A 144179-nucleotide genomic window follows, 5' to 3' on the forward strand; every position below is an offset into this window, starting at 1 on the left:
TGTGGACACTTTGCCCCCTCTTAGAATTGGAAACAATCACCCATGTAAGGAGTTACAGAGACAAAGTTTGGAGCTGAGACCAAAGGATGGACCATCTAGAGACTGCCATATCCAGGGATCCATCCCATAATCAGCTTCCAAATGCTGACACCATTGCATACACTAGCAAGATTTTGCTGAAAGGACCCTGATACAGCTGTCTCTTGTGAGAGTAGGCCGGGGCCTAGCAAACACAGAAGTGGATGCTCACAGTCAGCTATTGGATGGATCACAGGGCCTCCAATGAAGGAGCTAGAGAAAGTATCCAAAGAGCTAAGGAGATCTGCAACCCTGTAGGTGCAACAACATTATGAACTAACAAGTACCCTGGGAGCTCTTGACTCTAGCGGCATATGTATCAAAAGATGGCCTAGTAGGCTATCACTGGAAAGAGAGGCCCATTGGACACGCAAACTTTATATGCCCCAGTACAGGGGAACGCCAGGACCAAAAAATGGGAATGGGTGTGTACGGGAGTGAGGGTGAGGGTAAGGGGGACTTTTGGGATAGCATTGGAAATGTAATTAAGGAAAATATGTTATATATATATATATATATATATATATATATATATATATATATATATATATTACATATTTATACATATATTACATACATATATATATGTGTGTATATATATGTATGTATATACATATATATAAATATATATGTATATACATATATATACATATATATGTATATATATACATATACATATATATACATATATGTATATATATATGTATATACATATACATATATATATATATATATATGTATGAAATCAAGGACTTTTTGGAATTTAATGAAAATGAAGCCACAACATACCCAAACTTATGGGACACAATGAAAGCACTGCTAAGAAGAAAACTCATCACTATGAATGCCTCCAAAAAGAAACTAGAGAGAGCACACATTAGCAGTTTGACAACACATCTAAAAGCTCTAGAACAAAAGGAAGCAAATTCACCCAAGTGGAATAGACAGCAGGAAATAATCAAACTCAAGGGCGAAATCAACCAAGTGGAAACAAGAACTATTCAAAGAATCAACCAATCAAGGAGCTGGTTCTTTGAGAAAATCAACAAGGTAGATAAACCCTTAGGCAGACTAACTAGAGGGTACATGGAAATAATCCTAATTAACAAAATCAGAAATGAAAAGGGAGACATAACAACAGATCCTGAAGAAATTCAAAACACCATCAGATCCTTCTACAAAAGGCTATACTCAACAAAACTGGAGAACCTGGATGAAATGGAGAAGTTTCTAGACAGATACCAGGTACCAAAGTTAAATCAAGATGATGTTAATGATCTAAACAGTCCTATATCCCCTAAAGAAATAGAAGCAGTCATTAATAGTCTCCCAACCAAAGCAAAAGCCCAGGACCAGATGGTTTTAGTGCAGAGTTCTATCAGACCTTCAAATAAGATCTAATCCCAGTTCTTCACAAACTCTTCCACAAAATAGAAACAGAAGGTACTCTACCCAACTCATTCTATGAAGCCACAATTACTCTGATACCTAAAACAAAAAAAGACCCAAAAAACATAGAGAACTATAGACCAATTTCCCTTATGAATATTGATGCAAAAATCCTCAATAAAGTTCTCGATAACCGAATGCAAGAACACATCAAAACAATCATCCATCCTGACCAAGTAGGTTTCATCCCAGGGATACAGGGATGGTTTAATACACGGAAAACCATCAATGTAATCCAGTATATAAACAAACTCAAAGACAAAAACCACATGATCATCTCATTAGATGCGGAGAAAGCATTTGACAAAATCCAACACCGATTCATGATAAAAGTCTTGGAAAGATCAGGAATTCAAGGCCCATACCTAAACATGATAAAAGCAATCTACAGCAAACCAGTAGCGAACATCAAAATAAATGGTGAGAAGCTGGAAGTAATCCCAGTACAATCAGGGACTAGACAAGGCTGTCCACTCTCTCCCTACCTATTCAATATTGTACTCGAAGTCCTAGCCAGAACAATTAGACAACAAAAGGAGATCAAGGGGATACAAATTGGAAAGGAAGAAGTCAAAATATCACTTTTTGCAGATGATATGATAGTATATATAAGTGACCCTAAAATTTTTACCAGAGAACTCCAAAGCCTGATAAACAGCTTCAGTGGAGTACCTGGGTATAAAATTAACTCAAACAAGTCAATGGCCTTTCTGTACACAAAAGATAAACAGGATGAGAAAGAAATTAGGGAAACAACACCCTTCTCAATAGTCACAAATAATATAAAATACCTTGGCGTGACTCTAACTAAGGAAGTGAAAGATCTGTATGGTAAGATCTTCAAGTCTCTGAAGAAAGAAATTAAAGAAGATCTCATAAGATGGAAAGATCTCCCATGCTCATGGATTGGCAGGATCAATATAGTAAAAATGGCTATCTTGACAAAAGCAATCTACAGATTCAATGCAATCCCCCATCAAAACTCAAATTCAATTCTTCAACGAATTAGAAAGTGCAATGGGCAGATTCATCTGAAATAACAAAAAACCTAGGATAGCAAAAACTCTTCTCAAGGATAAAAGAACCTCTGTTGGAATCACCATGCCTGACCTAAAGCTGTACTACAGAGCAATTGTGATAAAACCTGCATGGTACTGGTATAGCCACAGACAATTAGACCAATGGAACAGAATTGAAGACCCAGAGATGAACCCATACACCTATGGTCATTTGATCTTTGACAACGGAGGTAAAACCATCCAGTGGAAAAAAGACACCATTTTTCAACTAATGGTGCTGGCACAACTGGTGGTTATCATGTAACAGAATTCGAATTGATCCATTCCTATCTCCTTGTACTAAGGTCAAATCTAATTGGATTAAGGAACTCCACATAAAACCAGAGACACTGAAACTTATAGAGGAGGAAGTAGGGAAAAGCCTCAAAGATATCGGTACAGGGGAAAAATTCCTGAATTGAACAGAAATGGCTTGTGCTGTAAGATCGAGAAACGGTAAATGGGACATCATAAAGTTGCAAAGCTTCTGAAAGGGAAAAGACACCGTCAATAAGACAAAAAGACCACCAACAGATTGGGAAAGGAACTTTACCTACCCTAAATCAGATAGGGGACTAATATCCAATATATATATAAAGAACTCAAAAGGTGGACTCCTTAAAATCAAAAAACCCCATTTAAAAATGGGGCTCAGAGCTGAACAAAGCATTCTCACCTGAGGAATACTGAATGGCAGAGAAACACCTGAAAAAATGTTCAGCATCCTTAATCATCAGGGAAATGCAAATTAAAACAACCCTGAGATTCCACCTCACACCAGTCAGAATGGCTAAGATCAAAATTTCAGGTTACAGCAGATGCTGGCAAGGATGTGGAGAAAGAGGAACACTCCTTCATTGTTGGTGGGATTGCAAGTTTGTACAACCACTCTGGAAATCAGTCTGGTGGTTCCTCAGATAATTGGACTTAGTACTATGGGAGGATCCTGCAATACCTCTCCCTGGGCATATATCCAGAAGATGTCCTAACCGGTAAGAAGGACATATGCTCCACTATGTTCATAGCAGCCTTGTTTATAATAGCCAGAAGTTGGAAAGAACCCAGATGCCCCTCAACAGAGGAATGGATACAGAAAATGTGGTACATTTACACAATGGAGTACTACTCAGCTATTAAAAAGAATGAATTTATGAAATTTCCAGGCAAATGGATGGACCTGGAGGGCATCATCCTGAGTGAAGTAACCCAATCACAAAGGAACTCACTCAATATGTACTCATTGATAAGTGGATATTAGCCCAGAAACTTAGGATACCCAAGATATAAGATACAATTTACTAAACGCATGAAACTCAAGAAGAAGGAAGACCAAAGTGTGGTCTCGTTGCCCCTTCGTAGAATTGGGAACAAAACACCCATGGTAGGAGTTACAGAGGCAAAGTTTGGAGCTTGACGAAAGGATGGACCACCTAGAGACTGCCATATCCAGGGATCCATCCCATAATCAGCTTCCAAACGCTGACAACATTGCATACACTAGCAAGATTTTGCTGAAAGTACCCAGATATAGCTGTATCTATGCCACGGCCTAGCAAACATAGAAGTGAATGCTCACAGTCAGCTATTGGATGGATCACAGGGCCCCCAATGGAGGAGCTAGAGAAAGTACCCAAGGAGCTAAAGGGATCTGCAACCCTATAGGTGGAACAACATTATGAACTAAGCAGTATCCCAGAGCTCTTGACTCTAGCTGCATATGTTTCAAAAGATGCCCTAGGCGGCCATCACTGGAAAGAGAGGCCCATTGGTCTTGCAAACTTTATATGCCTCAATACAGGGGAAAGCCAGGGCCAAAAAATTGGAGTGGGTGGGTAGGGGAGTGGGTGGGGGAGGGTATGGGTGACTTTTGGGATAGCATTGGAAAAGTAAATGAGGAAAATACCTAATAAAAATTATTAAAAACAAAAAACAATCAAACAAACAAAAAAACATTTGCAGGGACTGCATCAGAATTCTCATTAGCTAGTTTACCATGTAAATCTTTGTCTACCTTTTCCCATTTTTTCCAATGGATCTTGGGCCCATCAATAATAAAGTATGGACATATTTGATCAATAAAAATAAAAAAATTTATCAAGTCCTTCTTCTTAACTCTTACTCCCCTTTCCCTGAGTGGAGCTTTTAGGTCTTTAATGAAGACCTCTTCTCTATAAAATTTATGGCCCATTTCTTGATGGGACGGAGAAAAATTTACTTACTGAGGAAGACTTTCTCCCATGAGTGGTGGGAGTGCTCCTCTATGACTCTGATGTCGGCCGGCCTTCTCTGAGGGGTGATCTCCATTCAGCGAAGGTCCGTAACTCGAGCCTCATGCTGGACGTCATTTATCCCAATCTGCGGGACCTAGTAATTCATGGGATCGAGGGAAAAAGAAACAGGTGAGAAAAGGGAGCAAGACCAAGCAAATGGTTGTCAAGGTCTGTTTAATGGAGGCTAGTAGCCTGATTATAAGCACACAGTGCGAGAAAATAGCAAGCAGCCGAGGGGGCATAATCAAAGCACAGAGAGAAGGATGGACATCTGGGGTGGATGCTGATTGCAGGCTTCAAACATCTTGCAGTTTATCTTGGAATGCTGGCTCTATCTAAACAGTCCCAGGTGCCTTCAAACATCTTGTGGCTTATCTTGGATCGAGGAGGACCAGGCCTGAAAAAGAAACGGGCGAGAAAAGGAAGCAAGACCAAGAAAATGGTTGTCAAGATCTGTTTAATGGAGGCTAGTAGCCTGATTATAAGCACACAGTGAGAGAAAATAGGGAGCAGCCTAGGGGGCATAATCAAAGCACAGAGAGAAGGATGGACATCCGGGGTGGATACTGATTGCAGGCTTCAAACGACTTGCAGCTTATCTTGGAATGCTGGCACTATCTAAACAGTCCCAGGTGCCTTCAAACATCTTGTGGCTTATCTTGGAATGGAGACAAAAAGGAGGGGGTGACACTGCTCCCATCAAAGGGTTAGTCAGATCTTCAGGGTGGGAGTTATTGAAGGTCTGGTTTCCCACAGTTTGGTCTCTCACACTTCTTTATTTTCCAAAATAACCACATCTTACATTCTCATCACTCAAGAATTTTACAAGTTATGAGATGATATTGTCCACAATTTCATATGTTCAGTCATGCCAGCCTACAAGACAGTCACTGAGTGGACACATACACATACTCATTTTCAATGAGAGTTTAACCTTCATGCTTAGATCTCTGTTAACAAAATACCACTATCTCTCCTATTCTGTACTAATGACAAGCATCCCTAAATCATATGTTCATCTATACTAAAATGCATCTTTCTGAACGAAAACAGTTTTGCATCCTATTACTATAGCATAAGCTTTCATGGAAAAGATTTAGTGCTTAGTTCTCAGCATACAGTAGATATGCACTATAAAGGCTTATACAAATTCAAAAGCTAAACATATTTTCAGAACATCCTCATGTTGCAAGTTCATTACTGTATGTTCTGTCTCTGAAAATACTGTGGAAAAGGTTAATCTATAGTGGCTTGTATACAGGTGAATTTCTCTATTAACTCAAGTGCTAATATGTATTCATTAAGGACACTGGATAGGAATTTGGTAATAATTGATCCTTTTCACTGAAATGAGCAATCATTTTAGTAGTTGCTTTACAATTAAGTTTCATTTCTGTAACTGAACACTTAATACACAGTTTACTTGATTACAGATATGATTATATTATCTCTTCAAATAAGGATCTTGAAATTATTCAATGATCATAAGGAAAAAATATTCCTTGGTATGACTGAATCTAATCAGCACATCACAAATTTAGTTTCTTTTTTTCTACCAAGGCTTTGATTATATTTATTTAATAGTTTGACAGTAATTTGGTTTGCTTTGGTTTGGTTATGTTTTGGTTTGGTTTGGTTTTTGAGACAAGGTCTCAATATGTAGCCTTGGCTGTCACAGAACTCACTATGTAGTCCAGAACTCAAGGAAAACAAATTTAGTTTCTTTAGACAGAATCATCTTTTGTAAATGAATCCAATTGTAAAGGAATTAATTTTATATTATACATTATTTGAAATGGACATCCATGAGACACTCTATCCAGGAAAAAAAATTGACAAAGCACACATATAATCCCATAATTAATTACTGAACAATAAACGATGACTACTTATATGATTGGTTGCTAAGTATACCACGTGATTTATAGTAGATAAAAGTCTTTTATTTTAACATTAAATCATCATCTATTGACTTTCTGTAGTAGCCTTAAAGGTAGTTTACATTGGTTATGGAAATATAATTAAAACAAATAATAATAAATAAGAAATTTAAATTTAAAGAGATACATACCAATTTTTGATGTCCTTCATTCTTATTATAAACATTTTTATTTTCCAGTTTTAAATCCAGTACTGTGACTAATCCTAGTTCTTCTGACAAATACACACATTTTATTAAAAATATGAAAAGCAATTAGATAAATAATGTTCTATCACAAGACATTAAGACATATGTATAATTAGACTTTTAAAAAAGTTGACTCTCATTAAATATTTCAATTAAAGATCATTTTAGATGAAACCTTACATCCTTGATAAATCTTCTAATTATAGAAATACTGTTATATCACTTATATAGACACTACAAGTTGCCTGGTGCATGTCATACAATTTTTTTGACTAGTTCATCAAGAAATTAAAAAATGACAATTTCTAAAATCTACCATTTAAAATTTCATATATATGAACATTCATTACATACCCACAGACACACACACACACACACACACACACACACAAACATACACACAAATTAAAGACACTTGACAAAAAGTTAAATAATTGAAATGAGCAAAATAGTTTGTTGTAAGATCCTAGAGCTATAGATGCCATATACTTCAGATGGGATTTGGAAGACTTGACTTGGAACTGACTTAAAATCTACTTTTGTAATATGAGAGTGTGCTATGCAAAGTACCAAGGGAAGAAGACAGTTAATAGTTTCACCAGCAGAAAAGGGTTCAGCTCAAAATGTCTATGAGCCTGGAAAGTTATATTTTATGGTATAATAGTAGCACTTTTTCTTTTGAAGTAAGCAAGAGCTGTCTCATTGGTCTTAAGGCCCACTCAATGAACAACTCATGCCTGGTACTGTAAACCTAATCTACTATCCATGGATGGAGAAATCATAGGCCCTAGGTTAATCTCCTGCTATCATTTTCTTATATCACTATACTTGCTGTATTCGAAGTATGATTCTTATATCCATTGGTATGTCCACAGGGAAAAAAATGTAGCTCTTATTTCTCATAAGAAAAGTTCATTAATGAAGCAAACAGAAGCATTACAGATATCTACAGTAACACAAAATATAAGAAGTGGCCATATAGTACCTAACCCCCACTTACATAGCCCTAAATTTAAGCCTCAGGGGAAAAATAGCAAAAGTGAGGAGAGATAGATTATAAGATCAGGGACTCTTGCTGCTATATAACATGTTCTATGTGAGATTTAGATGTTGGTACCATAAAATTAGAAAAGTATTATCTCGTAAAGAATATCTGCATAAAGACAACACCAGCTGAGATGCTAATATGGATGAAGGAAATCTTACAACACACATCCCTAGATAAAGTGTTGTAGGCAGTCAGTGGCTGTCAAGAGAAGACAAATTAGTTTCTTTCCAGAGATGAGCTCTGTAATAGGTTATGCAATTACAGTAGTGTGCTTTATATACTTTTATATGTAAGCAACATTAAACACACATGAAAGAGAGAGAGACAGAGAAAGACAGAGAGAGAGAGAGAGAGAGAGAGACAGACAGACAGACAGACGGACGGACAGACAGGTCATTAACAATAATATAGACAAAGAAGTCAAAAACTTAGAAGAGCAGTATGTGCAGGTCAGCTCACGGACTGTGAAGGGTGAGCGAGGAGACTGCAGAAGTGACACAGGTTCTGGGACAAGCAAAAGCTACACAGCTTCTGGGACAGACCCCGTTTTGGGCTCCAGACATCCAGGGACATTCCTCACCAGAGGATAGTTGTCTGCCTGGGAGGACTCTGACCACCAGAGCAGGTAAGAGAGACATCTTGTGTCCCGTGTCCCTCAGAGACCAGTCTGTGCAGGTGAGCATGCAGACTACAGAGACAAAACATCTTCTGGAACAGGACCTGTTTCAGGCCTTCATCTTCAGCCAGGAGGCAGGTCTGAATGTCAGATATCTGTGCACCTTCCCTGCAAGAGAGATTGCCTGCAGAGAGTACTCTGACCACTAAGACTCAGGAGTGACCTAGACTCCCAGGTCTGCTGACAGAGGCTAACAGAATTACAGTAGAAACAATCTCCAAACAGAGACAACTATAACAACTAACTCCAGAGATTACCAAATGGCAAAAGGCAAAGGTAAAAATCTTACTAACAGAAACCAAGACAACTCACCATCATCAGAACTAAGCACTCCCACCTCAGCCAGTCCTGGATACCCCAACACACCCGAAAAACAAGACTCAGATTAAAAATCATATCTCATGATGATGGTAGAGGACATCAAGAAGGGCTTTAATAACTCACTTAAAGAAATACAGGAGAACACTGCTAAAGAGGTAGAAATCCTTAAAAAAATAGAGGAAAACACAACCAAACAGGTGATGGAATTGAACAAAACCATACTAGACCTAAAAAGGGAAGTAGACACAATAAAGAAAACACAAAATGAGACAATGCTGGAGATAGAAACCCCAGGGAAGAAGGAAAAAGAGATACAAGCATCAGCAACAGAATACAAGAGATGGAAGAGAGGATCTCAAGTGCAGAAGATTCCATAGAGAACATGGGCACAACAATTAAAGAAAATGTAAAATGCAAAAAGATCCTAGCTCAAAACATCCAGGAAATCCAGGACACAATGAGAAGACCAAACCTACAGATAATAGGAGGAGATGAGAATGAAGATTTTCAATTTAAAGGGCCAGCAAATATCTTCAACAAAATTATAGAAGAAAACTTCCCAAACCTAAAGAAAGAGATTCCCATGAACATACAAGAAGCCTTCAGAACTCCAAATAGACTGGACCAGAAAAGAAATTCCACCCGACACATAATAATCAGAACAACAAATGCACTAAATAAAGATAGAATATTTAATAAGGGAAAAGGGTCAAGTAACATATAAAGGCAGGCCTAATAGAATTACATGAGACTTGTCACCAGAGACTATGAAAGCCAGAATATCCTGGAAAGATATTATGCAGGCCCTAAGAGAACACAAATGCCAGCCCAGGCTACTATACCCAGCAAAACTCTCAATTACCATAGATGGAAAAACCAATATCTTTCCACAAATTGAGCACTTCAAAGGATAATAAAGGGAAAACACCAACATAAGGATAAAAACTACACCCTAGAAAAAGCAAGAAAGTAATCCTTCACCAAACCTAAAAGAAGACAGCCACAAGAACATAATCCCAACTTTAACAACAAAAATGACGGGAAGCAACAATTACTTTTCTTTAATTTCTCTTAACATCAATGGACTTAATTCCCCAATAAAAAGACATAGACTAATAGACTGGCTACATAAACAGGACCCAACATTTTGATGCTTACAGGAAACCCACCTCAGGGAAAAGGACAAACACTACCTCAGAGTGAAAGTCTGGAAAACAATTTTCCAAGCAAATAGCCCGAAAAAAAAAAAAAAAGCTGGAGTAGCAATTCTAATATCGAATAAAATTGACTTCCAACCCAAAATTACCAAAAAAGACAGGGAGGGGCACTTCATACTCATCAAAGGTAAAAATCTACCAAGATTAATTCTCAATTCTGAATATCTATGCTCCAAATACAAGGGCAGCAACATTCATTAAAGAAACTTTAGTAAAGCTCAAAGCACACACTGCACCTCACACAAAAATAGTGGGAGATTTCGAAACCTCACTCTCACCAATGGACAGATCCTGGAAACAGAAACTAAACATATATACATGGTCAATACCCGAAGTTATGAAACAAATGGATTTTAACAGATATCTACAGAACATTTTATCCTAAAACAGAAGGATATACCTTTTCAGCTCCACATGGTACCTCCTCCAAAATTGACTATATAATTGGTCACAAAACATGTCTCCACAGATACAAAAATATTGAAACACATACATACCCAAACTTATGGGACAATGAAGGCAGTCCTAAGAGGAAAACTCATAGCTCTGAGTGCCTCCAGAAAGAAACTAGAAAGAGCATGCTCTAGCAGCCTGACAACACACCTAGAAGCTCTAGAACAAAAGGAAGCAAATTCACCCAATAGGAATAGGCAGCAAGAGATAATCAAACTCAGGGCTGAAATCTGCCAAGTGGAAACAAAAAGAACTATACAAAGAATCAACCAAACCAGGAGCTGGTTCTTTAAGAAAATCAACAAGATAGATAAACCCTTAGCCAGACTCACTAGAGGGCACAGGGACGGTATCTTAATTAACAAAATCAAAAAATGAAAAAGGAGACATAACAACAGGATCAGAGGAAATCTAAAACATCATCAGATCCTACTACAGAAGACTATACTCAAGAAAACTGGAAAACCTGGATGAAATGGACAACTTCCTAGACAGATAACAGGTACCAAAGTTAAATCAGGATCAGATTAACGATTTAAACTGTCCCGTTACCCCCAAAGAAATAGAAGCAGTCATCAATAGTCTCCCAACCTGAAATAAATAAATAAATAGATGAATAAATAAATAAATAAATAAATAAATAAATAAATAAATACCAGGACCAGATGGGTTTAGTGCAGACTTCTATCAGACCTTCAAAGAAGACCTAATTCCAACTCTTGTCCAACTATTCCACAAAATAGAAACAGAAGGAACTCTACCCAATTCGTTCTATGAAGCCAAAATTACCCTGATACCTAAACCACACAAAGATCCAACAAAGAAAGAGAACTTCAGACCAATTTCCCTTACATCAATCCAAAAATTCTCAATAAAATCCTCCCAAACTGAATCCAAGAACACATTAAAATGATCATCCATTATGACCAAGTATGTTTCATCCCAGGGATGCAGGGATGTTTTAGTACACGGAAACCCATCAAAGTAATCCACTATATGAACAATGTAAAAGACAAAAAACACATGATCATCTTGTTAGATGCTCAGAAAGCATTTGAAAAAACCAACACCCCTTCATGATAAAAGTCTTGGAAAGATCAGGAATTCAAGGCCCATACCTAAACATAATAAAAGAAATATACCTCAAACCAGTAGCCAACATCAAACTAAATAGAGAGAAGTTGGAAGCAATTCCACTAAAATCAAGGACTAGACAAGGCTGCCAACCTTCTCCCTACCTATTCAATATAATACTTGAAGTTCTAGCAAGAGCAATTCGACAAGAAAAGGAGATCAAGGATATACAAATTGGAAAGGAAGAAGTCAAAATATCACCATTTTCAGATGATATGATAGTATATATAAGTGACCCCAAAAATTCCACCAGAGAACTCCTAAACCTGATAAACAGCTTCAGTTAAGTAGCTGGATATAAAATTAACTCAAACAAGTAAATGGCCTTTCTCTACACAAAGGATAAACAGGCTGAGAAAGAAATTAGGGAAACAACACCCTTCACAATAGTCACAAATAATATAAAATACCTTGTTGTGTCTCTAACTAAGGAAGTGAAAGTTCTGTATGATAAGAACTTCAAGACTATGAAGAAAGAAATTGAAGACGATCTCAGAAGATAGAAACATATCCTATGCTCATTGATTGGCAGGATTAATATAGTAAAAAGGGCTATCCTACCGAAAGAAATCTACAGATTCAATGAAATCCCCATCTAAATTGCAACTCAATTCCTCACTAAGATAGAAAGGGCAATTTGCAAATTTATCTGGAATAGTAAAAAACCTAGGATAGCAAAAACTATTCTCAACAATAAAAGAATCTCTGGTGTAATCACCATGCCTAACATTATGCTATACTACAGAGCAATTGTGATAAAAAACTGCATGGTATTGGTACAGTGACAGATAGATAGATCAATGGAATAGAATTGAAGACCCAGAAATGAATCCACACACCTATGGTCACTTGATCTTTGACAAGGGAGCTAAAACCATCAAGTGGAAGAAAGACAGCATTTTCAACAAATGGTGCTGGCACAATTGGCAGTTATCATGTAGAAGAATGTGAATTGATTCATTCTTATATCCTTGTACAAACCTCAAGTCTAAGTCGATCAAAGACCTCCACATAAAACCAGAGACACTGAAATTAGTAGAGAAGAAAGTGAGGAAAAGCCTCAAAGATATGGGTACAGGGGAAAAATTACTAAACAGAACAGCAATGGCTTGTGCTCTAAGATCAAGAATTGACAAATTTGACAGCATAAAATTGCAAAGCTTCTGCAAGGCAAAGGACACCGTCAATAAGACAAAAAGGCCACCAACAGATTGGGAAAGGATTTTTATCAATCCTATATTTGATAGGGGACTAATATCCAATATATATAAAGAGCTCAAGAAGCTGAACTCCAGAAATTCAAATAACCCCATTAAAAATGGGGTATAGATCTAAACAAAGAATTCTCAACTGAGGGATAATGAAGGGCTGAGAAGCACCTGAAAAAGTGTACAACATCCTTAATCCTCAGAGAAATGCAAATCAAAACAACCTTGAGATTCCACCTCACACCAGTTAGAATTGCTAATATCCAAAATTCAGTGACAGCAGATGCTGGCAAAGATGTGGAAAAAGAGGAACACTTCTCCATTGCTGGTGGGATTGCAACCTTGTACAACCACTCTGGAAGTCAGTCTGGAGGTTCCTCAGAAAATTGGACATAATACTACTGGAAGATCCAGCAATACCTCTTCTGAGTATATACCCAGAAGATGTTACAACTGGTAATAAGAACACATGCTCCAGTATGTTCATAGCAGCTTTATTTATTATAGTCAGAAGATGGAAAGAACCCAAATATCCCTCAATAGAGGAAAGCATACAGAAAATGTGGTACATTTACACAATGGAGTACTACTCAGCTATTAAAAACAATGAATTTATAAAATTCTTGGACAAATGGATGTATCTGGAGGATATCATTTTTAGTGAGGTAACTCAATCACAAAAGAAGTCATTAGATATACACTCACTGATAAGTGGATATTAGCCCAGAAACATAGAACAACCAAGATACAATTTGCAAAACAGAAGAAAATCAAGAAGAGGGAAGACCAATGGGTGGATACTTTGTTCCTCCTTAGAATAGGGAACAAAATAACCATGAAAGGAGATACAGAGAGAAAGTTTGGAGCTAAGATGAAAGAATGGACTATCTAGAGAGTACCCCACCTGGGGATTCATCCCATAATCAGCCACCAAACCCAGACACTATTGCACATGCCAGCAAGATTTTGATGAAGGGACCCTGGTATAGCTGTCTCATATGAGGCTATGCCAATGCATGGCAAATACAGAAGTGGACGCTCACAGTCATCTATAAGATGGAACACAGGGCATCCAACGGAGAAGCTAGAGAAAGCACCCAAGAAGCTGAAGGGCTCTGCAACCCTATGGGTCGAACAACAATATGAGCTAACCAGTACCCCCAGAGCTAGTGTCTCTAGCTGTATATGTAGCAGAAGATGGCCTAGTCAGCCATCACTAGGAAGAGAAGCCCCTTGGTATTGCAAACTTTATATGCCCCAGTACAGGGGAATGCCAGTGCCAAGAAGCAGGTGTGGGTGGGTAGGGGAGTAGCATGGGGGCATGGTATAGGGAACTTTCTGGATAGCTTTTGAAATTCGAAGTGTATATAAAGAAAATATCTAATAAATAAACTTAAGAGAGTGTCGGGAGCACAGGAAGTGGTGGAGGAATAGTGGGAAAGGTTAAAGTAATGTAAATACATTGAACAAGAGCAATATTCCCAAAAATATTAAATAAAATAAAAGGCAACTCTTTTACTGACATTTGTGTGAAACTCTTCTGCCCTAACATATTGACATTTTACTTCTGTTTTAATTAATAAGATGTAGCTCATTTTATTTGACTATGCTATCTAAGCAAACTTCTGTCAATAATACAAAGTAAGAATACTCCTTACCTTTTTGTTTTTCAACATCTTCACAGTTTTTAGAAGATTCTGGTAAATAATCTATCCCATTTTCCATAATATTCTCAGGAATGTCTTGCTAAAATTCATAACCATAAAGAGTCATCAAAATGAGTTGAATTTCTTTTTTTATTGAATTTAAAAGTAGGAAATAATTAAAATAAGAATGTTTGTATAGATGATCTTCTGCATGCTCTTGAGGTCACCATGATTCCCTCATGTATTCTCATATGCTAAAACCCAAGTCTAAAAGCAAAAATAAACACTCACCTCCAGAAATCAACAATGAACTAATCTCATACTATGAAAATTGTTTCTTACATAACTGAAGTATAATTTACAAAGTGCATATTTATGTGATAATTATTAGTATGCTTGCTTTATCAAAGCACTTGACTTTTAGATACATTTTAATGAGAATAATCAATTAATATTAGAATAAGACACTTGGATTGGAAATAGAATACAATCTATGCCATCTGAAGAAAACCTTAAATATTTTAGAATCAGTTTTGTTTAGGAAAACAAAGATGTTAAAATCATGAATAATTTTGTGGAAAATTTAGAGATAGAGAAAAATAGTTTCACACAATTAAAGAACAATATGTGAATATGTTTTATTTACATAAGGCACATAACATTTGTTGAATTATAAAAGCTCTTTCAAAATGAAGAGAGAATGCCATTAGAGCCTAGTAAGCATTAACATGAAGGAAAGCATTGTACCATTCATTCAGTGTCTGGAATGATCCAGGTACTAATTTATTCCTGTGGAGGTAATGTCTTTGCACAATTATACATTGTGCAGTTTGAATACACAAGCATGAGGTATGAAAGACAATTTTGAGCTCACATATAATTCTAATCTCTTCTCTAAATAGAATGACAATAATATTACTTTATGTAATGATGCTCAATATCTCAATTGAAGTGGAATGGGGGATAGTACAGGAGCAAATATTTCTCATAGTCAAATGATATTTAATAATGAAATAATATTAAATGCCAAATATATGGATCTCTGACACTTTTGAAGACATTTTTGAATTAACTGAATTGTTAAACACTGATTATTCTTAGGTATTCACTATTTGAATAATCTTGAAGACAGTTATACTTTGCTAAATTAGAATCAAATATGACCAAGAGTTTCTGATCTGACCTTTAACTTGCATCATTTAATCATCCTAAACAGTTTGTAGTAGTAGCTATTAGAAGGACTGGGTCTAAGCCTTGTGTTTTTAGATGAGTTGCATAGGCACAATGCCTATTTAAAAGTAACAAAATTAATTTTAAATTTTGTATCAAAAAACAAAAATATGCAAAATTGAAAACAATAAACTAGTATCAAAACATAAATTCTGTACCAACATAAAAAATATAACTTCAGAGTATTTCTGACACACATAATATCACAGGTGAGGCCACCAATTGTGCTCGAATACCTGGCCCAAGTGAGACCTGACCACACCTCACAGGACACAGGAACGATGGAGCAATCGGGACAGGATCTTTCCATTTTCCATCTGTGCCCCACAGCTAAACCTGTGCTACAGATCTCCCTACCCAAATCCCACCTGGAGAAAGCTGATCTTCCAAGAGTGTGGACACATGTAAGATCACAGGTTCACAGGCTTGCAGGAGGGACAAAATACAACCAGAGACAGAAAGACAGCTAACACCAGAAGTAACCAGATGGCAAGAGGCAAGTGCAAGAATATCAGAAACAGAAATCAAGCCTACTGAGCATCATCAGAACCAAGTATTCCCAACACAGAAAGCCCTGGATACCACAACACCCTGGATAAGCAAGATTCAGATTTAAAATCACATTTCATGATGATGATAGAGGACTTGAAGGGGGACAAAAATAACTCCCCACCCTAAAAGAAATACGGAGCACACAGGTAAATAAGCAGAAGCCTTTAAAGAGAAAACACAAAAATCCATTTAAAAATTTCAGGAAAATACAACAAAACAGGAGAAGAAATTGAACAAAACCACCCAGTGTCTAAAAATGGAAATAGAAACAATAAAGGAATCACGAGGGAACACAACCCTGGAGATAGAAAACCTTGGAAAGAGATCAGTAGTCATAGATGCAAGCATTGCCAACAGAATACAAGAGATAGAAGAGAGAATCTCAAGCAAAGAAGATACCATAGAAAGCATTAACACAGGACTCAAAGAAAATGCAAAATGCAAAAAAAAAAAATCCTAATCCAAAACATCCAGGAATACCAGGACACAATGAGAGGGCCAAACCTAAGGATAATAGGTATAGAGGAGAGCAAAGATTCCCAATTCAAAGGGCCAGGAAATATGTTCAATAAAATTATAGAAGAAAACTTCCCTAATGTAAAGAAGGAGATGCCCATAGACATACAAGAAACCTACCAAACTCCAAATAGACTGGGCTAGACAGGGAATTCCTCCCTTTACATAATAATCAAAACAACAAATGCACAAAACAAAGAAAGAATATTAAAAGCATTAAGGGGGAAAGTTCAAGTAAAATATAAAGGCAGACCTATCAGTATTACACCAGATTTCTGAACAGAGAGTCTAAAAGCCAGACGATCCTGGCCAGATGTCATACAGCCCCTAAGAGAACAAAAATGCCTGTCCAGGCTACTATACCAAGCAAAACTCTCAATTACCATAGATGAAGAAGAAATCAAGATATTCCATGACAAAAACAAATTTAAACAACATCTTTCTACAAATCCAGCCCTACAAAGGAAAATAGATGGAAAACTCCAACACAAAGAGGGAAACTACACCACTGAAAAATTAAGAAACTAATCTTTCAAAAGACCCTAAAGAAGACAGCCAAACAACCATAATTCCACCTCTAACAATAAAAATTCCAGGAAGTAACAATAATGTTTCCTTAATATCTCTTAACATGAAAGGACTCAATTTGCCAGTACAAAGATAGAGACAAAAAGACTGGATACGTAAACAGAAACATGCATTTTGCTGCATATAGGAAATGCACCTCAGAGACAAAGACTATGTAAAAGGCTGAAAAACAAAAAGCCCAGGACCAGATGGAGTTAGTGCAGAATCAGGCCTTAAAAGAAGATACAATAGCAGTACTCTTCAAACTATTCCACAAAATAAACACAAGAGAAATACTACTCAATTTATTCTATGAAGCCACAATTACTTTGATACCTAAACCTCACAAAGAACCAATAAAGAAGAAGAACTATAGATCAATTTCTCTCATGAGTATAAATACAAAAATACTCAATAAAATTCTCACAAACTAAATCAAAGACCACATCGAAATGATCATCCATTGTCATCAAGTAGGCTTCATCTCAGGGATTCAGGGATGGGTCAATATATAGAAATCTAGCAACATAATCCACTATAATAACAAACTCAAAAAACTCACATGATCACTTGATTCGATGCTGAGAAAACATTTGACAAAATTCTACTCCCCTTCCTGATAAAAGTCTTAGAAAGACCAGGAATTCAAAACCCATACCTAAACATAATAAAAGCAATAAACAGCAAACCAGTAGCCAACATCAAACTAAATGGAGAGAAACTTAAAACAATCCCACTAACATCAGGGACCAGGCAAGGATGCCTATTCTCTTCCTACCTATGCAATGGGCCTCCAAGTCTTAGCCAGAACAATTAGAGGAGAAAAGGAGGTCAAAGGGATACAGCGTAGAAAGGAAAAAGTCAAAATATCACTATTTGTAGATGATTGGATAGTATACTTAAGTGATGCCACCAGAGAACTCTTGTTTTTTTGAGTTTAACAAACCATGGTTTATTTAATAAGGTGTAGGGGTGATATATGAGAGTGGATATACAATCAATAAGTCTTAAATCTTTGTCCCATGGATTACCTCCATCTCCCTGCTTACTAGCAGTACAAGGCAAGCTAAGGTTTAGTTAAACATTCTTTATGACCTCTTCAGAGACAATTAGAATACAAATAGCACTAGGTATTTAGTAAATTGTCACAGGCCAAAAAGTTCAAGTGTGTAGTTTTGAAATCTAACGTCAAATGGGTTGCTGAAACCTTAAGACTGAGTGATCTGCAATGTCTCCAACATGTGTTCAACTGCCTTAAGAGAGGATTTGTTTCCTTCTTACTTCAACCTGCAAATTGATAAGCCCTGTTTATTCGATTAACGGCCCAAACTAGCATATTTGATGTTGTCTTTTTTTCATTTTTGCACTTGCTTTTAGATTAGAAGCAATATGACTTGCAGACATGTAAAGCCTAAACAGAGCTCTCATGTTTCTGTCGTTGAGATTCAGTGCCTGTACAAAATACTTTCTTGAAAGCTCAAGGTTTTCAAGTTCACCTTGGGTGTATTTGACTTCTGCATACTGCTGACAGTATAAGTGGTTATGTGGATTTGTCGTCATCAGCTCCTCTAAGCAAAAGACTGCTTTGGCATAGTCATGTTCATTGATATAAAGTTCTGAAGTTCATGCCAGGCTTCTTGGTCTCCAACAAACTGTTCCAGATACTCATTCAGTTCTCGAATGGCCTCCACATTTTTCCCCTGGCCTTTTTGAATGGCAATCTTATGCTTTCTGGCAGCAGTGTTAGTTGGATGTTCTTGCAAAATCTGATCATACAGTTGTATAGCATCGTCATATCTTTCCATAGCTTCTAATCGCATGCCTGTTAACCGCTTAACTCTGTGACTACCAGGGAATTGTCTTCTTAATTCCTGAAGACAAAACTGCCAAGTCATCCCGACCATAGTCTACGGCTGCAATCGTGACCTGCTCATGTATGATCCAAATATCATCCCCAAGCATAGAAGCATAATCATTAATTAATTCTTCTCCAACTTCCATAATTTGTTCACTATTTCTCGAGTTTTCTTCTTGCCATTTTCTCATTTTATCTCTCATTTCTTTCCAAGTCACATCGTAAAGCTCAATGACCTTTGCCATCTCTCTAGAACTCAGAGGTGGTGAGGAGAGAGGGCCCAGAGAACTCTTAAACCTGATAAACTACTTCAGCAAGGTAGCTGGATAAAATTAACTCAAACAAATCTGCAGTCTTCCTCTACTCAAAGGATAAACAGACTGAGAAAGAAATTAGGGAAACAACTTCCTTCTCAATAGTCATAAATAATTTAAAATATTTTTCTGTGTGACACAAATGTCAAGTCTCTGAAGAAATAAATTGAAGAAGATCTCAGAAGATGGAAGGATCTCCCATGCACATGGATTGGCACAATTAATATAGTAAAAATAGCCATCTTGCCAAAAAAAAATCTACAGATTCAATACAATCCCCATCAAAATCCTAACTCAACTCTTCATAGAGTTAGAGATAACAATTTGCAAATTCATTTGAAATCTCAAAAAACATTCTCAAAAAAAATAAAAGAACTTCCAGAGGAATAATCATCGCTGACCTCAAGCTGTACTTCAGAGCAATAGTGATAAAAACTGCATGGTATTGGTAAAAGAGACAAACAGGTAGATCAATGGAACAGAATTGAAGGCCCAGAAATGAACCCACATACCTATGGTCACTTGAATTTTGACAAAAGTAATAAAATGATCCAGTGGAAAAAAAGCAGTTTTAACTAATGGTGCTGGCTCACCTAGTGGTTAACATGTAGAAAAATGCAAATTGATCCATTCTAATTTTCGTGTAAAAAGCTCTAGTCCGAGTGGATCAAGGACCCCCACATAAAACCAGATACACTGAAACTAATCGAAGACAAAGTGGTGAAGAGCCTGGAACACATGGGCACAGGGGGAGAATCTCCTGGAAAGAACATAAATGGCTTATGCTCTATGATCAAAAATCAGCAAATGGGCCCTCATAAAATTGCAAAACTTCTGTAATGCAAACGACACTCTCCATAGGATAAAATGGCAACCAACAGATTTGGAAAAGATCTTTAACAACCAAACATCCAATAGAGGGTTAATACCCAATATATACAAAGAACTCAAGAAGTCATCCAAATAACCAAGTAACCCTAGGGGGAAAACAATTGGGTACAAAGCTGAACAAAGAATTCTCAACTGAGGAATACTGATAGGCTGAGAAGTACCTAAAGAACTGTCAACATCCTTAGTCATCAAGGAAATGCAAATCAAAACAACCCTGAGATTCCTCCTAACATCAGTCACAATGAATGGCTAAGATCAAAAACTCAGGTGAGCCCAGTGTGGTGGTCCACACCTTTAATCCCAGCACTCGGGAGGCAGAGACAGGTGGATTTCTGAGGTCTAGGCTAGCCTGATCTACAAAGTGAGTTCCAGGACTTCCAGGGCTATACAGAGAAACCTTGTCTTGAAACGAAACAAAACGAAATGAAACCAAAAAACTCAGGTGACAGCAGATGCTGGTGAGGATGTGGATAAAGAGAAGTACTCCTCCATTGTTGGAGGGATGTCAAGCTGGTACAACCACTCTGGAAATATGTATGGAGGTTCCTCAGGAAATTGGACATAGTACTACCTGAGGACCCAGCTATACCACTCCTGGGCATATACCCAAAAGATGTTCCAATCTATAACAAGGACACACTATGTTCATAACAGCCTTATTTCTAATAGCCAGAGAAACTGGAAATAACCTTTATCAAAAGAATGGATATACATTTGGATACATGGAAATACAATGGATAGAGATAGTACATTTGCACAACATAGTATTACTCAGCTATCAAAAAATAAATAAATTCATGAAATTCCTAGAAAAATGCATGGAATTAGAAAATATCATCCTGAGTGAGGTAACCCAGTCACAAAAGAACATACATGGTATGTACTCACTTATAAGTGGATATTACCGCAAAAACTCAGAATTCCCAAGATACACTTCACGAACCACATGAAGCTCAAGAAAAAGGAAGGAGGAAATGTGGATGCTTCAGTCCTCCTAAGAAGTGGGAACAAAATTCTCATGGGAGGAAATATGAAGAAAATGGTGGGGCAAAGACTGAAGGAAAGGCTATCCAGAGACTGCCCCACCTGGGGAAGCATCCCATATGCAGCCACCAAACCCAGACACTACTGCAAATGCCACGAAGTGCTTGCTCTCTGGAGCCCTCATAAAACTCAGCTCTTCAGAGAGCCTCTGCCAGAGCCTGATCAAAACAGATGCCGATGTTTGCACCAAATCTTTGGAATGAGCACAGGATCCCCAAGGGAGGAGTTAAGAGAAAGGACTGAATGAGCTTAATGGGTTTGAAAACCATAGGAAGAACAACAATATCAACTGACCAGACCCCTCAGAGTTCCCAGGGACTAAACCACCAACCAAGTAAGTACACATGGACGGTCCCATGGCTCCAGCCACATATGTAGTAGAGGATGGCCTTGTTTGACATCAATATGAGGAGAGGCTCTTGGTCCTATAAAGGCTTGATGCCCCAGTGTAGGGGAATGCCAGAACAGGGAGGCAGGAGTGGGTGGGTGGCTGGGAGAGTACCCTCATAGAAGCAGGGAGAAGGGGGATGGGATAGCGGGTTTCCAAAGTGGACACCTGAAATTTTAATAACATTTGAAATGTAAACAAGTAAAATATTCAATATAAATAAATAAATAATATATAAAGAAAAACAAGATGCAGCCTGCTAGGGTAATCACCATCCCATATCTCAAATTGTACTATAGAACAATACTGATAAAAACTGCATAGTTTTGGTACAGAGACTGGCAAGTAGATCAATGCAATGGAATTGAAGACCCATAAATGAACCCACATATCTATGATTATTTGATCTTTGACAAAGAATCTTAAACCATCCATTGAAAATAAGGACAGCATTTTCAACATATAGTGATAGTTCAACTGCCAGCCAGCATGTTGAATGCAAATTGATGCATTATTCTCTCCCTGTTCAAAGATCAAGTCCAAGTGAATCAAGAACCACATAAATTCAGATACACTGAATAATATAAGAGAAAGAAGGGGAAAGCCTTGAACAAATTGGCACAGGGAAAAATGTCCTCAACAGATCACCAATGGATTATGCTCTAAGATGAAAAATCAGCAAATGGTACCTCATAAATTAGAGAGCTTCTGCAAGGCACAGAACAGTGTCAATAGGACAAAATGGTAACCAACAAATTGGTTAAAGATCTTTACCAATCTTTTTTTTTGGAATTTTAATTTTTTTATTAGGTATTTTCCTCGGTTACATTTTCAATGCTATCCCAAAGGTCCCCCATACCAATTCCCCCAATCCCCTACCCACCCACTGCCCCTTTTTGGCCCTGGCGTTCCCCTGTACAGGGGCATATAAAGTTTGCAAGTCCAATGGGCCTCTCTTTGCAGTGATGACTGACTAGGCCATCTTTTGATACATATGCAGCTAAAGACAAGAGCTACCAGGTACTGGTTAGTTCATATTGTTGTTCCACCTATAGGGTTGCAGTTCCCTTTAGCTCCTTGGATAATTTCTCTAGCTCCTCCATTAGGGGCCGTGTGACCCATCCAATAGCTGACTGTGATCATTCACTTCTGTGTTTGCTAGGCCCCAGCATAATCTCACAAGAGAGAGCTATATCTGGGTCCTTTCAGCAAAATCTTGCTAGTGTATGCAATGGTGTCAGCATTTGGAAGCTGATTATGGGATGGATCCCTGCATATGGCAATCACTAGATGGTCCATCCTTTTGTCACAGCTCCAAATTTTGTCTCTGTAACTCCTTCTATGGGTGTTTTGTTCCCATTTCTAAGAAAGGGTAAAGTGTCCACACTTTGGTCTTCGTTCTTCTTGAATTTCATGCGTTTGGCAAGTTGTATCTTATATCTTGGGTATCCTAAGTTTCTGGGCTAATATCCACTTATCAGTGAGTACATATTGTGCGAGTTCCATTGTGATTGGGTTACTTCACTCAGGATGATACCCTCCAGGTCCATCCATTTGCATAGGAATTTCATAAATTCATTTTTTTAATAGCTGAGTAGTATTCCATTGTGTAAATGTACCACATTTACTGTATCCATTCCTCTGTTGAGGGGCATCTGGGTTCTTTCCAGCTTCTGGCTATTATAAATAAGGCTGCTATGAACATAGTGGAGCATGTGTTCTTACCGGTTGGGACATCTTCTGGATATATGCCCAGGAGAGGTATTGCGGGATCCTCCGGTAGTACTATGTCCAATTTTCTGAGGAACCGCCAGACTGATTTCCAGAGTGGTTGTACAAGCTTGCAATCCCACCAACAATGAAGGAGTGTTCCCTTTTCTCCACATCCTCGCCAGCATCTGCTGTCACCTGAGTTTTTGATCTTAGCCATCCTGACTGGAGTGAAGTGGAATCTCAGTGTTGTTTTGATTTGCATTTCCCTGATGATTAAGGATGTTGAACATTTTTTCAGGTGCTTCTCTGCCATTCTGTATTCCTCAGGTGAGAATTCTTTGTTCAGCTCTGAGCCCCATTTTTTAATGGGGTTATTTGATTTTCTGGAGTCCACCTTCTTGAGTTCTTTATATATATTGGATATTAGTCCCCTAACTGATTTGGGATAGGTAAAGATCCTTTCCCAATCTGTTGGTGGCCTTTTTGTCTTAGTGACGGTGTCTTTTGCTTTGCAAAAGCTTTGCAATTTTATGAGGTCCCATTTATCGATTCTTCATCTTACAGCACAAGACATTGCTGTTCTATTCAGGAATTTTTCCCCTGTACCCATATCTTCGAGGCTTTTCCCTACTTTCTCCTCTATAAGTTTCAGTGTCTCTGGTTTTATGTGGAGTTCCTTAATCCACTTAGATTTGACCTTAGTACAAGGAGATAGAAAGGGATCAATTACATTCTTCTACATGATAACCTCCAGTTGTGCCAGCACCATTTGTTGAAAATGCTGTCTTTTTTCCACTGGATGGTTTTAGCTCGCTTGACAAAGATCAAGTGACCATAGGTGTGTGGATTCATCTCTGGATCTTCAATTCTGTTCCATTGGTCTACTTGTCTGTCACTATACCAGTACCATGCAGTTTTGATCACAATTGCTCTTTAGTACAGTTTTAGGTCCGGCATGGTGATTCCACCAGAGGTTATTTTATCCTTGAGAAGAGTTTTTGCTATCCTCGGTTTTTTGTTATTCCAGATGAATCTGCCGATTGCCCTTTCTAATTCATTGAAGAATTGAGTTGGAATTTTGATGGGGGTTGCATTGAATCTGTAGATTGCTTTAGGCAAGATGGCCATTTTTACAATGTTGATCCTGCCAATCCATGAGCATGGGAGTTCTTTCCATCTCATGAGATCTTTAATTTCTTTCTTTAGAGACTTGAAGTTCTTATCATACAGATCTTTCACTTCCTTAGTTAGAGTCACACCAAGGTATTTTATATTATTTGTGACTATTGAGAAGGGTGTTGTTTCCCTAATTTCTTTCTCAGCCTGTTTATCCTTTGTGTACAGAAAGGCCATTGACTTGTTTGAGTTAATTTTATATCCAGCTACTTTTTTGAAGCTGTTTATCAGGCTTAGGAGTTCTCTGGTGGAATTTTTAGGGACACTTATATATACTATCATATCATCTGAAAAAAGTGATATTTTGACTTCTTCCTTTCCAATTTGTATCCCCTTGATCTCCTTTTGTTGTCTAATTACTCTGGCTAGGACTTCAAGTACAATGTTGAATAGGTAGGACGAGAGTGGACAGCCTTGTCTAGTCCCTGATTTTAGTGGGATTGCTTCCAGCTTCTCACCATTTACTTTGATGTTGGCTATTGGTTTGCTGTAGATTGCTTTTATCATGTTTAGGTATGGGCCTTGAATTCCTGATCTTTCCAAGCCTTTTATCATGAATGGATGTTGGATTTTGTCAAATGCTTTCTCAGCATCTAACGAGACAATCATGTGGTTTTTGTCTTTGAGTTTGTTTATATACTGGATTACATTGATGGATTTCCGTAATTGAACCATCCCTGCATCCCTGGGATGAAACCTACTTGGTCAGGATGGATGATTGTTTTGATGTGTTCTTGGATTCGGTTAGCAAGAACTTTATTGAGGATTTTTGCATCGATATTCATAAAGGAAATTGGTCTGAAGTTCTCTACCTTTGTTGGGTCTTTTTGTGGTTTAGGTAATTGTGGCTTCATAGAATGAGTTGGGTAGAGTACCTTCCGTTTCTATTTTGTGAAATAGTTTGGGAAGAACTGGAATTAGGTCTTCTTTGAAAGTCTGATAGAACTCTGCACTAAACTCGTCTGGTCATGGGCTTTTTTTGGCTGGGAGACACTTAATGACTGTTTCTATTTCTTTAGGGGATATAGGACTGTTGAGATCATTAACCTAATCTTGATTTAGCTTTGGTACCTGGTATCTGTCTAGAAACTTGTCCATTTCATCCAGGTTTTCCAGTTTTGTTGAGTATAGCCTTTTGTAGAAGGATCTGATGGTGTTTTGGATTTCTTCAGGATCTGTTGTTATGTCTCCCTTTTCATTTCTGATTTTGTTAATTAGGAAGCTTTCCCTGTGCCCTCTAGTGAGTCTGGCTAAGGGTTTATCTATCTTGTTGATTTTCTCAAAGAACCAGCTCCTTGATTGGTTGATTCTTTGAACAGTTCTTCTTGTTTCCACTTGGTTGATTTCACCCCTGAGTTTGATTATTTCCTGCCTTCTACTTCTCTTGGGTGAATTTGCTTCCTTTTCTTCTAGAACTTTTAGGTGTTTGGTCAAGCTGCTAATGTGTGCTCTCTCTAGTTTCTTTTTGGAGGCACTCAGAGCTATGAGTTTTCCTCTTAGGAATGCTTTCATTGTGTCACATAAGTTTGGGTATGTTGTGGCTTCATTTTCATTAAACTCCAAAAAGTCTTTAACTTCTTTCTTTATTCCTTCCTTGACCAAGGTATCATTGAGAAGAGTGTTGTTCAGTTTCCACGTGAATGTTGGCTTTCCATTATTTATGTTGTTATTGAAGATCAGTCTTACGCCATGGTGATCTGATAGGATGCAAGGGAAAATTTCAATATTTTTGTATCTGTTGAGGCTTGTTTTGTGACCAATTATGTGGTCAATTTTAGAGAAGGTACCATGAGGTGCTGAGAAGAAGGTATATCCTTTTGTTTTAGGATAAAATGTTCTGTAGATATCTGTTAAGTCCATTTGTTTCATAACTTCTGTTAGTTTCACTGTGTCCCTGTTTAGTTTCTGTTTCCACGATCTGTCCATTGATGAAAGTGGTGTGTTGAAGTCTCCCACTATTATTGTGTGAGGTGCAATGTGAGCTTTGAGCTTTAGTAAAGTTTCTTTAATGAATGTGGCTGCCCTTGTATTTGGAGCATAGATATTCAGAATTGAGAGTTCCTCTTGGAGGATTTTACCTTTGATGAGTATGAAGTGCCCCTCCTTGTCTTTTTTGATGACTTTGGGTTGGAAGTCAATCTTATCAGATATTTGGATGGCTACTCCAGCTTGTTTCTTCATACCATTTGCTTGGAAAATTGTTTTCCAGCCTTTCATTCTGAGGTAGTGTTTATCTTTTTCTCTGAGATGAGTTTCCTGTAAGCAGCAAAATGTTGGGTCTTGTTTGTGTAGCCAGTTTGTTAGTCTATGTCTTTTTATTGGGGAGTTGAGACCATTGATATTAAGAGATATTAAGAAAAAGTAATTGTTGCTTCCTGTTATTTTTGTTGTTAAAGTTGGCATTCTGTTCTTGTGGCTGTCTTCTTTTAGTTTTGTTGAGGGATTATCTTCTTGTTTTTTCTAGGGTGTGGTTCCAGTCCTTGTATTGGTTTTTTTCTGTTATTATCCTTTGAAGGGCTGTATTCGTGGAGAGATAATGGGTGAATTTAGTTTTGTCGTGGAATACTTTGTTTTCTCCATCTATGGTAATTGAGTGTTTGGCTGGGTATAGCAGCCTGGGCTGGAATTTGTGTTCTCTTAGTGTCTGTATAACATCTGTCCAGGCTCTTCTGGCTTTCATAGTCTCTGGTGAAAAATCTGGTGTAATTCTGATAGGCTTGCCTTTATATGTTACTTGACCTTTTTCCCTTACTGCTTTTAGTATTCTATCTTTATTTAGTGCATTTGATGTTCTGATTATTATGTGTCGGGAGGAATTTCTTTTCTGGTCCAGTCTATTTGGAGTTCTGTAGGCTTCTTGTATGTTCATGGGCATCTCTTTCTTTAGATTTGTGAAGTTTTCTTCAATAATTTTGTTGAAGATGTTTGCTGGTCCTTTGAGTTGAAAATCTTCATTCTCATCCACTCCTATTATCCGTAGGTTTGGTCTTCTCATTGTGTCCTGGATTTCCTGGATGTTTTGAGTTAGGATCTTTTTGCATTTTCCATTTTCTTTGATTGTTGTGCCGATGTTCTCTATGGAATCTTCTGCACCTGAGATTCTCTCTTCCATCTCTTGTATTCTGTTGCTGATGCTGGCATCTATGGTTCCAGATTTCTTTCCTAGGGTTTCTATCTCCAGCTTTGCCTCACTTTGGGTTTTCTTCATTGTGTCTACTTCCCTTTTTAGGTCTAGTATGGTTTTGTTCATTTCCATCATCTGTTTGGATGTGTTTTCCTGTTTTTCTATAAGGACTTCTACCTGTTTGTTTGTGTTTTCCTGTTTTTCTTTAAGGACTTGTAACTCTTTAGCAGTGTTCTCCTGTATTTCTTTAAGTGAGTTATTAAATTCCTTATGTCCTCTACCATCATCATGAGATATGCTTTTAAATCCAGGTCTACCTTTTCAGGTGTGTTAGGATGCCCTGGACTGGGCGAAGTGGGCGTTCTGGGTTCTGATGATGGTGAGTGGTCCTGGTTTCTGTTAGTAGGATTCTTACGTTTACCTTTCGCCATCTGGCAATCTCTGGAGTTAGTTGTTATAGTTGTCTTTGTTTAGAGATTGTTCCTCTGTTGATTTTGTTACCCTCTATCAGCAGACGTGGGAGACTAGCTCTCTCCTCTGAGTTTCAGTGGTCAGAGCAGTCTCTGCAGGCAAGCTCTCCTCTTTCAGGGAAGGTGCACAGTTATCTGGTGTTTGGACCTCCTCCTGGCTGAAGATGAAGGCCCAAAACAGGATCTTTCCCAGGAGCTGTGTTGCTTTGGCCAGGAAGATGGCCAGTTGTCTGGAGCTGAAGAAGCTCTCTGGCTCTAGCCTTTCCCAGAAACGGCTGGCCTCTGTATTCCACACCCTCACCCGTCTCTTTACCAATCTTACATCCAATAGAGGGCTAATATCCAATATATACAAAGAACTCAAGAAAATATACCCCACAGAACAAGATACCCCTATTAAAAATGAGGTACATAGCTAAACAAAGAATTCTCAATTGAGGAATACTAAATGGCAGGGAAGCACCTAAAAAATGTTCAACATCCTTAGTCTTCAGGTAAATGCAAATCACAATGACCCTGAGATTCCATCTCATATCAGTCAGATTGACAAAGATCAAAAACTCGGGTGACAGCAGATGCTGTTGAGGATGTGGAGAAAGAGGAACACTCAACCATTCCTGGGGGGATTTCTAGCTGGCATAAACACTTTGGAAATTAATCTTATGGTTTCTCAGAAATTTTGACACAGTATTTCCTGAGGACCCAGCTATATCACTCCTGGGCATATACCCAAAAGATTTTCCAACATATAACAGGGACACATGCTCCACTGTGTTCATATCAGCCTTAGCTATAATAGCCAGAGGTGGAAACAACCCAGAGGTCATTCAACATTGGAATAGATGCAGAAAATGTAGTACATTTACACAATGGTGTACTACTCAGCTATTAAAAACCATGACTTCATGAAATTTGTAGGCAAATGGATGGGACTAGATAGTATCATTCTGAGTGAGATAACCCAGTCACAAAAGAACACACATGGTAATCACTCACTGATTACACAAAAAGCTATGACATACCCACAATACAACTCACAGGCCATATGAAGCCCAAGAAGAAGGAAGACCAAAATGTGAATATTTCAATCCTACTTGGAAGGGGTGACAAAATACTCACTAGAGGTAGAGGGTGAGTGGAACTTGGGAGTAAGTGAGTAGGGTGAGGGGAAAGGGGAGCTAGATCCTGCATGGGAAAAGATATGGGAGATATACAGAGGGTCAGGAAATTGCCCAAAGGTGTATAGCAATGGGGGATGGGGAGCTGGGGTAGCCATTAAAAGTCCCAGATGCCAGAAAAGCAAGAAGCTCCCAGAACCCAACAGGGATGACATTTGCTGGGATAGCAAACAAAGGGGAGAGAGAAACTATAGACACCATATTCAGAGGTTGGGCAAGGCACAACAGTTGAGGGATGGGTCCACAAACCCACCTCCAAAATTTTAACCCAGAATTGCTCTGCATAATGGAAATACAGGGACAAAGAGTAGAGCACAGACTGAAGTAAAATGTGTTCCAGCTACTGAAAGTAAAATGTGTTAACAATTTAGTATAAAAATGTATGGAATCACATGTGTAAAACCATTTTTTAATACTGACTCTGGGGGCTAAATGCAGATCACGTTAATGCAAGTTGATTCTTGTGTCAAGTATATGTGAATTCATCTGTAAAAACTGCCCCACCTGGGGATCCATTCCATACACAGCCACCAAGCCCAGACAAGAAGTGCTTGCTGACAAGAGACTGATATAGCTGTCTCCTGAGAGGATCTTCTAGTGCCTGACCAAAACAGATTCGGGAGCTCTCAACCAACCATCAGACTGAACACAGGCACCCCAATGGAAGAGTTAGGGGGAAGGACTGAAGGAAATGAAGAGGTTTACAATCCCATAGAAAAACCAGCAATCTCAGCCAATCAGGCTTCCTAGATCTCTCCAGGGACTAAACTATCAACCATACAGTACACACGGAGGGACCAATGGCTCCAGCTGCATGTGTAGCATGGCCTTATCCGGCATCAATAGGAGGTAAGGCCCTTGGTGCTGTGAAGACTCAAAGAAGCAGTGTAGGGGAATGCTAAGGCAGTGAGGCAGGAGTGGGTAGGTAGATAGGGAGCATCCTCATAGAAGGAGGGGGAGGGGTATGGGATAGCGGGGTTGTGGAGGAGAAACCGGGAAAGAGGATAACATTTGAAATGTCAATAAATAAAATATCCAATTTTTAAAATGTCTCAGTACAGGGGAATGCCAGGGCCAAGAAGTGGGAGTGGGTGGGTAGGGGAGTGGGGGGGATTATGGGGGACATTTGGGATAGCATTGGAAATGTAAATGAAGAAAATACCTAATAAATAAAAAATAAATAAAAAGTAAATATAACTTTAATCCTGTATATAAATGTAAAGATTTCTAGCAATGGAAAAATATGGCTATAAAATGTTTTGGTTAGGAGTAAATTTAATAGCATTGGTAATATGCACAGGTTTATCTAATTCTATGCAAGAGGGATTAATAACAAAGTTTTGGAGTAGCTACTGGAAATAAAATGTGTTAAATTTTTAGTGTAAAAATGTATGGAATTGCATGTGTAAAACCATTTTTAAATACTGACTCTGGGGGCTAAATGCAGATCAAATCAACGCAAGTTGATTCTTGTGTCAAGTATATGTGAATTCATCTGTAAAAGTACTGGATATTTATCTTAAACAACAGTGCCTAGAGGGACCTACTGTAAATGTGACATTTTCATACTTCCCAAATCTTTGACTTGGAAGGATCTTCCCAGAAGCTTAAAGCCTAGAAGATGTCCAAAGCAAAGGTCATAGGAGTCTATTCTCAGGCTCAGTGCATGAAGCCCAGGACTGTTTTTCCATGGTTCCAGGACAAGTTGTATGGAGTACTCTCATACCTTGGATGGAGGAGCTCTCCAGGGAACTAACTGTAATCCAGGAAGAGTGTGATTTCAAGGCAACAAGTCCTGGTAATTAATTCTGTGAAATATTATATAGCCAGGTTTTACAAGCTTTCAATTCTACACCAAAACCAGGCTTGGCGTGTTTACAATTTTCCGCCTATATTCTGTTTTTTTGTTTGTTTGTTTGTTTGTTTGTTTGTTCTGTTTGTTTGCTTTTCAAGACAGGGTTTTTCTGTATAGCCCTGGCTTTCCTGTAACTCACTCTGTAGAACAGGCTGGTCTTGAACTCAGAAATCCACGTGGCTCTGCCTCCCAAGTGCTGGGATTGAAGGTGTGCACTACTACTGCCCGGCTCATAAAGTGTTTATGTTCACTAATAGTGGAGGGTTGGTAAGGACTTGCTAGAGTCCAAACAGAACCCGAAGCCCTATTCTTTGTTAAGACCCTCAATCCTGCTGGTAACACAGAATGTTAACCACAGGAGGCTTCCATCATAGCCATAATTCCTGACATCATACAACTAAGTACCCCATTCTCTTTCACAGTTCAACATGTACTGCTGACCTTGCGTTTGTTTTTTGTTTTATTGTTAGAAGCCTGGGAAATGGCCTGTGCATGGGAAGGAGACATCTTGGTTTCGGGACTCCACCTAAAGTAGCCTGCACAGGTGAGAGAGTGTACTACAGAAGCTAACAGCTTCTGGGACAGGTGGGAGCCACAGATCATCTGAGGCAGCCCCATTTTCTGGCTCCAGATATCTGGGCACCTTCTTGGCCAGAGGATAGGTGTCCGCCCTGACCGGGAGTGCTTTGCCTGAGAATCAGCAGGAGACATATTGGTTCCAGGACTCCGCTGAAAGTGGTCTGCATAGGTGAGAGTGTGGACTACAGAAGCTAACAGCTTCTGGAACAGACGGGAGCCACAGAGCTTCTGAAGCAGCTCCCTTTTCAGGCTCCAGATATCTGGGCACCTTCTCAGCCACAGGATAGGTGTCTGTCCTGCCCAGGAGGGCTTTGCAGGAGCACCTGGAGTAGCCATCTTGGTTGATGGATCCCTCTGAGACTAGTCTGTGCAGTTGAAAGTGTGAATTACAGAAGCTAACAGCTTCTTTGACATGCCGAGGCAGCACAGCTTCCTGGACAGGTCCTGTTTTGGGCCTTCATCTTCAGCCAGGAGGGAGGTCCGAACACCAGATATCTGTGCACCTTCCCTGTAAGAGGAGAGCTTCCCTGCAGAGAGTGCTCTGACCACTGAAACTCAGAGGAGAGAGCTAGTTTCGCAGGTCTGCTGATAGAGGCTAACAGAATCACAAGAGGAATAATCTCTAACCAGAGACAACTAAATCAACTAACTACAGAGATTACCAGATGGCGAAAGGTAGATGTAAGAATCTTACTAACAGAAACGAAGACCACTCACCATCATCAGAACCCAGCACTCCCACCTCGCCCAGTCCAGGGCATCCTAACACACCCGAAAAGCTAGACCTGGATTTAAAAAAAATATCTCATGATGATGGTAGACAACATCAAGAAGGACTTTAATAACTCACTTGAAGAAATACAGGAGAACACTGTTAAACAGGTAGAAGACCTTAAAGAGGAAGCACAAGAATCCCTTAGAGAATTGCAGGAAAACACAACCAAACAGGTGATGGAATTGAATAAAACCATCCAAGACAGAAAAAGGGAAGTAGACACAATAAAGAAAACCCAAAGTGAGCCAACGCTGGAGATAGAAACCCTAGGAAAGAAATCTGGAACCATAGATGTGAGCATCAGCAACAGAATACAAGAGATGGAAGAGAGAATCTCAGGTGCAGAAGATTCCATATAACACCGGCACAACAATCAAAGAAAATGGAAAATGCAAAAAGATCCTAACTCAAAACATCCAGGAAATCCAGGACACAATGAGAAGACCAAACCTACAGATAATAGGAGTAGATGACAAAGAAGATTTTCAACTCAAAGGACCAGCAAATATCTTCAACAAAATTATAGAAGAAAACTTCCCAACCCTAAAGAAAGACATGCCCATGAACATATAAAAAGCCTACAGAATTCCAAATAGACTGGACCAGAAAAGAAATTCCTCCAGACACATAATAATCAGAACAACAAATGCACTAAATAAAGAGAGAATATTAAAAGCAGTAAGGGTAAAAGGTCAATTAACATATAAAGGCAAGCCTATCAGAATTACACTAGATTTTTCACCAGAGACTATGAAATCCAAAAGAGCCTGGACAGATGTTATACAGACACTAATAGAAGACAAATGCCAACCAAGGCCACTATACCCAGCCAAACTTTCAATTACGTTAGATGGAGAAACAAAAGTATTCCACGACATAACCATATTCAAACATTATCTTTCCACAAATCCCGCCCTTCAAAGGATAATAAAAGAAAAATACCAATACAAGGACTGAAACCACGTCCTAGAAAAAGCAAAAAGCTAATCCCTCAACAAACCTAAAAGAAGACAGCCACAAGAACAGAATGTAAACAAAGATAATAGGAAGCAACAATTACTTTTCCTAAATAATCTCTTAATATCAATGGACTCAACTCCCCAATAAAAAGACATAGACTAATATACTGGTAACACAAATAGGACCCAACATTTTGCTCCTTACAGGAAACTCATCTCAGAGGAAAAGATAGACACTACCTCAAATGAAAGGCTGGAATACAATTTTCCAAGCAAATGACATGAAGAAGCAAGCTGGAAGAGCCATTCTAATAGCAAATAAAATCGACTTCCAACACAAAGTCATCAAAAAAGACAAGGAGGGACACTTCATACTTATCAAAGGTAAAATCTTCCAAGAGTAACTCTCAATACTGAATATCTATGCTCCAAATACAAGGACAGCCACATTCATTAAAGAAACTTTAGGAAAGCTCAAAGCACACATTGCACCGCACACAATAATAGTCGGAGACTTCAACACACCACTTTCAACAATGGACAGATCATAGAAACAGAAACTAAACAGGGGCACAGTGAAACTAACATAAGTTATGAAACAAATGAATCTAACAGATATCTAAAGAACATTTTATCCAAAAAAAAAAAAAAGGATATACCTCTTTCTCAGCACCTCATGGTACCTTCTCCAAAACTGACCATATCATGGTTCATGAAACAAGCCTTAACAGATGCAAAAATATTGAAATTGTCCCATGCATCCTATCAGACCATCATGGACTAAGGCTGATCTTTAATAACAACATAAATAATAGAAAGCCAACATACACGTGGAAACTGAACAACACTCTTCTCAATGATACATTGATCAAAAAAGGAAAAAAAAAGAAATTAAGGACTTTTAAGAGTTTAATGAAAATGAAGCCACAACATACCCAAACTTATGGGACAAAGTGAAAGCATTTCTAAGAGGAAAACACATAGCTCTGAGTGCCTCCAAAAAGAAATTAGAGGGGGCACACATTAGCAGCTTGACAACACACCTAAAAGCTCTAGAACAAAAGGAACCAAATTCACCCAATGAGGAGTAGACAGCAGGAAATAATCAAATACAGGGGCGAAATCAACCAAATGGGAACAAGAACTATTCAAAGAATCAAGCAAACTAGGAGCTGGTTCTTTGAGAAAATCAACAAGATAGATAAACGCTTAGCCAGACTCACGAGAGGGCACAGGGAAACCATCCCAATTAACAAAATCAGAAATGAAAAAAGAGACATAACAACAGATCCTGAAGAAATCCAAAACACTGTCAGATGCTTCTACAAAAAGCTATACTCAACAAAACTAGAGAAACTGGAGGAAATGGACAAATTTCTAGACAGATATGAGGTACCAAAGTTAAATCAAGATCAGGTTAATGATCTAAACAGTCCTATATCCCCTAAAGAAATAGAAGCAGTCATTAATAGTCTCCCACCCAAAACAAAAGCCCAGGACCAGATGGTTTTAGTTCTATCAGACCTTCAAATAAGATCTAATCCCAGTTCTTCACAAACTATTCCACAAAATAGAAACAGAAAGTACTCTACCCAACTCATTCTAGGAAGCCACAATTACTCTGATACCTAAACCACAAAAAGACCCAACAAAGATAGAGAACTTCAGACCAATTTTCCTTATGAATATCGATGCAAAAATACTCAATAAAATTCTCGCTAACTGAATCCAAGAACAAATCAAAACAATTATCCATCCTGACCAAGTAGGTTTCATCCCAGGGATGCAAGGATGGTTCAATATACGGAAATCTGTCAAAGTAATCCAGTATTTAAACCAATTCAAAGACAAAAACCACATGATCATCTTGATAGTTGCAGAGAAAGCATTTGACAAAATCCAACACCCAGTCATGATAAAAGTCTTGGAAAGATCAGGAATTCAAGGCCCATACCTAAACATGGTAAAAGCAATCTACAGCAAACCAGTAGCCAACATCAAAGTAAATGGTGAGAAGTTGGAAGCAATCCCACTAAAATTAGGGACTAGACAAGGCTGCCCACTTTCTCCCTAACTGTTCAACATTGTACTTGAAGTTCTAGCCAGAGCAATTCAACAACAAAAGAGATCAAGGGGATACAAATTTGAAAGGAAGTACTAAAAATATCACTTTTTGCAGATGATATGATAGTATATATAAGTGACCCTAAAAATGCCACCAGAGAACACCTAAGCCTGATAAACAGCTTCAATGAATTAGCTGGATATAAAATTGACTAAAACAAGTCAATGGCCTTTCTGTATACAAAGGATAAACAAGCTGAGAAAGAAATTAGGGAAACAAAACCTTCTCAAGAGTCACAAATAATATAAAATACCTTGGTGTGACTCTAACTAAGGAAGTGAAAGATCTGTATGATAAGAACTTCAAGTCTCTGAAGAAAGAAATTAAAGAAGATCTCAGGAGATGGAAAGATTCTCCATGCTCATGGATTGGCAGGATCAATATTCTAAAAATAGCTATCCTGCCAAAAGCAATCTACAGATTCAATGCAATCCCCATCAAAATTCCAACTCAATTCTTCAACGAATTAGAAAGAGAAATCTGCAAATTCATCTGGAATAAGAAAAAACCTAGGATAGCAAAAGCTCTTCTCAAGGATAAAAGAACCTCTGGTGGAATCACCATGCCTGATCTAAAGCTGTACTACAGAGCAATTGTGATAAAAACTGCATGGTACTGTTATAGCGAAAGACAAGTAGACCAATGGAATAGAATTGAAGACCCAGAAATGAACCCACACACCTCTGGGCACTTGATCTTTGACAAGGGAGCAAAAACCATCCAGTGGTAAAAAAGACAGCATTTTCAACAAATGGTGCTGGCACAACTGGTGGTTATCATGTAGAAAAATGCGAATTGATCCATTCCTATCTCCTTGGACTAAGGTCAAATCTAAGTGGATTATGGAACTCCACATAAAACCAGAGACACTGAAACTTATAGGGGAGAAAGTAGGGGAAAACCTCGAAGATATGTGTACTGGGGAAAAATTCCTGAATAGAACAGCAATGGCTTGTACTGTAAGATCGATAATCGACAAATGGGACATCATAAAATTGCAAAACTTCTGTAAGGCAAAAGACAATGTCAATGAGACAAAAAGGCCACCAACAGATTGGGAAAGGATCTTTACCTATCCTAAATCAGATAGGGGACTAATATCCAATATATATAAAGGACTCAAGAAGGTGGACTCCAGAAAATCAAAAAACCCCATTAAAAATGGGGCTCAGAGCTAAACAACGAATTCTCACCTGAGGAATACCGAATGGCAGAGAAGCACCTGAAAAAATGCTCAGCATCCTTAATCATCACAGAAATGCAAATCAAAACTTCCCTGAGATTCCATCTCACACCTGTCAGAATGGCCAAAATCAAAAATTCAGGTGACAGAAGATGCTGGCGAGGATGCTGAGAAAGAGGAACACTCCTTCATTGTTGGTGGGATTGCAAGCTTGTACAACCACTCTGGAAATCAGTATGGCAGTTCCTCAAAATATTAGACATAGTAGTAACGTAGGATCCCCCAATACCTATCCTGGGCATATATCCAGAAGATGTTCCAACCGATAAGAAGGACACAGGCTCCACTATGTTCATTTCAGCCTTATTTATAATAGCCAGAAACTGGAAAGAACCCAGATGTCCCCCAACAGAGGAATGGATATAGAAAATTTGGTACATTTACACAATGGAGTACTACTCAGCTATTAAAAAGAATGAATTCATGAAATTCCTAGGCAAATGGTTGGACCTGGAGGGCATCATCCTGTGTGAGGTAACCCAATCACAAAAGAACTTAAATGATATGTACTCAGTGATAAGTGGAGATTAGCCCAGAACTTAGAATAACCAAGATATGAGATACAATTTGCTAAACGCAGGAAACTCAAGAAGAACAAAGACCAAAGTGTGGACACTTTGGCCCTTCTTAGAATTGGGAACAAAACACCCATGGAAGGAGTTACAGAGACAAAGTTTGGAGCTGAGACAAAAGGATGGACCATCTAGAGACTGCCATATCCGGGGATCCATCCCATAATCAGCTTCCAAATGCTGACACCATTGCATACACTAGCAAGAATTTGCTGAAACAACCCAGATACAGCTGTCTCTTGTGAGCCTATGCTGGGGCCTAGCAAACACAGAAGTGGTTGCTCACAGTCAGCTATTGGATGGATCACGGGGCCCCTAAAGGAGGATCTAGAGAAAGTACCAAGGACCTAAAGGGATCTGCAATCTTATAAGTGGAATATGAACTAACCAGTACCTCCCCAGAGCTCATGTCTCTAGCTGAATATGAATCAGAAGATGGCCTAGTTGGCCATCAGTGGAAAGAGAGGCCCATTGGACTTGCAAACTTTATATGACTCAGTACAGGGGAATGCCAGGGCCAAGAAGTGGGAGTGTGTGAGTGGGGATGTGGGTGGGAGAGTGTGTGGGGGACTTTTGGGATACCATTGGAAATGTAAATGAAATAAATACCAAAAAAGAAAGAAAGAAAGAAAGAAAGAAAGAAAGAAAGAAAGAAAGAAAGAAAGAAAGAAAGAAAGAAGGAAAGAAAGAAAGGAAGGAAGGAAGGAAGGAAGGAAGGAAGGAAGGAAGGAAGGAAGGAAGGAAGGAAGGAAGGAAAGGAAAGAAGGAAGGAAAGGAAAGAAGGAAGGAAGGAAGGAAGGAAAAAAGAAAGAAAGAAAGAAAGAAAGAAAGAAAGAAAGAAAGAAAGAAAGAAAGAAAGAAAGAAGGAAGGAAGGAAGGAAAAAAGAAAGAAAGAAAGAAAGAAAGAAAGAAAGAAAGAAAGAAAGAAAGAAAGAAAGAAAGAAAGAAGGAAGGAAGGAAGGAAGGAAGGAAGGAAGGAAGAAAGAAAGAAAGAAGAAAAGAAAGAAAGAAAGAAGAAAAGAAAGAAGGAAAGAAAGAAGGAAAGCAAGCAAGCAAGCCTGAGAGAATTAGAACAACCAGCAAAAACACAAAACAAAAAAAACCAAAAAACAAAAAACAAAAAAAAGTAGCCTGGGAAATTTTAGTAGTTTAATCTTTTTAGCCTTTTCCTTGCAGTGTATGAGGAAAGCTAAAGCTTTTATCAATTTCTTATTCTGTGGACACTAACATGGGTGTTTTTGTGTTTCTTTGATTTTATTATTAAATAATTTTGTTTGATGTGAATACCCTTGCCCATCAATATTTGTATTATGATGCTCTATATTTGGTAATGATCTTTTAATATTGGGGAGGGATTTTTAAAATACTGCAATTAAACTGGGTATCTTCCTTTGATTTGTATATTTCAAATAAAAGAGTAGTTTAATACCCTATCACCATATATCTATTTTCATATAATATCACAGTATACTCTAATACTATTTCACGACCTAAAATATTTACTATTTTTTATATTTCACATTAGAGACATTAGATTGTCAGCATTTTAAAAGAAAGTTTTTTTAGCCGACTGTCCATCTAAAATATGGTAGTTCAACAACTATCATTTCCAAGCAATCAAAGACCATGAAGAAAAACGCAGATCAAGAATTTACGTGAAAAAGATATAATTACCTGAATTTCAGAATTTTCTATTTCCTCCTCTCTTGAGCACATAGAAATCAGTGACTCAGACTTGATGCAATATCTTTCGAGCAAAAACATACAACAAAATGGGTGAGTTGGACTCAAAAAAATATTCTGAATGATTAGTTATTTGTCTATCAAATGGCTTTATAAGATTCTTTCAGTTGTTACTTTCTGCTTCTACTTCTCCCAATCTCTATGCACTTACTAATAGAGTATACACATAATTCTACATTGAATTGTGTCAGTCAATATATTGATGGAATCTGAATACCATTTGTTTGGAAATTGTTTGTCCTGATTATTGCACCCAAATTACAATTGATTGCTCATATACCCATTCAACATAACATAATAAACATGAAAGCCCAAAATAAAACAGAAAAATACAGTTCTCCATTCTACTCTCTATTCATAAAACACCAAGTTATATAATTTAGAAATGGCAGTACTCATTCTTGAGCATATTGTGGTTGAAGGGAAACCATCACATCCATTAATTTAAATATAACTAATGAAGTCATTTTAAAAAAATCTTTTAAAATTCTTGAACATGAAATTTTTAAGTAAACACACAAATGTGTACATTGCGGTTAGGATTGCTCTTTTCAAGGGGCAAAATATTGTAACATAAATAATTCAGTTATGATTCCTAATTGGTTAAAGTTTATTCAAAGACTACAAAGCACTTAAAAACTTTCATATGTGGTTGACCAATGATAGATATCAATTCTTGATAGACTACTTTTTCCTCCCTTTCCTTCTATGTTCTCAACATGTCTTCCTTTTGTAGGATAGCATTCCTGCTCACTCTTCTGCAGTGTTCAGTGATGCTCCTTAGCCTATAAAAGTCTATCCCAGAAAAGTGCACATCGCTGAAAGTAAAGACTCTAAGGAATTGAGTGGCAGCTAGTTCCCTGCTTCATGCAAATAAGGTAAATGGAGCTTCAGCAACACATACCTCTGGGCTATGCATGCTAGTACTTTCTATGAACATGCTCTTGTACATTCTAACCTTGAAATGATATGTAAGACTTGGGAAAAGAGACACAGGAAACAGGGCCTTTGATTTATTTCATTTGATCCTTCCAGTCCTTCATACATTCTCTACCTCACTATCTTTTAACAGAAACATTCCTTTTTTTCTAGAAAGAATTCACTATGGCTCAAGTAAATTTTCAAAAGAAATCTGGATATTTGTCATGTGTTCCAATTAAGCACAAAGTCAATAAACTTTACAATTAATTTTTTTATATTTTTTCTTTTTTTAATTGGGTATTTATTTGCATATCAAATGTTGTCCCCTTACCCGGTTTCCAAGTGGAAACCCACCTGCTTTTATGAGGGTGTTCCCATGCACCCACTCCCACCTCCCTGCTCTGACATTCCCCTATACTAGGGCATAAAGCTTTCATAGCACAAAAGGCCTCACATCCCATTGATGCCCAACAAGGTCATCCACTGCTACATAAGCAGATGGAGCTATGGGTCCCTCCATGTTTACCCTTTGGTTGGTAGTTTAATCCCTGGGAGCTCTGGAAGGTCTTGTTGGTTGATATTATTGTTCTTCCTATGGGTTGCAAACACCTTCAGCTTATTCAGTCCTTTCTCTAACTCCTCCCTTGGGTATCTTGTGCTCAGTCCAATAGTTGGCTGCAAGCATCACTTCTGGATTAGTCAGACAATGGCAGGACCTCTCAGGAGAAAGCTGTATCAGGCTCCTGACAGCAAGCACTTCTTGTCATCTGCGATAATGTCTGGGTTTGGTGGCTGCGTATGGGATGGCTCCCCAGGTGGGGCAGTCTCTGGATGTACTCTCCTTCACTCTCTGCTCCATAATTCTTCCTGTGACTTTTTTTGTTTCTCCTTCTAAGAAGCACTGAAGCATCAAAACTTTGGTCTTCCTTCTTCTTAAGCTTCACATGGTCTGTGATTTGTATCTTGGACATGCCATGCTTTTGGTCTAATATCCAGTTATAAATGAGTGCAAACCATGTGTGTTCTTTTGTGACTGAGTTACCTCACTCATGATATTTTCTAGTTCCATCCATTTGCCTAAGAATCTCAATAGTTCATTAATTTTAATAACTGAGTAGAATTCCATTGTATAAATGCATCACATTTTCTGTATCAATTCCTCAGTTCAAGGACATCTAGGTTCTTTCCAGCTTCTGGCTATTATAAATAGGCTGCTATGAACATAGTGGAGCATGTGCCCTTGTTGGAGCATTTTTTGGGGGAGTATATGCCCAGGAATGTTATTGCTGGGTCCTCAGGTAGTGCTATGTCCTATTTTCTGATGAACCACAAGACTGATTTCCAGAGTGGTTGTACCAGCTTGTTCTGCCAACAATGGGGGAATGTTCTTCTTTCTTCACATCTTCACCAGCACCTGCTGTCACTTGAGTTTTTGATCTTAGCCATTCTGATTTGTGTGAGGTATAATCTCAGGGTTGTTTTGATGTACATTTTCCTGATGACTAAGGATATTGACAGTTCTTTAGGTGTTTCTCAGCCTTTCAGTATTCCTCAGTTGAAAATACTTTAACTTTGTACTGCATTTTTTACTAGGGTTGTTGGGTTATCTGAAGTCTAACTTCTTGAGTTCTTTGTACATATTGGATATTAGCCCTCTATTGGATGTAGTATTGGATCTTTTCCCAATCTTTTAGTTGCCATTTTGTCTTATTGACAGTGCCATTTGCTTTACAGAACCTTGGTAATTTTAAGAGACCCAATTTGTCAATTGTTGATCTTAGAGCACAAGCTATTGGTGTTCTGATCAGGAAATTTTCCCCTGTGCCCATGTGCTCCAAGTTATTCCCCACTTTTTTTATATTAGTTTCAATGTATCTGCTTTTATGTGGAGGTCTTTGATCCACTTGTGCTTGAGCCTTGTAAAGCTGATAAAAATGGATCAATTTGCATGCTAACAGCCAGCATCTTTTTTGAAAATGCTGTTTCTTTTCCACTGATGGTTTTTGCTCCTTTGTCAAAGATCAAATGACCATAGGTTTGTGGGTTCATTTCTGGCTCTTCAATTGTATTCCATTGATCTACCTGCCTGTCACTGTACCAATACCATGAAGATTTTTTAAGATTTCTCTGTAGTATACCTTGAGGTCAGGAATGATGATACTGCCAGAAGTTCTTTTATTGTTGACAATAATTTTTACTATCCTGTGTTTTTTTATTATTCCAGATGAATTTGCAAGTTTCTCTTTCTAACTCTATGAAGAATTGAGTTGGAACTTTGTTGGGGATTGCACTGAATCTGTAGATTGCTTTCAGCAAGATGGCCATTTTTACCATATTAATCCAGCCAATCCATGAACATGGGGGAATCTTTCCATCTTCTGAGATCTTTGATTTCTTTCTTCTGAGACTTAAAGTTCTTGTCATACAAATATTTCCCTTACTTAGAGTCACACCAATGTATTATTTATGACAATTGTGAAGGGTGTTGTTTGCCTAATTTCTTTCTCAGTCTGTTTATCCTTTGAGTAGAGGAAGCCCACTGATCTGTTTGAGATAATTTTATATCCAGCCAATTTGCTGAATTTGTTTATCAGTTTTATGAGCTCTCTGGTGGAAGTTTTGCTTAAGTATACAATCATAAAATCTGCAGATAGTGATTTTTATTTACTTCTTCCTTTCTAAATTGTATCCCTTTGACCTCCTTTTCATCTCTAATTGCTCTGGTTAGGACTTGGAGTACTATATTGAATAGGTACAGAGAGAGTGTGCAGCCTTGTCTCATCCCTGATTTTAGTTGGATTGCTTCAAGTTTCTCTCCATTTAGTTTGATGTTGGCTACTGGTTTATTGTATATTGCTTTTACTATGTTTAAGTATGGGCTATGAATTTGTGATCTTTCCAGTACTTTTTTCCCATTTTTATTAGGTATTTAGCTCATTTACATTTCCAATGCTATACCAAAAGTCCCCCATACCCACCCACCCCCACTCCCCTACCCACCCACTCCCTCTTTTTGGCCCTGGCCTTCCCCTGTACTGGGGCATATAAAGTTTGCAAGTCCAATGGGCCTCTCTTTGCAGTGATGGCCAACTAGGCCATCTTTTGGTACATATGCACCTAGAGACAAGAGCTCCAGGGTACTGCTTAGTTCATATTGTTGTTCCACCTATAGGGTTGCAGTTCCCTTTAGTTCCTTTGGGTACTTTCTCTAGTTCCTCCATTGGGGGCCCTGTGGTCCATTCAATAGCTGACTGTGAGCATCCACTTGGGATGCTTAATTTTGCCAGTGCTTTCTTAGCACCTAATGAGAAGGTCATCTGGTTTTTTTCTTTGATTTTGTTCTTATAGGAGATTACATTGATGGATTTTCATATATATAGTCATCCCTGCATCCCTGAGATGAAATCTACTTGATTAGGATGGATGAATATTTTTATGTGTTCTTGGATGTGGTTTGCAAGAATTTTATTGAGTAATTTTTCATCAAAATTCATAAGGGAAATTAGTCTGAAGTACTCTTTCTTTGTTGGGTATCCATATTTTAGGTATAATTGTGGCTACATAGAACAAATTGGGTAGTGTTCCTTTTTTGTCTATTTTGTGGCATAGTTTTAAGCATATTAGTATAAGGTATTCTTTGAAGGTCTGATAGAACTCTGTAGTAAAACCATCTATTCCTGAGCTTTTTTGTTTGGGAGACTTTTAATGACTGCTTCTAGTTCTTTAGGGGGGTTCGGACTATTTAGATGGTTTATCTGATCCTGACCTAACTTTGGTATTTGGATTCTTTCTAGAAAATTGTCAGTTTTATCCAGATTTTCCAGTTTTGTTCAGAGTAGGATTTTGTAGTAGGATCTGATGATATTTTTGGATTTCCTAGATTTCTGGTATTATGTCTCCCTTTTTATTTCTGATTTTGTTAATTAGGACACTGTCTCTGTGCCCTCTATTTAGTCTGGCTAAGGGTTTATCTATGTTGTTGATTTTCTCAAAGATCCAGCTCCTGGTTTTGTTGATTCTTGGTATAGTTCTTTTTGTTTCTACTTGGTTATTTTCAGCCCTGATTTTGATTATTTCCTGTTGTCTACTCCTCTTGGATATATTTGCTTCTCTTTGTTCTAGTGCTTCCAGATATGCTGTCAAGCTGCTAGTTTATGTTCTCTCCAGTTTCTTTTGGAAGCACTCAGAGCTATGAATTTTCTTTTTTGCACTGCTTTCATTGTGTCCCATAAGTTTTGGTATGTTCTGCCTTCATTTTCATTAAATTCTAAAAAGCCTTTCATTTCTTTATTTATTTCTTCCTTGCCCAAGTTATCATTGAGTAGAAAGTTGTTCAGCTTCCATGTATATGTGGACTTTCTGTTGTTTTTGAAGACCAGCCTTATTCCATGCTATCTCATAGGATTCATGTGATTATTTCAATCTTCTTGTATCTGTTGAGTCCTGTTTTGTGACCAATTATATGGTCAATTTTGAAGGAGGTACCATGCATTTGCTGAGCAGAAGGTGTATTCTTTTGTTTTGGGATGAAATGTTCTATAGATATTTGTTAAATCCATTTGGTTCTTAACTTCTGTTAGTTTCATTGCATCTCTGTTTATTTTCTTTAAACCCTATTTTGTCAGCCAGTACTGTATGATTTCCAGTATCCTGTGCCCTGCATAATTAACTCTATTGTCTTTTTAAAATTCATTAAAAGTCAAACCTCTTATTGCTATTGACCTCTATGATGTTCCTTTAGAAATTGCCCTTCCCCATTTAAAGGCACAATAATAATAATCCTCCATAGACCACAAAGAGACTAATCATTACTCTTTAATGTCATGCTTGTCCTCTCTCATTTAGAACATTTGACTCACTCCCTTATTCTGCTTTGGAACTATTTATCCAAATTGTATGTTTTAAACATTAATATCATTATAACCAAGTGTCTTACTGATATAGCAGGAGTCATCTAAATTTCAACCTGTATTCTCTTGGTTCTCTGACTACAGTGTAATAGTCCCATTTGTCAATTCCAGCTTATAATTTCCCTGAGAGACATACCTGTGGTTCAATAGTTATCTTATCCTTTTGTCAATTGCTGTTAGTCAATAAATGACTAAAGCATACCTTGTCAAATAATGGAGAGAAAAACTTGACTAACAGCAATTGTCAGATAAGGTTAATCTACATTAAGGGAATCACATGGAGTGCAGTAAAAAATAGAACACTGAATAAACAGTAGCATTTTTTCAAGGGTTGGTGTCACATGCCTATAATCTCCATGCTTGGGTGGCAGAGGAAAGTGGATCTCTGAATATGAGACCAGTCTGGCTTACATAGTGAATTAGCCCTGTATATAAATACCAAAATAATGATAATAATAATAATAATAATAATAAATAATAATAATAATTTAACAATGAATAAAACAGCTTCTTTTCTCTGGTTCAAATTATAAACATTCATTTTTTAAAAACTCTAAAATCCTACCCCGATGAATAGAAGTCTGTACGCAGCTGTCCTGTGATTGAAGCAATAGTAAAACATATTTCAGTAGAAGAAATTGGTCTACAAATGACAGTAATTAGACATGAAGAAGCTTCAGTGCTAAATGATAACCATACCTCTGGCAAATAATTAAGGCATCAAGAAATCTTTACTCTCTTTGAATTTATCATTTGATACCTATTGCTAAGTAGTAATATACTGTGACATAATCCCAAATGAACTATCAGACTGATGGGGAAAAGTGCCATTATCAGCATCAGTAACTATTACAACTAACCATCAAATAGAGTAATTTGTCTGGAATAATGGTAGTAGGTAGTAGGATCAATTCTAATACAGAATAAATATGTTATTATTATATAACAAGGCTTCTTCAGATATACAGCTGCATATGTTAAGGTAATGCTGAAGCAATCTATAAGAAAGAAGTGAAGTCAATGAGTAGCATACATTTTAATCCTTCAAATTATAGAAAATGATCAAAAAATGTTTCTCATAGAGAATTTCAAGATATAAGAAGAGACCTACGATTAAATCAAGTTTAACCATGCTCCCTTGTCTTCTGTCAGGTTAAGTGGTTATGAGTTATTTTAATTCTTGCTAGAATTCTTATTCTTACCTGTAAGCAATTTGGTAGAAACTCAATTACTGTTGTTGCCACCTTGAAGTAACCACTGGTAAAATAACCTCCTAATGAACATATCAACTCTATACATTGGTCATAGAAGAAGTTTAAATGTATGCACTGCAAGAGTAATGTCAGAGAAAATCGCTGTGGAGGATGGATTATTATAAAATTATAGAAAAATATGAAAGTATGTGCATACATATCACTTAATAAGTCACTAAAGTTGTTTCTATTGGGACAAAAAAACTAATATTCACTTTATATAAAACATGAAAGGCAAGAGAAAAAGATGACTGGAATCTGCCCAAGGGGCAGAACACCTGGATTTCAAAAATAGGATAGAAGATAATCTGGAATTATAGAGTGATACTTAAGCATTCTCTTGGTATATGGGTAACTTAATTTTAATGCTTAACACCACAGACATCAATCACACACAAACAAAACACTACCTCAGAGTAAGGGGTTGGAAAAATGTTTCCCAAGAAAACAATACCTGGAAACAAGATGGAGTTGCCATTCTTATATCCCATAAAATAGAGTTTCAACCAAAAGTAATCAAGATAGATAAGGGAAAATATCCATACTCATCAAACAAAATAACTCCCAAGATGAAGTCTCAACTCTGAACATCTATACTCCATGAAAGGGCACTCAAATTTGAAAACCTTTATGAAAGATCAAAGCACACATTGAATTTCACACAATAATAGTGAAAGACTTCTACATCCTACTCTTACCAATTGACAGGTCATTGAAACAGAAACTAAGCAGACATGGTGAAACTAACAGAAGTTATGAACTAAATGGATTTAACAGGTATTTTCAGAACATTTTACAGCAAAACGAGGAAATGCACCTTCATCTCAGCACATCATGAAACATTCTCCAAAAATGACAATAAAATTAGTCACAAAACAAGTTTCAACACATACAAGAAGATTGAAATAATCTCATGCATTCTATCAGATCACCATGGACTAAGGCTGAAATTCAACAATAACAAAAAAAAACAGAAAGCCCACAAACTCATGGAAACTAAACAACTTTGTACTCATTGATAACTTGGATGGGAAAGAAATAAAGAAAGAAATTAAAGATGTTCTAGAATTCTATGAAAATGAAGGCACAGAATACCCAAAATTATGAGGCAAAATGAAAGCAGTGTTAAGAGGAAAATTCATATCACTAAGTACCTTCATAGAGAAGTTGGAGAGATCCTAGACTACCAACCTAAAACACACCTGAAAACTTTCAAACAAAAGGAAGCAAACACAACCAAGGGGAGGAGGCAGCAGGAAATACTCAAACTCATGGATGACTCAATCAATTAGAAAGAAAGAAAATAATACAAAGAATCAACAAAATAGACAGCTAATTCTTTGACAAAAATCAACAACATCAATGAAACCCTTAGCCAAACTAACTAAAAGGCACAGAAACAGTATCCAAATTAACAAAATCAGAAATGAAAAGGGAGAGATAACAAAGTGAGGGAATTAAAAAAACAAACAAACATCAGATCTGACTACAAAAGCCTATACATAAGAAAACTTGAAAAATCTAGACAAAACAGAAGCTTTTCTAGACAGATACCACATACCAAAGTTAAATCTAGATCAGGTTAACTATTTAAAGAGACTCATAATCCCTAAGGAATTAGAAGCAGTCTTTAAAAACTGTCCAAACAGCAAATAAAAGTCCAGGGGCAGAAGGTTTTAGTTCAGAATTCTACCAGACATTCAAAGAGGAGCTAACATCAATGCTCCTCAAACTATTCCACAAAGTAGAAACAGAAATAACACTAAATAATTCTTTGAGGCAAAAGTGACTCAGATACCTAAACCACCCCAAGACCCAGCAAAGACAGAAAACTGCAGACAAATTTCGCTTATAAGTATCAATACAAAAATGTTCAATAAACTACCCACAAATCAAGTCCAAAAACATATTATAAACATCATCCTCCACAATCAAGTAGGCATCATCCCAGGGGTACAAGGGTGTTCAATATATGAAAATCCATCAACGGAATCCCCTATATAAACAAACTTAAAGAAAAAAATCACATTATCATCTCATTAGATGCTGAAAAGTCTTTGAAAAACTCCAGCACCTTCTCGTGTTAAAAGTCTTGAAGATACCAGGAATTCATGGTACATACTTAAGCATAATAAAAACAATATATAGCAATCCAACAGCCAACATCAAATTAAATGGAGAGAAACTTGAAGCAACCCCACTAAACTCAGAGACAATACAAGCCTGGCCTCCCTCTTCCTATCTATTCAATGTAGTATTTGAAGTTCTAACTAGAGCAATTCAACAATAAATGAAGATCCAGGTGATACAAATTGGAAAGGAAAAAGTCAAGGTATGACTATTGGCAGATAATATATGATAGTATATATAAAAAAAAAAACCCAAAATTTTGCCAGGGAATTTCTACAGCTGATAAACAACTTCAGCAAAATTAACTCAAATAATTTGGTATCCTTCTTTTATAGAAACAATAAATTGTCTGAAAAAGAAATTAGGGAAACAGAACCCTTCACAATAGCTACGAATAATATCGTGGTGTAACTCTAACCAAGCCAACGAAAGATTTGTAAGACAAGAACATCAAGTGTCTGAAGAAAAAAATTGAAGAAGGTATCAGAAATGGAAATACCAGGGGGAGGGAGGAGTTGAGGTGACGTAGCGCAGTCAGGAAGCAGGGAAAGAATGGCCTGGCTCAGAGGCCACCGATCAGAGTGGTAACATCCCGTGGGAGGGCAAGCGGCAAGCGAGACCAGAGACCCGAAGGAACAACATAAAACCAGCAACTGGAAAGAACATTTTGAATTTGCTACAAGACTCTCATCCTTTGTCAATAAACATCTGTGACAGAAGAATCAGGATCTCTTACAAATTCTTCCAACTGTCTACCCACGATCCCCCTCCCCCAACACACACACACACACACACACACACACACACACACACACACACACATCTTCAGGAACATGCCTCTCGAATCATTGCAGTCTTTCCTCTACAGAACTCTGAAGAGGACAGGCACAATGGCAGCAAGTTAAACCAGATACTCCTTCACAGCTCAGAGCGAACAGAGACATGGAGCTTTGAAGGAGAAAGTAACATGGTGTCGGCCATGGGTCATCAGGACACAGCCGGACAATGTGGGCCAACTTCTTCAAACTATGAGTCTTCTGCTATCTGTTTGTGGTGCTGATGGTGATGGTGTTGGTCGTCTATGTCACTCAGGTGAAATACTTGGACCATGAGGCAATATCAGGGACATTCATCGACAGCAGTGGACAGTATGTTTCCTCACAGGCTACAGGTGTTAGTCGGAATGCGTACTGTGGCTATGAGCATCAGAAGGGTCTAGTCAGGAACGCTTAGAGGAGGGTGCCTTGCTTGCTGCCTCCAAGTGGAAGGTGCCTGACTTGGACCTGGTCCCATTTGTAAGGAGCATGGACCCTTCCTCCAGCTACTTTGTCATCTTGAACTCTGCAGCCTTCTTGAGGGTGGGGAGCCAGCTGGAGGTGCTGGTTAATGGGCAAGATTTTCTAGAGAAGCCCAAGAAGTATGTCGAAGATTACCTGCAGGCCAGAATACACTCGCCTAAGCTGCAAGCCAGCACTGTGGGCCGCGTGGTAGACTACCAGAATTGATTTTACAAGGTGTTTTTTACTTTGCTCTGGCCAGGCAAAGTTAGAGTGTTCGTATCTCTGGTTCACCCCAGTGAAGGGATCAGAGTTCTTCAGCGCCTGCAGGAAGACAAATCAGACAGGGTCTATTTCAAGAGTCTCTTCTGATGTGGAAGGATTTCTGAAACAATGAAGTGCAATGTGTGTCTCCCTGGAAGTCTTCCCCTGTGCAACTTTACGAATCTTTTACACTGGAGAGCCCTGGTTCTGCTTCAAACCAAAGAAATGCCCCTGCAGCAACAGAATCAACCACTTTAAGGGCAGATACACGAAGGGCCTTCTCCCTGCTGCCGAAAGTGCTTTCTTTCAGAGGTATGCCTTTCTGCTTCTAGAGGGTAATGATCCTTCCCACTGTCTTTGCCACATTTAGGAACCTTGTGTAAATAAGTATTCATTTCTTGTCAGTCTGAACCTGGCCCTGTCCAGAAGAGGTGTTGAATAAGAAAACAAACAGGTTTGTACTTTGGTTTACTGTTTTAAAAGTGAAATTTAGTGCTTGTTCAACTTAATTAAAGACCTTTTTACCCTTCATTTTTTTTTGTTCTTATTCAGCTATGTTTTATGTTAGAGATCCTACTATGTTTATTGCTACATAGGCGAGCCTACTTATGCACACAAAGGGTTTTTTAAAAGGTCCAAGAGTAGCAGGAGACGGTTCAGTATACACTTGCTGTGCAAGTCTGACAGCTGAGTACAATCCTTTGCATAGAAAGCCTGCCACAGCACACACCCGTAACCCCAATTCTCCTATTGCAAAATGGGAGGCAGAAAGATGAGAAGGATCTTTCCAGAAGAAGCTTGCAGACCAGACGGCCTGAAGTATGTGGGTAGCTGAAACAAGAGAGAACATGCCTTCACTGGGTGGAAGGCAAAGACCAGCTCTCAAAAAGTAGTTCTGTGACTCCAATATCCCCGTCCCTGCTATGGTGTCTGTGCATTCAACACCCTTCCCCCGACTCCAGAAGCGAGGTCTTGAAGACCTGTCACTGGTGCTTGAGAGTCTTATGATGCTAAAATTTTGAAGAGAGAGAGAGGGAAGATCAGCTTTTAAATACTAAAAGTGTTTATGTATAGTAAGATTATGGGGAAGACAGTATTACTGTTAAATTACCAAGTATGAGAACCAAGCAAACCTATTTTAATGGCTGTTGAAAGGATTACAGGGTTGTTGCAGAGATATCTATGTTGAACATAAACATAGAACATTTTCAGCACAATGTCCATATGTGGGTAATGGGCTGAATGAAAGTATAGAATCAGTGTTAGTTGAAATTTGTGTTTTCTTCACTTTGGGGATAAGAAAGTGGGCATAGAAGAAGTTGGATAGAAGAACTTATTTCTATTGTTCTGTTGTAGAAAGCTAACTAGGGCTTGCAATAGCAATTGAATACATAAAAAATATGTAGAGTGGATTTTGAATGTTTCCATAATGAACAAGTGGTAAATCTGCGATGATTAGTCAATTTCTTATTCGACCTTGTAAGTGTTTATAATTACTAACTGACCAAAAAAAAAAAAAATCAAAGAAGAAATGACATTATAAAACTACATGGTCAAAAAGCACAATTTAGAAAGAATGTATAAATACATATTTAAAGTGTTTTTAGAGACCTGATTTTGTGAATGATGCTTTGCCTGCATGCATGTATGTGTACTATGTATATGCTTGGTGCCCACAAAGGTCAGAAGAGGGCATCATATCCCTGGAGACAGGCTCACGGATGGTTGTGAACTACCGTGTGGGTGCTGTGACTCAAACCCAGGCCCTCTGTGATAGCACCAAGTGTTCTTAACCACGGAGCCATTCCCTCTAGCCTTTATAAATATTTTTAATTGAAAATATAAATTTTCAATAAAAAAAAGAAATAGAAATATCTCCTGTGCTCATGGATTGGTAGGAATAACATAATAAAAATAGGCAACTTACAAAAAGCAATCTATAGATTCAATGCAGTCCCCATCAAAGTTCCAGAATAATTATTCACAGATATGAAAAGAGCAATTCCCAACTTAGTATAGAAAAACAAACAAACAAAAAACAGGATAGCCTAAACAATTCTCAATGATAAAAGAACTGGGGGAGTCAACATCTCTGACTTAAAGCAGTAGTAATTTTTTTTTTAAAAATCACATGATATTGGTACACAAACAGACACAGTAATCTATGAAATAGAATCAAAGACTCAGAAATAATCTGATATATCTATGGACATTAAACCTTTGACAAAGAAGCCAAAACCATACAATTGGAAAAGAACAAGGCATTTTCAACAGATAGTGCTCGTCTAACTAGCAGTCTGCATGTAGGAAAGTGCAAATTGATTCATAGTTATCAACTTGAACAAAGCTCATGTCTGGGTGGATCACGTACCTCAACATAAAATCAGATACACTGAATCTAATAGAAGAGAAATAGCCTGGAAAGCTTTAGCAGAGGAGAAAATTGCCTGAACCCTACAAAACTGGCTCAGTCTCTAAGATCAACAAATGGTAAGTGGGACCTTATGAAACTGAAAATCTTCTGTAAGGCAACAGACAATGTCAATAGGATATAACAGAAAAAATAAACTTCACTAACTGGAAAAGATCGTTACTAACTGTACATCTCTAAAGGTCTAATACCTGAAATGTATAAAGAAATCCAATTTAAAAGTGAGGTATAGAGCTAAACAGAGAATTCCCAACAAAGGAATCTCTAATGGCTGAGAAACACTTAAAGAAATGTTCACGGAAATGCAAATTAAAACAACCCTGAGATTCCACTTAACACCAATCAGAATGCCTAAGGTCAAAAACTGTAGTGACAATACATGCTAGTAAGGATATGGAGGTAGAGGAACACTCCTCCAATGTTGGTAGGATTGCAATCTGCTACAACTCTGGAAATCAATCTGGTGTTTCCTCGGTATGATACTTTGAAAATGCTTGTCCAAGGAATTCCACTATTATGAGGTATGGCCTTGTTGCAGTAGGCTTGGCCTTGTTGAAGGAAGTTTGTTTTTGTGGGCATGGGCTTTAAAACTTTCATCCTATCTCCCTGGAAGCCAATTTTCTCCTAGTGGCCTTCAGTCATAGATGTAGAACTCTGAGCTCCTCTTGTACCATGCCTGCTGATAATGGACAGAACCTCTGAACCTATATGTCAGCCACAATAATACATTGTCCTTATAAGAGTTGCACTGGTCATAGAATCTGTTCACAGCAGTAAATCCCTAAGACAGACAGAAGTTGCTACCAGGGACTCAGGTTTTGCTGTGATAGACCTGACCATGCTTTGTTTGGAAGAATGTGGATTTAAGAACTTTGGATTTGGCAATCAGTGGAATTCTTTAAGTGGGGCTTAATGGCCTTTCCTAGTTGGAATACAGAAGACTTAGTGAGAGTGATTAAAACAGTGCAGACCTGACCCAAGAGGTTTCATTGAAGAATTTCAACATGTGGAGAGAGTTTTTGTTGTAATTTGGTGAAGAATGTAGCTGCTTTTTGCCCTTGACTGAAGAGTCTACCTAAGGCTAAATTATACAAATTTATATTAATTGCATTGACAAATGATATCTCAAAAAAGTCCAGCAGAGACTTTGTTCTCTGGTTATATCTTATGCGGAACACTTTGAAGAAGTGTAGCAAGCTTAGAAATGAAAAATATCAAACATATCTTTTGCCAGGCAGTAGTGCCGCATGCCTTTAATCCCAGCACTTGGGAGGCAGAGGAAGGCGGCTTTCTGAGTTCGAGGCCAGCCTGGTCTACAGAGTGAGTTCCAGGACAGCCAGGGCTATACAGAAAAACCCTGTCTCGAAAACCCAAAAACCAACCAACCAACCAACCAACCAAACAAACAAACAAAAACCCATATCTTTCAAGTATTAAAAGGGCACTAGGACATAGAATGGAGGTGAATCCTATGTTCTGGGAAATAACAGATTAAGGGAGTGGGATTTTGGTGCAAGGTCCCACCCAGCTAAATTTAGATCCATGCACTGTGGTATATATCTTCAATCCCAAAAGACAAAGCCAAGCAGATCTCTGAGTTCAAGGCCAGCCTAGAACAGAGAAAGTTCTAGGTGAAGGAAAGCTTAAGTCCAAGTAGGGTGTTACACATTTTTAATCCCAGGAGACAGAGCCTTGCAGATATCTGAGTTCAAGATCAATCTACAGAGCAAGTTCCATGACTGCCAAACTTATGCAGTGAGGGAGTTGGAAGACAGAAATCTGGTTATAGAATTAGGGAAGGCATTGTTCCAGCCCCAGCAAGCAGCAGAAACCATCAGCTTTGCAATGTGGCCCTTGCTGTAGAGTCAAGAATAGAAGGAACTTCTTGGACAATTGATGCAGGTTAGCCAGAGCTAAGACAGCAGCGATTAAGAAGAGCCCAGCATCACTGAGATAAAATCTTCTAGGAAGTGTTTTGTGAGAACACACACAAAACAAAATAAAACAAAACAACAAACAAAAAATGTGTTAATGTGTTCCAGAGATAGCCAAGGTTCTACCTCATGCTGCAGCTGGACTTGGTAATGTGTAAGAATCACCTAGGTGGTACTGGTTTTAAAAGTATGAAGGGATAATGAATAGCAGCTGAGGATTGGCACTGTGAGAGGCCAGGAAAGGCCATTGGTGAAGGTGAAGCCTCAGTTACAAATGATGCTCCAAGACTAAAGGGGACATGCAAATAAGTTGAGGCTTGAAACCATGAAGAAAGCCTATGAGAGGCCACTGTGGCAGCCTAGTTGCAAGCAGAAGACCCTAGTGTATTGGAGATCTCAGTACCATGGGGTGATCACCAAGAGCAGCAGCAGCAATGGAGTCGATCAAAGCATAAAGTACTACAGAATGCAGAGCTTGAAATGGGACCCTCTCTGTGGAAAAGGGCAGGAGTTAGTAGCGGTAGGAACCATGTGGTGGGGGATTTGGAAAGGGAGCTAATATTGCAATGTAAAGTGAATTAATGAAAGAAAGAAAGAAAGAAAGAAAGAAAGAAAGAAAGAAAGAAAGAAGGAAAGAAAGAAAGGGAGAAGAGGCAGGGAGAGAGAGAGAGAGAGAGAGAGAGAGAGAGAGAGAGAGGGGGAGAGAGAGAGAGAGAGAGAAAGAGAGAGAGAATATAAGCTCAACATAAAGTAAAATATTGAATATTCCTGAAATTTCAATAATAGAAAAATTACTAAAAAGAGCTCAAAGTTTAAGTTGAGTTCATTCAAAATTTGGTGAAATTATAAATACTTAATATCCAAAGCTTTTTTAGAAAATCAAAATTGTTCATAGCTTCTAGTTGTATTTATTGTCCATGCTTACTTCTTCTGAACAGTTTTCTTTTGAATTGTTCACCTTTGCCAGTTATGAATTAAATCAGTGAAAGTATTCTTCAGAAAAAAAGAATAATAGCTGATTTCTCAAATGAAATGTTGAAAGCCAGAAGATTCTGAAGCAATGTGCTTCATATACCAAAAGATCATGCATGCCAACCAATACTCCAGTGCTCAGCAAAGCTTTCTGTCAGAGTTAAAGGAGAAAGATAAGCTTTTCATAGTATGAACAGCCTAAAACAGTCATATCAAATAAAAAAAGATTTTTACAGAATACAAAAATGAAATACTTATAACTGAAAAGACAAATACCAAGAAACTTTTAGAAAGAAAACAAATCACTCTACTCTGCCCATGCTCATCCACCATACTTCCAACCTTCCTTCATCCCCTATTCATCATATCTCAGGTCACATCTCTAGCAGAGTGCTCCTAGCACACCAGAATCCAGTTCAGCACTGGCAATACTATGTTTGGATTCCACCCATGCATTCACAGCTTAACTACACCAGCCCCCTCTCTCCTTATCATGTCCCACCCAGCCCACGCTACTGTCGGAAGTTTTCTAATCCACAGGAGTCCCCGGCCAGCATCCTGAACTCAAAGGACTAGGCTAGATCCCTGGGAAACAGGCAGAAGCCAGCTGTTGCACCTGAAGCCTGAACCTCAAAGGATCCCTGGCCAGGTCAGATGCCACACACATTGACAGAATTCCAGCCCCCAATTTGTGCAGCAACTTTCTGATTAGACTAGAGCCTCTCCAGGCCATCTTAATTCTAGCCCCTACCTTCAGGAGATTCCTTCTCCTCAACCACAGGCTGCTCCAGGCAGAAGACCAGATAGGGAAAGGAAACAAATTATCCATCTAACAAAGACAAACCCAGAAGTCTACACCTAGAACTATGATCACTCCAAATCCAGATGCTTGAACATGAGTGTTAGAAAGTAATTATGTCACCACTAGAGATCAAGCATTACACTACAGCAAGCCCTGAATATTCCAACACAGCTGAATGCACAAAAAATAATCTTAAAGCCAATTTGATGATAATGATAGATGTCCTTAAAGAGGAAATGAATAAACCCTTAAGGAAATAGGAGAAAAAAAACACAATAAAAAATTGGAGGACATCAATAAATATCTTAAAGAATGTCAAGAAAGCCAAGAAAACACAAACAGTTAAACAAATAAAACTTTTCAAACCTGAAAATGGAAATAGAAGCAATAAAAAATCATAAACTAAGGGGATTCTGGAAATGGATAACCTAGGTAAGAGAAGAGAAATTACAGATGCAAGCATCAGCAATAGAAGCAATAGAATTCAAGAGATAGAAGAGAGAATATCAAGCATTAAAGACATGAAAGAAGAGACAGATATATCAGTCAAAGAAAATGTTAAATCTAAAAAAAAAAAATTCTGACACAAAACATCCAGGAAATCTGGGATATTAGGAAAAGACCAAACCTAAGATTAATAAGAATAGAAGGAGAAGGTTCCATACTGTAAAGCCCAGAAAACATTTTCAATGAAATCAAAGAAGCAAATTTCCATGACTAAAAGAAAAAGAAACCTATAATGATAAGAATCTTACTGAATATCACATAATTGGACAGCAAAAGAAAGTCCCTTCACCATGTAATAATCCAAACACTAAACGTAGAAAACAAAGAAAGATTATTCAAAGTTGCAAGAAAAAAAGGCAAGTAACATATAGGTCAGAATTACAACCTGGCTTCTCAGCCAAGGGTCCAAAAGGCAGCAAGTCCTGGGCAGATGTGTTAGACCACAGATGCCATCCCAGATCATCATGACCAAAAAAACTTCAAATTGCCATAGATGGAGAAAAAAAGATCTATTAAAAACTTAAATTTATATAATATCTGTCCACAAATCCAGCCTTCAGAAGACATTAGAAGGAAACCTCCAAACCAAGGAAGTGAACTACTCACACAGAAACACAATAAAGAATCTTACACTAGAAATAACCCAAACAATGAACACACACACACACACACACACACACACACACACACTACCACCACCACCAATTAAAAAAAGGAATTAACAATTATTGGTCATTGATATCACTCAGTATCAATGAACTCAATCAACCAATACAAAGACACAGGCTAAAATGTAAATGAAAAAGTCTAATAAAAATTGTATAATAATAAAAAAGAAGAAAAATAATATCCATCCTTCTACTGCATATAAGAAATACACCTCAACAACAAAGATAGGTATTGCCTCAGTATACAAAGCTTGGAAAAGCTTTTCCTAACAAATGAACCCAAAAACCGAGCTAGTGCAGCTATTCTAATACCTAACAAAAATAGACTTTCAACCAAAATTAGTGAAAAGAGATAGGGAAGGACAAGGACATCTCATACTTATCAAATGAAAACTCCAACAAAATCGTGTTTCCATTCGGAATATCTATGCCCCCCCCCCAACCAAGCACACCCACATATAGAAAAGAAACATTCCTACGGCTTAAAACATACATCAATCTTCAGCATTGATAGTGGGATACTTTAATAGCTCACTCTCATCAATGAACAGTTTACCCAGAAATAAAATAAAAGAGAAATAATGGAGCTAAGAGATGTTAGGAGCAAAATGGACCTAACGGACATCTCAAATAATATACCTTCTTCCCAGCACCTGCCAGAGCATTGTCCAAAATTGACCACATACACAGTAACAAACAAGTCTGAACAGATAAGAAAATTGAAATAAGACCCTGAATTCTATCAGACCACCACTGAATGAAATTTTATTTCAACAATAACAGAAGCAATAAAAGGGCTATAAAATTATGGAAACTGAACACTGTATATGAATCACGGGACAAGTCAGTAATAAAGAAAGAAATTAAAGACTTCCTAGGATCTAATGACAAGATATTTATAACAAACAGGAGACTCAAAGTAAGCAGTGCTAAGAGGAAAGTACATAGCCCTAAGTGCCTTCATAAAGAAATTAGATAGATCTCATTGTACCAACTTAGCACACCTGAAAATTCTAGAAAGAAAGAAGCAAACATACCCAAGAGGAGTAGAAGTAGAATCAAACATGGGGGTAAAATCAATAAAACAGAAACAAAGAACAATACAAAGAATCAATGATACAATGAATTATTTTCTTTGAGATAATCAACAAGATAAGCAAACATTTATCAAAACTATCTAAAGGATACAAAGAGTATCTGTACTGGATGATTTTTGTGTCAACTTGACACAAGCTGGAGTAATCACAGAGAAAGGAGCCTCCCTTGAGGAAATGCCTCCATGAGATCCAGCTGTAAGAAATTTTCTCAATTAGTGATGATCAAGGGGGGAGGGCCCCTTGTGGGTGGTGCCATCTCTGGGCTGGTAGTCTTGGGTTCTATAAGAAAGCAAGCTGAGCAAGCCAGGGGAAGCAATCCAGTAAGTAACATCCTTCCATGGCCTCTGTATCAGTTCCTGCTTCCTGAACTGCTTGAGTTCCACTCCTAACTTTCTTTTGTGATGAACAACAGAATGGAAGTGTAAGCTGAATAAACCTTTTCCTCTCCAACTTGCTTCTTGGTCATAATATTTTGTATAGGAATAGAAACCCTGACTAAGACAGTATCGAAATTAACTAAATAGAAATCAAAATGGTCTCCAACTTGCTTCTTGGTCATAATATTTTGTATAGGAATAGAAACCCTGACTAAGACAGTATCCAAATTAACTAAATAGAAATCAAAATGGGGACATGACAACAGACATGAATCTGAAGAATCATCAGATGATATTTTAAAAACATGTACTTCACAAAATGAAAAAAACTAAAAGAAATGGACAATTTTTTACTTTTAAATCACTTTAAAAGTCACAATTTAACTAAAGTTAAATCAAGATCACATAAAGAGTTTAAACATACCTACTACTCCTATGAAAATAGAAATAGTCATTAAATGGCTCCCAACCAAAAACTGATCAGGGCTCAGCTCAGGTTTTAGCTCAGAATTCTACCAAACTTTCATAGAAGATCTAATGCCAGTAAATTTACATAGAAATAATATTTTCAGCACATAATTGTTATAGCAGGGGATCATAAAATTATACATCATCATCTGGTTGATATTTATTCATAATGAATTCATAATTTAAAATTTATACAATAATGAAAGCTACACTGATTTACTTTTCTACAAATGTAAAACATGAATGCCAAGGCTAAAGAGATAGCTCAGCAGTTATCTGATAAGACTTTGGTTCCCAGCATCCACATTCAGTTTATTACTACTACCTGTCTATAACTCCAACTCTGTGATGACTCTGGCCTTTATTAACACTGAACTCATGTATTCATATGCAGAGCAAACACACACATAAAGCATTAATATAACAGTGAATTATCCTTATAATTCTCTGATTATTACCAGTCCCACACTCTATGTTAACCCAAGCTCCTTACAAAAATATTAATGAAAATATATTAAATTCACATGTGGACATATGTATGTATTTCTGACTTCAGTGCTTAGAGGCATAGACAGGAAAATCGTGGGGGTTCATTGAACCCAGTCTACCCAACTCAGCAAGTTTGAAGGTTGGTGGAAATTCCTGTATCAAAAAACAATTGCAGAACCATAGACAGGCACCAGGCATTGACCTCAGTGTTGGTTGGTCACATCTGCAAACCTATGTAGCATGTATATACACACACACACACACACAGAGAGAGAGAGAGAGAGAGAGAGAGAGAGAGAGAGAGAGAGAGAGAGAGAGAGAGAGAGAGAGATCACCAACTCTGCTTTCTAATAATCAAATAGTGGCTTCTATATCAGCTGTGTTTACCTGTGTTGCTAACCCTGAAAAAAGTTAGAAGCCTTTAAAGTCTCAGTTGGTTAGTTCCTATTGAAATGTAAATAATGAAAATATCCAATAAAAAAATTAAATTTATGTATAAAATTCAAGATTCCCTGGCTACCAATGTCTGTCTTTGGTGTAAGTACTGATCTGCCTTAAAAATAACACAGCAAAGATTTTCTTTAAATAAATAAGTTGAAGTACCTTCTATTTAATATATATTCATATTTTACATATAATCTACTTATGTTTTAGGTGGTTTTTACATATAATCTACTTATGTTTTAGGTGGCTTTTCTCCATATAAATATGTGCATCATATGTGTGCCTGGTACCCACAGAAGCAAAAAGAGGACATCAGGTACCCTGGATTTGGAATTACAGAGGGATGTGTGCTACAGTGTATGTTCTGGGAACTAATATCATTTTCTGTAGAGGAGCAACTGAGCTATTTCTATAACACTAATGTGTAGTATATTTTATTTTGGGAATATTTTTGAGTTATATGAAAATGCCACAATATATTTTATAGGAAGCTAGAGAAAACATAGATGTTGGTTATGACAAGGGCTTTTAGAACCAAATCTCACTGTGGAATCAAAAAACAACTTCATACAATTTGAAGAAACCACCAGGAATACTTCTGAGAAAAAAAATGTGAGAAGAGACCAGAGGTGAAAGAAGCAATATCTTACTACAACAAACATCAGCAATAATTGTGCAGAACTGTGTGTGGACAGTTCAAAGATACGATTCTGATGAGAGAGTTGGGAGAGAGCAAACATGAAGCCAAGTGCTGGCCCACTCTGCTGAGCCAGACATATCCAGTCCTCTGTATTGTAGGTAGCTCTAGATTTGATTTACCTTCCTGTGAAAAATGGATATACCCATTTTAAATTGATGGTAACTGATGAATCAATGGGTAAAATCCATTGCATTCACCAAGTTTATGTTTTCAGAAAATGTTGGAGGTTATTATAATTTCTTAACTAAATGTTAATACTGATATGACAGAAATAAGAAAATATTAACCCCTTAAATATTAAAACATATATCTAAAACTGTAAAAGGCAAATGAAATGCAACATTTTTCTGAAAATCAGAAAGCTATAGTTTTTTCAGGACACAAATGAGATCTCTATATTATTATTATTCTTTGTCTTTTTCCCTTACACTGTGCTTCTATCACATCTTTGTCAAGCTGAATTATGTTCTCAATAAAATCATTAAAGCATTTAAGACGAGATCTAATGCAAATAACCCTCAAATTATTCCACAAAGGAAACAAAAGGAGCATTACTAATGTCATTTTATGAGGCCACAGTCAAATGAGATACAGAAACCACAAAAAGATTCAACAAAGAAAATCACAGACCAATTTATCTCATGAACATGCATGAAAAAAATACTCAATGAAATACTTGCAAATCGAATTCCAAGAACACATCGAAAAGATCACCCCTCATGATCAAATGTGGTACAACCCAGAGATGAAAAGATAGTGCAGCATATGAAAATCTGTCAATATAAACCACCATATAAACAAACTGAAAGAAAAAACGCATAATCTCACTAGATATTGAAAAAGTTTAACAAATCCAATACAACTTCATGATAAAAGCCCTGAAGAAATCAGGGAAACAAGGGACATGCCTAAGTATGATAAAGGCAATTTATAACAAACCAATAGCCAACATTAATTTAAATGGAGGAAAATTCAAAACAATTCTGCTGAAATCAAGAACAAGACAAAGCTGTCCACTCTTTCCATACATATTTAATACAGTATGTGAACTTCTAGCTAGAGCAAAAGGAACTAGGGAGATCAAGGGGATACAAATAGGAAAGGAATACAGCAAAATACTGTTTTTGCAGGTGATATGATAGTACACTTAAGCAACCCCCAAAGTCAACCAGGGAACTATTCACAGATGATAAACACTTTCTTTCATATATATATATATATATGTATGTATATATGTATATATATATATTATTATTATTATTATTACGTATTTTCCTCAATTACATTTCCAATGCTATCCCAAAGTCCCCCAATACCCTCCCCCTGACTCCCCTACCCACACGTTCCCACTTTTTGGCCCTGGTGTTCCGCTGTACTGGGGCATATAAAGTTGGCCTGTCCAATGGGTCGCTCTTTCCAGTGATGGCTTACTAGTCCATATTTTGATACATATGCAGCTAGAGTCAAGAGCTCCAGGGTACTGGTTAGTTCATAATGTTGTTGCACCTACAGGGTTTCAGATCTCTTTAGCTCCTTGGGTACTTTCTCTAGCTCCTCTATTGGGGGCCCTGTGATCCATCCAATAGCTGACTGAGAGGAGCCACTTCTGTGTTTGCTAGGCCCCAGCATAGTCTCACAAGAGACAACTTTATCTGGATCCTTTCAGCAAAATCTTGCTAGTGTATGCAATGGTGTCAGCGTTTGGAAGCTGACTATGGGATGGATCCCTGGATATGGCAGTCTCTAGGTGGTCCATTCTTTTGTCTCAGCTCAAAACTATGTCTCTGTAACTCCTTCCATGGGTAATTGTTTCCAATTTTAAGAAGGGGCAAAGTGTACACACTTTGGTCTTCGTTCTTCTTCAGTTTCATGTGTTTTACAAATTGTCTCTTATATCTCGGGTATACTAAGTTTCTAGGCTAATATCCAATTATCAGTAAGTACATATCATTTGAGTTCTTTTGTGATTGGGTTACGTCACTCAGAATAATGCCCTCCAGGTTCAACCATTTGGTTAGGAATTTCATAAATTCATTCTTTTTAATAGCTGAGTAGTACACCATTTTGTAAATGTACCACATTTTTTTGTATCCATTCCTCTGTTGAGGGGCATCTGGGTTCTTTCCAGCTTCTGGCTATTATAAATAAGGCTTCTATGAACATATTGGAGCGTGTGTCCTTTTTACCGGTTGGAACAGCTTCTGGATATATGCCCAGGAGAGGTATTGCGGGATCCTCTGGTAGTATTATGTCCAATTTTCTGAGGAACAGCCAGACTGATTTCGAGAGTGGTTGTACAACCTTCCAATCCCACCAACAATGAAGGAGTGTTCCTCCTTCTCCACATCCTCGCCAGCATCTTCTGTCACCTGAATTTTTGATTTTGGCCATTCTGACTGGTGTGAGATGGAATCTCAGGGTTGTTTTGATTTGCATTTCTGTGATGATTAAGGATGCTGAGCATTTTTTCAGGTGTTTCTCAGCCATTTGGTATTCCTCAGGTGAGAATTCTTTGTTTAGCTCTAAGCCCCATTTTTAATGGGGTTTTTTGATTTCCTGGGGTCCACCTTCTTGAGTTCTTTATATATATTGGATATTACTCCCCTATCTGATTTAGGATACGTAAAGATACTTTCTCAATCTGTTGGTGGCCTTTTTGTCTTATTGACAGTGTCTTTTGCCTTGCAGAAGCTTTGCAGTTTCATGAGGTCCCATTTGTCAATTCTCAATCTTACAGCACAAGCCATTGCTGTTCTATTCAGGAATTTTTCCTCTGTGCCCATATCTTTGAGGCTTTTCCGAACTTTCACCTCTATAAGTTTCAGTGTCTCTGGTTTTATGTGGAGTTCCTTGATCCACTTAGATTTAACCTTAGTACAAGGATATAGGAATAGATAATTCACATTTTTCTACATGAAAACCACCAGTTATGCCAGCACCATTTGTTGAAAATGCTGTCTTTCTTCCACTGGATGGTTTTGCTCCCTTGTCGAAGATCAAGTGACCATAGGTGTGTGGGTTCATTTCTGGGTCTTCAACTCTATTCCATTGGTCTACAAGTTTGTCACTATAACACTACCATGCAGTTTTTATCACAATTGCTCTGTAGTAAAGCTTTAGGTCAGGCATGGTGATTCCACCAGAGGTTCTTTTATCCTTGAGAAGAGTTATTGCTATCTTAGGTTGTTTGTTATTCCAGACGAAATGGCAGATTGCTCTTTCTAATTCGTTGAAGAATTTAGTTGGAATTTTGATGGGGATTGTATTGAATCTGTAGATTGCTTTTGGCAAGATAGCAATTTTTACAACGTTGATCCTGCCAATCCATGAGCATGGGAGATCTTTCCATCTTCTGAGATCTTCTTTAATTTCTTTCTTCAGACACTTGAAGTTCTTATCATACAGATCTTTCACTTCCTTAATTAGAGTGAAACCAAGATTTTTATATTATTTGTGACTATTGAGAAGGGTGTTGTTTCCCTAATTTCTTTCTCAACCTGTTTATCCTTTGTGTAGAGAAAGGCCATCGACTTGTTTGAGTTAATTTTATATCCAACTAATTCACCGAAGCTGTTTATAAGGTTTAGGAGTTCTCTGGTGGAATTTTTAATGTTACTTATATATACTATCATATCATCTGCAAAAAGTAATATTTTGACTTCATCTTTTCCAATTTGTATCCCCCTTGGTCTCCTTTTGTTGTCGAATTGCTCTGGCTAGGACTTCAAGTACAATGTCGAATAGGTATGGAGAGAGTGGACAGCCTTGTCTAGTCCCTGATTTTAGTGAGATTGCTTCCAGCTTATAACCATTTACTTTGATGTTGGCTACTGGTTTGCTGTAGTTTGCTTTTATCATGTTTAGGTATGGGCCTTGAATTTAAGATCTTTCCAAGACTTTTATCATGAATGGGTGTTGGATCTTGTCAAATGCTTTCTCCACATCTAACGAGATGATCATGTGGTTTTTGTCTTTGAGGTTGTTTATATAATGGATTAGGTTGATGGATTTCCATATATCAAACCATCCCTGCATCCCTGGAATAAAACCTACTTGGTCAGGATGGATGATTGCTTTAATGTGTTCTTGGATTCGGTTAGCGAGAATTTTATTGAGTATTTTTGCATCGATATTAATAAAAGGAAATGGGTCTGATGTTCTCTATCTTTGTTGGATCTTTCTGTGGTCTAGGTATCAGAGTAATTGTGGCTTCATAAAATGAGTTGGGTAGAGTACCTTCTACTTCTATTTTGTGGAATAGTTTGTGCAGACCTGGAATTAGATCTTCTTTGAAGGTCTGATAGAACTCTGCACTAAACCCATCTGGTCCTGGGCTTTTTTTGGCTGGGAGACTATTAATTACTGCTTCTATTTCTTTAGGGGATATGGGACTGTTTAGATCATTAACTTGATATTGATTTAACTTTGGTACCTGGTATCTTTCCAGAAATTTGTCCATTTTGTCCAGGTTTTCCAGTTTTGTTGAGTATAGCCTTTTGTAGAAGGATCTGATGGTGTTTTGGATTTCTTCAGGATCTGTTGTTATGTCTCCCTTTTCATTTCTGATTTTGTTAATTAGGATTTTGTCCCTGTGCCCTCTAGTGAGTCTAGCTAAGGGTTTATCTATCTTGTTGATTTTCTCAAAGAACCAACTCCTCATTTGGTTAATTCTTTGAATAGTTCTTCTTGTTTCCACTTGGTTGATTTCGCCCCTGAGTTTGATTATTTCCTGCATTCTACTCCTCTTGGGTGAATTTGCTTCCGTTTTTTCTAGAGCATTTAGATTTGTTCTCAAGCTGCTAGTGTGTGCTCTCCCTAGTTTCTTTTGGAAGCACTCAGAGCTATGGGTTTCCCTCTTAGAAATGCTTTCATTGTGTCTCATTGGTTTGGGTATGTTGTGGTTTCATTTTCATTAAACTCTAAAAGGTCTTTAATTTCTTTCTTTATTCCTTCCTTGACCAGGTATCATTGAGAAGAGTGTTGTTCAGTTTCCATGTGAATGTTGGCTTTCTATTATTTATGTTGTTATTGAAGGTCAGCCGTAGTCCATGGTGATCTGATAGGATGCATGGGACAATTTCAATATTTTTGTATCTGTTGAGGCGTGTTTTGTTACCAATTATATGGTCAATTTTGGAGAAGGTACCGTGAGGTGCTGAGAAGAAGGTATATCCTTTTGTTTTAGGATAAAATGTTCTGTAGATATCTGTTAGATCCATTTGTTTCATAACTTCTCTTAGTTTCACTGTGTCCCTGTTTAGTTTCTGTTTCTATGATCTGTCCATTGATGAATGTGGTATTGAAGTCTCCCACTATTATTGTGTGAGGTGCAATGTGTGCTTTGAGCTTTACTAAAGTGTCTTTAATGAATGTGGCTGCCCTTGAATTTTGAGCATAGATATTCAGAATTGAGAGTTCCTCTTGGAGGAGTTTATCTTTGATGAGTATCAAGTGTCACTCCTTGACTTTTTTGATAACTTTGGGTTGGAAGTCGATTTTATCCGATAGTAGAATGGGTACTCCAGCTTGTTTCTTCAGACCATTTGCTTGGAAAATTGTTTTCCAGCCTTTCACTCTGAGGTAGTGTCTGTCTTTTTCCCTGAGATGGGTTTCCTGTAAGCAGCAGAATGTTGGGTCCTGTTTGTGTAGCCAGTCTGTTAGTCTATGTCTTTTTATTGGGGAATTGAGTTCATTGATATTAAGAGATATTAAGGAAAAGTTATTGTTGTTTCCTTTTATTATTGTTGGTAGAGTTAGCATTCTGTTTTTGTGGGTGTCTTCTTTTTGGTTTGTTCAGGGATTACTTTCTTGCTTTTTCTACGGCGTGATTTCCATCCTTGTATTGGTTTTTTTCTGTTATTATCCTTTGAAGGGCTGGATTCATGGAAAGATAATGTGTGAATTTGGCTTTTTCGTGGAATTCTTTGATTTCTCCATCTATGGTAATTGAGAGTTTTGCCGGGTATAGTAGCCTGGGCTGGCATTTGTGTTCTCTTAGTGTCTGTATAACATCTATCCAGGCTCTTCTGGCTTTCACAGTCTCTGGTGAAAAGTCTGGTGAATTCTGATAGGCCTGCCTTTATATGTTACTTGACCTTTCTCCCTTACTGCTTTTAATATTCTCTCTTTATTTAGTGCATTTGTTGTTCTGATTACTATGTGTCAGGAGGAATTTCTTTTCTGGTCCAGTCTATTTGGAGTTCTCTAGGTTTCTTGTATGTTCATTGGAATATCATTCTTTAGGTTTGGGAAGTTTTCTTCTATAATTTTGTTGAAGATATTTTCTGGCCCTTTAAGTTGAAAAATCTTCATTCTCATCAACACCTATTATCTGTAGGTTTGCTCTTCTCATTGTGTCCTGGATTTCCTGGATGTTTTGAGTTAGGATCTTTTTGCGTTTTGTACTTTCTTTGATTGTTGTGCCGATGTTCTCTATGGAATCTTCTGCACCTGAGATTCTCTCTTCCATCTCTTGTATTCTGTTGCTGATGCTCGCATCTATGGTTCCAGATTTCTCTCCTAGGGTTTCTATCTCCAGCATTGCCTCACTTTGGTTTTCTTTATTGTGTCTACTTCCCTTTTTCTGTCTTGGATGGTTTTATTCAATTTCATCACCTGTTTGGTTGTGTTTTCCTGCAATTCTTTAAGGAATTTTTGCGTTTCCTCTTTAAGGTCTTCTACCTGTTTAGCAGTGTTCTCCTGTATGTCTTTAAGTGAGTTATTAAAGTCCTTCTTGAAGTCCTCTATGATGGTAGAGATATGCTTTTAAATCCGGGTCTTGCTTTTCGGGTGTGTTGTGGTGCCCAGGACTAGGTGGGGTGGGAGTGCTGTGTTCTGATAATGGTGAGTGGTCTTGATTTCTGTTAGTAGGATTCTTACATTTGCCTTTTGCCATCTGGTAATCTCTGAAGCTAGTTGTTATAGTTGTCTCTGTTTAGAGCTTGTTCCTCAGGTGACTCTGTTAGCCTCTATCAGCAGACCTGGGAGACTAGCTCTCTCCTTAGCTTCAGTGGTCAGAGTATTCTCTTCAGGCAAGCTCTCTACTTACATGGAAGGTGCCCAGATATCTGCAGTTCAAACCTGCCTCCTGGCAGAGGTTGTGTTCCACTCACCAGAGGTCTTAAGGTCACGTGGCGGGTCCTGTGAGGACCTTGTGGGTGTCCGGAAACTCTGAGCAAAAGGAACCCCGGTGCTGGAGTGGACCAGAAGGGACTTGTGCCCCTGATCAGGCCAAGTTATCTGTTTCCCTAGTTAATGCTGTCTCAGGTCCTGCATGATTGGATTGGAGCAGAAGCTGTGTTCCACTCACCAGAGGTCTTAGGATCCTGTGGGTGATCCTGTGTGGGTCCTTGCTGGTGTCCGGAGACTCCATGGGCAAGGCACCTCGGTGCTGGGGTGGGCCGGAAGGGATGTGTGCCCCTGTTCAAGCAGGGTTATCTGCTTCCCTAGTTAATGCAGTCTCTGGTCCTGCACAATTGGATTGGAGCAGACGCTGTGTTCCACTTACCAGATGTCTTAGGATCCCGTGGGGGATCCTGTGTGGGTCCTTGTGCATGTCCGGAGACTCTGCAGGCAAGGCACCCCTGTGCTGGAGTGATAAACACTTTCAGCAAAGTGTTTGGATACAAAATTAGCTTAATCAGTAGCCCACTGTATACAAATGCAAAGAGGCTGATAAAGAAATCAGAGAAACAACATTATTCACCATAGCAACAAATAATATAAAATATCTTGTTATAACTCTAACCATGTAAATAAAAGAACTGTATGAAACAAACTTCAAGTCTTTGTAAAAAGAAATGAAGAAAATATCAGAAGACAGAAAGATCTCCCAAGCTCATTAATCAGAAAGATTAACATAGTAAAAATGGTCCTCTACAAATTCAATGAAATCCCCATCAATGAAACACAATAATTTACAGAGTTGAAAGAACAATACTCAACTTCATATGTAAAAACAAAAATCCCAGAATACCTAAAATCAACCCTATGCAATACAATCAAATCTGGAGATATCACCCTCTCTTATATCAGGCTGTATTGTAGAGCAATAGTAAATATATGTTTAGTATTTATATAAAAATAGAAAAGTTTATCAATGAAATTGATAGGAAAACAAACATAAATCCACGTGGCCACAGACAGCTGATTTTTTTTTATATAAAGAAGTCAGAAATATACAATTGAACAATGAAAGCATTTTCAATAAATGGTGCTGATCTAACTTAATATCAAAATATAGAACAGATCTATATCTACCAGCCTGCACAAAACTCAAGTCCAAGTGAATCAAAGAACTCAAAATAAAACAAGAATGATAGATTCTATAAAAGAGAAAATGGGGAATGCCTTGAGGTACAGGAGAAAATGTCCTGAAGAGAATAAGAGCACTGGCATTCAGATTGACAATTATAAAGATGACCTCATGAAACAGAAAAGCCTCTGTAATGCAATGTACACCATCAATAGCACAAAACAGCAGCCTGCAGAATGGGGAAAGATTTTCACCAACTACATATCTGACAGAGGGATAATATTCAAAATATATGAAGAACTTAAAAAAAACTAGGCATCAACCAACTAAATAATCTAATTTGAAAATGGGGTACAGAGAATTCTCAACAGAGGAATCCCAAGTATTTGAGAAACACATTAAGAAATGTTCAATTTTCAAGCCATCACAGAAACGCAAATCAAAACTACTTTGAGATTATAGCTTATACCTGTCAGAATGGATAAGATCAAAAATGCAACTGACAGCTCATGCTGGCAAAGATGTGGAACAATGAGAATGTTCCTTCATTGCTAGTGGGAATGGAAACTTGTATGACCACTTTTGATATGGTGGTTTCTCAGAAAATTGGAAGTCAGTCTAACTCAAGACCAGATATACCACTTTTAGGCATATACCAAAAAGAAATGCTCCATCCTACCAAAAACATACTTGTTCAACTATGTTCATAGCAGCTTTATTCATATTAGCCAAAACCAGGAAACAACTTAGATGTTTCTCAACTGAAGAATAGGTAAATGAAAATATGATATATTTACACAATGGAGTATTCCTCAACTGTTTGAAAAGAAATAAAAACATAAATTTGGCTGGCAAATGGGCAGAAGTAGAAAAATCATTTTGCATGACAAAGCAGACCCAGAAAGACAAGTATCATATATACTCACTGATAAGTGGATACTATCTGTAAAGAAAAGAATAATTATGGTATAATCCATAGACCCAGAGAGGCTATGTAGCAAAAAGGGCTTAAGAAGAGATGTAAGGATATTCATGGAAAGATGATATTGAATAGTTTTCACAATGTAAACTGGAGACAAGCAGGGATGGGGAAATGAAGGATAAGGTTGAGTGGATTGAAGGAGCAAATACTAGGGGTGACAACTAGAATTGAGGGATATTTAGGGACCAAGGTAGAAACTTGTGCAGTAGAAACTTCATGAAATCTATGAGGGTAACACTAGCAAAGTAATCAGTGACACAGACCCTGAACAGTCTATCATCTGTAACCAGGCAAAACAGCTAGTGGGACACAAGCTTAACAACAAAACCTCCAACGTAGAGGTTGTCATGCCTGCAGGATGTGCTGAGACAAGAGACTAGTACTAGGATAATCAGAGAGAATAGACAGACTTTAGCCAGCAACAGATTGAAGCAGATGGAGAATCCCACAACCAAATATTATGGAGATTTGGAGAAGTTCTGGGAAGAAGTAGAAGGAATGATTTTTATAAGCCAGAGGAATCAATAACAACACATAAACATGGCCCACGGAATCAAGTGGCCAGGACTCAAGTGGGCTCACATAGATAATGGAGTCTCACATAGATCAGGGAGTCTGACCTAGGTCCTCTGTATATATGTTATGGTTGTGTAACTTGGTGTTCTTGTAGGAGAAGGAGCTGTCTCTGACTGTTTTCCATGTCTACTGAGTTGCCTCATTCATCCTTGATATGAGAATATGTATTATTGTTGCTTGATATGCCACATTTGGTTGATGTCCCTGCAAGGCCTTCACTTTTCTGAGGGGAATTGAAAGGGTGACAGATCCTGGAGAAAGTGGAGGGGAGCAGGATGCACGAGAGGAATGGGAAACTGCAGTCAGGATGTAATATATGAAAAAATAAATAAAAAGGAAAAATATAAAAATAAAGTAATATAAAAAGAAAGAAAATACAGTTATAATTTACTGAAATGAAAAAGACACCTAGCAACACAAAAAAGCAAGTAAGTGTAAAAGACTGAAAAATCTACATACACCATTTAATAATGACTTAAAATATTAGTGACTTCCACATCATAAGACAAAGGCTACCTAACTAGATTAAAAAACAAATCCAACTATCTGTTGTCTACCAAAAATAAATCATCTGAGTTTTAATGTCAGACACTATCTTATAATGAAAAGGTGGAGAGGGGATTCAAAGAAAATACTATGAGGAAATAAGTACGCATTCCTGTCTTTAAACCTGACAGATTAGATTTCAAATGAACACAAAACAAAAAAGACACAGAGTGCATTTTGCACTAATCTATGTATCAATTAATCAAGAAAATGGTATAATTCTTAACAATTCCTAAGAATCTATGTGATGGACTTGACAAGCTCAGATGAATACAAACCCAATTATAGAAGATGATTTCAAAACCCCAATTATTCCAATAGAATTTGGTCATCTGGCCAAAAAGTAAAGAAAGAAATCTCAAAATTAAATGGTATCTTCATTCAATGGACCTAACAGATAATTAACAAAATATTAATCCTAAACATCAAAGAATATGTGTTCTACTCAGCAGCACATAGAAGTTCTACTAAGGCACAGCATATTCTGGGACACAAAGAAATCCTTAGGAAATTCAGAAAAAAAATGAAATAATGCCCTGTATCCTATCTGATCATTGTTTAATGAAACTTAACATTGACAGAAAAAAAAACCCTCTACTATGCATATAAGCTCATAGAGTTTAAACAATTCATTATTGGATGGATCAAAGAAGACATCAAGTAAGAGAAATAAAATGTAAGTAATAAAAATAAAAGTAAGAAAAATGAAAATGGAAACACCACACAACCAAATCTTTGTGACAATTCTAAGAAAGTAGCTCAAAGCTCTACTTCTTACAGAAGACAGATAAATGATATAATGATGCAACTCATGAACTTGGAAAAATAAGAACAAATGAGAGCACCAAACAGTAGATGATTAGAAATAGTAGAATTTAAAGTAGAAAATAATTAATTAAAAACAGAGAAAAAAATACAAAGAATCAATGCATCTAAGATCTGTTTCTTTTTAAGAAGATAAACATGATCAGAAACATGATCATTCTTTGTAGAGAATGGAGACCATCACCAGAATATACAAGTGGACACAAAGCAAAGATCAACAGAGTGAAGGCATCCCAGTCCCACTGGATACACCTTCATCACAATTCCAGCATCTGTGGCTCAAGATACATCACAGAAGAGACAATTGGAGTGATTATAAGAGTCAGAAAGTCTACTGTGAAACAATCTCTCACGGAAATATCTGTATTAACAAAATCTGAACAGAGGGAAGAGACGTGCTAATGCAGGAGCTGTGGGCATGGGTTCTCAGAAGGCATGTTCCAGGACAAGGAAACAAATGAGTGGTGAGATAAGGAGATTTAGTTTCTCTCAAGGATGAATCCTTTATTTGCTTGTCCAATGAAATTGTAGTCTGCACTGAAACCATATAATACAAACAATAAAATTGATCTCAGTAGACTGTAATTATGTGTGTATACATGTGAGTATGTGTGCTCTGTGTAGGTGGAGGTGCATTTAGTAATAATTACTAGGGAAGTATATGTTAATTTGAGACTTGGGTAGAATTGGAAGAATCTGCAGCATAGGGAGTGCTGGGGAAAAAAGGTAAATGACAAAAACTATCTAAATATGTTTAGTTAAAATGTATTACAAGGAAAACTCTTTAAATGACTTAGTAAAGAAAATTGTGAAACAATTGAATAGTGTGTCTTGTTTTACTGATACAAGTCATATTCTCATTGATATATATGAGACAGTAATCATGTTCACTTACTGCAATATATTTGTTGTTAATGTGAAGATAAAAATGTGTTTTTATAGAAGTACCTGTGTGGGTAGCAGGAATTACAAAGACTTTAATAGAACTTGTTGCTCTTAGAGAGAACCAGGAGTCCGTTTCCAGAATCTATATGATACCACACAATTATCCATAACTGCAGTTGTACAGGACACAACATCATCTGTCTCCCACAAGAACCAGAAATACACATATTGTACATGTATATGTTCAGGAAAAACACACATAAAGTGAAATTAAAAAAACTATAGAAATTCAGTGCAGTGTGCAAGGGGTATTAAGGAACCATGCAATATGTTAATGTTCTCAGAAAGAAAAAAAACTCAGTATGTTAAATGTTATGGGGCTGAAGCAGAAGGCTTTTCATAGCAACATGTTAATTTAAAAACATATTTCTATATTCAAGTATATATTTCCAGTGTAAAACTAATAAGCTTAGCCATATTAAGAATAGGGTACAGAGCTAAACAGAATACTTAACTGAGGAATTTCAAATGGCTGAGAAGCTTGTAAAGAACTGTTCAACATCCATAGTCACCAGGGGAATGCAAATCAAAATAACCCTGAGATTCCTCCCCAAACCAGTCAGAATGTCTAAGATCAAAACCTCAAGTGACAGCAGATGCTGGTGAAGATGTGGGGAAAAGGGAACACTGTTCCATTGCTGGTGGGATTGAAAGCTGGTACAACCACTCTGGAAATCAGTCTGGTGGCTCCTCAGAAAATTGGACCTAGTTCTTTCTACCTGAGGACCCAGCTATACCACTCATAGCTATACCACCACATTCCCAAAAGATGCTCAAACATCTAACAAGGACACATTCTCCACTATGTTCATAGAAGTCTTAGTTATAATAGTCAGAAGCTGGAAAGAACCCAGATGTCTTTCAAAAAAGGAATGAATAGAGAAGATGTGGTACATTTACACGATGGAGTATTACTCAGCTATCAAAAACAATGATTTTATGAAATTCACAACCCAAGATATAACTCACAGACAATATGAAACCCAAGAAGAAAGAAGATCACACCGAAGTGTGGATGCTACAGTACTATTCAGTAGGGGGAAGAGAATAATCTCTGGGAAGTAGAGAGAGAGGGGGGGGAGGGGATGTGGGAGGGAAAAAGGAAGGTGAGGGAAAGGGGGCCAGTTCAGATGTGGGAGGAGATGGGGGAGAAGTAAAGAAGAAGAGGGTCAGGAATTTGAAAGTAGGTGTGTAGCAGTGGGGTAAGGGGACCTGGGAGTAACCACTAGAAAGTCACAGATGCCAAGGAAGCAAGAGTTTCCCAGGACCCAACAGGAAGGACTTTAGCTGAAATACCCAGCAAAGGAGAGATCGAACCTTTAGAGACCATATCCAGTGGGTAGGGATGGCACCCAGTTGAGGTATGGGACCATTCACCCACCTCAAAAATATTAATCCAAAATTGCTCCTGTTAAAAGGAAATGAAGGAACAAAGAGTAGAGCAGAAACTGGAGAAAAGGCCATATAGAGAGTGTCCCACCTAGGGATCCATCCCATTTGCTGACACCAAACCCAGACACTATCACTGATGCTACGAAGTGCTGCTGACTGATAGCTGTTCCCTAAGAAGCTCTTCCAGAGCTGGACCAATACATATGCAGATGTACACAGCCAAACATTGGACTGAGCATGGGGACCCCAATGGAGAAGTTAGGGCAAGACTGTAGGATCTTAAGGGGTTTGAAACCTTATAGGAAGAACAAGATCAACCAACCAGACCCCTCAAAGCTCCCAGGGACTAAACTACCAACCAAATAGTACACAGGGGGTACTCATGACTCCATCTGGATATATAACATAGGTTGGGGAAGCAGCCTCATAGAGGCAGGGGGAGGGAAGAGGGGAGAGGGGTTTGTGGAGGGGAAACTGGGAAGCAGGATAACATTTGAAATGTAAATAAATAAAATAATCAATAAAAATTCAAAAAAACTCATAAGCTTTACAGGTCAACACAGTTTAAAACAACTAATTTCTTGAATAATTCCATTGTCAATAGACACTTGGTTTTTAAAGTTGCTGAGAAGAAGCTGAATACAGGAAAGGGAAGGAGAAAAACAGTGTAATCATATTTCAATTGAATGTATTTTAAAAAATAAAAATAGCTCTTTGAGGATACAGGGTAAAGAAATGCTCATCCACTCATCATGGGAGTGCAAATTTGTAGAGCCTTTATGGAAAGCAGTGTGATTGTTTTTCAGGATATTGGGAATAGATGAACCTCATGATACAGCTGCACAACTCTTGGGCATACACATAAGTGGCATTCTATTACAGAGAATCAAAGCATTCTTACCTTAACCTTTCTCATCTAAGGAAGAACTATAGAGAATGGATCTGCAATAAGACTTACCTGAGAAGATATGGTGCTGACCTAAGAGGAGTGAGTCCTCATAGTCCAAAATTAAACTCCTTCTGCCATGTACAGAAGTGGTAGATAAAGTTATTATTTTAATACTAATAAGAAACTTTTTAATCAATATATTAAATTCTTAAGAGTATTTTTTAAAGCAAAAGATTTTGTCAGAACATTTTGCCATACCCTTCAAATGTATAAGCTCTAAACAGTTTTTACACAAATTCTCATTGAGAAAGAGAACAAAACGAAAGGGTGTTGATTCAAGGATACTACAGTTCAAACCATCTAGATTATCTTGACAGTATTGAAAGTACCCTCATATTACAAGGAGTCCCAAGCCTCCTTGTTCTGGGACACTGTTTCTCTTAGGCTCCCAACTTAGGATTCCAAAAGTCAGGATTTTACTATTTTATTTGTCCAGGTGACTATGAAAATTTCACCACCTCAAAATATGTATATAAATAGTAAATATATCAGGCTTCTCAATCTTGAGCTGATTAGAATCTTAAATGAAATCCACTGTGTAATCCATCAATGGATTTATTATCCAATTCTGCTTTACCAGACATTGTAACTACTGAACTAGAGTCAGCCTAAGACATTAGACATGGATTGCTCTCTTGTTCTTCTTCCTTTAGCCAACAAGGAGTTGTCATATAGATCCTGAATTTTCTTGCTTACCCTCAACTTATTTGGAAGACAAAAATCATTGTTCATACATTCATAAGCATACTGATGAGATGCAATGGGGCTTATTAAATACAGTTAATAAAATTTACATTCACAGAATTATATTTAGTGACTTCCTTCTAAGGTAGAGTTGGAAAATATCCTGAACTCTTAAGGTACAGACTCAAGTGTCTTGAGAAATGTTTCTTAATATAGAAAAAGCCAGTTCCTGACACCTTCTGAAAGGTGATAGAGATCTACCACAACACAGATGGTACTACAGAGAATGGTTTAAAGTAGAGAAATACTTGTGTACAGATTACTATCAAAGAGGGAAAATATCTCTGGACCCTCTCTGCAAATTATCAGATCCATTTGATAATTCACTATATCCACAAAAATAGATGACAGAAAGGAAAGACTCTTCTGAATAACTGCCTGCCATCGTCTTCTAGAATAATGGAATGCTTTGCATATGTGATGAGGTTCAGACACTTACCTATGGGTCTAGGGCAATTTTAAATCTTAGCTGCCAATCACAGCACTTATTAAACAGGAGAAATTTTGACTTTACAAACACATGGGCATGTGGACCACCCAGCTCTAATGCCTCCATGATTATTATGGTACTCAGAGATCATAATCAGTAGGTACAGCCTGATAGTCAAAATTAAAACCAGAGCAAGAGGCAGGCTTAATAGCACCAAATAACTCTGAACAAAAGCTTACTAAGTTTTCATGTCTGGGACAGCCATGTGACATATGTAAGAGTTTTTTTATATCCTCAAACTTTGGAACCTATTACATGGTTGGGCACTCAGGGAGCAGGATGAATAAAATATTTCCCAAATTGGAAATAACAGGATTTTCTTTTAAAGTACAAATTTGGGGAGGAAAATAATAATTCATAAAATAAAATTATGTACCATGAATGGCTTTTACAGTTGTAATGAACCATACTATGCTAAGATCTTCAAAGATAAAGTCTTTCTGTTCTTCAAAAGAAAGGCTACGGATGAAGCTCAGTGGTAGATCACATGCCTAGTACATTCAGATCCCTTAGTGTGATTCCAAGAATCACCATAAATCAGTCCTGATATAAAGTCTCCTGCACCCATTGCTACTTCAGACTAATCTATCCCTCTGCATGCTCTTTGGCAGCTGCAGCTGACTAAAATAATTCTATTTCAAAAGTATTTTTTTTTCTATATACATATATGCATTTTATTTTTTTTCCATTTTTTATTAGGTATTTCGCTCATTTACATTTGCAATGCTATACCAAAAGTCCCCCATATCCACCCACCCCCTCTCCCCTACCCACCCACTCCCCTTTTATGGCCCTGGCATTCCCCTGTACTGGGGCATATAAAGTTTGCGTGTCCAATGGGCCTCTCTTTCCAGTGATGGCCGACTAGGCCATCTTTTGATGCATATGCAGCTAGAGTCAAGAACTGCAGTCTTACCTTGTATAAAATACAACATTAGTAAATATTTCATGTCCCAAATTAGTCTTAATTAGCATTTTGACACATATGCTTACACTTTGCGTTTCCCTGCCACTGCATACTGAAGTGCACTCCATCCAAATGCATCCTTTAAGGAATGATCAACACCTTTCTCCAGTAATTGCTTGACAATGGCTTCAGAATCACATTGAACAGCATACATGAGTGCTGTTCTAGAATGACAGAGACAATTAAACTATTTCAACACCAAATATAATATATTTTGAAATTTTGACATATTTAAGCATTGAAAATAATATATTTTACTAAATTAATGTATGACTGGTGTGTATATATAATTAACCATTTACTAACCAGATTTAAGAATCTTGAAAGCACAGAGATCAGATTTGTAAAGTGTCTATAAGGCTAAAGAGATAAAACAAGCAAAAACCCTTCTTGACCCACGGTGTAATTTTTATAGGGCAATGCATATTTTAATTTGTTTATTGTGAATAACTATGTGAAGAAAATTTACCACAAGTATAGAAAATTTATATGAAAAAGAATGTCATTTCCTTTTTACTCTAATATAATAGAATTCACTGTCAAATAAGGAATAGCCCTTTGCATAAAACCATATTAGTAATGTTATAAAATAATGTCAATGATAAAAAATACATGGCATAGTGCTTTCAGTTGTTGATTCTAGTAAGCACTGACTGAACTGCGTGCCACTCGCAACCACCATTCAAGTTGGTTTTTCAAAATGGTATGACTAGAAACTGGAAAAATTGAAACTAATACTGTCGTATATGACTAAGAGTTTCTCTACTACTCACATACCACTTATCTTCATTGAACTGTATCCAATTAAAGCTACTTTTTACTTTAATTGATTCAAGCTAATGAAACTACAAATAATTACTATATAAAAAGCAATATTAACAGTGCCTGATAATGATAGTTATTTGGGAAAAAAACCTGATATAAGTATTATTCAAAGAAAGAAATTTAAAGCAATGAATCATGCAACATGATTTTCACCTTTATTCATACTTAAAATTAAAATAAAGTGATTATAAATTTCATGATGAATCAGTAATTTTAAATACAGTTCAAAATTTTCATAACAGGTACATGAAGCCTTTCAGCTCACATAAAGTCTTATTAAGGACAAAATAATATCGTAAATGAGAAAAATCTCATTATAACAGGGAACATAGACCTATAGATATAGATTATAGGTAGATGGATAGATGATAGATAGATAGATAGATAGATAGATAGATAGATAGATAGATAGATGATAGATAGATAGATAGATAGATAGATAGGATAGATAAAGATATAGATTTAGTTGTTTGCTATATGAATAATAAATATACATTATTATAATCATTTCATAAAATAGATATAATTAATGCAATTGATGTTTTGTTGATATTTTCTAGTATATTCCTATAATAGCTTGGATTTGAGTGATTTTTACTATTCTAGACACCAGTAGTGTTTTAAAAGTCAAAGTACAGTACCTTTGATAATCATCCCAGGCATGAATATTTGCACCATTTTTTATTAAATATTCTACCATGAGGAATTTTCTTTCTCGGAGTGCTAGAAGTAGAGGTGTAAACCCATCCTGTAATTATATAAATTAATAATTCATAATACTGCATATTTCATAGCTAAACTGAATATCATATATCTAGCCCTGTGAACAGAATACTTACCTCAGACTAGAAACAAGTAGTCTTTTCCTTAATTGCCTAATGCACATTCTCATGTTTCTCAGCATTGCAATGCTCCATCCCTCCCTACACCTTTCAGAAGACCTCTAGTCTACTCTAAACCTGATGTAAAACACTGTAGTCACATAAACAGCATGTTCCAATGGACCTATGGTTCCCATCACAGCATCTGTCATTATAATTTGGAGTCAAGTTACTGTTCCCCTCTAATAAAAATCTCCTGAGAGTTTATCTCAAGAGACCTCCAAAAATACACATTACCAAAGGTTTTCATTCCTTTGTTGCATGGGTGAGCTAATTTTTTGTGTGTGTCAGAAGTTCTTCTGCATTTCAAAATACATTTATGTGGCAGATGCACCATTTCCCAACAGAAAATTTCAATTAAGCATTATGATAAAATTGTGAAATTGTCCAGTACTTAAAAATTCATTTCTGCCTTCAGTTTGAACCTGCGCCTAGAGCAGACCTGGGAGCTGGCTCTGCACCAACTCCTGTAACACCCAGAGGCAGCCCGACTCGCAGGTGCTCTGAAATGCACAGGATCACAGTTGAGGTCACAATATCTGCCTCAAAATCCAGAGTAACTGGAACGGGTGGGATCCAGGAACACAGGAACCCCAATCCAGCCAGTGACATGGGTTCCTTCAGGTTTGAACCTGCACCCAGAGCAGACCTGGGGCTGGTTCTGCACCCACTACTACAACACCTAGAGGGAGCCTGTCTCCCAGGTGTTCTAACATGCCCAGGATCACAGAATCACAGGATCACAGGTGTTCTGACATGCCCAGGAGCACAGGAACACAGGATCAGAGAGGAAGCGCAACTCCCAGGATAATGGATACATCCAAAATCACTGGAGCTCTGACACACTGAAGATCACAATTGAGGCCACATCTTTCTCAGCACTCAGCATAACAGGGATCCCCACAGGAACCAGAGAAACACAAAACCCCACCCATCCAGAGGTCTGGGTTCCTTCCAGCTTGCACCTGTGTTCTGAGCAGACTCAGGGCTCTGGATTGCCAGCCACTCTGAAACACCCAGAGAAAAAGTTTGACTTCAAGGAGGTATGAAACAACAAGATATCAGGAGCTTGGTCACACCACAATTTCAGGATCCCAAGGGCAGCTGACTCCCAGAACACAAGATCAGAGGATTACAGGATCCCAGAATCAAGGGATCTCAGAGACAACTGGATTCCAAGGACGTCTGACACAACCAGGATCACAGGAGAGACAAGTTCCAGTCAGAGACAGCAAGGGCAGGAAGCACTAAAGATAACCAGATGGTGAGAGGCAAGCATAAGAATATAAGCAACAAAAACTAAAACTATGTGGCATCATCAGAACCCAGGTCTCCCACTACAGCAAGTCCTGGATACCCCAGCACACCAGAAAAGAAAGATTCAGATTTAAAAACACATCTTTTGGTGATGATAAGAGGACTTTAAGACAGACATAAAGAAGTTCCTTAAAGAAATAAGGAGAACACAGGTAAGCAGTTAGAAGAACTTAAAGAAGAAAATACAAAAATCCCTTAAAGAATTACAGTAAAACATAACCAAATAGGTAAAGGAATTGAACAAGTCATCAAGGATCTGAAAGTGGAGATAAAAAAATAAAGAAATCACAAAGGGAGACTACCCTGGAGATAGAAAACCTAGAAAAGAGATCAGGAGTCATAGACACAAGCATCACCAAAAGAAAACAAGACAGAAAAGATAATCTCAGGAGCATAACATACCATAGAGAACATTGACTAAACAGTAAAATAAATGCAAAATGCAAAAATCTCCTAACTGAAAACATCCAGGAAATCCAACACACAATGAGAAGACCAAACCTAAAGATAATAGGTATAGAAGAGAATGAAGATTCCCATCTTAAAGGGCCATTAAATATTTTCAACAAAATTATAGAAGAAAACTTCCCTAACCTAAAGAAAGAGATGTCCATGAACATAAAGGAAGCCTATAGAACTCCAAATATACTGGACTGGAAAAGAAACTCCTCTTATCACATAATAATCAAAACACCAAATGCACTAAAAAAAGAAAGAATATTAAAAAGCAGTAAAGGGGGGGCTGGTGAGATGGCTCAGTGGGTAAGAGCACCCGACTGCTCTTCCAAAGGTCGGAAGTTCAAATCCCAGCAACCACATGGTGGCTCACAACCATCTGTAACAAGATCTGACTCCCTCTTCTGGAGTGTCTGAGGACAGCTACAGTGTACTTACATATAATAAATAAATAAATAAATCTTTAAAAAAAAAGCAGTAAAGGAAAAGGGTTAAGTAACATATAAAGGCAGATCTATCAGAATTACACCAGACTTCTTAACACTGGCTACAAAAGCCAGAAGATCCTGGGTAGCTGTCATACAGACCCTAAAATGTTAGTGGACCTTATTATACCCTGTAAAACTCTCAACTACCATAGATCGAGAAACCAAGATATTCCATCACAAAAAGAAATTTGCACAATATCTTTCCACAAATCCAGCCCTACAAAGGATAATAGATGGAAAACTCCAACACAAAGAGGGAAACTACACCCTAGAAAAAGCAAGAAAGTAATCTTCTTTTAACTCAAAAGAAGATAGCCACACAGACATAATTCCACCTATAACAACAACAAAAATAAACGGAAGAAACAATCACTTTTATTTAATATCTTTTAACATCGATGGACTCAATTACACAATAAAAAGATATAGACTAACACACTGCATATGTAAACAGGACCCAGCATTTGGCTGCATAAAGGAAATGCACCTCAGTGACAAAGACAGACAATACCTCAGAGTAAAAGGCTGAAAAAAGTTTCCAAGCAAACTGTCCCAAGAAACAAGCTGGTGTCGCAATTCTAATATAGAATAAAATCGACTTTCAATGAAAAGTTTTCAAAACAAAACAAAAAATAGGACACTTCATCCTCATCAAAGGAAAAATCTACCAAGAAGAACTCTCAATTCTGAACCATTATGCTCGTAATGCAAGGGTACCCACATTTAAAAAAATTATTAAAGTTAAATCACACATTGCACCTCACACAATAATAGTTGGGGGGGGGCTTCAACACCCCACTCTCATCAATGGACAGTTAATGGAAATAAAAACTAAACAGATACACAGTGAAACTAACAGAAGTTATGAACAAAATGGATTTAACAGATACCTATAAAACATTTCATCCTAAAACAAAAGAATATGCCTTTTTCTCAGCACCTCATGGAACGTCCTAAAATTGATCATAAAATTGGTTAAAAAAGGAAAAAAAAGAAAAAAGGAAAAGAAAAAGAAAAGCAGCTCTCAACAGATACAAGAAGATTGAAATAATCCCATTAATCCTATCAGAACACTACAGCTCTGTTCAATAACAACAAAAACAATAGGGAGACAACATACACATTGAAACTGAAAAATGCTCTACTCATGATAACTTGGTCAAGGGAGAAATAAAGAAATTAAAGACTTTTTAGAATTTAATGAAAATGAAAGTAAAACATACCCAACATTATGGAACACAATGAAAGGAGTGCTAAGAGGCAAACTCATAGCTCTGAGTGCCTCCAAAATAACTGGAGAGAGCATACACTAGCAGCTTGACAGCACATCTAAAAGCTCTAGAATACAATAAAAATACACCCACAAGAAGTAAAAAGCAGGAAATAATCAAATCCAGGGCTGAAATCAACCAAGTAGAAACAAACAAAAGAACAACTGCAAAGAATGAACAAAACCAGGAGCTGGTTCTTTGAGAGAATCAACAAGATAGATAAACCCTTAGCCAGACTAACTAGAGGGCACAGAGACAGTATACAAATTAACAAAAGGGAGACATAACAACAGAAATGGAGGAAATTCAAAATACCATCAGATACTACTACAAATGCCTATACTCAACAAAACTAGGAAATCTGGATGAAATGGAAAATTTTCTAGACAGACACCAGATACCAAAGGTAAATCAGGTAAGAAAAGGCATCTAAACTGTCCCATAACCCCTAAAGATATAGAAGCAGTCATTAAAAGTCTTCCAAAAAAAAAAAAAAAACCAGGCCCAGGTGGGTCTAGTGCAGAATTCTATCAGATGTTCAAAGAAGACTTAATTCCAAAATTCTTCAAACTATTCAACAAAACAGAAACAGGAGGAACACTATGCATCTTGTTCTATGAAGCCACAATTTATATGTGTGTATGTGTAGGTGTGTGTGTGTGATTATACCTACACCACAAAAAACAAAACAACAAAAAAACTCAGCAAAGAAAGAGAACTTCAGACCAATTTCCCTTAAGAATATCAATTCGAAAATACTCAATGGAATTCTCACAAACAGAATCTAAGAACACATCAAAACAATCATCCATCATGATCAAGGAGGCTTCATCCCAGGGATGCAGGGATGTTTCAATACAGGGATTATAATAAAAGAACTTCTAGAGGAATCACTATTCCTGACATCAATCTGTACTACAGAGCAATCTTGATTAAAAAAAAAAAAAAACTTCATGGTATTCGTACAGAGACAGAAAAGAGGATCAATGCAAAAGAATTGAAGACCCAGAAATGAACTCAAAAACCTATGTCACCTGAACTTTGACAAATGAAATAAAACAATCCAGTGAAAAAATAGACAGCATTATCAACAAATGGTGCTGTTTCAACTGGTTGTCAGAATACAGAAGAATTCCAATCAACCCATTTTTATATTCTTTTACAAAGCTCAACTCCAAGTAGATTAAGGACCTCCACATAAAACCATATACACTAAAACTAAAAGAATATGAAGTGGGTAGGAGCCTTAAACACATTGGCACAGGGAAATTTTCCTAAAGAGAACGCCAATGGTTTATGCTCTAAGATCAGTAATGGACAAATGGGACCTCATTAAATTGCAAAGCTTCTGTAAGGCAAAGGATACTGTCAATAGGAAAAATCAGCAATCAACAGATTAGAAAAAGATCTTTACCAATCCCACATCCGATAAAGGGCTAATGTCCAATATATAGAAAGAACTCAAGAAATTAGACTTCGGAGAAGCAAATAACTCTATTTAAAAATGGGGTAAAGAGTTAAAGAGAATTATCTACTGAGGAATATTGAATGGACAAGAAGCACCTAAAGAAATGTTCAACATCCTTAGTCATCAGGGAAATGCAAAACAAAATAACCCTGAGATCCCTCCTAGCATCAGTCACAATTGCTAAGATCAAAATCTCAGGTGACAGCAGATGTTGGCAAGGATGTGGAGAAAGAGGAACACTCCTCCATTGTTGGTGGGATTGCAAGTGGGTTCAACCACTCTGAAAATCAATCTGAGGTTCCTCAGAAATTTGGACAAAATACTACCTGAAACCCAGCCATACCACAGAAAATTTGACATAGTACTACTGGAAGATCCAGCAATACTTCTGGATTGCTTCATTACCTCTGGAAGATCCTTCAATACCTCTGAAGATTCTCCAACATATAACAAAGATACATGCTCCACTATGTTCATAGCAGTTATATTTTTAATAACCAGAACCTGGAAAGAACCCAGGTGTCTCTCAACAGAGGAATGGATACAGAAAATGTGGTACATTTATACAATGGATTACTACTCAACTATTAAAAATGGTGAATTTATGAAATTCTTAGTCAGATGGATAGAACTAGAAAATATCACCCTGAGTGAGGTAATCCAACCACAAAAGAATACACATGATATGCACTCACTGACAAGTAGATATTAGCCCAAAAGCTTGAAATACCCAAGATACAATTCACAGACCACATGAAACTCAAGAAAAAGGAAGACTAAAGTGTGGATGCTTCAGTCCTACTTAGAAGGGCAAAAAAAAAAAAAATACTCAAGGGAGGAAATACAGAGACAAAATGTGGAGCAGACACTGAAGGAAGGGCCATCCTGAGACTTACCCACCTGGATATCCATCCCATATACAGTCACCAAACCCAGACACTATTGGGGATTCCAGGAAGTACTTGCTGACAGGAGCCTGATATAGCTGTCTCCTGAGAGGCTTTGCCAGAGCCTGACAAATACAGAGGCAGTTGCTCACAGCCAACCATTGGACTGAGCATGGAGTCCCCAATGAAGGAGTTGGAAAAAGAACTGAAGGAGCTCAAGCAGTTTACAACCCCATAGGAAGAACAATATCAATCAATCAGAACCCCCAGAGCTCCTAGGGACTAAACCACCAACCAAAGAGTACACATGGAGGGGTCAATGGCTCCAGCTGCAAATGTAGCAGAGGATGGCCTTGGTAGACATAAATGGGAGTGTAGGCCCTTGGTTCTGGGAAGGCTCAATGCCCCAGTGTAGGGGAATTCCACAGTGGGGAGTCAGGAGTGGGTGAGTGGGTGGGTGGGGGAGCACCATCATAGAAGCATGGGTAGGGAGGATGGGATAGGAGGTTTCCAGAGGGGATAACATTTGAAATGTAAGTAAATAAAATATTCAACAAAAAATGATTTTTGAAATGCTGTTTTAACAGATCTTCTATGGGGAAAACATTGACAACATCAGAAGATATTTAAAAATATAATTCTCAGAGTTTTGTAAGAATGTGGAAGTTTGCAGAGGATGTACAAGAAGCCCTACTTGATTCATTGTTGAAGATAGACTCATGTTGACGATGTCAACATCTTGTTTCAAACAGGCCATCAAAGTAATGGACTTAAAAGAAGCAATATCTCAAAGGGACTAGAAATTGATTCTGTCCTTTTAGAATAGGAAAACTGTCTTAGAGTTTAGAAAGCCCAATGCATCATTTAAAAAATGTTGTCATTTAAATTATTTAATAAGTTCCTACATGAAAACTACAGTTATTTAATTAATATCCCTTCACTCCTTCAACTCCCCTGTGTGCCCACTCCCTCTCAAATTGATAAGATCATCTTTATTGAGGACACACATATGTACATCCTAATAATTCCATTTAATGTCACCCCCTCTGTCTTCATGTCTCCTTGTCTTTGTCTTTCTTACTCATTCTGTCTCTCTGTCTCTCTTGGTGTGTGTATGAGTATGTTCTTATGGCTGAATATTGTCAGTGAGTTATCTACCAGAGAGTTTATCCCTGTAAAAATATGAATTCTTCTCTCTTCAACCATGGCTAGCAGGCAACTCTTCATTTATCAGTGGTTCTTTTGAAGTTCCCCCATCAGTGTTTGCATGTCAACTGATGATTTTATTTTGTTCATTTTGTTTAGGCAACCATATTATTAAGATTTTATAGGTTTAATAACCCTTTCATATCTAGAAGACACTATCTTGCAACAGGCATCCTGGTCTCTGGACCACGCAGTCTTTTAAACTCCTCTTCCTCAATGTTCCATGAGTCTTCTCTATGTGTGGTGGTTATATTGTAGATGTACCAATTGTGGCTAGGCATCCATTGCCTTTTAGTGACTGTGTTTTCACCACTTGTTGATCTTTAATATACTCAGCCTGCTGATCCTATCACCACTACATCTAAGTCCAAGTTACTGCATTACATTAGTGTTCTAAAGTTAGAGCATACAGATCAGTATAATTGAGCTGTTAGTGATAGATAAGACATTATCCCTAATTTATATTTTTGCTTAGAATAACAACCGTGGCAGGATGAGTTATGGATAGACACAGGAAAGATATCCACAGGTCCAGAAAAATGAACAGAGATATGTAGCAGTGGGGAGTGGGGAACTGGTGGCAGCCAATAGAAAATTCCAGATGCTGGTTAAGCAAGAGTTTCCCAGGACCTAGTGGGAATGACATTAGCCAAAATACCCAATAAAGGGGAGAGAGAACTTGTAGAGACCACCTTCAGTAGATAGTCATGACCCCCAGTTGAAGGATAGGGCCACCCACCATCTCAAAACTTTTAACCCAGAATTTTTCCTGTATAAAGCAAATTCAGGGACAAAAAAAATGAAGCAGAGACTGAAGGTAAAGCCATCCAGAGATGACCCCACCTAGGGATCCATCCTGTCTGCAGACACCAAACCCTGACACTATTGCTAATGCCAAGAAGTGCTTTTTGACAGGAGGCTGGTTTAGATATCTCCTGAGGAGCTGCTTAAGCATCTGAGTAATACAGATGCAGATACTCACAGTCAACCATCTGACTGAGCCCAGGGAACCAATGGAAGAGTTAGGGAAAGGACTGAGGCTGTGAAAGGGATTGCAACGCCAATAGACAAATGACAATATCAACAAATCAATCCCTCCAGAGCTCCCAGAGACTAAGCCATCAACCAAAGAGTATACATGGCTGTGTCCATGACTCCAGCTACATATGTAGCAGAGGACTGCCTTATCTGAAATCAATGGAAGGGAAGGCTTTTGGTCCTGTGGAGGTACTGTGAAGGGGAATGGTAGAGGGGTGAGGCTGGAGAGGGTAGGTGGATGGAGGAATACCCTCTTAGAGGCAAAGGGGAGGGGAGATGGGATGGGGGCTTGTGGAGGGGAGACCAGGAAGAGGAACAACATTTAAAATGTAAATGAATAATATAAACCAATAACAAAGAAAACTTGAATTTTGAAACTTGGAAAATTGGCCCTACACATGACACTTTTAAAGCACTTGGCTTTCAAATACTTTGGAGTTCAATTTAGAAAATCATTACCCTAGTAGTTTCTTCAATTTCTGCTCCATATTCAAGAAGACAGGTGGCAATATCTGGACTGTTAACATATACCGCCTGATGTAGTGCTGTTTCTCCATTGAAATCTTTACAATTGGGATCTGCTCCATTATCAAGGAGGACAGAAACAATCTTTGTCTCCCAGCTTTGTACAGCCTGTAGGAAACATTGTCAAATCAAAGAATTCAACATAAGCTTCTCTCAGCTTTCTTCATGATTTATATTTAAGTGACATTAATTTTCTTTTTATTCTAACCATTCATATCAAATTCATTCTTGAAATTGAAAACTTTGAACTACCTTCATTAATGGTGTGGCCTTTTGATCATCAAGGGCATTTATCATGCAGTCATTATATAATAAGAATTGAACCAGATGCAGATGACCATAAAAACATGCGAAGTGCAGTGCAGTTCTGTGGGAATGAGAAGCAATTTAATGAAACTATACTGTAGGGTACTATGTCAACATACAACAGTCACTCATGTATTTGCAAATATTCCATGGCATTTGTGTCCTCTGACCCATAAACCATAAATATTTAACTTTATTCTAAAATTATATTCATTTTGCCCTTATTTCCTATATTAGAATTATTTACTATTCAGAAGTTTTATGGCAGTATGGATAAAACCCATAGCTGTTGTAGCCTAGATAAGTGCTTTATCACTGAGCTATGGAGTCAAGAACATCCTATTTGTACAGAAGGAACAAAGCCATTGCATTGAACTGCTATTGAATTTTCATCGTGCTCTAAGATCCATTATCAATCAAATATTTTTCAGCCTTTCTGTGTTGTAATCTCTTTTTTTCCATGAAATAAGAATTAAAAGAAGTACTTCCCTTCTGTCAAATCAGGATGCATAAATAAGAACCTTTGCAACAAATGACAACTGGATTCACTAGGGGAGTGACTAGAAGAAATGACAGAGGAACCACAAAGAAAGGAAGAGATTTTTAGCAGCACCACATGGCAATGGTTCCCTTTCTCAGTATACTGGTGAACCACAGCCTGTCTTTAAAAAACAAACAAACAAATGAATGAATGAGCTAATCAATAACCTTTGCAACTGTTCAGAAAAAAATTCTTGGACAACTGGTCATCTATTAGATATTAAATTTAGTACTGTTAACAGTAACATACATTTCAGTTCAATCTTAGTTCCATTATAACCATTTTTGCAAAAGTATTAAAGACTCTATATTACACAGATGATGAGATAATGCCTTTAAAACTTGAGACAGTATCTTTAAACTTAAACTCCTGCTGCCTCAGCCTCCAGGTAACCTGAGTTGTAGATACAGCATGGTACCAAGCTCAAGATTCTCTTCTTTCACATTTTAACTTATCTAAAATTGGAATGTATGTGAACTTATAACATAAAACAATTACCAGCAATTCTTAATACACAAGATAAAATGCTACCATGCAATCCATGGTGTTTTCTAACTATGTTAAATGTGACACATATGCAAAGCATTCTTAGTTTTTACGCTGGGGTTTATTAAAAGGCTAGTTATTAAAAGTACTATAGAGCTGGGCAGTGTTGGCTCACGCCTTTAATCCTAGCACTTGGGAGGCAGAGGCAGGCGAATTTCTGAGTTTGAGGCCAGCCTGGTCTACAGAGTGAGTTCCAGGACAGCCAGGGCTACACAGAGAAACCTTGTCTCAAAAACCAAAAACCAAAAAGTACTATAGATTAAAAAAAACTGTGAAAAATATCAACAGCAGCATCTAAATGCACAGAAAATGATGCTTTGATTTTTTAAAGAAAATCTAAGTAAAAGGGAACTTGAAAAAAGGAAATATGACCCATTTTTGACAAGTTAAATTCATAGTGTATATAGAAATTAGATATTTATTATGCCTAATGTCAATATCTCATAACGATTTGATAAGGGAGATTGTTGATTTTAAAATCATGAAACTTCCAGAAAGCTTTATCTGCCTCCATCCAAATCAAGTAAAAATGTTAAAAGTAACTTGCAGATAACATGGAGCTTGTCAGCAAATAGCGTTAGGAAAATTGTAACTAATGAAGCCTTAGGAAATATATGAAGTAATGAGTGAAGAAGCTTAAGATAAATATAAGAAATCTACTGAGATGTAAAAATGATACCTGTACGGCACGGCACTACTGAGTGATAACAAGAAAATGAAAGAAGACAAGGAGCATACAGCTTTGTTTAGATTATTGCTGTTATTGTTCAGTAAGGGATATAAATGTTAGTACACGATATATAATAAATGTTAGTACACGATATATAAAATTCATACTGAATTATACTTGGATAATTTTAGGGATGAAGAAGATACAGTATGAGAAACATAACGAATTCTGCATCTTCCTCAGTTCATATAACGTTGTTTATTGTGCACATTGAAATTAAACCCTATTTCTTTATATTTTGTTATGCTATTCCAGTGTATATTCAATAAAATGCTCTTTAGAAGAATTATGGGGTGACGCTAAGCCTGCTGGGAATTCTCCTACTCCAGAAGATCTGGACACTGGATCTCTGTGTGATCACAGGTGCCAAGAAGACTGATGTACAGAAAGCTGGAATTTCGCTAACGCTCTTGTCCCCAATTTCCCCATCACCCAATTTCTTCATTGCCTACCATCCTTAGCTTTCAATTGCTCTCACCGTTTTCCTTTGTCCTGGTCATTTATGGTAAATTTCTTCTTAGAGAGGAGATGCAGCACCACTTTAATCTTTCCCATGCACACTGCTTCATGGAATTTATTATCTGGATCATAAGACTGGCCATACCTGTCTTGACTACAGTCACAACACGCCAAGCTCCACTTACAGGTGCTTGGGCCATCACAAAACCCCAAAGGGGTTTTCGGCTCTCTCTTACAGCAGCAGAGCTTCTTAAAGGTGGAGAACATCTCTGTGGTCACCTTTGCGTCAGCTCAGAATTAAATAATTTTAAGAAATATAAACTTTTAATCACTGAACTTCTAACAGTCAGAATCCAACTCTGGGAATCCCAGAAGTGATAAACTCTGACCAGTCAAACAAGCAGCCGTTTCTAAGCAACAATGGTAAACAAAAGCTTGGGCTTTCTTCCTCAGGGTAACTGACAGTTCCTGGAACAAATAGTGCTCACTGCGCATGTGCAGTGTAAGCCTCGTGCTCTTCCTGGGCGTTTACCATTGCTTATCCCACAAGATCTCGATCTCTTATTTAAGGTTAATGTATTATTCCTTTATTTCCTACAATAATCTTCTTGGGGCTTTGGAAGTGGGGATCGGGGACTGAGTGAGAGGAGTGTTTAATCATGTTTAATCTTTTCTTTCGATTCTTGTTTTCCTTTTTCTTGGCTTTTGGTGGTGGTGTTTTGTTTTCACAAAGAAATCATGAATTAATTTGCTTCTATAGGGAAATGAAATTTCTTTCTCAAAGATTCTCCCTGCTTGTTTTTGGTTCTGTGGCCTTGGAATTTTCACTGTAGTGAAAAGCTTTAAAGGTATAAACTTTTGTAAGTCCAGGAGTGATATCACAGTTCTTCAATCCTGGCACTTGCTGGGTGGAAGAGACACACCTTTATACTTTGACGTCAGTCTACAGTGTGAGCCAGAGCTCCCTAGTAAGAAAATGCTGAAGCCATTAGTATTCTATTCAAGAGATTTTCCCCTGCGCCGGTGTATTTGAGGCTCTTCCCACTTTCTCTTCTATTAGATTCAATGTATCTGGTTTTATGTGGAGGTCCTTGATCCACTTGGACTTGAGCTTTGTACAAGGACACAAGAATGAATCAATTTGCAGTCTTCTACCTGCTGACCTCCACTTGAACCAGCACCATTTGTTGAAAATGCTATTTTTCCACTGGATGGTTTTAGCTTGTTTGCCAAAAATAAAGTAACAATAGGTGTGGGTTCATTTCTGGGTCTTCAATTCTATTCCATTCATCTACCTGCCTGTCTTGTACCAATACCACACAGTTTTTTTTTTAAATCAGCATTGTTCTGTAGTACAGCTTGAGGTCCGGGATAGTGATTACCCCAGAACTTCATTTACTGTTAAGAATAGTTTTTGTTTTCCTGGGGTTTGGTTTTGGTTATTCCAAATGAATTTGCAAATTGGTCTTTTTAACTCTATAAAGAATTGAGCTGGAATTTTGATGGGGGATTGCACCTGTATATGTACATTGATTTAGACAGGATGGTCATTTTTACTATATTAATCCTGCCAATTCATGAGCATGGGAGATCTTTCCATCTTCTGAAGTCTTCCTCGATTTTTTTATTCAGAGTCTTAAGTCCTTGTCATACAGATATTTCACTTGCTTGGTTAGAGTCACACCAAGATAATTTATATTATTTATTACTATTGTGCAGGGTGTTGTTTCCCTAATTTATCTCTCAGCCTGTTTATCCTTTGAGTGGAGGAAGAATACTGATTTGTTTGAGTTAATTTTATATCCAGCCATTTTGCTGAAGTTGTTTATCAGGTTTATGAGTTCTCTAGTATAATTTTCGGGTCACATTAAGTATACTATTATATCATCTACAAATAGTGATATTTTGACTACTTCCTTTCCAATTTGTATCCTTTGACCTCCTTCTGTTTTCTAATTGCTCTGGCTAGGACTTCTAGTACTATTTTGAGTAGGTAAAGAGAGAGTGGTCAGCCTTGTCTTGTCCCTGATTTTAGTAGGATAATTTCAAGTTTCCAGTTAGTTTGATATTGGCTACTGGTTTGCTGTATATTGCTTTTACTATGTTTAGGTATGGGCCTTGAATTCCTAATCTCTCCATGACTTTTACCATGAATGAGTGTTGAATTTTGTTGAATGCTTTCTTAGCATCTAATAAGATGATCATGTGGGTCTTTTTCTTTGAGTTTATCTAGTGAATTACGTTGATGGATTTCCCTGTATTAAACAATCCCTGCATCCCTGGGAGGAAGTCTACTTGATCATGGTGAATGATTGTTTTGATGTGTTCTTGGATTTGGTTTGGGCGTATTTTATTGAGTAGTTTTGCATCGACATACATAAGGAAAGTTGGTATGAAGTTATCTTTATTTGTTGGGTCTACATGTGGTGTACATGGCTTTGTAGAATGAAATAGGTAGTGTTCATTCTGTTTCTATTTTGTGCAATAGTTGAAGATTATTGATATTAGATGTTCTTTGAATGTCTGATAGAATTCTGCAGTAAAACTATCTGGTCCTGGGCTTTTTGTTTGGTTGGGAGATTTTAATAACTGACTTTATTTCTTTAGTGGTTATGGGACTGTCTAGATGGTTAATATGACCCTGATTTAACTTTGGTACCTGATATCTGTCTAGAAAATCACCCATTTCGTCCATATTTTCCAGTTTTGTTGTGTATTGGTGTTTTCAGTAGGACCTGGTGATATTTTGAATTTCTTCAGTTTCTGTTGTTATGTCTCCCTTTTATTTCTGATTTTGTTAATTTGGATACTGTCTCTGTACCCTCTGGTTAGTCTGGCTAAGAGTTTATCTATCTTGTTGATTTTCTCAAAGAACCAGTTCTGGTTTTGTTGATACTTTGTATAGTTCTCTTTGTTTCTACTTGGTTGATTTAAGCCCTGTGTTTGATTATTCCCTATTATCTACTCCTCTTGGGTGTATTTGCTTCTTTTTATTCTAGAGCATTCAGATGTGCTGTTAAACTGGTAGTGTATGCTCCCTCCAATTTCTTTTTGGAGGCACTCAGAATGATGAGTTTGCCTCTTAGCACTGCTTTCATTGTGTCCCATGAGTTTGCAAATCTTGAGCCTTCATTTTCATTAAATTCTAAAAAGTCTTTAATTTCTTTCTTTATTTCTTTCTTGACCAAGTTGTTATTGAGTAGAGAATTGTTCAGCTTCCATATGTATTTGGGCTTTCTATTGCTTTTGTTTTTCTTGAAGACCAGTCTTAATCCGTGGTGATCTGATAGGTTGCATAGGACTATTTCAATTGTCTTCTATCTGTTGAGGCTTGTGTTGTTACTGATTATATGGACAATTTTGGAGAAGGTACCATGAAGTGCTGAGAAGAAGGTATTTTCTTCTGTTCTCTAGACATCTGTTAAATCCATTTGGTTCATAACTTCTTTTACTTTTACTGTTTCTCTGTTTAGCTTCTAATTCTATGGTCTGTCCATTGATGAGAGTGGGATATTGAAGAGTTCCACTATTATTGTGTGAGGATCAATGTGTGCTTTTAGTTTCAGTAACATTTCTTTTATAACTGTGGCTGCGATTGCATCTGTGACATAGATGTTCACAACTGAGAGTTTGTCTTGGCAGATTTTTCCTTTGATGAGTATGAAGTTTCCTTCTCCATCTTTTTTTTAAATAATTTTTTCATTGAAAGTCTATTTTATTGGGTATTAGAATGGCTACTCCAGCTTGTTTCTTGGAACAATTTGCTTACAACAATTTTTCCAGCCTCTTACTTTTAGGTACTGTGTGATTTTTTCACTGAGGTGTGTTTCCTGTGTGCAGAAAAATGTTAGGTTCTGTTTATTTATCCAGTCTGTTAGCCTATGTTTTTATGGGGTAACTGAGTCCATTGATCTTCACAGATCCTAAGGATCAATGATTGTTACTTTCTGTTATTTTTGTTGTTAAGGGTGGAATTATGTTTGTGTGGTTCTCTTATTTTGGGTTTGTTGTGAGAATATTAATTTCTTGCTTTTTCTTGGGTGTACTTTCTCTCCTTGTGTTGGAGTTTTCCTTCTATTATCCTCTGCTGAGCTGGATTATTGGAAAGGTATTATTTAAATTTTATTTGTCATGGAATATTTTGGTTTATTCATCTTTGGTAATTAAGACTTTTGCTGGGTATAGTAGCCTGGGATGACACTTGTGTTCCCTTGATATCTGTATGACATCTATCCAAGTTATTCTGGCATTTAGAGACTCTGTTGAGAAGTTTGGTGTAATTCTTATAGGTCTGCCTTTATAAGTTACTTAGCCTTTTTCCCTTGCTGCTTTAACTGTTCTTTCTTTGCTCTTTGCATTTGATGTTTTGATTATTATGTGATATGAGGAAATTTTCTGGTCTCATATGTTTGGTATTCTGTAGACTTCTTGTATGTTTATGGACATTTCTTTTTCTAGGTTAAAGAAGTTTTCTTCTATGATTTTGTTGAAGATACTTCCTGGCTTGTTGAGATGGGAATCTTCACACCCTTCTATACCTATTATTCTTAGGTTTGGACTTTTTACTGTGTCCTGGATTTCTTGAATGTTTTGAGTTAGGAGCTTTTTGCTTTTTGTATTTTCTTTGACCATTTTGTCAATGTTTTCTATGACATCTTCTGCACCTGAGATGCTGTCTTCTATCTCTTGTATTCTGCTAGTGATGTTGCATCTGTGGCTCCTGCTCTCTTTCCTAGGTTTTCCATCTCCAGTGTTGTGTCCTTTTATGTTTTCTTTAATGTTTCTATTTCAATTTTTAGAACCTGGATGGTTTTGTTCAATTCCTTCACCTGTTTGATTGTGTTCTACTGTATTTCTTTTTTTTTATTTTATTAGATATTTTCTTTATTTACATTTCAAATGCTATCCTGAAAGTTCCCTATACCCTCCCCCCCCCGCCCTGCTCCCCTACCCACCCACTCCCACTTCTTGGCCCTGGCATTCCCCTGCCCTGGGGCATATAAAATTTGCAAGACCTAGGGGCCTCTGTATTTCTTAAGGGAGTTATTTATGTCCTCCTTAAAGTCCTCTATCATCTTCATGAAAAGGAATTTTAGATTTTATATCTGAATCTTGGTTTTCAGGTGTGTTGGGGCAGGATTTGGGGTCTTTCAAGTGATCCTGGAAGTGTCAGAACACCTGAGAGTCAAGTTGCATAGGGGTGTGGGCTGAGTGGGTTGGGATCCAGAGCACAGGCTCTGCTCTGGGCACAGGTGCACACTGGAAGGAGCATGTGTCTCTCTTATGTGTATTTCTATTAGTTTTGTGTACACATGTGTTCGAGGTAATTAGAATAAATTCTTGTATTTCCTGGAGTTGGAATAAGAGACAGTTGTGACCCACTTGAAGTGCATTCTAGGCACTGATCTTCAGGTCTTATGAAGAACAAGAAACACTTTAACTGGTACACAATCTCTCCCCTTCTAAAGTTATAGATTTTTAAACTCGACATTATATTTTGACTAAAATATAGACTAAGTCACTTCATCTTTTATTTCCTTCCTTGATCCCCTCCAATGTCTCCACCTTCCAAATTATATGCTGACTTTTCCATTATCATTTACATTGATAACCACCTTTTGTACTACAAGAGAAACATCCATGGACCAAAGACATCAGGATGAATAAAGATCCTCAACAGAACACAATCAACAAGAGTCAGGGCATTTTGACACCTTCAGGGCACAGCTACTCCACTATAGCAGGTTTTCAAAGCCCTAAGTAAGAAGGTCTATCTTGATTGTTTCCCCTCTCCCAGGTGTTATTGTCCTTCATTATGTGATGTTAGTGTCTCAAGGACAAAATTGTTGTTTCATATACTTTATTCATTGTTGCTGTTCATGGTGTTGATCATGTTGAGCAATTAATCTTGTCTTGTTATTGCATTCCAAACAGAAGTGAGGTCTTGGTATTTGAGACACTTTGAATAGTAAATATGGGGATTTGAAGAAATGGAAGAGATCATCTCTACATATAAATTCCTTTCCCTATAAAATTCTTCCTGTTTCATTTACTCATTTATACACCAACTGTGTTCTCCATACAGTAGGTGCAGAAACACAATAGTTAACAAGAGAACTTCACAGTTATAACCTCCCGTGAGTTTAGTTATGGTAAAGACTCCTGGGAAATTTGAACACAGAAAACAATTGTTTTTCTGGCCTTGGGATGCCAAATAGAAGACCCTAGAAATAGAAGCCAGAACATGTTTTCTCACACCTCCCAGTGCTCTGCTCAAGTCTCACTTCTATTCATTGACTGCACTTTGATTCTGTCTTAATGTTTAAAAAGAGAAATTTAATTTATCTAAAAGGCAAATCAATGAACTGTTTATTCACCTAACCTTTCCATTTCAACTGTAGTTTGGTTATCATTTACTTAATGGTTAATATTAATTTAGAAGCAAATACATACCATATTTACCTTTCTGATTCTGGGATTATTGTGTTTAGACCCATTCACTTGGCTGCAAAATTAATGATGTTAGTTATTTTAACATTAGAGTAATAATCCATTGTGTAAATGTACCATATTTTTCCTATTCTTTTGCTGAAGGACATTTAAGTTGTTTCCAATCACAGAGGAATGAGCATGGTTGGGCAAGTGTCCTTATGGTTGGATACAGCATCCTTTGAGTATACAGCCAAGACTGACAGAGCTAGATCTTGAGGTAAATTGATTCCCAGTTTTTTGATGAACTGCCATACTGTATTCCATAGTGTCTGTAGAAGTTTTCATTTTCACCAGCAATGGGTAGTGCTCCTCTTTTTCCATATCCTTACCAGCATTAACTGTCACTTTTGATATCAATCTTGGGCATTCTGACAGCTGTAGAATTGAATTTCAAGGTAGTTTTGATTTGCATTTTCCTGACAGCTAAGGGTGGTGATAATTTCTTTAATTGTTTCTGATCCAATTGATTTCTCTGTATTGAGAATTGTCTGTTTAGATCTGTACCACATTTTGATTAGATTATTTAGTATTTTTGATATCTAGTTTCTTGAGTCCTTAATATAGTTTGGGTACAGTTTGAATATTAGACTAACATTGGATATGGAGTTGATAAAAGTTATTTTCAATTTGGTAGGTTACTACTTTCTCGAAATGACAATGTTCTTTGCTTTATAGAGGCTTCTCAATTTAATAAGGTCCCATTACTTAGCACCTGAACTATCAGTGTTCTGTTCAAAATTTGTCTCATGTTCCAATGAGTTCAGAGTTATGTCCCAATTTCCCTTCTATTAGGTTCACTGCATCCTGTTTTATGTTGACAACTTAGATCCACTTGGACTTGAGAATTATTCAGCATAATTGGTACAAATCTATTTCTATCCTTCTACATACAGACATCTAGATTGAATAGTACATTTGTTGGGAATGTTGTCTCATTTTCCACTATGTATTTCTGTCTTCTTTATCAAAAATCAGATGACTATCTGTGTGTTGGTTATGTCTGCATCTTCAATTACATTCTATTAATCAGTGGCTCTGTATTTATGCCAATAACATGTCATTTTTATTACTATAGCTCTGTCTCCTTGAAATCAGTAATGGTGAAATATCATCAGGTGTTATCATTCAGTATTGTTTTAGATATCCTGGGATTTTTGTTTGTCATATGAAGTTGAAAATTGTCCTTTCAAAATTTATAGCTAATTTTGTTGGACCCTTGGTGGGGATTAAATTGAATCTGTAGATTACTTTTGATAGGATGGGCATTTTTACTATGTTAATCCTATTGACCCAAGAGAATGGGAATCTTTGCATCTTCTGATATCATCTTCAATTTCTTTGGTAGAGTTGCCCCCAAACATTTTATATTACCTGAAACTGTAGTAAAACGTCTTGTTTTCCTGCTTACTTCTTAGACCATTTCTCATTTGTATTCCAGATGACTACAGTTTTATGTGAGATAATTTTGTATCCAGCTCCTTTGATAAAATTGTTTATCATGTATAGGGGTTCCCCAGTTGAATGTTTAGGATTCTTTTTTTTTCAGTTTTACTTTTTTATTTAATTTTATTTGTAATTCATTTTTACACTCCATATTCTATTCCTTGCCCCTCTCCATCCACACTCTGACTGCTCCACATCCCACACCTCCTCCCTACCCCACCTCCATGTGGATGCCCCCACCCCCACCCTATATGACCTCTAAACTCCCTGGGACCTCCGTCTCTTGAGGGTTAGGGGCTTCATCTCTGAATGAACACAGAACTTGAAGTCTTCTACTGTATTGTGCTAGGGGCCTCATACCAGCAGGTGTAGGCTGCCTGTTTGGTTGTTCAGTGTTTGAAAGATCTCGGGGTCCTGATTAATTGAGACTGCTGGTCCTCCTACAGAATGACCCTTCTTCACAGCTTCTTTCAGCCCTCCCTAATTCAACAACAGGAATCAGTTGCTTCTGTCCATTGGTTGGGTGCAAATAACTGCATCTGACTCTTTCAGCTGCTTGTTGGGTCTTCCAGAGGGCAGTCATGACAGATTTCTTTTTGCGAGCATTCCATAGCCTCAGTAATAGTGTCAAGCCTTGGGACCTCCCCTTGAGCTGCATCCCACTTTGGGCCTATTGATGGATCTTCTCAACTGAGGAATCTCAAATGTCTGAGAAACAACAAAAGAAATGGTCAAAGTCCATAGTGATCAGGGAAATGCAGGTCAAAACGACCCTGAGATTCCACCTTACACCAGTCAGAATGGCTCAGATCAAAACCTCAGGTGACAACACATGTTGGAAAGGATGTGGAGAAAAAGGAACACTCCTCTATTGCTGGTGGGATTGCAAACTGGTACAATCACTCGGGAAATCAGTCTGGAGGCTCCTCAAAAAACTGGAAATAGATCTACCTGTTTAGGATTCTTTATATGTACTATCATATAATTTGCAAATAACAATACATTGACTTCTTCCTTTCATATGTGTGTTACCTTCATCTCATTTGATTTTCTCAATGATCTAACTAAGACTTCAAGAACTATATTGTGTAGATATGGAGAGAACAACCTGTTTTGAATTTCTTTTCATTAAAATAGGATATATGCTTGCTGTAAACTGCTTTATTGTGTTCAGGTATATCCCTCATATACCCTGTCTCTCCAGAACTTTTACCATAATGAAGGTTGGATTTTGTCAAAGGTATTTTCTGCATCTTCTGAGATGATAATGTGGATTTTTTTTCCTTTGTTTATCTATATGGCTGATTGCATTTATGATTTTGTATATTGAACCATCTTTGTTTCTTTGGGATGGAACCTACTTGGTCATGATTAATGTTTTTGATGTGTTTGCGGAGTCTGTTTGCAAGCATTTTGCTGAATATTTTCCAGCTATATCCATAAGCTGCATATTTCTATTCGTGCTCCTGACCCTCTGGGCTTCTCTCCTGCCTTCCCACAAACCTGAACCTGCCCTCCTTTTGTCCCTCCTGCTTCACCCAGGTCCTTGCCTCTGAATATTTTGTTCCCCCTTCTAAGTGGTATTGAAGCATCCACACTTGGGCCTTCCTTCCTCTTAACCTTCATGTGGTCTGTGAGTTGTATTATGGGTCTGTAATATATTTTCTTAGATATTGCATGGTTTACACATCAGGGTAACTGTGGCCTCATGAAAAAAATTGAGTATTGTTCTTTCTATTTCTGTTTGGTGGAATAATTTGAGGAATATCAGTATTACTCCTTCAGAAATCTAGTAGAATTATGCATTAAAACCATTTGACTCTGAAATTCTTTCCTTTGGGAGACTTTTAGTGAGAGTTTCTATTATGCTAGCAGTTATAGGTCTGTTTAAATTTCTTATCTGATCTTGATTTAACTTTGGTAAGTGCTAGCAATTGTAGATCAGTATCCGTTTCTTTAAGATTTTGCAGTTTGGTGAAATATTTTTTCTTTTTTATTATTTATTTACATTTCTGATGTTTGTCCCCTTTTTCATCCCCCTTTCTCAAGCTTCCCACCACATCTCTACCCCCTTTCCCCTCTAAGAGGATGTTCCCCAAACTATCCACCTCAAACTTCTAGCATTGCCCTTCTGTGGAACATCAAGTATCCGGTCCTTCCCTCTGATTATTTTGTTCCCCATTCTAAGTGGGATTGAAGCATGCACACTTGGGCCTTCATTCCTCTTAACCTTAATATGGTCTATGAGTAGTGTGAAGGGTATTCTGAACTTCTTGGATAATATCCACTTATCAGTGAGTACATAATATGTATGATCTTTTGGGTCTATGGTATTTCACTCAGAATGATATTTTCTAGTTCCATCCATTTGCTTGCAAAATTTGTGATATCCTTGTTTTAAATAGCTGAGTAGGTATACCACTGTGTAAATGTATCACATTTTCTGTATCCATTCTTCCTTTGAGGGACATCTAGATTGATTCAAGTTCCTGGCTATTATAAATAAGGCTTCTATGAACAAAGTGGAGCACCTTTCCTTGTGATATGGTGGAGTATCTTTAGGGTATATTCTGGGTCTTCAGGTAGAACTATTTCCAACTTTCTGAGGAATGGCCAGATTGGTTTCCAGAGTGGTTGTACTAGTTTGCAATTCCATTGGCAATGGAGGAGTGTTCCTCTTTCTCCACATCCCCACCAGCATCTACTGTAACCTGAGTTTTTGATCTTACCCATACTGATTGGTGTAAGCTAGAATCTCAGAATCTCAATGTTGTTTGATTTGCATTTCCCTGAGGACTAAGAAAGTTGGACATTTCTTTAGGTGCTGCTTGGACATTGGTGATTCCTCAGTTAAGCATTAGTCAGCACCCCAAAACTCTTCCCACATGTAGAGATAGCCTGACTCCCAGGAGCCTTGTCTCAACCAGGCTCACAGGCTCAAAAGAGGGATCTGATTAAGTCAGAGACAGCAAGGCCAGTTAACACATCTGACCTGAGATAACCAGATGGTGAAATAACTCCCTTAAAGAAATACAGAAGAACACAGGTGAATAGGTAGTAGCCCTGAAAGATAAAATACATAAATCCCTTAAAGAGATACAGGAAAACACAATCAAACAGGTAAAGTAATTGAATAAGAACACCCAGGATCTAAAAAATGGAAATAGATGTTCTGCCCAGCAGGACCTACTTATTCCGTGGGTCGAGGAGGACCGAGGCCTGCAAGAGAAGCGGGCAGAGAAAGGGGAGTGAGACCAAGCAAAGAATTTTCAAGGTCTGTTTAATGAAGGCTAGAAGCCTGATTATAAGCACACAGTGAGAGAAAATAAGGAGGGGGTCGAGGGGGCATAATAAAATACAGAGAAAGGGATGGACATCTCAGGTGGATGCTGATTACAGGCTTCTTGCAGCTTATCTTGGAATGTGGGCCCTGAAACAGTTCTGAGCGGCCTTCAAACATTCTGCAGTTTATCTTGGAGTGACTGTCCTGACTAAACAGTCTCGGGAAGCCATCAAACATCTTGTAGCTATCTCGGAGTGCCATAAACAGTCCCAGGAACCAAACGGAGACATGGAGGAGGAGGTGAAGCTGCCTTAATCTAAGCAGTTCTAGGCACCAAGTGGAGACATGAAGGAGGGAGTGAAGCTGGCAGTCTCAGGCGCCCGGTGGAGAACAATGAAGGAGGGGGTGACATAATTCCCTTCAAAGGGTCAGCCGGATCTTTAGGGTGAGAGTTACTTGCGGGACCTAGTTTCCCACAGTTTGGTCTCTCAAAAATAAAAAATAAAGAAATGATAAAGGGAGGTAACCCTGGAGATAGAAAAGTTAGGAAAGAGTTACAGATGTGAGCATCATCAACAGAATACAAAAGATAGAAGAGAGAATTACAAGCATAGACGATACCATAGAAGTGATTGGCACAACATTCAAAGAAAATACAGAGTGAAAAAAGATCCTAACCCAAAATGTTTGATGGCTTCATTTGGGACAAAATGAAAAGAAAAGCCTAAGAATAATAGGAATAGAAGAGAGAGAATATTCTCAATGCAAAGGACCAGAAATCATCTTCAATGAAATTGTAGAAAACTTCCCTAACCTAAAGAAAAATAAGAAACCTACAAAATGCCAAATAGATTCAACAAGAAAAGAAATTCCTCCCATCACATAATAATCAAAACACTAAATGCACAGAAGCAAGCAAGTATTAAAAGGTGTAAGGGAAAAGGCCAAGTAACATATAAAGGCTTCTCAACAGAGACTCTAAAACCAGAATAGCTTGGGCAGATGTCATACAGATCCTAAAAGAACACAAATGCCAGCACAGACTATTATACCCAGAAAAATTCTCAATCACCATGGATGGAGAAACCAAAATATTCCATTAAAAATCAAATTAAAACAATATCTTCCAGCTAATCCAACCCTAAAGAGGATAATAGAAGTAAAACTCTAACACAAAAAGGGAAACTCTACCCACAGGGGGGAAAAAAAGAAATGTATCATCTTACAACAAACCCAAAAGAAGAGACCCACACAGATGTAATACCACCACTAATAAAAAACTTACAGGAACCAACAGTCATTGGTCTTGAATATCTTTCAGCATCAATGGACTCAATTACCAATTAAAAAGACATAGGCTAACAGAATGGATACTTAAACAGAACCCACCTTTTTTTTTTTTTGTATTCAGGAAAAACACATCAGTGCCAAAGATAGACACTACCTCAGACAAAAATGCAGGAAAAAGTTGCCCAAGCATTTGATCAACAAGTGGGAGTTGCCATTCAAATAACCTGTAAAATAGACTTGCAACCAAAGTTATCAAGCAAGAGGGGAAGGAAACAACATATTAACCAAAGGAAAAATCCACCAAGAGAAAGTCTCAATTCTAAACATCTATGCCTCTAATGCAAGGGCACATACAACCATAAAAGAAATTTTACTTAAGCTCAAAGCAAACATTGATCACCACACAATAATTGTGGGAAGTTTCAACACCCTACTCTTACTAATAGACAGGTAATTAAAACAGAAACTAAACTGACACACAGTGAAACTAAGAGAGGTTATGAACCAAATGGATTTAACATATCTACAGAACATTCCATTCTAAAATGAAAAGAAGATACCTTCTTAGCACCACATGGTGCCTTCTCCAAAGCTGATCACATGACCAGTCACAAAACAAGCTGCACCAAAGAGATTGATACAATCCGGTGCATCCTATCAGATCACCACAGACTAAGGCTAGACTTCAATAACAATAAAAATGACAGAAGACCCACATACCCATGGAACTGAACAACTCTCTAATTATAACTTGGTCAAGGGAGAAATAAAGACAGAAATTAAAGCCTTCCTAGAATTCAAAGAAAATGATGACACATAATCCCAAACTTATGGAACACAATGAAAGGAATGCTAAGAGAAAAATTCATAGCATTAGGTGCTCTCCTAATGAAATTGGAGAGATCCTATGGTAACAACTTACCAAAAGCACACCTGAAAACCCTAGAATAAAAATAAGCAAACACAACCAAGAGGAGTAGAAGGCAGGAAATAGTCAAACTCAATGCCAAAACCAGCACAAAAAAGGGCAATAGAAAGAATCAATAAAAAGCAAATGCTAGTTCTTTGTGAAAGTGAACAAGACAGAAAATCCCTTAGCCAAACTAACTAAATGGCACAGAAATAGTATCCAAACTAACAAAATTGGAAATGAAAAGTGAAACATAACAGAAACTGAGGAAATTCAGAATATCAGATCCTACTACAAAAGCCTATACTCAACAAAACTGGAAAATCTAGATGAACTGAATGATTTTCTTGACAGATACAACATACCAAATTTAAATCAAGAGCAAATAAACTATATAAACAGTTCTATATGCCCTAAGGAAAAAGAAGAAATTAAAAACCTCCCAACCAAAAAGCCCAGGGACAGATGGAATTAGTGTAGAATTCTACCAAACCTTCAGAGAAAAGCTAAGACCAAAACTCAAACTGTCCCAAAAACAATGACTTTACAAAATTTGCAGGCAAATGGATGGAACTTGAAAATATTATTCTGAGTGAGGGAACTCAGTCACAAAAGAACATACATGGTATGTACTAACTGATAAGTGGATATTAGCCCAAAATAACTGGCGTTATCATGTAGAAGAATGTGAATTGATACATTCTTATCTCCTTGTACAAAGCTCAAGTCTAAGTGGATCAAAGAACTCCACATAAAATCAGAGACACTGAAATTTATAGAGGAGAAAGTGGGGAAAAGCCTTGAAGATATGGGCACGGGGGAAAATTCCTGAACAGAACAGCAATGGCTTGTGCTGTAAGATCAAGAATCGACAAATGAGAACTCATAAAATGTCAAAGCTTCTGTAAAGCAAAAGACACTGTCAATAAGACAAAAGGCCATCAACGGATTGGAAAGGATTTTTACCAATCCTTAATCTGATAGGGGACTAATATCCAATATATACAAAGAACTCAAGAAGCTGGATTCCAGAAATTCAAATAACCCCATTGAAAATGGGGTACAGAGCTAAACAAAAAATTCTCAACTGAGGAATACCTAAGGGCTGAGAAGCACCTGAAAGCATGTTCAATATCCTTAATTGTCAGGGAAAGGTAAATCAAAACAACCCTGAGATTCCACCTCACACCAGTCAGAATGCCTAAGATAAAAAATTCAGGTGACAGCAGATGCTGGCAAGGATGTGGAGAAAGAAGAACACTCCTCCATTGCTGGTGGGATTGCAAGCTTATACAACCACTCTAGAAATCAGTCTGGCAGTTCCTCAGAAAATTGAACATAGTATTACCGGAAGATCCAGCAATAGCTCTCCTGGACATATAACCAGAAAATGTTCCAACTGGTAAGAAGGACACATGCCCCACTATGTTCGTAGCAGCCTTATTTATAATAGGCAGAAGGTGGAAAGAAACCAGATGTCCCTCAGCTGAGGAATGGATACAGAAAGTGTGGTACATTTACAGAATAAAGTACTACTCCGGTATTAAAAATGGTAAATTCATATAAAATACCTTGGTGTGAATCTAACTAAGGAAGTGAAAGATCTGTGTGATAAGAACTTCAAGTCTCTGAAGAAAGAAATTGAAGAAGATCTCAAATGATGGAAAGATCTCACATGCTCATGGATTGGCAGAATTAATATAGTAAAAATGGCTATCTTGCCGAAAGCAATCTACAAATTCAATAGAATCCCCATCAAAATTCCAACTCAATTCTTCACTGTGTTAGAAAGGGCAATTTGAAAATTGAAAAAACTTAGGATAGCAAAAACAATTCTCAACAATGAAAGAACCTCGGAGGGAATCACTATGCCTGACCTCAGGCTGTATTGCAGAGCAATTGTGATAAAAATGCATGGTACTGGTACAGCAACAGACATGTAAACCAATGGAATAGAATTGCAGACCCAGAAATGAACCCACAAATCTATGGTCACTTGATCTTTGATAAGTGGAAAAGGGACAGCATTTTCAACAAATAGTGCTGGCTTAACTGGCGTTATCATGTAGAAGAATGCGAATAGATACACTCTTATCTCCTTGTACAAAGCTCAAGTATAAGTGGATCAAAGAACTCCACATAAAACCAGAGACACTAAATTTATAGAGAAGAAAGTGGGGAAAAGCCTTGAAGATATGGGCACAGGGGAAAAATTGCTGAACAGAACAGCAATTGCTTTTGCTGTAAGATCAAGGAATAGCAAATGGGCCCTCATAAAGTTGCAAAGCTTCTGTAAGGCAAAAGACACTGTCAGTAAGACAAAAAGTCCACCAACAGATTGGCAAAGAATTTTTACCAATCCTAAATCTGATAGGGGACTAATATCCAATATATACAAAGAACTCAAGAAGCTGGATTTCAGAAATTAAAATAACCCCATTAAAAATGGTGTTAAGCAAAAGACCCATGGAAGGAGTTACAGAGACAAAGTTTGGAGCTGAGACAAAAGGATGGACCATCTAGAGATTGCCATATTCGGGGATCCATCCCATAATCAGCTTCCAAAAGCTGACACCATTGCATACACTAGCAAAATTTTGCTGAAAGGACCCAGATATATCTGTCTCTTGTGAGACTATGCCGGGGCCTAGCAAACAGAAGTGGATGCTCACAGTCAGCTATTGGATGGATCACAGGGTCCCCAGTGGAGGAGCTAGAGAAAGTACCCAAGGAGCTAAAGGGATCTGCAACCCTATTGGTGGAACAACAATATGAACTAATCATTACCCCCGGAGCTTGTGTCTCTAGCTGCATATGTATCAGAAGATGGTCTAGTCGGCCATCATTGGAAAGAGAGGCCCATTGGTCGTGCAAACTTTATATGCCTCAGTACAGGGGAATGCCAGGGTCAAGAAGTGGGAGTGGGGGGATGGGGGAGTGGGGGGGGAGCATGTGGGGGACTTTTGGGATAGCATTGGAAATGTAAATGAAATAAATACCTAATTTTTAAAAAAGAATTAAAAAATGGGGTTCAGAGCTAAACAAAGAATTCTCAACTGAGGAATACTTAAGGGCTGAGAAGCACCTGAAAATATGTTCAACATCCTTAACCAGGGAAATGCAAATCAAAACAACCCTGAGATTCCAACTCAGACCAGTCAGAATGTCTAAGATAAAAAATTCAGGTGACAGCAGATGCTAGCAAGGATGTGGAGAAAGAGGAACACTCTTCCATTGCTGGTGGGATTGCAAGCTTTTACAACCACTCTGGAAATCCGTCTGGTGGTTCCTCAGAAAACTGGATATAGTACTACAAGGAGATCCAGCAATATCTCTCCTTGGCATATAACCAGAAGATGTTTCAACCTTTAATAAGGACACATGCTCTACTGTTGGGAGCCGCCCCCACATTCGCCGTCACAAGATGGCGCTGACATCCTGTGTTCTAAGTGGTAAACAAATAATCTGCGCATGTGCCAAGGGTATTTTACGACTACTTGTACTCTGCCTTTCCCGTGAACGTCAGCTCGGCCATGGGCTGCAGCCAATCAGGGAGTGATGCGTCCTAAGCGAAGGATAACTCCTCCTTAAAGGGGACGGGGTTTCCGCCATTTTCTCTCTGGCTCTGGCGCCTGCTCGCTTGCTCCAAAAGATGTAAACAATAGAGCGCGCTCTGCGCTTTGGCGCGCCGGAGCTCTGGCTCCTAAAGATGTAATTGGGGTGGCTTTCGCTTTTGGGGCTGGGGGTTTGCGCTCCTGGCTCCTGAAGATGTAAGCAATAAAGTTTTGCCGCAGAAGATTCTGGTTTGTTGTGTTCTTTCCTGGCCGGGCGCGTGAGAACGCGTATAAGAATTGGTGCCGAAATCCGGGACGAGAAAATCCGGGACGAGAAATTCCGGGACGAGAAAACCCCGGGAAGAAAAAACCCAGGAGGAAACTCGGGACGGGAGTTTCACCGGCGCAAGGAAGATCCCTCATTCCAGAACCAGAACTGCGGGTCACGGTAATAAAGGTTCCCGTAAAGCAGACTGTTGAGAAGGATTCAACTGCGTGAATTCAGAACTTTTCAGCTGGGGAACGGCGGTAACCCGTAAGTATAGCTTTACAAGGTAAGTCTGGCCTTGAACTTTCTAACGAGATTCAAGACAGTCTATCAGAAGTAAAGTGGAAAATAGCTTTACAAGGTAGGTCTGGCCTTAAACTTTCTAAGGAAATTCAAGACAGTCTATCAGAAGTAAAGTGGAAAATAGCTTTACAAGGTAAGTCTGGTCTTGAACTTTCTAAGGAAAGTCAAGACAGTCTATCAGAAGTAAAGTGGGAAATGGCTTTACAAGGTATGTTTGGCCTTAAATTTTTTCTAGTGTTAGGAGCCCTTTTGTTCCTTTTCACATGTTATCAAGTGGTTAAGGCAGGGCGGATTCTAGATGAAATTCAGGACAATCTATCAGAAGTAAAGCGGGGAGAGAGAGTAGGAGCAAAGAGAAAATATGGTACACAAAATAAGTATACAGGCCTTTCCAAGGGTCTTGAACCTGAGGAAAAGTTTAGGTCAGGTAAGAATACCTGGGGAGAGATTGGAAGGAAGGAGAAGAAAAAAGAAAAGAAAAAAGATCAATTAGAGAAGCCAGTTCTTAGTAGTTCTGAATCAGATGAAAAGGCTATTAGGGCCTGGAAGGCGCTCTCCCGAGCAGGTGAAGCCACTGGACAATAATGACAGAGGCAGGCTCTTGCAGCCTACAAGGTCTTATTGTCCACCCTGGAGTTGTAGATCAAGATTATAAAGGGGAACTTCAGGTTCTCTGTTCTTGTCCTCAAGTTGTCTTTTCTATATCACAAAGGGGACAAAATAGCTCAACTAATAATTTTGCCAAGCCTACATGGCTGTTTTTTCTTCCTCTGGTATTCCTAGAGCTGCAAGAGGGATTGGTTCTACTGAAAATGATTCTGATTACTTAATAATGCCTTTAGATTGTTGTCAAATTTTATCTACTCACGTAGGGGTAAACCCTCGTGGCGTCAGGCCATTACAGGTCTGACAAATGGATGTCACGCATATTTCCTCCTTTGAGAAAAATCAATATTTATATGTTTAGATAAGAAGAGATCACCTCCATACCTTAAATGATTTTCAAAAGCTGTTGGGAGATATTAATTGGCTCAGACCTTTTTTAAAGATTCCTTCCGCTGAGTTAAGGCCTTTGTTTGGTATTTTAGAAGGAGATCCTCATATCTCCTCCCCTAGGACTCTTACTCTAGCTGCTAACCAGGCCTTACAAAAAGTGGAAAAAGCCCTACAGAATGCACAATTACAACGTATTGAGGATTCACAGCCTTTCAGTTTGTGTGTCTTTAAGACAGCACAATTGCCAACCGCAGTTTTGTGGCAGAATGGGCCATTGTTGTGGATCCATCCAAACGTATCCCCAGCTAAAATAATAGATTGGTATCCTGATGCAATTGCACAGCTTGCCCTTAAAGGCCTAAAAGCAGCAATCACCCACTTTGGGCGAAGTCCATATCTTTTAATTGTACCTTATACCGCTGCACAGGTTCAAACCTTGGCAGCCACATCTAATGATTGGGCAGTTTTAGTTACCTCCTTTTCAGGACAAATAGATAACCATTATCCAAAACATCCAATTTTACAGTTTGCCCAAAATCAATCTGTTGTGTTTCCACAAATAACAGTAAGAAACCCACTTAAAAATGGGATTGTGGTATATACTGATGGATCAAAATCTGGCATAGGTGCCTATGTGGCTAATGGTAAAGTGGTATCCAAACAATATAATGAAAATTCACCTCAAGTGGTAGAATGTTTAGTGGTTTTAGAAGTTTTAAAAACCTTTTTAGAACCCCTTAATATTGTGTCAGATTCCTGTTATGTGGTTAATGCAGTAAATCTTTTAGAAGTGGCTGGAGTGATTAAGCCTTCCAGTAGAGTTGCCAATATTTTTCAGCAGATACAATTAGTTTTGTTATCTAGAAGATTTCCTGTTTATATTACTCATGTTAGAGCCCATTCAGGCCTACCTGGCCCCATGGCTCTGGGAAATGATTTGGCAGATAAGGCCACTAAAGTGGTGGCTGCTGCCCTATCATCCCCGGTAGAGGCTGCAAGAAATTTTCATAACAATTTTCATGTGACGGCTGAAACATTACGCAGTCGTTTCTCCTTGACAAGAAAAGAAGCCCGTGACATTGTTACTCAATGTCAAAGCTGCTGTGAGTTCTTGCCAGTTCCTCATGTGGGAATTAACCCACGCGGTATTCGACCTCTACAGGTCTGGCAAATGGATGTTACACATGTTTCTTCCTTTGGAAAACTTCAATATCTCCATGTGTCCATTGACACATGTTCTGGCATCATGTTTGCTTCTCCGTTAACCGGAGAAAAAGCCTCACATGTGATTCAACATTGTCTTGAGGCATGGAGTGCTTGGGGGAAACCCAAACTCCTTAAGACTGATAATGGACCAGCTTATACGTCTCAAAAATTCCAGCAGTTCTGCCGTCAGATGGACGTGACCCACCTGACTGGACTTCCATACAACCCTCAAGGACAGGGTATTGTTGAGCGTGCGCATCGCACCCTCAAAGCCTATCTTATAAAACAGAAGAGGGGAACTTTTGAGGAGACTTTACCCCGAGCACCAAGAGTGTCTGTGTCTATGGCACTCTTTACACTCAATTTTTTAAATATTGATGCTCATGGCCATACTGCGGCTGAACGTCATTGTTCAGAGCCAGATAGGCCCAATGAGATGGTTAAATGGAAAAATGTCCTTGATAATAAATGGTATGGCCCGGATCCTATTTTGATAAGATCCAGGGGAGTGGTTTGTGTTTTCCCACAGAATGAAGACAACCCATTTTGGATACCAGAAAGACTCACCTGAAAAATCCAGACTGACCAAGGGAATACTGATGTCCCTCGTCTTGGTGATGTCCAGGGCGTCAATAATAAAGAGAGAGCAGCGTTGGGGGATAATGTCGACATTTCCACTCCCAATGACGGTGATGTATAATGCTCAAGTATTCTCCTGCTTTTTTACCACTAACTAGGAACTGGGTTTAGCCTTGATTCAGACAGTCTTGGCTCTGTCTGGACAGGTCCAGACGACTGACACCATTAACACTTTGTCAGCCTCAGTGACTACAGTCATAGATAAACAGGCCTCAGCTAATGTCAAGATACAGGGAGGTCTCATGCTGGTTAATCAACGCATAGATCTTGTCCAGAAACAACTAGATGTATTATGGCAAATAGCTCAGCTGGGGTGTAAACAAAAGTTTCCGGGATTGTGTGTTACTTCCATTCAGTATGTTAAATTTACTAGGGCAGCTAATTTGTCAAAAAGTCTTTTTCAGTATATGTTACAGAATTGGATGGCTGAATTTGAACAGATCCTTCGGGAATTGAGACTTCAGGTCAACTCCACACGCTTGGACCTGTCCCTAACCAAAGGATTACCCAATTGGATCTCCTCAGCATTTCCCTTCTTTAAAGAATGGGTGGGATTGATATTATTTGGAGATACACTTTGCTGTGGATTAGTGTTGCTTCTTTGATTGGTCTGTAAGCTTAAGGCCCAAACTAGGAGAGACAAGGTGGTTATTGCCCAGGCGCTTGCAGGACTAGAACATGGAGCTTCCCCTGATATATCTATGCTTAGGCAATAGGTCGCTGGCCACTCAGCTCTTATATCCCATGAGGCTAGTCTCATTGCACGGGATAGAGTGAGTGTGCTTCAGCAGCCCGAGAGAGTTGCACGGCTAAGCACTGCAATAGAAGGGCTCTGCGGCAAAAAATGAGCCTATTCTAGGGAGACATGTCATCTTTCAAGAAGGTTGAGTGTTCAAGTGTCCTTCCCCCAGGAAAAACAACACAGGACCAGACCAGGACCCCTCTGGGTGATGAGCCTGGGAGGAGGTTATGTGTACGGCTCCTTTACCTACACACTGGGGATTTGACCTCTATCTCCACTCTCATTAATATGGGTGGCCTATTTGCTCTTATTAAAAGAAAAGGGGGAGATGTTGGGAGCCGCCCCCACATTCGCCGTCACAAGATGGCGCTGACATCCTGTGTTCTAAGTGGTAAACAAATAATCTGCGCATGTGCCAAGGGTATTTTACGACTACTTGTACTCTGCCTTTCCCGTGAACGTCAGCTCGGCCATGGGCTGCAGCCAATCAGGGAGTGATGCGTCCTAAGCGAAGGATAACTCCTCCTTAAAGGGGACGGGGTTTCCGCCATTTTCTCTCTGGCTCTGGCGCCTGCTCGCTTGCTCCAAAAGATGTAAACAATAGAGCGCGCTCTGCGCTTTGGCGCGCCGGAGCTCTGGCTCCTAAAGATGTAATTGGGGTGGCTTTCGCTTTTGGGGCTGGGGGTTTGCGCTCCTGGCTCCTGAAGATGTAAGCAATAAAGTTTTGCCGCAGAAGATTCTGGTTTGTTGTGTTCTTTCCTGGCCGGGCGCGTGAGAACGCGTATAAGACTCTACTATGTTCATAGCAGCCTTATTTATAATAGCCAGAAGGTGGAAAGAACCCAGATATAGCTCAACAGAGGAATGGATACAGAAAAATGTGGTACATTTACACAGTAGAGTACTACTCAGCTATTAAAAGCAATGAATTCATGAAATTCTTTGGCAAATGGGTGAATCTGGAGGGTATCATCCTGAGTGAGGTAATCCGATCACAAAAGAACTCACATGATATGCACTCACTGATAAGTGGATATTAGCCCAGAAACTTAGAATACCCAAGATAAAATTTGCAAAACACATGAAAATCAAGAAGAAGGAAGACCAAAGTGTGGATACTTCATTACTCAAACTTTATATGCTCCAGTACAGGGGAACGCCAGGGCCAAAAAGGGGGAGTGGGTGGGTAGAGGAGTGGGGGGAGTGGGTATGAGGGACTTTTGGGATAGCATTGGGAAATGTAAATGAGGAAAATACCTAATAAAAATTGAACTAAAAAAATAATAATAAATTTTGGCTTCCAGTTCTTGTCTATGAAGGCATGATGGTGCAGTTTTTAATACTTCATTAAAGAAACATTCTATTAAAAAATAATAATAAAATGTAAAAGAAGAAAATATCTAAGTAAAAAATTGTTTTAAAAAAGTGGTGATTTCATGAAATTTTTAGGCAAATAGAAGGAACTAGAAAATATCACCCTAAGTGAGATAATCCAATAACAAAAGAACACACATGGTATGCACTCACTGATAAGTGGATATTAGGAATAGTGAAAGTACAATTTACAGACCACATGAATCTGGTGAAGGAGGAAGACCAAAATGTAGGTGCTTTGATCCTTCTTAGAAGGAGAACAAAATACACACTGAAGCAAATATGGAGATAAAGTGTAAATCAGAGACTGAAGGAAAGGCCATCCAGTGATGGTCTCACCTGGTGATTCATCCTATATACAGTTACCAAACCCAGACACTATTGTAGATGCCAAGAAGTGCATGCTGAAAAGAGCCTGATATGGCTGTCTCCTGAGAGGCCCTGCCAGAACCTTAAAAATACAGAGGGGAATGCTTGAAGCCAACCATTGGGCTGAGCACAGGTTCCCCAATAGAGGTGTTAGAGAAATGAGTGAAGAAGTTGAAGGGGTTTACAACCCCATAGAACAAACAACAATATCAACCAACCAGACCCCCCTCCAGATTTCCTAGGAACTAAGCCATCAACCAAGGAGTACTACACATGGCTCCAGCTGAATGTTTAGCATAGAATGGCCTTGTCAGGCATCAATGGGAGTAGAAGTCCTTGGTCTTATGAAGGCTTGATAGATGGCCCAGTGTAGGGGAATTGAGGGCAGAGAAGTGGAAGTGGGTGGGTGGGTGGAGGAACACCCTCATAGAAGCAGAGAAAGGGAGTATGGGATAGGGATTTTCTGGGAGAGTAGGAAACCAGAAAAGAGGATAGTATTTGAAATGTAAATAAAGTAAATATCCAATAAAAATAAATAAAATAAATGAATATAAATGTGAGCCATGTAATAAATGCTCTCATCACAGGTAATTTCAAAGAGGCAAAACTACCCATATTGGGGGAAAATACCATGAACATACGAAGTGATAAAACCTTAAGATCTGAGTCTTCTTTATTATTAGACCAAACTGTAAAATTAGTTAATATTGGAAAAATGATTGATCAGAGTTATGAATATGGTAAATCATTCAAATGTCCCAATAATAATCATTGCAGTCATGTAAGAAGTCATAATTGAGAGAAATCCTTAAAAGAAAAAGAAAGAAAAAGAAAAAACCTTCAGACTAATTTTGCTTGTGAATATTGATGCAAAAATACTCAATAAAATTCTAGCAAACAGAATCCAAAACTCATCAAAACCATCATTCAGCATGATCAAATAACCTTCATCCTAGGGATGCATGGTTGGTTCAATATATGAAAATCCATTAAAGTAATGTGCTATATAAACAAACTCAAAGAAAAAAATCATACAATCATCTCATTAGACGCTGGAAAAGGTTTCTTCAAAATATACCACCCCTTCATGTTAAAAAGTATTTGAGAGAACAGGAATTCAAGGTCCATTCCTAAACATAACAAAAAGCAATATACAGCAAACCAACAGGAAATATAAAATTAAATGGAGAGAAATTTGAAGCAATCCCACTAAAATCAGGGACAAAGCTACACACTCTCCCTATTTATGCAATGCAGTACTCAAAGTTATAGCTAGTGCAATAATAAAAGGAGATCAAGGGGATACAAATGGGCAAAGAATAAGTCAAACTATCACTATTTACAGATGATACGAAAGTATGCAGAAGCAACTCAAAAAATTCTAGCAGAGAACTTCTATAGCTGATAAACAGCTTCAGCAAAGTGACTTGATATATAATTAACTCAGACAAATCAGTAGCCTTCCTTTATACAAATGATAAATGGACTGAGAAATAAAATAGGGAAACACTCTACAATAGCCACAAATAATATAAAATATCTTGGGGTAACTCTAACAAAACAAGACAAACGTCTATACAATAAGAACTTTAAATCTCTCAAGAAAGAAATAGAATTAGACCTCAGAAATTGGAGCGATTTACCATGCTCATGGATTGGTAGGATTAACATAGTAAAAATGGCCATCCTACCAAAAGCAATCTACAGATTTAATACAATCCCCACCAAGATTCCAACACAATTTTCAGAGACATGGAAAGACCAATTCTCAATTTTAAAAACAAGAAAACACAGGATAGTGAAAAACAGCTCACAGCAATATAAGAACTCTAAGGAAATCACCGTCCCTGACCTCAAGCTGTACTACAGAGCAATACTGATAAAAAAAAAAGAATGGTGTTAGTATAGAGGCAGACAATTAGATTAATGGAGTAGAATTGAAGACCCACAAAAAAAAAACCCACACACTTATAGACACTTGATTTTTTTACATAGATGCCAAAAATATATAATGAAAAAAAGAAAGCATATTCAATAAATGGTGCTGGTCTAACTGGCAGTCTCTATGTATAAAAGTGAAAATAGACCCATATTTGCCACCTTGCACAAAGCTCAAGTCCAAGTGGATCAAGGACCTCATCATAAAACCAGATAAACTAAATCTACTAGAAGAGAGAGAAAGCAAGAAAGAGCCTCGAACTTATTGGCATGGGGACTGGGGATTTGGATTTCCTGAACAGAAGGCCAATGACTCAGGCTCTAAGATCAAGAGTTGAGAAAGTAAAAAGCTTCTGTATGGCAAAAGACACAGTCAACAGTACAATTCAGCAGTGTACGAATTAGGGAAAAATATCTTCCCTAACCTCACACCTGATAGAGGGTTAATATCAAAAATATATAAAGAACTCAAAAAGCTAACCTCCAAAAAACCAAAAAAAAAAAAAAAAGAAAAGAAAAATCAAAACATGGAGTATAGAGCTAAACAGATATTTCACAACAGACACATCTTAAATGGCCCAGAAGCAGTTAAAGAAATGTTCAGCATCCTTAATCAACAGGGAAATGCAAATCAAAACAACCCTGAGACTCCACTTTACACCAACCTGAATGGCTAATCAAAAACTCAGGAGACAGCACACACTGGTAAGAATGTAGGGAAAGGAACACTTCTCCATTGCTGCTGGGATTGCAAGCGGCTACAACAACTCTGGATATCAATATGGATGTTCCTGAGAAAATTGTACATAGATCTACCTGAAGATATAGACACACCACTCTTAGGCATATACCCAAAAGATGCCCCATCATACCACAAGGACACATGCTCCATTGAGTTCATAGCAGCCTTATTTGTGATAGCCAGAAGCTGGAAGTAACCCAGATGTCCTACAAAGAATGGATATAGAGAATCATTTACGCAATGGAGTATATTCAGCTATTAAGGAGGACATCATGAGTTTTGCAGGTAAATGGATGGGGCTAAAAAATATCATCCTAAGTGAAGTAACTCAGACCTAAAAGGATATGCATGGTATATACTCACTAATAAGTGGATATTAGCCAAAAAAAGTACATAATACCTGGGATACAATCCACAGAACCCAAGGTTAAGAAACAGAAGGGTCCAAGTGAAGGTGCTTCAATCCCCCTTAGGAAGGAGAGGAAAATCATCATCACAGGAGGCACAGGGAGGAGGTGAGAGAGGGGAACAGGATGGAAAGGGGGGCATGATCAGGTATGGGGGAGACAGGAGAGAAGACCTTAGGGCCAGCAGAATGAATAGAAATATGCATCTTCATGGGATGGAATGTGGAGGGACCGTTTAGAAAGTACCAGAGCCCTTGGGGATGAGATAATCTCAGTACTCAAAGGAAAGAACCTTAAATGAAACGCCCAACATTGGGGACAGGCAACTCATAGAGTTCACCTCCAGAAGAAAGACAGGGCATCAAGTGGAGGGATTCAGTTGCCATCCCACAGTCAATCAAAATCTTACCCAGAATTGTCCCTATCTAAAAGAACTGCCAGAACAAAAGTGGAGAGGAGACTGAAGAAAAGGCAGTCCAGTGACTGGCCCAACTTGGGACCCATCTCAAGGGGAGGCTCCAAGGTATGACACTATTATTGATGATATGGTGTGTTTACAGGTAGAAACCTTTTTTCCTCGGGTCCTCTGAGCAGCCTGAAAACCAGCTGACTGAGACATACATAAATACACCCAACCACTGGACTAAAGTCAATGACCCCTGTGGTTGAATTAGGGAAAGGCTGGAAGAAGCTGAGGAAAAGGGCAACCTCATAGAAAGACCATCATTCTTAACTAACCCAGACCCCTGAGACTTCTCAGAAACTGAGCTACCACCAAGGCAGCATACATGAGGTGGTCCAAGGCACCCAACACATATAAAGCAGAGAGCTGCCTGGTCTGGCCTCAGTGGGAAAAGGCATGCCTAACCCTTGAGAGACTTGAGGCCTCAGGAAGTGGGGAGGCCTGGGGGTGGGAATATCCTCTTGGAGACAGGGGAAGGATGAATGGGATGAGGAACTGCCAGTGGGGGAGGGACCAGAAGGGGGCAATGGCTGAACTGTAAAAATAAATGAATAAATAAAAGTAGTAAAAATGCAAAAGAAAAGATTTGTTTATTTTATGTGTATGAGTGTTTTGTCTGCATGTATGCCTATGTGCAACGTGCATGCCTAGTGTTCACAGAGGTCAGAAGCAGGATTGGGATCCCCTGGAAGTTCAGTTACAGATAGTTGTAAACGCTCTAGGTGCCGAGAATTGTCCCTATCCTCTGTAAGAGCAGCAAACGCTCATAACCACTGAGCCATCTCTCCAGCTTCTCCCTCACTGTTTTTTAAATTGTTATATTTATTGACATTTCAAATTATGTCCCCTTTCCCATCCTCCTTCTAAGAGTTCTTCACCTCATCCCCCCCTCCTGTTTGCCTCTGAAAGGGTGCTCGACCACCTATTTCCTTACACCCCACCAGCATCCCCCTTCCCTGGGATATCAAGTCTCTATAGGATTAGGCACATCCTATTCCACTGAGACCAGGCAAGTAAGTCCTCTGCTGCTTATGTGCCCGAGGGGGCAGGCTGTGGACCAGCTCATAAATGCTCTTTGGTTGGTGGCTTAGTCTCTGGGGGCCTAGTCTCTTCGTAATCAGCATTAATTTCTCAGCTCCAGCTGACCAACATTGATGGACAAACTGCCACTTCAAACATGCAATTCAAGTGCCAACTATGTGACAGCATCTTGCAGCCTGGTGGTGGGTTCTCTAAAAGGATATTTATGCTAATAACATCAAATATGTAGTACTATAATTCATATCTATGATTTATTATTCTAGGAAATACAGTGTGAAAATGGGAAAGGTACAATCAGCTCTATTGACCAATTAGGATTTTTTTTTTTTTGCTAACTTCTCCCATGACAGAACTCCATTGGTTAATATGTTAAAACTCTGAACTTCGAAATCTTAACATCATGTTTCATCTTTAATTTCACTTTTCCTTTTCTTTTCTTTTTCTTTCTTTCTTTCTTTCTTTCTTTTTTTTTTTTTTTTTTTTTGAGACAAGGTTTCTCTGGGTAGCCTTGGATGTAGACCAGGCTGGCCTCAAACTAAGAAATCCGCCTGTCTCTGCTTCCCAAGTGCTGGGATTGAAGGCTTGTACCACCACTGCCCTCTAATTTCACTTTTCAAATACCTTAAAATAACTTCCTCAGACATCCACAAATACATAAACTTTATTTCTTCTCTCATCATGAAACATCCAGTCATTTACCATGAAACTCAGGTAATTGACTACTGAGGTCATTGAAAAGCAAGTTCTTTAAATAAAGTAATACTTTTAAAACACTTCCTTTTAAATTTACATTGAAGCCTGTTTTGTGAGTTTACCTTTCTCTGCAGGAAACCTGTTAGCAAAGTAAACCTGCCTGTGAGTTTGCCTTTCTCAGCATGAAGTCTGTCAGCAAGGTAAACCTGTTTGTGAATTTGTATTTCTCAGCAAGACACCTAGTAGCTCTAAGAAAAACCAAGGTCTTGTTTTTACATATGAAATGGCTGAGCAGACAGCTGCAAAGTTGGTGGGAGGAGCTGTCTGAGGTAGGCCTTCTGCTGCTAAACTGTCTGCCACCACCTCTTTCACAGGGACTCTAGAAGAAAAATATAAGAAGTATACACCCAATGACCTCCATTGTCAATTAAAATGACAGATGTTTGCCTGGTCAGGTAGCAGCTATCCTGGGATGCTCCACAGTAATTCCTATGGCCTTAAGAGGACAATCTATTAAAGACAATTCTATTAAGCCAGCTGTTCTAGGACTGTGGAGAATATGAGAATACATGGGAAGTTCATAAGCACAATTAGTACTGCTACAATTTTTGACTCTGGATATTAGAATAGTAATGTTGCCTAACATACCATTGGAGGGACTGGGGCAGCAGAATAAACTCCATTTTGTGCTTAAGATTCCAATCTAAGTTAACTTGTCCTGAGAGAGGCATGGTCCCCTACCTTGAGGTTTGAGAAAAAAATCACAAAATGTCCCTGGCAGTTGCAAAATAGACACAGCAGCTGCAGCTGACTGATAACAACAGAGTGGGCTAAGAAAACATAAGTCTTTCCCAGGTCCAGGTACTTCTTTTGGATGTATGCTCCCTCCTTGTGGTTTAACCAGGTGCTATAAACCAGTTAGCTTAAAGAGCAACATTCTTTTACCCTCTCATGTAATGCCAAGGCTTGGAAACCCCTGCTTGAGTTTTGTTTTCCTTTATAAACCCCCTTCACTTAGACCTGGGGGTTCACTTCCCTTCCTGTTCCATCAGGAAGATTGGTGACCCAAGCTTGAGCTTGACTAAAGACCCTCATGTGTTTACATTGCAGTTGTAGTACCTGGTGGTCTCATTGGGGTTTTTACACTATAATGGTAGATAAGGCATCCTGTAGACCCATGTATGGTAATTACAATAGAAGAACTATACATAGGAAAGCTAATCAAAACTCATGAAAAAATATCTATATCCTAGTAAGCAATCATACATTGTTGATTTTTTTTCCAAAATATAAGTCATCCAAGATATTTGATGGCTGGTCAGTGGCTGGATACCCAAAGAAAGGTGTCATATTGTGGGTTAAGCATTATTTCAGTTAATTCTCTGGTCCACCTTCAATAAAAATGACTCAGACTCAGGTATATTATGACCCTTACAGTGGAAAGAGGATATTGAAACATCCAGATTATTGCAACAGTTAATGCCAAACCACAGATATAGTCTTTGCTTAATGCAAAACCAATGCATGTCTTATTCCATTTCCTCATTTATCTCTATTAATCAAAAATTGTAAAGCCACAGATCTATCACCCATTTTCTGTCCTGGGAGAATTTCTGATAGCAAATAATCAAGCACATCTAGCTTCCATCTTTTGTGGTCACCAGTGGCTGCTAAGCACCATCTTGTTCTTTAAATGATGGTTCTCTTTATTATTGTCCTTTTTCTGCCAAAGTGACTTTCCGTAGAATGAAATAACATTTCTGGTTATTTCTTGCTTTCTTAAGCTTCAAACACACACACACACACACACACACACACACACACACACACCATACTACCATGATGATAGAAGATAGTATCATTCATAAATATTTAACTGTGTACCTTACAAAATATCTGGACAAATTGTGTAAATGAAGAAATATAAAATAAAAAAATTGGAAAAAAAGAGGAAAGTTCATAGCACTAAGTGCCCTGGACAAAAGACTGGAGAAATCTTATATTAACAACTTAACAGCACACCTAAGAGCTCTAGAACACAAAGAAGCAAACTCACCCAAGAGGAGTAGAAGCCAAGAAGCAGTCAAAATTAGGGCCTAAATTAACCAAATAATTTCAAAGAAAACAATACAAAGAATCACCAAAACCAAAAGCTGGTTCTTTGAGAAAATCAACAAGATAGACAAACCGCTAGCCAAACTAACTAAAGGGCAGAGAGGCAGTATCCAAATTAATAAAGTCAGAAATGAAAAGGGAGACATAACAACAGAAATAGAGAAAATTTAAAAAATCGACTCGAGCCCCAGGGTACCTTGCCAGCGGACTCACCCGACACCCCCAAGGGCCCACACAGGATTCCCCACAGGATCCTAAGACCTCTGGTGAGTGGAACACAGCGCCTGCTCAAATCCAATCATGCAGAACCTGAGACTGCAGGAAATAGGGAAGCAGACTACCCGGGCCTGACCTGGGGCACAAGCCCCTTCCGCTCCACTCGAGCCCCAGGGTACCTTGCCAGCGGACTCACCTGACACCCGCAAGGGCCCACACAGGATTCCCCACGGGATCCTAAGACCTCTGGTGAGTGGAACACAGCGCCTGCCCCAATCCAATCGCGTGGAACCTGAGATTGCGGGATATAGGGAAGCAGACTACCCGGGCCTGACCTGGGGCACAAATCCCTCCCACTCCACTCGAGCACCGGGGTACCTTGCCAGCGGAGTCGCCTGACACCCGCAAGGGCCCACACAGGATTCCACACGGGATCCTAAGACCTCTAGCGAGTGGAACACAACTTCTGCCAGGAGGCTGGTTCGAACACCAAATATCTGGGGACCTTCCCTGCAAGAAGAGAGCTTGCCTTCAGAGAATACTCTGCCCACTGAAACTAAGGAGAGAGCTACCCTCCCAGGTCTGTTTATAGAGGCTAACAGAGTCACCTGAAGAACAAGCTCTTAACAGTGACAACTATAACAGCTAGCTTCAGAGATTACCAGATGGCGAAAGGCAAACGTAATAATCCTACTAACAGAAATCAAGACCATTCACCATTGTCAGAACACAGCACTCCCACCCCACCTAGTCCTGGGCACCCCAACACAACCGAAAATCTAGAACCAGATTTAAAAACATTTCTCATGATGATGATAGAGGACATCAAGAAGGACTTTCATAAATCACTTAAAGAATTACAGGAGAGCACTGCTAAAGAGTTACAGGGCCTTAAAGAAAAGCAGGAAAACACAACCAAACAGGTAGAAGTCCTTAAAGAAAAACAGGAAAACACATCCAAACAGGTGATGGAAATGAACAAAACCATACTAGAACTAAAAAGGGAAGTAGACACAATAAAGAAAACCCAAAGCAAGGCAACGCTGGAGATAGAAACCCTAGGAAAGAGATCTGGAACCATAGATGCGAGCAACAGCAACAGAATACAAGAGATGGAAGAGAGAATCTCAGGTGCAGAAGATTCCATAGAGAATATCGGCACAACAGTCAAAGAAAATACAAAATGCAAAAGGATCCTAACTCAAAACATCCAGGAAATCCAGGACACAATGAGAAGACCAAACCTACGGATAATAGGAATTGATGAGAATGAAGATTTTCAACTTAAAGGGCCAGCTAATATCTTCAACAAAATAATTGAAGAAAACTTCCCAAACATAAAGAAAGAAATGCCCATGATCATACAAGAAGCCTACAGAACTCCAAATAGATTGGACCAGAAAAGAAATTCCTCCCAACACATAATGATCAGAACAACAAATGCACTAAATAAAGATAGAATATTAAAAGCAGTAAGAAAGAAAGGTCAAGTAACGTATAAAGGAAGGCCAATCAGAATTACACCAGACTTTTCACCAGTGACTATGAAAGCCAGAAGAGCCTGGACAGATGTTATACAGACACTAAGAGAACACAAATGCCAGCCCAGGCTACTATACCCGGCCAAACTCTCAGTTACCATAGATGGAGAAACCAAAGTATTCCACGACAAAACCAAATTCACACAATATCTCTCCACGAATCCAGCCCTTCAAAGGATAATAAGAGAAAAGAAGCAATACAAGGACGGAAATCACGCCCTAGAACAAGCAAGAAAGTAATCCCTCAACAAACCAAAAAGAAGACAGCCACAAAAACAGAATGCCAACTCTAACAACAAAAATAAAAAGAAGCAACAATTACTTTTCCTTAATATCTCTAAATATCAATGGACTCAATTCCCCAATAAAAAGACATAGACTAACAGACTGGCTACACAAACAGGACCCAACATTCTGCTGCTTACAGGAAACCCATCTCAGGGAAAAAGACAGACACTACCTCAGAGTGAAAGGCTGGAAAACAATTTTCCAAGCAAATGGTCTGAAGAAACAGGCTGGAGTAGCCATTCTAATATCGGATAAAATCGACTTCCAACCCAAAGTTATCAAAAAAGACAAGGAGGGACACTTCATACTCATCAAAGGTAAAATCGTCCAAGAGGAACTCTCAATTCTGAATATCTACGCTCCAAATGCAAGGGCAGCCACATTCATTAAAGACACTTTAGTAAAGCTCAAAGCACACATTGCACCTCACACAATAATAGTGGGAGACTTCAACACACCACTTTCATCAACGGACAGATCGTGGAAACAGAAACTAAAAAGGGACACAGTGAAACTAACAGAAGTTATGAAACAAATGGACCTGACAGATATCTACAGAACATTTTATACTAAAACAAAAGGATATACTTCTTCTCACCACCTCACGGGACCTTCTCCAAAATTGACCATATAATTGGTCACAAAACAGGCCTCAACAGATACAAAAATGTTGAAATTGTCCCATGTATCCTATCAGACCTCCATGGCCTAAGTCTGATCTTCAATAACAACATAAATAATGGAAAGCCACCATTCACGTGGAAACTGAACAACACTCTTCTCAATGATACCTTGGTCAAGGAAGGAATAAAGAAAGAAATTAAAGACTTTTTAGAGTTTAATGAAAATGAAGCGACAACGTACCCAAACCTATGGGACACAATGAAAGCATTTCTAAGAGGGAAACTCATAGCTCTGAGTGCCTCCAAGAAAAAACGGGAGAGAGCACATACTAGCAGCTTGACAACACATCTAAAAGCTCTAGAAAAAAAGGGAAGCAAATTCACCCAAGAGGAGTAGACAGCAGGAAATAATCAAACTCAGGGGTGAAATCAACCAAGTGGAAACAAGAAGAACTATTCAAAGAATTAACCAAACGAGGAGTTGGTTCTTTGAGAAAATCAACAAGATAGATAAACCCTTAGCTAGACTCACTAGAGGGCACAAGGACAAAATCCTAATTAACAAAATCAGAACTAAAAAGAGAGACATAACAACAGATCCTGAAGAAATCCAAAACACCATCAGATCCTTCTACAAAAGGCTATACTCAACAAAACTGGAAAACCTGGACGAAATGGACAAATTTCTGGACAGATACCAGGTACCAAAGTTGAATCAGGATCAAGTTGACCATCTAAACAGTCCCATATCCCCTAAAGAAATAGAAGCAGTTATTAATAGTCTCCCAGCCAAAAAAAAAAAGCCCAGGACCAGATGGGTTTAATGCAGAGTTCTATCAGACCTTCAAAGAAGATCTAATTCCAGTTCTGCACAAACTATTTCACAAAATAGAAGTAGAAGGTACTCTACCCAACTCATTTTATGAAGCCACTATTACTCTGATACCTAAACCACAGAAAGATCCAACAAAGATAGAGAACTTCAGACCAATTTCTCTTATGAATATCGATGCAAAAATCCTCAATAAAATTCTCGCTAACCGAATCCAAGAACACATTAAAGCAATCATCCATCCTGACCAAGTAGGTTTTATTCCAGGGATGCAGGGATGGTTTAATATACGAAAATCCATCAATGTAATCCATTATATAAACAAACTCAAAGACAAAAACCACATGATCATCTCATTAGATGCAGAAAAAGCTTTTGACAAGATCCAACACCCATTCATGATAAAAGTCTTGGAAATATCAGGAATTCAAGGCCCATATCTAAACATGATAAAAGCAATCTACAGCAAACCAGTAGCCAACATCAAAGTAAATGGAGAGAAGCTGGAAGCAATCCCACTAAAATCAGGGACTAGACAAGGCTGCCCACTTTCTCCCTACCTTTTCAACATAGTACTTGAAGTATTAGCCAGAGCAATTTGACAACAAAAGGGGATACAAATTCGAAAAGAGGAAGTCAAAATATCACTTTTTGCAGATGATATGATAGTATATATAAGTGACCCTAAAAATTCCACCAGAGAACTCCTAAACCTGATAAACAGCTTCGGTGAAGTAGCTGGATATAAAATTAACTCAAACAAGTCAATGGCCTTTCTCTACACAAAGAATAAACAGGCTGAGAAAGAAATTAGGGAAACAACACCCTTCTCAATAGTCACAAATAATACAAAATATCTCGGCGTGACTCTAACTAAGGAAGTGAAAGATCTGTATGATAAAACTTAAAGTCTCTGAAGAAAGAAATTAAAGAAGATCTCAGAAGATGGAAAGATCTCCCATGCTCATGGATTGGCAGGATCAACATTGTAAAAATGGCTATCTTGCCAAAAGCAATCTACAGATTCAATGCAATCCCCATCAAAATTCCAACTCAATTCTTCAACGAATTAGAAGGAGAAATTTGCAAATTCATCTGGAATAACAAAAAACTGAAGATAGCAAAAACTCTTCTCAAGGATAAAAAAACCTCTGGTGGAATCACCATGCCTGACCTAACGCTTTACTACAGAACAATTGTGATAAAAACTGCATGGTACTGGTATAGAGACAGACAAATAGACCAATGGAACAGAATTGAAGACCCGGAAATGAACCCACACACCTATGATCACTTGATCTACGACAAGGGAGCTAAAACAATCCAGTGGAAGAAAGACAGCATTTTCAACAAATGGTGCTGGCACAACTGGTTGTTATCATGGAGAAGAATGCTAATCGATCCATACTTATCTCCTTGTACTAAGGTCAAATCTAAGTGGATCAAGGAACTTCACATAAAACCAGAGACACTGAAACTTATAGAGGAGAAAGTGGGGAAAAGCCTTGAAGATATGGGCACAGGGGAAAAATTCCTGAACAGAACAGCAATGGCTTGTGCTGTAAGATCGAGAATTGACAAATGGGACCTAATGAAACTCCAAAGTTTCTGCAAGGCAAAAGACACCGTCAATAAGACAAACAGGCCACCAACAGATTGGGAAAGGATCTTTACCTATCCTAAATCAGATAGGGGACTAATATCCAACATATATAAAGAACTCAAGAAGGTGGACTTCAGAAAATCAAATAACCCCATTAAAAAATGGGGTTCAGATCTGAACAAAGAATTCTCACCTGAGGAATACCGAATGGCAGAGAAGCACCTGAAAAAATGTTCAACATCCTTAATCATCAGGGAAATGCAAATCAAAACAACCCTGAGATTCCACCTCACACCAGTCAGAATGGCTAAGATCAAAAATTCAGGTGACAGCAGATGCTGGTGTGCATGTGGAGAAAGAGGAACACTCCTCCATTGTTGGTGGGATTGCAAGCTTGTACATCCACTCTGGAAATCAGTCTGGCTGTTCCTCAGAAAATTGGACATAGTACTACTGGAGGATCCAGCAATACCTCTCCTCGGCATATATCCAGAAGATGCCCCAACTGGTAAGAAGGACACATGCTCTACTATGTTCATAGCAGCCTTATTTATAATAGCCAGAAGCTGGAAAGAACCCAGATGCCCCTCAACAGAGGAATGGATACAGAAAATGTGGTACATCTACACAATGGTGTACTACTCAGCTATTAAAAAGAATGAATTTATGAAATTCCTAGCCAAATGGATGGACCTGGAGGGCATCATCCTGAGTGAGGTAACACATTCACAAAGGAACTCACACAATATGTACTCACTGATAAGTGGATATTAGCCCAAAACCTAGGATACCCAAGATATAAGATACATTTTCCTAAACACATGAAACTCAAGAAAAATGAAGACTGAAGTGTGGACACTATGCTCCTCCTTAGAAGTGGGAACAAAACACCCATGGAAGGAGTTACAGAGACAAAGTTTGGAGCTGAGATGAAAGGATGGACCATGTAGAGACTGCCATATCCAGGGATCCACCCCATAATCATTATCCAAACGCTGACACCATTGCATACACTAACAAGATTTTATCGAAAGGACCCAGATGTAGCTGTCTCTTGTGAGACTATGCCGGGGCCTAGCAAACACAGAAGTGGATGCTCACAGTCAGCTAATGGATGGATCACAGGGCTCCCAATGGAGGAGCTAGAGAAAGTACCCAAGGAGCTAAAGGGATCTGCAACCCTATAGGTGGAACAACATTATGAACTAACCAGTACCCCGGAGCACTTGACTCTAACTGCATATGTATCAAAAGATGGACTAGTCGGCCATCACTGGAAAGAGAGGCCCATTGGACACGCAAACTTTATATGCCCCAGTACAGGGGAACGCCAGGGCCAAAAAGGGGGAGTGGGTGGGTAGGGGGGACTTTTGGTATAGCATTGGAAATGTAAATGAGCTAAATACCTAATAAAAATGGAAAAAAATCATCACATCCTACTATAAAACCTATACTCAACAAAACTTTAAAAGCTAGATGAAATGAGTGGTTTTCTAGACAAATGGCACATGCCAGATTTAAATCAAAAGAAGGTAAACTATCTAAACAGGCCCACATCGCACCAGAAAATAGAAGTCATTAAAAACCTCCCAACCAAAAAAAGCCCCCGGCCAGATGAATTTAGTGCATAATTCTACCAGACCTTCAAAGAAGACCTGATACCAATTTTCTTCAAACTATCCCATAAAATAGAAACAGAAGGAATACTGCCTAACTAGTTACTCTGATACCAAAACCACACAAGGACCCATTCAAAAAAGAGAACTTCAGACCAATCTCGCTTATGAATATTGATGCAAAAATACTCAATAAAATTCTTACAAACCAAATCCAAGAACACATCAAAACCATCATTCACCACAATCAATTAGTCTTCATTTCAGGCATGCAAGGTTGACTTATTATAGGAAAATCTATTAATATAACCCACTATATAAACAAAGTCAAAGAAAAAAATCACATTATCATCCCCTTAGATGCAAAAAAAGTATTTGACAAAATACAACACCCCTTCATGATAAAAGTATTGGAGAGATCAGGAATTCAAGGCCCATACATAAACATAATAAAAGCAACTTACTGAAAAACAACAGCCAATACCAAATTAAATGGAGACATACTTGAAGCAATCCCACTGAAATTGGGGACAAGACAAGGATGCCCACTCTCCTCCTATGTATTGAATATACTACTCGAAGTGTTAGTTAGAACAATAAGACAACAAAAAGAAATCAACAGGATATAAATTGGTAAAGAAGAAATAAAAGTATCACTATCTACAGATGATATGATAGTATACCTAATCGAATCCCAAAATTCTACCAGAGAACTTCTCTAGCTGATAAATAACTTCAGCAAAGTGGCCAGATATAAAATGAACCCAAATAAATCAGTAGCCTTCCTTTACGCAAAAGATAAATAGGCTGAGAAATAAATTTGGAAAATAATTCCCCTCACAATAGCCACAAACAGTACAAAATATCTTGTGGTAACTCTAACCAAACAAATGAAAGACATGTATGACAATAACTTCAAGTCTCTCAAGAAAGAAATTGAAAAAGATCTCAGAAAATGGAGAAATCTCCCATACTTGCGGATTGCCAGAATTAGTATAGTAAAAATGGTGATCCTACCAAAGGCAATCTGTAGATTCAATGCAATCCCCATCAAAACCCCAACACAATTCTTCAACCACCTAGAAAGACCAACTCTCAAATTCATTTGGAAAGGCAAAAAACCCAGAATAGCAAAAACAGTTCTTAACAATAAAAGAACAGCTGGGGGAATCACCATCCCTGACTTCAAGCTTTACTACAGAGCAAAAGTAATAAAAACTGAATGGTATTGTTACAAAGACAGACATGTTGATCCATGGAATAGAATTGAAGACCCAGAAATAAAACCAAACATTTATAGTCACTTGATCTTTGACAAAGATACCAAAAATATACAATGGAAAAATGGTGCTGATCTAACTGGCTGTCTATTATGTAGAAGAATGAAAATAGACCCATATTTTTACCTTGGACAAAGCTCGAGTCCAAGTGGATCAAAAACCTCAACATAAAACCAGATACACTGAATCTAATAGAGATTAAAGAGGGAGAGAGCCTTGAACTCATTGGCACAGAGGGAAATTTCCTAAACAGAATTTCAATGGTTTATGCTCTAAGATAAACAACTGATAAATGGGACCTCATGAAACTGGAAAGCTTCTGTAAGGAAAAGAACATTTGTCAATAAGACAAATCAACAACATGCAGATTGGGAAAAATCTTCACTAACCCCACAACCAATAGAGGACTAATATCCAAAATATATAAAGAACACAAGAAGCTAACCTCCTGCAGGTGGCGGAGCCATCCTGGGGCCCAGACCACTCAGAGACTAGTCTGTGCAGGTGAGAGTGCAGACTACAGAAGTGACACAGCTTCTGAGACAGGCAGAAGCTACACAGCTTCTGGAGCAGACCCCATTTCAGGCTCCAGACATCCAGGCAACTTCCCGCCAGAGGAGAGGTGTCCACCCAGGAGGGCTCTGCCAGAGCAGGTGGGAGAGCCATCTTGGGGCCCGGATCTCTCAGAGACTAGTCTGTTCATGTGAGAGTGTGGGCTATAGAAGCTACACAGCTTGTGGGACAGGCCATGTTTTGGACCTTCATCTTCAGCCAAGAGGCAGGTCCAAATGCCAGATATCTGTGCACCTTCCCTGAAAGAGGAGAGCTTGCCTGGAGAGAGTACTCTGACCACTGAGACTCAGGTGAGAACTAGACTCCCAGGTCTGCTGACAGAGGCTAACAAAATCACAGGAAGAGCAAGCTCCAACCAGAGACAAGTATAAAAACTAACTCCAGAGATTACTAGATGGTGAAAGGCAAATGTAAGAATCCTACTAACAGAAACCAAGACCACTCACCATCATCAGAACCCAGAACTCCCACCTTAGGCAGTCCTGGATACCCCAAAACACACAAAATGCAAGACTCAGATTTAAAATCATATCTCATGATGCTGGTAGAGGACATCAAGAATGGCTTTAATAACTCACTTAAAGAAATACAGGAGAACACTGCTAAAGAGGTAGAAGAAGTCCTTAAAGAAATACAGGAGAAAACAACCAAACAGATGGTGGAATAGAACAAAACCATCCAAGACCTAAAAAGGGAAGTAGAAACAATAAAGAAAACCCAAAGTGATACAATGCAGGAGATAGAAAACCTAGGAAAGAAATCTGGAATCATAGATGTGAGCATCAGCAACAAAATACAAGAGATGGAAGAGAGAATCTCAGATGCAAAAGATTCCATATGGAACATAGGCACAACAATCAAAGAAAATGGAAAATGCAAAAAGATCCTAACTCAAAATATCCAGGAAATAATGAGAAGACCAAACCTACAGATAATAGGAGTAGATGAGAATGAAGATTTTCAACTTAAAGGGCCAGCAAATATCTTCAACAAAATTACAGAAGAAAACTTTCCAAACCTAAAGAAAGAGATGCCCATGAACATACAAGAAGCCTACAGAACTCCAAGTAGATTGGACCAGAAAATAAATTCCTCCCAACACATAATGATCAGAACAACAAATGCACTAAATAAAGATAGAATATTAAAATCAGCAAGGGAAAAAGGGCAAGTAATATATAAAGGCAGGCCTATTAGAATTCTCGCCAGACTTCCCACGCGAGACTATGAAAGCCAGTAGATCCTGGACAGCTGTTATCCAAACCCTAAGAGAACACAAATGCCAGTCCAGGCTACTATACCCAGAAAAACCCTCAATTACCATAGATAGAGAAGCCAAAGTATTCCATGACAAAACCAAATTCACACAATATCATTCCACGAATCCAGCCCTTCAAAGGATAATAAATGGAAAAAACCAACACAAGAATGGAAACTACACACTAGAAAAGGCAAGGAAGAAATCCTACAACAAACCTAAAAGAAGACAACCACAAGAACAAAATTCAAACTTTAGCAACAAAAATAACAGGAAGCAACAATTACTTTTCTTTAAGTTCTCTTAACATCAATGGACTCAATTCCCCAATAAAAAGACATAGACTAATAGATTGGCTACACAAACAGGACCCAACATTTTGTTGCTTACAGGAAACCCACCTCAGGGAAAAAGATAGACACTACCTCAGAGTGAAAGGCTGGAAAACAACTTTCAAAGCAAATGGTCTGAAGAAACAAGCTGGAGTAGCCATTCTAATATCGAATAAAATTGACTTCCAACCCAAAGTTATCAAAAAAGACAAGGAGGGGTACTTCATACTCATCAAAGGTAAAATCTACCAAGATGAACTCTCAATTCTGATTATGTATGCTTCAAATACAAGGGCAGCCACATTCATTAAAGACACTTTAGTAAAGCTCAAAGCACATATTACTCCTCACACAATAATAGTGGGAGACTTCAACACCCCACTCTCACCAATGGAAAATTGCTAGAAACAGAAACTAAACAGAGACACATGGACACTAACAAAGTTATGAAACAAATGGATTTAATTGATCTACAGAACATTTTATTCTAAAACAAAAGGATATACCTTCTTCTCAGCACCTCACGGGACCTTCTCCAAAATTGACCATATAATTGTCAACAGATACAAAAATATTGAAATTATCCCAAGCACCCTATCTGATCACCATGGACTAAGGCTGATCTTCAATAACAACATAAATAATAGAAAGCCAACATTCACTTGGAAACTGAACAACACTCTACTCAATGATTCCTTGGTCAAGGATGAAACAAAGAAATTTAAGACTTTTTAGAGTTTAATAAAACTGAAGCCACAACATACCCAAACTTATGGGACACAATGAAGGGAGTCCTAAGAGAACAACTCATAGCCCTGAGTGCCTCCAAAAAGAAACATGAGAGAGCACACCTAGAAGCTCTACAATGAAAGGAATCAAATTCACCCAAGAGGAGTAGATGGCAGGAAATAATTAAACTCATTGCTGAAATCAACCAAGTGGAAACAAAAAGAACTATTCAAAGAATCAACCAAACGAGGAGCTGGTTCTTTGAGAAAATCAAGAAGATAGATAAACCCTTAGCCAGACTAACTAGAGGGCACAGGGACAGTATCCTAATTAACAAATTCAGAAATGAAAAAGAAGACATAACAACAGAACCTGAGGAAATCCAAATCATCATCAGATCCTACTACAAAAGGTTCTACTCAACAATCCTAGAAAACCTGGAAGAAATGGATAACTTCCTAGAAAAATTCCAGGTACCAAAGATAAATCAGGACCACATTAATGATCTAAGCAGTCCCATTTCCCCTAAATAAATAGAAGCAGTCATCAAGAGTCTCCCAACCCAAAAAAAAAAAAAAAAAAAAAAAAAAGCCCAGGACCAGATGGGTTTAATGCAGAGTTCTATCAGACCTTCAAAGAAGACCTAATTTAATTCTCCTCAAACTATTCCACAAAATAGAAACAGATGGTACTTAACCAAATTCATTCTATGAAGCCACAATTACTATGATACCTAAACCATACAAAGGTCCAACAAAGAAAGAGTACTTCAGACTAATTTCCCTTATGAATATCAATGCAAAAATACTCAATATAATCTTCACAAATCAAATCCAGGAAGACATCAAAACAATCATCCATCATGACCAAGAAGGATTCATCCCAGGGATGCAGGAATGGTTTAACATATGGAAATCAATCGATGTACTCCACTATATAAACAAACTCAAAGACAAAAACCACATGATTGTTAGACTCTGAGAAAGCATTTGACAAAATGCAAGACCCCTTCGTGATAAGTCTTGAAAAGATCAGAAATTTAAGGCCCATAACTGAACATAATAAAAAGAATCAACACCAAAACAGTAGCCAACATCAAACTAAGTAGAAAGAAACTCAAAGCAATCCCACTTAAATTAGGGACTAGACAAGGCTGCCCACTTTCTCCCTACCTATGCAATATAGTACTTGAAGTTCTAGCTAGAGCAATTCGACAACAAAAGGAGATCAAGGGGATACAGATTGGAAAGGAAGAAGTCAAAATATCACAATTTGCAGATGATGTGATAGTATATAAAAGTGACCACAAAAATTCCATCAGAAAAATTCTAAACCTGATAAACAGATTCAGTGCAGTACCTGGATATAAAATTGACTCAAATAAATCAATTGCCTTTTGCTACATGAATGATAAATGGACTGAGAAAGAAATTAGGGAAACAACACCCTTCACAATAGTCACAAATAATATAAAATAACTTGGTGTGACTCTAACTAAGGAAGTGAAAGATCTGTATGATAAGAACTTCAATTCTAGGGAAAAAAATTAAAGAACATCTCAGAAGATGGAGAGATCTCCCATGCTCATGGATTGGCAGGATCAACATTGTAAAAATGGCTATCTTGCCAAAAGCAATCTACAGATTCAATGCAATCCCCATCAAAATTCCAACTCAATTCTTCAACGAATTAGAAAGAGCAATCTGCAAATTCATCTGGAATAACAAAAAACTGAGGATAGCAAAAACTCTTCTCAAGGATAAAAGAACCTCTGGTGGAATCACCATGCCTAACCTAAAGCTATACAACAGAGCAATTGTGATAAAAACTGCCTGGTACTGGTATATCAACAGACAAGTAGACCAATGAAATAGAATTGAAGACCCAGAAATGAACCCACACACCTATGGTCACTTGATCTTCGACAAGGGAGCTAAAACCATCCAGTGGAAGAAAGACAGCATTTTCAACAAATGGTGCTGGCACAACTGGTTGTTAAAATGTAGAAGAATATGAAGTGATCCATTCCTATCTCCTTGTACTAAGGTCAAATGTAAGTGGATCAAAGAGCTCCACATTAAACCAGAGACACTGAAACTTATAGAGGAGAAAGTGGGGAAAAGCCTCGAAGATATGGGCACAGGGGAAAAATTCATGAACAGAACAGCAATGGCTTGTGCTGTAAGATAGAGAATTGACAAATGGGACCTCATAAAACTGCAAAGCTTCTGTAAGGTAAGAGACACGTCACTAAGACAAAAAGGCCACCAACAGACTTGGAAAGGATCTTTACCTATCCTAAATCAGATACGGGACTAATTTCATATATATATCTCAAGAAGGTGGACTCCAGAAAATCAAATAACCCCATTAAAAAAAGGGGCTCAGAGCTAAACAAAGAATTCTCACCTGAGTAATACTGAATGGCTGAGAAGCACCTGAAAAAATGTTCAACATCCTTAATCATCAGGGAAATGCAGATCAGAACATCCCTGAGATTCCACCTCACACCAGTCAGAATGGCTAAAATGAAAAATTCAGATGACAGCAGATGCTGGCGAGGATGTGGAGAAAGAAGAACACTCCTCCATTGTTGGTGGGATTGCAAGCTTGTACAACCACTCTGGAAATCAGTCTGGCTGTTCCTCAGAAAATTGGACATAGTACTACCGGAGGATCCCGCACTACCTCTCCTGGGCATATATCCTGAAGATGTTCCAACAGTTAAGAAAGACACATGATCCACTATGTTCATAGCAGCCTTATTTATAACAGCCAGAACTGGAAAGAACCCAGATGCCCCTCAACAGAGGAATGGATAAAAAAATGTGGTACATTTACACAATGGAGTACTACTCAGCTATTAAAAAGAATGAATTTGTGAAATTCCTAGGCAAATGGTTGGACCTGGAGGGCATTATCCTGAGTGAGGTAACCCAATCACAATAGAACTCAAATCATATATTCTCACTGATAAGTGGATATTAGCCCAGAAACTTAGAATACCCAAGATATAAGATACCATTTGCAAAACACTTGAAACTCTAGACCAAAGTGTGGACACTTTGCCACTTCTTAGAATTGGGAACAAAACACCCATGGAAGGAATTACAGAGACAATGTTTGGAGCTGAGACAAAAGGATGGACCATCTAGAGACTGCCATATCCAGGGATCCATCCCATAATCAGCCTCCAAACACTGACACCATTGCATACACTAGCAAGATTTTGCTGAAAGGACCCTGATATAGCTGTCTCTTGTGAGAATATGCCGGGGCCTAGCAAACACAGAAGTGGCTACTCTCAGCCAGCTATTGGATGAATCACAGGGCCCCCAATAGAGGAGCTAGAGAAAGTACCCAAGGAGCTAAAGGGAACTGCAACCCTATAGGTGGAACAACAACATGAACTAACCAGTACCCCAGAGCTCTTGTCTCTAGCTGCATATGCATCAAAAGATGGCCTAGTCGGCCATTACTGGAAAGAGAGGCCCATTGGTCATGCAAACTTTATATGCCCCAGTACAGGGGAACGACAGGGCCAAAAAGTGGGAATGGGTGGGTAGGGGAGTGGGGGGTGGTATGGGGGGCTTTTGGGATAGCATTGGAAATGTAAATGAGGAAAATACTTAATAAAAATATTTAAAAAGAAAAAAACAAAACAAAACAAACAACAACAACAAAAGGACAAAAAGGCCACCAACAGATTGGTAAAGATGTTTTACCAATCCTAAATCTTATAGGGGACTAATATCCAATATATACAAAGAGCTCAAGAAGCTGGACTCCAGAAATTTAAAAAAAAAATTTTTTTTTAAATGGGATTCAGAGCTAAAGAAAGAATTCTCAACTGAGGAATACCGAATGGCTGAGAAGCACCTGAAAAAATGTTCAACATCCTTAATCATCAGAGAAATGCAAATCAAAACATCCTTGAGATTCCATCTCACAACAGTCAGAATGGCTAAGATCAAAAATTCAGATGCCAGCAGATGCTGGCAAGGATGAGGAGAAAGAGGAACACTCCTCCACTGCTGGTGGGATTACAAGCTTGTACAACCACTCTGGAAGTCAGTCTGGTGGTTCCTCAGATAATTGGACATAGTACTACAGGAGATCCAACAATACCTCTCCTGGGCATATACCCAGAAGACGTTCCAACTGGTAATAAGAACACATGTTCCACTATGTTCATAGCAGCCTTATTTATAATAGTCAGAAGCTGGAAAGAACCCAGATGCCCCTCAACAGAAGAATGGATACAGAAAATGTGGTATGTTTACACAACAGAGTGCTACTCAGCTATTAAAAACAATGAATTTATGAAATTCTTGGACAAATGGATGTATCTGGAGGATATCATCCTTAGTGAGGTAACCTAATCACAAAAGAAGTCATTAGATATGCACTCACTGATAAGTGGATATTAGCCCAGAAACATAGAACACTCAATATACCATTTGCAAAACTCGAGAATCCAAGAAGAGGGAAGACCAATGGGTGGATACTTCATTCCTCCTTAGAATAGGGAACAAAATACCCATGAACGGAATTACACAAACAAATTTTGGAGCTAAGATGAAAGAATGTACTATCCAGAGACTACCCCACCTGGGGATCCATCCCATAATCAACCTCCAAACCCAGACACTATTGCATATGCCAGCAAGATTTTGCTGAAGGGACCCTGTTATAGCTGTCTCATATGAGGCTATGCCAGTGCCTGGCAAATACAGAAGTGGATGCTCACAGTCATCTATAAGATGGAACACAGGGCCCCCAATGGAGAAGCTAGAGAAATTACCCAATTAGCTGAAAGGGTCTGCAATCCTATAGGTGGAACAATATGAACTAATCAGTACCCTCAGAGCTCGTATCTCTAGCTGCATATGTATCAGAAGATGGCCTAATTGGCCATCACTCGGAAGAGAAGCCCCTTGGTTTTGCAAACTTAAATGCCCCAGTACAGGGGAATGCCAGGGCCAAGAAGCAGGAGTGGATGTGTAGGGGAGCAGGGAGGGGAGAAGGTATAGTGAACTTTGGGATATCACTTAAAATGTATATAAATAAAATATCTAATAAAAATTTTTAAAAAAATTTACAAAATAGAAAACAGACTTCCAAGAAATAATAATAAAATAAAATATGAAAAAAAGAAGCTAACCTCCAAAAAACCCCAAACTTCCCAATCAAAACATGGGTATAGAACTAAACAGAGAATTCACAACAGAGGAATTTCAAGTGGCCCAAATGCACTTAAATATTCAACATCATTAGTCAACAGGGAAATGCAAATCAAATGAAACCTGAGATTCCACCTTATACAATCTGAATGGCTAAGATCAAATTCTCAGGTGACAACACATGTTGGAGAAGATGTGGAGAAAGAGGAACACTCCTCCATTGCTGGTGGGATTGCAAACTGATACAACCACTCTGGAAATCAATCCAGAAGTTCCTTAGAAAATTGTAAATAGATCTACCTGAAGACCCATCTATACCACTCTTGAGAATATAGCCAAAAGATGCTGCACCATACCACAGGGGCACATGTTCCACTATGTTCATAGTGGCCTTATTTGTGATAGCCAGAATCTGGAAACAACGTAGATGTCCCACAACATAAGAATGGATACAGAAAATGTGGTTCATTTACTCAGTGAAATACTTCTCAGCTATTAAGAACAAGGACATCCTGAGGTTTGCAGGCAAATGGATGGAACTAAAGAATATCATCCTGAGTGAGGTAACTCAGACCCAAAAGGACATTCATGGTATGTACTCACTAATAAGTGGATATTAGCCCCCCCAAAAGTACAGAATACCCAAGATACAGTCCACAGAACTCAGAAAGCTCAATAAGCTGAACTGCCCAAGACAGGATGCCTCAGTCCCACTTGGGAGAGAGAAGAAAGCAATCACAAGTGGAGAGGGAGGAATGGATGTGGGAGGGAAAGTGGACAGAGTTTAGGGGAGAGGGAAACCTGATCTGGTATTGGGTGAGGGAAAAGGACTAAGCCCCGAGGGCCAGCTGAAAGAATGGAAACAAGCAACCTCAGGAAATAAGAGGTTGAGGGGTGTGCCCCAGAATGCATCAGAGACCAGGGATGTGAGACACTCCCATGACTCAAAGAAAGGGACTTTAGATGAAACGCCCGAGAGTAGGGAGAGGGAACTTATAGAGCCCACTTCCAGCAGGAAGACAGAATGTCAAGTGAGGGATGGGGTTGCCACCCCACAGTCACATCGCTGACCCATAATTGTCCCTGTATGAAAAAATTACTGGGATGAAAATAGAGAGGGGCCTAATGAAAAGAAGGTCCAGCGACAGGCCCAAAGTGAGATCCAGCTCAAGGGGAGTTCCCAAAGCTATGGAGTGCTCACATAAAGGGACCTTGCATGACTGCAGTCTGAAAGATCCAACAAGCAGCTGAAAGAGTCAGATGCAGATATTTGCAACCAACTAATGGACAGAAGCTGCTCACCCCTGTTGTTGAATTAGGGAAAAGTTGGAAGAAGTTAAGGAGAAGGGAGATCCTGTAGGACGACAAGCAGTCTTAATCTGAACCCCCGAGATCTCTCAAACACTGTGCCACCAAACAGACAGCATACACTATCTGATATGAGGTCCCCAGCCCATATAGAGTAGAGGACTTCCGGGTCTGTGTTCATTCAGAGAAGATGTACCTAACCCTCAAGAGACTGGAGGCCCCTGGGAGTATAGAGGTCAGGTGAGTTGGGAGGTGGGCATCCACGTGGAGACAGGGTGGGGTGAGGAGGAGATGTGGGATGTGGAGTATGGAGTGTGGTTGGGGGGTCGGGGAATGTATCATGGAGAGTAAAAAATAAAAATAAAATAAACTTTTAACAAAGAGGGTTTGTTTGTTTGTTTGTTTGTTTGTTTGTTTGTTTGTTTTATGTACTCAGGCTGCCTCCTCATAGCTCAGAGATGGGAGGTTTCCAAAGGGGAGATTTGGCAGGCAAAATATGTAGGGTCACAGGAGCATAACATAAGAATAAAAAGTCAGGTTAGCTCTAAAGACCTTCTGAAACAAAGACATGATTGCTATTCCTGGAACAGGCAGCACAGAGACATTTGGAGTTAAAGTTACAGGTGGACCATAGTCAAATCCTTGAGAAACAGTGATTTAACATAATCAAGAATGAACCTCATTTGTCCTTACTATAAGGACTTTTAAACCTAATACAGAGGAGGCAAGCTGATTCATCAATAACAATGAAGCCAGGAATGTACTTGACTATTGAAATGGCCCATAGCTGAATTAACCTTTTTGATAAGCATTTTAAATTTTTTTATTGGTTATTTTGTTTATTTACATTTCAAATGCTATCCTATCCCCCTTCCTGGTTTTCTCTCAGAAAATGCCCCTTAGGCATCCACTTCCTTTGATGCTACACAAAGCTACCCTCTGCTACATATGCAACTGGAGCCATGGTTCCCTCCATGTGTATTCATTGGTTAGTGATTTAGTCTCTGGGAGCTCTGGGGGATCTGGTTGGTTGATATTGTTGTTCTTCCTATGGGGTTTCAAACCCCCTCAGCTTCTTTAGGCCTTTCTGTAACTCCTACATTGGAATCCCTGTGCCCAATCCAAAGGTTGACTGCAAGCAACCCCATCTGTATTGGTCAGGCTCTGGCAGAGCCACTCAGGAGAGAGCTAGATCAGGCTCCTGTCAGCAAGCACTTCTTGACATCCAAAATAGTGCCCGGGTTTGGTGTCTGCAGATGATATGGATTCCCAGGTGGGGCAGTCTATGGATGGCCTTTCCTTCAGTCTCCTATTTTTTGTTACTGTATTTCCTTCAGAGTTGAGCAATTCTGAGTTAAAATTATTGAGAAGGGTGGGTGACCCCTTTCATCATTCTGGAGCTGTGCCTAACCTCTGGTTATAGTCTCCACAGGTTCTCTCTCCCCTTTGTTGGGCATTTCAGTTAATGTCATCCCCATCGGGTCTGAGAGCCTCTTACTTTTCTGGTGTCTGGGACTTTCTGGTGGCTACCCACAGTTCCCAATCCCCTTTTCCCATAAGCCTCTGTTTAATTTCTTGACCCTCTGTCCATCTCCCCCATCTCCTCACACATTTGATCCTGGCTCCTTTTTTTCCTCTCCCCCTTCTCTCTTCCTCCTAAGTCCCTTCCACCCACTAACTCCTATGATTATTTTGTTCCCCCTTCTAAGTAGGACTGAAGCATCTACACTTTGGCTTTATTGTCGTTAAATTCTAAAAAGTCCTTAATTTCTTTCCTTATTTCTTCCCTAACCTAGTTATCATGGAATAGAGCTTCCATGTGTCCATTGGCTTTCTGATGTTTTTGTTGTTATTGAAGACCCACTTTAGTCCATGGGATTATTTCAATTTTCTTATATCTGTTGAGGCTTGTTTTGTGACACATTGTATTCCATTTTGGAGAAGGTAGCATGAGGTGCCAATAAGAAGGTATGTTATTTTGTTTTAGGATGAAATGTTCTAAAAATACCTGTTAAATACATTTAGTTCATAACTTCTGTTACTTTCTCTGTGTCTCTGTTTAGTTTCTGTTTCCATGATCTATCCATTAGTGAGAAATGGGGGTTGAACTTTCTTACTATTATTACGTGAGTCTCAATGTGCACTTTGTGCTTTAGCACAGTCTCTTTTATGAATGTGGGTGCCCTAGCATTTGGAACATAGACTTTCAGAATTGAGAGCTCATCTTAGTAGGCTTTTTTTTCTATGTGTATGAAATGTCCTTCCTCATCTTTTTTGATAACTTTTGGTTAAATGTTGATTTTATTGGATATTAGAATCACCAGGGCCAGGAAGTGGGACTGGGTGGGTTGGGGAGCAGGGTGGGTGGAGGGTATAGGGGACTTTGGGGATAACATTTGAAATGTAAATGGAGAAAATATCTAATATAAAAAGAAAAATGAATCACTACTCTAGCTTGTTTCTTGGGACCATTTCCTTAAAAAAGTTCTTTTTTTCCCAGTCTTTCACTCTGTGGTAGTGTCTGTCTTTATCACTGAGGTGTGTATCCAGTATGCAGCAAAATGCTGGGTCCTATTTATGTATCAATTCTGTTAGTCTATGTCTTTTTATTGGGGGAATTGAGTCCATTGATGGAAAGAGATATTAAGCAACAGTGATTGTTGCTTCCTGTTAATTTTGTTGTGGTTATCTTCTTTTGGGTTTGTTGAAAGAAGATTACTTCTTGCTTTTACAAGGGTGCAGTTTCCCTCCTTGTGCTGGAGTTTTCCATCTATTATCCTTTATAGGGCTGGATTTGTGGAAAGATATTGTGTAAATTTGGTTTTGTCAGGGAATATTTTGGTATTTCCAACTATGGTAATTGAGAATTTTGCTGGATATAGTAGCCTGGGCTGTTATTTGTGTTCTCTTAGTGTCTGTATGACATCTGCCCAGGATCTTCTGGCTTTCATGGTTTCTGGCGAGAAGTCCGGTATAATTCTGATAGGTTTGCCTTTATATGTTACTTGACCTTTTTCCCTTACTGCTTTTAATATTCTTTCTTTGTTTTGTGCATTTGGTATTTTAGTTATTATGTGACAGGAGGAATTTGTTTTCTGGTCCAATCTATTTGGAGTTCTGTAGGCTTCTTGTATGTTCCTGGGCATCTCTTTTTTAAGTTAGAGAAGTTTTCCTTCTATAACGTTGTTGAACACGTTTACTGGCCCTTTGAGTTGGAAATCTTCACTCTTTTCTATGCCTGTTATCCTTATGTTTGGTCTTTTCATTGTATCTTAGATTTCCTGGATGTTTTGTGATAGGAGATTTTTGTACTTTGCATTTTCTTCTACTGTTGTGTCAATGTTTTCTATTGAATCTTCTGCACCTGAGATTCTCTCTTTTGTCTCTTGTATTCTGTTGATGATGCTTGCATCTATGACTACTGATCTTTTTCCTAGGTTTTCTATCTCCAGGGTTGTCTCCCTTTGTCTCCCTTTGTGATTCTTTATTGTTTCTATTTCCATTTTTTAGATCCTGGATGTTTTTTCAATTCTTTCATGTTTTTGGTTGTACTTTTCTGTATTTCTTTAAGGGACTTATGTGTTTCCTCCTTAAGGTTTTCTGCCGGTTTACCTGTGATCTCCTGTATTTCTTTAAGGGAGTTACTTATGTCCTTCTTAACGTCCTCTCTCATCATCATGAGATGTGATTTTAAATCAGAATCTTGCTTTTCAGGTGTGTTGGGGTATCCAGGGCTTGCTGTGTTGGAAGAACTGGGTTCTGATGCTGCCAGGTAGCCTTGGTTTCTATTGTTCAGATTCTTGTGCTTGCCTCTCGACATCTTATTCTCTTTGGTGATAGCTGGTTTTGATTGTCCCTCCTGTGATTCTGTGAGCCTGTGGTCTTAGGTATGTCAGCACTCCTGTGATCTTTGGTGTGTTAGCTTTCCTGGAGACCTGCTCTCTCTGGGCAGAACTGGAGTGCAGGGTGGGACTAGGGTCCAGTTAGCTGTGGCACAGGGTCATCCCAGGCACAGATGGAACCCAGAAGCTTTGATGATCATTTATTTCCAACCCAGTATGTTCCATTTTCATAGATTTTTGTGATGTTCAAATCCACTGAGAAAGGCCAAGATTCAACCTTAATTTAAATTTAGATTAAATGAATGTATTCTTGTTGCTAGCACAAAGAAAGCAGCCTTAGAGCCAAACAGTGTTGAAGGGGTTTAAAAGGTGGATATCAAAGGAGTGTATTACAATTATCTGTAGAATCCACAGCTACATAAGAGAATTCTTTTACACCTCTCAGTTGTTTCTCTTCCCCTGTATACAGTAATAAAAAGAATAAATATGCAAAATAGACAAACAAATAAACAGAAAACAAGTAGTTAGATACCTCATGGAAGGGTCACCATTATCCTATCCTTATCTTTTTTTTTTCTTTTGGTTTTTTGAGACAGGGCTTCTCTGTATAGCCCTGGCTGTCCTGGAACTCACTCTGTAGATCTGGCTGGCCTCGATCTCAGAAATCTGCCTGCCTCTGTCTCCCAAGTGGGATTAAAGGCATGTGCCACCACTGCCCTGCTATCCTATTCTTATCTTACCTGCAGGACACTAGGATCCCACAGGTATTTCAGTGCAAAGTCAACAGTCCTTAAGGGATGACTTATACCATATTAAATCACTCTTATACCATATTAAAGTGCTCTGGTAGAATGGCTCTAATGACTAAAAACAGTTTATTTCTGGGTAGGCAAATACACATTATGATCAGTTTAGATGTGTGGCTATCACATCACCACAAGATCCTTACACTTCTTCCTTGAATGTCTTTCTGACCAATTTTCCATCATACTCCTTGAAACTTCTCAACTATCAGGACAAATAAGTGGCTGCAGCTCATGAAGCAATATGTAATCACATATCTAACCATTTTTTATTTAGAAATAAAATTCACAGCTATGTTCCCTGCACAAACTTCTCCAGACTGTAAAGATGGGAGTTCACAGTTGTTCAAGAGCTGTTGCCACTGTCTACTTATGAGTGGTACCTGAATAGAATGCAGAACTAGGAATTAAGACACTTGCAACCAACTTTAGTGAACGGAGTAATTATGATTAGAATTTTTACTCCATTGATTTTAATATCATAAACTTTCATCCATCGTGATCCATAGATTTATCTATACTGGTACATTTGGAGAGTTAAAGGGAAATGTGAGAATCACTGCTTATATCTTTCATGTAGTTGATGATGGCACACTTTGTGTAATCTCTCCAGGGACATACATTGTTTTTTTTCATTGATAAGTCTCCTGGTAGAGGCTTTTCTATTATGATATCTTTCACTTCACTGATGAAAGAAGAAATGTGGTGATCCTAACAATTAATAAGTAACAATACCAGTTATGTATTCTCAGAGTGGAAAAGTGAACACAGGATATTGTAAGCTAACTACAACCAAACACAGGAGCAAAACCAACGGACAAACAGGATGGCCAAGTTATCAATTCTCTGGAGAATGTCTTTGGTTATCTATATTTAACTTGACCCTGCTATTGTAACCTGACTGAATGTTGACAAGGGAGGAGAGGTATCATGGAATGTTTGTTTAAGTTGACTTTGTGGTTTTCTTCCCAGAATTGGAATTTAGCCCCTGGTTTCCTAAAAATGGAGTTTCTTCAAATACTGTGTTGGTTGGGCTTTACAGGACTCTAGTTAAAACTAAAGGATATGTGT

General features: G+C 38.3%; 1 protein-coding gene and 1 pseudogene across 2 annotated transcripts; both read right to left on the reverse strand.

Moving 5' to 3' along the window:
- Window positions 1-14346: 14346 nt before the first annotated feature.
- Window positions 14347-91273, reverse strand: A26c2 (ANKRD26-like family C, member 2). 2 transcript variants are annotated; one of them, XM_030243178.1, is made up of 9 exons: window positions 90833-91273; window positions 88484-88598; window positions 88166-88339; window positions 79336-79442; window positions 77896-78033; window positions 75678-75739; window positions 45952-45982; window positions 39487-39559; window positions 14347-14786 (listed from the first exon to the last, which is right to left on the reverse strand). In XM_030243178.1, exons 1-9 carry the CDS (start codon window positions 91078-91080, stop codon window positions 14637-14639), a joined length of 1098 nt encoding a protein of 365 aa, XP_030099038.1. In that variant the 5' UTR covers window positions 91081-91273; the 3' UTR covers window positions 14347-14636. The 2 variants fall into 2 exon arrangements, with proteins under 2 accessions (XP_030099038.1, XP_030099039.1); XM_030243179.1 differs by lacking the exons at window positions 14347-14786; window positions 39487-39559; window positions 45952-45982 and adding an exon at window positions 50197-50370.
- On the reverse strand, window positions 18760-19651 carry Gm5333 (annotated as a pseudogene).
- Window positions 91274-144179: the final 52906 nt, after the last annotated feature.

This window comes from Mus musculus, chromosome 7 (genome assembly GCF_000001635.26).
Source record: "Mus musculus strain C57BL/6J chromosome 7, GRCm38.p6 C57BL/6J".
NCBI lineage: Eukaryota > Metazoa > Chordata > Mammalia > Rodentia > Muridae > Mus > Mus musculus.

Coding starts and splice junctions, on each gene's coding strand:
- A26c2 (XM_030243178.1), bottom strand. CDS start 91,080: ATGTTCTCCACCTTTAAGAAGCTCTGCTGCTGTAAGAGAGAGCCGAAA. Junction 75,740..77,895: donor GTGGCAGGGAAACGCAAAGT/GTAAGCATATGT, acceptor TGTACATGGCAG/AAGGAGTTTAATTTTGGACT. Junction 39,560..45,951: donor ACAGACTTCTATTCATCGGG/GTAGGATTTTAG, acceptor TTTGCTCGAAAG/ATATTGCATCAAGTCTGAGT.